This window comes from Chenopodium quinoa, unplaced genomic scaffold, assembly GCF_001683475.1.
Source record: "Chenopodium quinoa cultivar QQ74 unplaced genomic scaffold, ASM168347v1, whole genome shotgun sequence".
NCBI classification, from domain to species: Eukaryota; Viridiplantae; Streptophyta; class Magnoliopsida; order Caryophyllales; family Amaranthaceae; genus Chenopodium; species Chenopodium quinoa.
Window position 1 is genome coordinate 9,688,323 of NW_018743252.1, and position 144,179 is coordinate 9,832,501.

The following is a 144,179-nucleotide window of genomic DNA, read 5'->3' on the forward strand; positions in this document are numbered from 1 at the left end:
GGAAAAAATCCGTCGGAAAATCCGTTTTCGACGAAATTTCTGTCGGAACTGGTTGTCGCAACATAGTTTGTAGGAAAAATGACCTTTTCCGATGGAAAGTCCGTCGGAACAACTTGTCCGACGGAAATCAGTCCGTCGGTTTTGGCCTGAAAAAATTCGTCGGAAATTCCAAGGGAGAAAATAAAAAAATACCCACCACCGCTGCCAGCCCCATTGCAACCACGCCTAACCCACCCCATAGACGCACCGCCTTAACCCACCTATCCCAAACCTACCACCCTAACCTGAAATTCACCACCACCACAGCAATTCCCCCACCCACCACCGAAATTCACCACAACAAGCTAACCCAGATCCATCCACCTAAACCAAAACCTAACAGAACCCTAACCTAAACATAAAAAAATCCGACCAAAATAAAAACAAATAAAACATAAAAAAAACGTCCAATTTTTTTTAAAAAACCCCCCCAAAATCCGAAATTGAACAGCCACAATCATCAATTATAAAAAAAAAATCGAAAAAGGACAAATGAAATCAAAATTAAGAAAAAAAAAGAAACATACATGAATATTTGACCACACAAAACCACGAAATTAGGTTTATAAGGCCAAATTTGACCATGAAATAAAACTCTAGATCTAGAGTTTTTAAGGTCGAAATTGACGTTAAAACCTTTGTTTTCGGCATGAGAAGAAAGAAAAAGGGCGAAAATGATAATTGTTGTTGATGTTGATGTCGGTGTTGCTGGTGTTTTTGTTAATGTCGGTGGTTAGTGGTTAGAGAGAAGGAGCAGGTTAACGAGAGAAAAAGAAGAAAAGAACGAGAGAGAAGAGGAGCAGGAGAACGAGAGAGAGAATGAGCAGGAGAAGGAGTGCAAATGGGAGAAGAGGAGAAGAAGAGGAGAGAGAAGAGGAGAAGGAGAGGAAAGACAAAGGGGCGGGTGATGGATAAGAGGGGGAAATAGAACATGGGTGTTAGGGTTTCTAGAAATTTACGTTTTTTTTAATTATATTCCGCCGAAAAATTACGTCGGAAGGACGGAATAATGGGTCCGTCGGAACCAATTCGTCACTATTTATTTGTTTTCTAGTAGTGAACTACAGAGTGGCCTGGCCGGGATAGGGAGTGGTATAACGGGACAATGGATTTGAACCCTTGATTAAACCAGAAGAACAAAATATTAAATCGACATTGGTTGACTTATAATCACGTACACTTATTTTATATCATGGACTATAATTGTACCATTCCGTAGTTTAGTGCTTAATTACTTACTTGCATTTAAAGAGATCGAGGTAGTTGAAGCTTTCAACTTGCTAATTAACGACCTACAAAAGTACTTGAATACTTACTCTCTAGATTAACGTCAACGGCTCAACATCTACTTATTATTATCACATGTCATAATGCATGTTGATTTATTATACAATAACTTATTTTTATTTGTATGTCATAATGCATGTCGATTTAATTTATTTTATATATTTATTATTATTATTATTATTATTATTATTATTATTATTATTATTATTATTATTATAAATAATATGGTATGGGGGACATAATGCATGTTAACTAGGTCATTGGTGATTGAAGAATTTTGTTGCAAGCTATCTTAATTAAATGGATGATTCATAATCACCAACTCCGATTCATCATACTACGTGTTATAGATTAGATATTTTATTTTCTAATATCTATAATTAGCAATCACCGGAAATTTAGGAATAATGATATTTCATTCAGTACAAATTCTTAAATGGACCTGGTTCACACTAATTTATTGTGGACCACTAATATTAGAGAAAGTATGGTTGTTTTATTAACAAAAAAGGGTCACTATAATTTAAAAAAAGTCACTATGTTGAAATAAAAATCATTTTGGTTATATATAGGCCTAAGTGGTTATTTTTGTAGTGAAATATTTTATATACTGATCAATATGAATAATAAAGGCTACTATGCTAAAATTAGGGTAATAGCGTCGTATTTCAAGTTCACAATATTATTAAACGTTGTAGTAATTTTAATAAAGGTTACTATGTTAAAAATAAGGTTACTATGTTAAAAATAATGGTCACTATGTTCAATATAATGTCAGTTGCGTGTGTATAGACCTTTGGTCCACAATAATATTATTGTGGACCAGGTCCACGCAAGTCTTTTTGTTCATTCAGTTGGTACAAGTTATATAAATTTTAATTTGTTTTCTTCTTATTTTGGCACCACGCAAAATGTATGAATCATCAACAAATACCTACAATTTACAAGCTTCAAGGTTTTAAAAATAGATAAACACAAAATTAATGACAATTTGCTAACGTAGAATAAACTAAGTTTTATAAGCTTAATGCAATTATATATTTATATGACGCAACTCAAAAGGCCGCCTTCAAGAGCGCTACAAGTAATATTAATGAGTAACATATACTCTATGGATTTGGAGGGAAGAATGCCCACTGTTTAGTTCATAGTGTTCATGTACGGAGTACACAATAAGCTTATCATCACTTCAACATACATAAAAGTCGACTTTGTAAATATAGAACTTTTATTTAATTTAGAAAAACTATATAAATTAATCACAAGGTAAAGGGACGCGGAGTGTAAAAAAAATAAAAAATAATAAAATTAATACGTGATAATAATATCTATCGTCTAGACTCTATGTATGTTCTAGTTTATACACATGAAAAAAATAATGAGCAACAAAAATGGTGCATGAATGAAGGTGAGATCCAATTCAGAGACAAGTAGTGAGAAAAAAAATCTTTTATCAAAAAAATTATACGCAAATAAATTAAAATACCCTAGAAAAATAAATGGTACAAACAATTTGCACAGTTATATAATAATTTTACTTATAGTAGAAGTTAGAAGTCTTTTAAGACAAATTGAGAACTTAAACCTCCAAATTTGGATTATTATGATAATATGTACGGTTGTTATGTAAACAAAGTCCAAATTTTGGGTTTGACTTGTTAATATTTTAAACTTTGCGGTTTCGAAAATTGTTCTCTCTCATACGTCGTACTATATTCATTTTCATGTGAGGTTGTTGCAAATGACATTAAATTATTGAGTTAACTAAGCCTACTCGTCGCGTATATAAGGAAGCATCACTCTTACATTTTTTTCATCAAATACAACAACATTCTCCTACACAAAAATTATCTTCTTTATTCTTACTATCCTTATTTAGCTCATATTCTCTAGACTTTTAAGTTTCCTTTTCTATTTTTTTGCTTTTGAAGTGAAAAATGAAATTGAACAAAGCTGCCTTAGCCTTGGCTACTACTCTTCTAGGATTATGTTTCTTGAATACTAACGTCGATGCCTTTGTGGCTTCTGGATGGCAAAAGGCTCATGCCACTTTCTACGGTGGTAGTGATGCTTCTGGAACTATGGGTATGTTACATACTCCCTCTGTTCTTCAAATAGATTCCTACTTTTAACATTTATTCCTCATATAATAGAAATAAGTAAAAATCTAATTAAGGGGCGGAGGAAATACATTTTCATAAATTTATAATAACTTTATTGATTTAGTTATCATTTATCACTGCGGCCTATATGGACTGTATATAAAATCGAAGCAGCATAGAACTGAATTTTTATTATTGTAATGCAGGGGGAGCTTGTGGATACGGCAACTTGTACTCTACTGGTTATGGAACTAGTACTGCGGCTTTAAGTACTGCATTGTTCAACAATGGTGCGGCATGTGGGCAATGCTACAGAATCATGTGTGACTATAAGACGGATCCAACATGGTGTAGGAAGGGAGCTTCGGTAACTATTACTGCAACTAACTTCTGTCCTCCTAACTACGCATTGCCAAACAATGCCGGAGGTTGGTGTAATCCTCCTCGCCAACACTTTGACATGGCGCAACCTATCTGGGAGAAGATCGGCATTTACAGAGGTGGAATCATTCCTGTCATCTTCCAAAGGTAATTAATTACACTTGCTCTTATTAGTCTTTACTCTTTAACATATAATTTACTACAATATGATGTTCAAATATTGAATAGTTATTTCATTTTGTTACAGGGTTCCTTGCATAAAGCGAGGGGGAGTGAGATTTAGCATCAACGGAAGGGACTACTTTGAGCTTATATTGATAAGCAATGTAGGTGGAGCAGGATCCATCAAATCTGTTTCGATCAAAGGGTCGAAAACCAACTGGATGGCGATGTCTAGAAATTGGGGGGCTAACTGGCAATCATTGGCTTACCTTAATGGACAATCTCTGTCTTTCAGAGTCACTACTACTGATGGCCAAACCCAAGCTTTTAACAATGTTGTTCCTGCTAATTGGAGATTTGGTCAGACGTTTTCGAGTCGTGTACAATTCAAGTAAGCTTATGGAGCGCAGTACATGAAGTGTGCTATCAAGAGAGGCAGTGGTGTGCTCATTCTGTTTTTCACATTGAAGCAGCCCGCCAAAAGGATCAGTTTGTAATATATTAAGTGGCTTGATTAAGAAAGAAACTATTAATTATTATGTTGCTTTCTTCATATACATATACATATTCAAAGTATATCATTGTAATTTAATTTGGTTTGTTTTGTGTTGATTAGTGACAGTGAATTCATTTTCTATGAATTCAGGATCCTGTCCACCTTAATGCAATATGTTTAATGAAAATATACTATTTGGTCATTCCTCATCCTTTGTTTTACCTTTTCCTTTTGTGCTACTTTTTATGATGTGATTGATGAGTTAGTAAATCAACTTTGTATATTGTTCAATTCATGAAATTGAAACTTCTTTAAGCTTAAAGAAAAGATTGTTAATGAAAAATGAGGAATTGTGTCTTAGTACACGTTTCTTAGCTTTGTTTATAAAAGTGAGTAGTTTAATATTACGTGTGTTTGTGAAAGTAGTAAAAAGGAATTATGGATTAGAACCCACACACAATTGCGAGCACTAAAAATTTTAAAAAAAAAATGTACGTAATAACTTACAAAGTACACTGTATAAGATAGAGAAGCTAATACCTATTACTATCACTTATGATTATACTACCTCCGTTTTGTATTAGTTGCAACTTTGGAAAATTTTATATCTCACAAATAATACCCCAAAGTTGCAACTAATAAGAAACGGAGGTAGTAATATTGAATCTCTTTGAGTTTGTAAGTGCACCTAGCTTGTCTTTCTTATTTGATTGTCTAGATCTATATCTTATTCTCTAAGATTTAACAAATGCAAATAAGTATGTGTCTAATAACGTACAAAACATACAAAATTACAGAGTATGATAGTTTCATAATAATGCATGTCATTATAGCAAAATATACATTGTTTGAACTTATTTTAACCAATTAGAATTTTGGTGACAGACAGAGGTTGGTAAAAAAAAAAAAAAAGTGTATATTTTGACAATTGACTTAAAGATTTATTTTAAACTTGTATAAAATAGATTAAAATGGTTGGGTGGATGAATGCGATTCAATAGCATAGATTAAGGAACAAAATAATGACAGAAGAATTGGATTCTAACACGATAACAAATGTTTAGTTACTTGTTTTCCCTAAATAATGATCTGAATCTCCTACAGGATATACAAATTGATTGTTTAATAATTAATATTACTTCAATTGTTCTCCCTCATACATGACTATAATTTCTATTTTTAGTCACAAAATTCAAAACCAACTAAATTAAAAAAAAAAAAAATTTGTTCAATATTATTGATTCATGAAAAACATATACTATAAAACAAAATACTCCCTCTTTTTTTTTAAAAAAAAAAAAATAAATTTGCATTAGTTTGACCGACACATTTGCCGAGACGCAATATTGACCATTAATATCTTTAATATTCTATTCGTAAAATTGTAACAAAATTATATTATGAAACTAGACATTATGATTAATCTAGTGATATATTATGTAATAGCATTTCATTATTTTATAGGGGTGAAAAAATTAAGTCAACATGGTATGTGAATAGTGCAAAAATCAAAGTGATGCAGTTAAAAAAAACGGAGGAAGTATATAAATGATACAAATAAATTATTAATTTGTTTTGGTGCAAATCAAACACTTTTATGTGCATTAGGTATATAGTAAATTGGTAATACGAGTATTAGTACACATCGAATAATAAGGGTAATCAACTCAACGATATTCACTAAAAATAATTTCAATTCAGTTAAAAATAATTTCAATTACGTTTAAATAAGTTTAGTTCAATAAAATTAATTCAGATCAGTAAAAAGAATTTCAATTCAGTAAAAATCAGTAACTCTATTGAAGAAATATAATAGAATACCAGTAAAAATAATTTCAATTCAGCAAAATTTATTTAAGTTCAGTAAAAATAATTTCAGTTCAGTAAAAATAATTTAAGTTTAACAAAATTAATTTCTGCAAAAAATAAGGTGAAGTTATTTTAATGTGTATATATATATATTATCTACGTATTTGATGGTTGTTTAGGAAGATTTGATATTATTTGGTTAAGATATTTAGTTGTCAAAGATAAGATAGATAATATTGATGAGAATTGCCATAATAATTATCTTGTATGACTCTATATATATTTTGGCCAAAGAGCCGTGAATGGACATCAAGCAAATATTCTGATTAATATTTCTCATAGTTATATTTCGAATTATTACAGTAAAATTTTCAATACTCAACGTAACTTACATGTGTATGGGGAAATATTTATATAACGGTTATCATCATAGGCCGATATTGTATGACAGGCCGATATACTATTTGAATCTGGTCCATCAATAACTCTTGTTAATATCGGCATTTATGTATAAAGTATACATATCGGCATGTAAGTAGCTGACACGTGTCGTTCTCACGTTTGACACGTGGCAAAAATTATATTACTTGTTAAACTGCCACCTGTCACTTAATTAACCTATAAATAATCTGATTTTACCTCATAAATAAAGTAGCATTTATTACATTCTTTCTCTCTCTCATTACTTTCTCTCTCTAAATCATCTTCTCTATAAACACTTGCTGACTTAATCTTTGGAGCGGTTATCCCCGGATTCACCCCGGGGCTAGCTAATCTCTGTGTGTAGGTTCTTATTTGGCCGATAGGAGCAGAACGGGTTATACACTCGAGCTTCGGATCTTGGATTTGGACTATCGGATTCTTGCAGAAACAGTTGGCGCTAGAAGGAGGGGAGCTACTTAATAGCTTCTATCGCCTAAAAGAGCCTCATACCTTCCGATAAAAAAAAATGCCTAATCCAGGAGAAAAAATGCCTAATCCAGAAATTCAGATTGAGGATGAAACTCATACTTTGGAGGGTAATGAATTCCATATGCCGTTAACCCCTGAAGGGCAGACTGGGACAGATGCAGACCCTATGACAGGGTTTACATCAGAAGAGTTGGAAATGGCTGCAAGAGTAATGACCGCTATGAGTAAAAAAAGAAAAGAAATAGGGGCAACCCAAGATGGAGGAGGGATGCCTTTTACAGCTCATGACAATCAATTTAACTAGACCGGAAGTTCGCAAAGACGCCGACATGAAGGGTCACCGATAAGATCCCAGCGGACCCCTAGAGAATCAGAGGTTCAATCCTCAGGTCAAGATGAAAGTACGGGAAATTATCAGCAAGGAGCGGTGCGAAGAGTAGTTCAGTTGAGGGCATCACCATTTGCACAAAGCATCCTTGATCAACCAATGGAAAAAATCAAAATGCCGACATGTCGGTATGATGGAAGGGCAGATCCAGGTAGATACATGACCTCATATGAGGGTCACATGATTTTATATACCAATTCTGATGTCGTTTGGTGTAAAGTATTTCCCACTACTCTGGTTGGAGCAGCAGCTGATTGGTTTAATAATCTTGAAAATGGAGCAATCCACAGTTTCCAACAATTAGCCGAAATGTTCGTGGGGCAGTATGTCAGCAACAGTGTTCGGCAGAGAACTTCTGGAGAGTTAATGGCTGTTACTCAAAAGGCAGATGAATCTCTAAGGGATTATATAAGGAGGTTTAATAATGAAGCCAATACAATTCCAAGATTGCAGCAGGAGATAGCAGTCATGGCACTAATGAACGGTCTGAATGATTCAGAATTTAAAAGATACTTAACCCGAAAAAATCAGCCAACATTAGCTGCAGCTTTTAACAAAGCTCATGATTATATTAAGAGCGAGGAATTGATGAAAACAAGCAGCCGAGTTAGTTCTACCGATAGAATTCACCCGATGTCTGAAGGGGAATCTTCGGGAGTTGTAAGGCCAAGGAATCCAGCTGTAGCAAGGGGAGGAAGCCGTCAAGAGGTCAGAGGAACCAAGGAACCAATGCGATATAATTCGTATACACCTCTGAATGCACCAAGGGCTGCAATATATTCTATAAATCAAAACCGAGAAGGATGGGTGAGGCCCATGCCGATGAAAGCGAAAGGAAGGGATACCAAGAAGTATTGTATGTTCCACCGAGATGTGGGGCATTACACTGAAGACTGTGTGCAGTTGAAAGATAATATCGAGGAATTAATAAGAAGGGGGCATCTTACTCAATATCGGTTACACTCGGGGGAAAGTCAGTAACAGCAATACTGGCAACCAGAGCGCCAGCAGATAGAGTTTCGGCCAGAAAGACAAGGGCAAGTGAGCCGACAAGGTGAAGGCGGGCAACCACCGTCGTCCACTGGAAAAAGAGTTGATGTAATAACCGGTGGACCAGTTCACGGAGGGACGATAAGTGGAGCACGGAAGCACCTATCGGAACATCGGCACATTGTTAATGCACTAGATGTTGCTGATCGCCCACAACCGTCTGAAATTCGTAATGTAACCTTTACCAAGGAAGACGCAAAAGGAATATTTTTTCCTCATGATGATCCCCTCGTGTTAATAACAAAAATCAATGGAGCCGATGTGAAAAGAGTTCTAGTTGATGGAGGAAGTTCGGCAAATGTTCTGTTTATGCAAGCCTTTAATGAGTTGATGATAGGCCGACAATATTTAACGCCGGTATCTTATCCGGTGATTAGGTTTAACGGTTCGACGGTAAGGCCAGAAGGGAGTATAGTTCTCCCTATTAGGCTTGGAGATGGTATAACATCAAGAGATGCGATGGCTGAATTTTTGGTAGTGGATGTACCATCGGCGTATAATGGAATTGTGGGAAGGCCAATAATTCATGACATACAGGCAGTAGTATCAACTTACCATCTAACTATTGCTTATGTGTCGAATAGAGGGGTTGTAGAAAAGGTACATAGCGGACAGGTGATGGAAAAATCATGCTATATCACGGCACTGAAAAATCCATGGCAGAAAGGACAAGTACCAAGCAACCCGAAACGAGCAAGAGAGCCAACAGTGCGAGATTTATCAATGGAGAATTTTGACTCTAGGCCAGAAACTGTGCCGAGGCCGTCACCAGGAGGTGAGACAGTACAGGTGGAGCTCCGACCGGGGAACCCAAATAAGACAGTTAAGATTGGGGCCGATATGGATGTTGGAATGAGGTGTAATCTGATCAGCTTATTGAGAGAGAATGCAGATGTGTTTGCCTTCTCGGCAAGCGATATGCCTGGCAGACACCCGAAGGTGATGGAGCATAAGCTTAATGTAGATCAAAAGTTTAGACCGGTAAGGAAGAAGAAGCGCAACTTCTCAACAGAGAAAATCGAAGCCATTCAAGCAGAAGTCAACAAGTTGTTAACGGTAGGATTTATAGAACCACGTACTTATCCAGAATGGTTAGCAAATGTCGTAATGGTTAGAAAGCCGACTGGGAAATGGCGGATGTGCGTGGACTTTACAGATTTGAATAAAGCTTGCCCAAAGGACTGTTATCCGTTGCCTCGGATAGACAGGTTGGTAGATTCGACTTCTGGCCATGAAATGTTAAGCTTCTTAGATGCATTCTCCGGATATCATCAGGTTAGTCTTCATGAAGCTGATAGGCCTAAAACGGCTTTCATAACGGATGCCGGGGTATACTGCTACAAGGCAATGCCGTTTGGGCTAAAGAACGCTGGTGCAACATATCAAAAGCTGGTTGATAAAATTTTTGCAAGTCAAAAGGGCTGTAATGTGGAAGTATATGTAGATGATACAATAGTAAAAAGCAAGATGAAAAAAGATCACATAGAGGATTTGAAAGAAACTTTTGCAACTTTGCGGCAATATCAGATGAAGCTCAATCCAGAAAAATGTGTTTTTGGAGTTTGATCTGGAAAGTTTTTAGGATTTATGGTTAGTGAACGAGGCATTGATGCAAATCCTGATAAGGTTAATGCTCTTCTTGAAATGAAGCAACCTAAGTCAATTCGAGACATCCAGAGATTAACAGAAAGAATGGCAGCCTTAACGCGCTTCATTAGCAAATCAGCAGATAAAGCACTCCCGTTTTTTGTGGTTCTACGACAAAACAAATCGTTTGAATGGGGAAAAGATCAAGCTGATGCTTTAGAGATGGTAAGAAACCATTTGAAGTCTCTCCCGACAGTAGCACGACCGGAGCCGGGAGAATACTTACAATTTTACATATCGGCGTCACCAAAAACAGTGGCCTCAGTCCTGCTAGTTGAGAGAGCCAAACAACAAATGCCGATATACTTTGTTAGCCATGTCCTTAATGCTGCTGAACGACGATATCCAGTGATAGAAAAAATGGCCTTTGCTGTCGTTATTGCCGCTAGAAAATTACGACCTTATTTTGATGCACATCCGATAGAAATCCTTACGAATCATCCATTAGAAAAATCACTGCAAAACATGGATACATCGGGAAGGTTATTGAAGTGGGTTGTTGAGTTGTCAGAGTATGAGCTGTATTACAAGCCCTGGATGTCAATAAAAGCACAGGCTTTATCGGATTTTGTTGTGGAAACCTCTTACAATGATGAGGAGGAAGAATTGGGGACGTGGCAGGTATCAGTAGATGGTTCAGCAACTTTAGCAGGATCTGGAGCCGATATTGTGATAACAGCCCCGAACGGAGAAATTTTTGAGTATGCCTTAAAGTTCAAATTCAAAGCAACAAATAATGAAGCTGAATATGAAGCAGCAATTGCATGCATTCAGCTTTCTATAGCGGCAGATGCAAAAAGGTTAGTTCTCAAAACTGACTCACAATTGGTTTCCAGTCAGTTTCGTGGGGAATATGAAGCAAGAGAACTGGCGATGATAAAATATCTAGAAAAAATAAATGAGCTTACAGCCCAACTACAGTATTTCGAAGTTCAATTGGTGCCGAGAGCACAAAATTCGCAGGCTGATGCTCTAGCAAGGCTAGCCAGTTCAAGTTTTAATGACTTGGAGAGAACTGTTATGGTAGAGGTTCTGAAGCATAGAAGCATAGACGAGTCAGAAAAAGGCGTTCATTGTATTCAGCTAGGGGATCAATGGTATGAAAAAATCCTAACATACTTGCTGACATGGGCTTTGCCGATAGCGTATGATTTATAATATACCAAGGCCAACTTTATAAAAGAGGGTTCTCATTCCCATTACAAAGGTGTATAACGGCAGAAGAATCTGCAAGGTTAATAGAAGAGATCCATGAAGGAACTTGCGGAAATCACCTAGGGGCACGAGCTCTTTCAAGGGAAATAATGAGAAGAGGGTATTATTGGCCAGCAATGAATGAAGATGCTTCTTCTTATGTTAAAAAGTGTGAAAAATGTCAAAAGTTCGCACCTATTCTGAACCGGCCGCCAAATGATTTAACGCCGATTTTGAATCCAGTCCCGTTTGCACAATGGGGGATGGATATAGTTGGTCCCTTTCCGTCAGCAACTGGAGGTCGAAAATTCCTACTGGTGGGTATAGATTACTTCACCGAATGGATCGAAGCAGAACCAGTAACCACAATATCGGCAGCAGAAGTCAGAAAGTTCATTTGGAAGAATATCTTTACAAGATTTGGCCTTCCGAGAGCAATGGTTTTTGACCATGGATCATAGTTTGATTGCAAGCCTGTAAAAACTTTGCTGACAATTTACAAAGTCAAATTTGCATATGCAGCAGTTTGCCATCCACAATCAAACGACCAAGTAGAAGCAGCTAATAAGCAAATAGTAATGGCAATAAAGAAAAAGATCGAAAATGCTAAAGGATTATGGGCAGATTTAATTCCAGAGATCTTATGGGCAAATAGAACAACAGTTAAAGAAGCAACAGGAGAATCCCCTTTCCACTTGGTTTTTGGAACAGAAGCCGTTATACCAGCCGAGGTTGGTCTGCCGACATTCAGAATACAGCATTACTGTGAGGAGCAAAATGATCTACTATTGCGACAACAGTTAGATTTTTTACCAGAAGTAAGGGAAAAAGCGGCAATTAAATCGGCCGCATACAAAAACAAAATGTCAAGGGCTTATAATAAGAGAGTTAATCACCGACCACTAGTCGTCGGAGATTTAGTGTTAAGAAGAACATCGGCAACAGGAAAGGGGAATGAAGATAGAAAGTTAACAGCTACCTAGGAAGGTCCATATCGGATAAGAGACATGGTAATGCAAGGATCATACTATCTGGAATCTGAAGACGGAAAGCCGCTAAAGAATGTCTAGAATACCGCAGTTCTTAAAAAGTACTATGTGTAAAATAAAAGTTGTAGTGTAAAAATATTTTGTACTCTTGTGATGATAAATAAAATCAGATGCAGTGATCTACTTTATAAAATGTGTACAAAGACATTCTCCATTTAACAGACCACCGTTAACTGGGATGGACAGCCAAAAACCACTTCAATGATGACAATGCACTTGCAACCTGATCAGTTGTATTCGTTAATTCACGAGGTTGTTGGTTCAGTATAAAATCCCAGCCAAATCATTATATAGTATGCGCCGGCATGAGGTGCAGCTAAAACATGATCGCCGATAAGGGTACTTGCAAAACTATTACATAGTTTCACAAGTGACCAATGAGTTACAGAATATAAACTACTACCGTATACAAAAACCTGTAAGTACATACATCATAAAAATGATGTCTGCACTAAAAGGGAGAAGAGTTAGGGGCCATACCGCACCCAATATTGCAGTCTTAGTATCATTATGCTTATAAATATGGTGTACGAATTGCGTACCCAAATAAAACGATTTTAAGTTGAATGATTAAAACCAATAAGAGTTAAAACCAAGGCAGTTATAGCATTAAAAAGAACTACACAAGCATAAACATATTAAAGTTATACAGACATAGTGTTATGGAAGAAACGATGTTTTGGCAAAGCTAAAACAAGATCGACAGACATCACCACAAAAGGGTATATGCCGATATAACAGCATTGTCAAAAACACAAGTTTTCTAAAAGTACATAACAAAAACAGAAATTACAATGAGTAAGGCCCCATAACACAAGAGCCGCAAGATGATGTTGGTGATGGTTGCTCGCCCTTTTAAGCTAATTTGTTATCGGCCTCAGGAGAATCCAGAATCTTAGGGTCGGAGACGTCGATATCAGCAGAAGGAGCAAGATTAAAGATGTCTTCATCTGAAAACTGTTGTTGCTCGAATCCAGAAGGTGTCTTATGGGCATCATTATTAAACGCTGCTTCAATTTTTGCCCAGTCTTCTTGTTTTAAGCCGATAGCGTGAGCAACACATCTCTGAGAAACAGTCCACCCACCATCAAAGCGATCCTGCAGTTTACTGCAAAACTCTACCGATGACATATAACGGCTAACCGCTCTCTGACGCACTCCAGGTTTGTCGGCTTCCATTTTTTGCATCTTACCTTCCAGATTGCTGATTGTTGCCTTAGCATTAGAAAGATCACTCTGCATAATAGAAAGTTGATTCTTAACGGCGTTCTTATCTCCAAGCTGAGATTTCAGATCCTTTATCTCTTCTTCAAGATTTTTCATTTTATCAACTTTCTCGCGCAGAGATGATAATTCAGCATCATCTTTTGCTTTTATCAGCTTAATACCGTCAAGAGCTTTCTCGGCATTCTGCAAAGCTGTTTCCAGAGATTGTTGGCTGGATATGTTATGATGATACTTATCCTGATAGAATCTATACATTTCGACCAACTCTGTTCCAGAAGCAACCACCTGTAGACATGTAAAATACGAAAGATATAAGCCATGTGTACTAACGTTAAAAAAAATAATAATAATATAAAATAAAAATACAATAAAACAATAACTACATACCCTTATAAGATCATGCATATGCTGGGCAGCAACGAGGCCGATAAGTCCAGACGGCCTATCAACTGGAGTTGAGACATTTCGAAGAAGCCGATATCCCAAATTTCCACCCCGTAAAGGATCGTCAGTAAAAATGGATTCGTTACGAAAAACGTCCATTTTAGGCCGCCATTGATCACGAGAACGGCTCTCTGGAGCCTTCACCCTATCCAGAACCTCATCTGGAATCTTTCCTTCAACATGTTCAATCCACTGACCACCCCGATAAGTAATACCGGGAATACTTGTATCGGAATTGACAGGGCCAACCTGTTGAGGTTCAGCAGATATGGGAACAGTTTCCTAATAGAAAGCAAATCATTAAAAAATGATAAAAAATAATAATAATGGTATGATAAAAATTATTTAGCCGTTATCAGTAATAGATTTTTCTATACAAAGATTATTACCTATTGAAGAACAGGAGATACAGTAAGATCTTCAACCACTTTACCGGCATTTATATTGGTTGTTGCCATTGCCGAGACTGTTTGTTCAGGAACTGAAGCTTTAGGCGGCGAAGGGGCCTTTGGCTGCTCAGTGTCGGTCTTTGACCGCTTCGATGCCGGTTCATCTTCTTTTCTTGTTGAAACGGCAGCAACACTACCACCGCGTCTGTTAGCCAATGAGGTCAGACGGCGATTTCTTATCACATTCTCATCAGCCATCTCTTCTGCTCTTCTTTTAGGATTACGTGTAGGGGCACGTGAGCAAAAGGAGGTAAAAGTCTCTAATGCTGGTCTTGGAGATGGAGGACAGCGGGACACCACTCTTTTGCCGTCAGGAGATAGGCCGAGAGCTACCTTGTCCAATTTTTGTGGACCTACATGTCAAAGATTGTTAATAAGTTGTTAAAAGCGTATATCTATATAAGAATACGATAACAAAAATATCATATTAATGTGAAAGCACTAACAAAATAAAGGATGACAATAATTTATAAGGTTAGTACCATAAGCATCAGTCCAACATAGACCAATATGAGATAGTGGTGCGTTATTCAAAATGTACTTTACATTTGGCAACCACACTTTCGGAGAAACACGAGTTTTCCCGCCGATATTAGCCCTAACGGCATCAAAGTAATAGCAGGCCTTCTGTTCTTGAGGGCCAAGGTCTCTCTCGGCAATATGGCCGAAACGAGGATGAGGCCGAAAGAAAGTTCTCCGGATAGGAAAATCTTCCGGAACACTCATAAAAAAGAACTTATCCTGCCAACCTTTTCAACTTGATAACTTAGAGTTTACAGTGAACTTGTGAGAGGTCGTATATAACGACCACCAACCTTCATATTGTCTATCACGTTTCAAAGTTATTGACCTCCTAAATAAGTTCAAGGTTAACGGAAAACTTTTAAACAGCAAAATCCAAACCAGAGCAATAACGACACGGATAGTAGGAGGAGTAACTTGTACCAGGAATACATTCTAGGCCTTAAAGATTTTAGCGATAAAAGGATGAAGAGGAAATCGGAGGCCGAATTCGAAGTGTTTGGCATAAATAGCAATGTGACCGTCAAGACAGTCAAGGACGGAAGCAGAGGGTGGTGGAAGTGTTAATCATACCCATCCGGCAAACCGTAAAATCTTTTTGCCTTACGACAATATTCCTTTTCTTCAACTAGTTTCAGCCAAACCTTGCTAACACTAGCCTCAGCAACCTTACTATTAGAGGGTAAGATAAGGGGTTGTCGGTAGTCAACCTCATCGGTTTCAGAATCATATTCCTCATCTAAACTTTCCTCATGAGTAACTTCAGCCATGAGGTCAATCATTTCGGCTCTCTTAGGGCTTTTGGCGTTATCACCCTGATTTACCTCTTCATCACTATCGTCGTCATCATTCAACACAGATTTGATAGCGGAATCGTGGACAGGAGATTTCGAACCTTCTTCAGACTCGGAGCTAGAAGAACTTATAACTTGCGCCTGACTAGGCCTTTTGCTAGTCTCAGGCCTAGAGCTCGGTCCAGCCTCAACACTAGGCCTCGCGGCACCATCTGTAGTCTGAGATGGGTAATCAATCGACTTAGATCTCGACATACTGGAGGATCTAATATGAATATTTCCGACGTTAGTTCCGTATTGGTCAAAATCAGGTTTGTTGGAAAAACTCCGCAAGTGATATCGGATGCTAACAGGTTCAATTTCAAGAACCTCAACGTCCTCAGGAATATTAGGGTTTGTAGGGCGTTGTGCCTTTTCACAATCTGCTAGTATTTTATGACGATAAAACGCCTCCTTTTGCTCTTTCTCTGATAACGGCTGAAAAGGGTCGTCAATATTATCAGACAAAGATGAAACCCCACTTTTGTTATGGCTAAGATCTTTTCCCAAAGACTCCCGAATAAGACGCCGCCTAGCAGTACTAAGGATGGGTTGTTCTTCTTCAATATTATTATTGGACATTTAATAAACCAACTAAAAACTAAAAAATGGGCAAACAGCGAATGTATTCCAAGGCATGCAAATTGAAATTGAAATCTTTAAAATACCTTAAACTACTCGATGGCAGCGACGACGCAAAGAAGAATATTTGATGCTTCAACAAAACGATAAGTCCAGCGAAGTCCAATTGCAGTTATCCTAAATAAAGATCGCAGCTTTCTCTGGTAAAATTCGCAATTTTTTATGAAGGAAATGTGAAAATGCGAAAAGTAAAAAAAAAAAAAAAAAAAAAAAAAAAAAAAGAGAAAAAGAGGTTTCAAATGAGAATGCTAATAACAAGTGACAATGTTAGATCATTTGATCAAACGTCCTCACTCGGGGGGCTAGTTGTATGGGAAAATATTTATATAACGGTTATCATCATAGGCCGATATTGTATGACAGGCCGATATACTATTTGAATCCGGTCCATCAATCACTCTTGTTAATATCGGCATTTATGTATAAAGTATACATATCAGCATGTAAGTAGCTGACACGTGTCGTTCTCACGTTTGTCACGTGGCAGAAATTATATTACTTGTTAAACTGCCACCTGTCACTTAATTAACCTATAAATAATCTGATTTTACCTCATAAATAAGGTAGCATTTATTACACTCTTTCCCTCACTACTTTCTCTCTCTCATTACTTTCTCTCTCTAAATCATCTTTTCTATAAACACTTGCTGACTTAATCTTTGGAGCGGTTATCCCCGTATTCACCCCGGCGCTAGCTAATCTCTTCCCTGTGTGTAGGTTCTTATTTGGCCGATAGGAGCAGAACGGATTATACACTCGAGCTTCGGATCTTGGATTTGGACTATCGGATTCTTGCAGAAACAACATGTATTATTTTTTTTATTTTTAAACAACCATCAAATACGTAGATAATGTCAAATATCAATACCAAAAGCGTAAAGCAACTAAAATAATAAATATGGGGGAAGTACGTGAAAAATATAGGTGTTAGTGTGAATGCTGGACGTTGCCGAGGCTCAATATACGCTAATATAATACTTCGTATAATTAAAATTAATTAGCAAATTTAATATCATACCATAAGGCCATGTTCGTTTTGTATTTAAAGGCGGTCGTTTACATTGCATGTTGATTAATCATCTTTAAAAAATTTCATAATCACCAACTCGGCAACGTTGACCAGTTATCTTGGATTATATAATTAATTTTTTAATATTAAAGACTACCAATTACCATAAATTAGGGTTGATAGGGCAATTTGTACAAATTAGATAAGCTTTAATAAATTTTTCTTCTATATTTTGGTACGACGCAGGACGTATCAATAGTAGATTAATAATGCATATAATTTGTAATGATAACAAACACGAAGTACAGTTTGGTAACGTAGAATAATGTTTGATAACAATGATATTTATGAGGATGATATGACCGACTCAAACTCAATAGCCGGATTTCAAGAGTTCTGCCATAACATCATCACGTACTCAATGGAACCAATTGGCCAATTGTTTTCATTTTTACAACATGCTTGGCAAATTTTGTGTATTCTCTACGATTTAATTTAAGTGTTACACCTAGATTGATACATAATTATAGGTATTATAATTGTCTTAATTATAAAAAAAATGTTTATGAGGTAGGTATTAAAAAATTACAGAGTATATAAAAGATAGTGGGGTTAATTAATTGTAAAATGAGGGACATAATAGAAAAAAGATAGCCAAATAATAGAGTGGAGACCACGGGAAAAGTGAAAACTTAGTAATATTTAGGAAAATTTGTCTATAAGGGACTTATATCTTCACTCTTTTGTCTGGAAGGACCTTATATGTTCAAAGTGGTCTAAAAGGACCTTATAAGTATGTTTTGTTGTCTAGAGGTACCTTGACGTCGGACTCCGGTGTTTGACTTTTTTACTCCGGCGTTGACCAGACCAGTCACGTGACTATCACGTGACTTTAAAAAATTACCCTCCCTCTTATTTTTTTTCCCTTTTCCCTCCAAATCATATTCTCTCTCTTCTGTTCCCCAAAATTTTTCCCCAAATTGTTTCTCTCTCCTAACGAAACAAGCTGACTAAATCAACAATTGGATTTCCTGAATTTTCAAAGAAATTCAAGCAAGGAGCGTTCGATTAAGTCCTTTTCGCATCAGGTGAGAACAATTCGTACAATATTTTTCCCCAATCCCATTGTTTTAAGCCTAAGTTTAATTGTTTGGAAAATTAGGGTTTATAACTCAATTGGTTCTAAAATCATGTTTTTTTTGGTTGTTTAAGGATGTTTTCGACTAAAAGGAAGTTATCAAAGTGCAATTGTGGTGGCTTGTAGGGAAAATGAGAAGATAAGGTTGATTGATGAACGTGAGAGCTTGAAGAACAAGATGATGAGGAGCAAGGAAGGTGTTCATAAAACTTTGATCAGGACTGAAAATTGGGGATTGATGTTGATTTGTGTGATTTTGTCTATTATTTGTAGTTTGATTATGGTGAAGTTATGTGTTTCGTGAGGAGAGAAACAATTTGGGGGAAAATTCTGAGCATATAATGTGAATTGGAGGGAAAAGGTGAAAAAAAAAGAGGGAGGATGATTTTTTTAAGCCATGTGATAGTCACGTGACTGGTCAACACCGGAGTAAAAAAGTCAAACACCGGAATCCGGCGGCGTCAAGGTCCCTCTAGACAACACAACAAATTTATAAGGTCCTTTTAGACCACTTTGAACATATAAGATCCTTCCAGACAAAAGAGTGAAGATATAAGTCTCTTCCAGACAAATTTTCCTATTATTTAAATTAATAGGTTGCAAAAAAAGAAGTGTAATAACACACACTTCCTCCGTTTCTATTTAGTTGACGCGTTTGATTTAGACACATATATTAGAGAGATGAGAGATAGGCTAAGTAATTCTGGAATAGATAAAGTGATAAACCGAAAACCACCTCCAAAGTTCAAACGTAAGATGTTACACAAAAAAGAAAAAAAAAAAAAAAAGAAATCTTAAGGTAAGACTTATTTGAAAAGCTACTCCAAATTTTGGGTTTGACTTAGTATTTATTGAACATTGCAATTTTATAATTGTTCTCTCTCATACGTACAATATTCGTTCCATGTGAGGTGGTTACAAATCGCTTGAAATTAGAGAGAAACACACCTACTCCATGCGTATATGAGGAAGCATTGTTTCTACGTTTATATCATCAAATACAGCAACATTCTCTATCACAAACCCCCTTCATTATTCTTAGCTTCTTTTTTCTCTGGTTTTGAACTTAAAAAGAAAAAAAATGAGCAAATCAGCCTTAGCCATTTCTACTGTTTTTCTAGGATTATGTATCCTAAACATTAATGTTGATGCATTTGTGGCTTCTGGATGGCAGAAGGCTCATGCCACTTTCTACGGTGGTAGTGACGCTTCTGGAACTATGGGTATGTGTTTCCCCCTTCATTTAATTGACTTACAAATCATTCACTTCTTTGGCCAATATTGATCGTGACATAAAAATCGAAGCAACATAGGACTGAATTTTTTTTTATATTTATTGTTGTTATGCAGCCGGAGCATGTGGGTATGGGAACTTGTACTCCACTGGCTATGGGACTAGCACCGCGGCTCTAAGTACTGCATTGTTCAACAATGGTGCCGCATGTGGGCAATGCTACAGGATCATGTGTGACTATAACACGGATCCCACGTGGTGCAGGAAAGGAGCCTCGGTCACTATTACTGCAACTAATTTCTGCCCTCCAAATTATGCACTGCCTAACAATGCTGGAGGTTGGTGTAATCCTCCTCGCCAACACTTTGACATGGCCCAACCTATTTGGGAGAAGATTGGCATTTACAGAGGTGGAATCATTCCTGTCATTTTCCAAAGGTAATTAAATGAGAAAATTTATTTGGCCCTAGTCTTAACAAATAACACATACTTCAATTCCTCTGTTTTTTATTACTTGACCCGCTTTGACTTTTACACTATTCACCACCTCTTCTTTGACCGTCTTTTGTGAATAATATCTAAGGAAAAATATATTTATGTATGATCTTTTTGGATTCGTCTCAATAAGTAATATCATAATATATAACTTTATAATTTTTACTTATGAAAAATTTAAGTTATTGATCGTTAAAGTTTTGTATTGACAAGCGTGATAAAAGAAACAAGTCAAGTAAAAAAGAACTGAGGAAGTATATGATATAGTTGCACTTTGATGCACATATTATATGATATACGTCCAAGTACTGAATTGTTTTTCATTTTGTACAGGGTTCCTTGCATTAAGCAAGGAGGAGTGAGATTCACTATCAATGGAAGGGACTACTTTGAGCTTGTATTGATAAGCAATGTAGGTGGAGCGGGATCAATCCAATCTGTTTTGATCAAGGGATCGAAAACCAACTGGATGGCGATGTCTAGAAATTGGGGGGCTAATTGGCAGTCTTTAGCTTACCTTAATGGACAATCTCTGTCCTTTAGAGTTACTACTACTGATGGCCAAACTCAAACATTTAACAACGTTATTCCTGCTAATTGGAGATTTGGACAGACATTTACGAGTAGTATACAGTTCAAGTAACAATATGGAGCGCGTTTGCATTATAATGTTACCGTTTGGGTTTAAGCCAGGACTAAGGTTCGTTGGCAGAGGTGTGCTCAATGCTTGTTTTTTCCCATTGTAGCAACCCGCCAACTCTTATTATTTGGCTAAATCAAGAGAGTAACTAGGAATTATGTAGTTACTTTCACATATATTACGTATATGTTTTACAACATAGTTTGGTTTTGTTTTGTGTAGTTGTTGGGCAAAGAATTTATTTGTATTTGAATTCAAGATCTCGTCTATTGTACCTTACAGTATTGAATGAAATATATACAATACTATTTACTAATATACTAAAACATAGTTTTGTCTTTCCTCATTTTACTTAATTGTGCAATATTCTGGTTGAAATATATACTCTTTAACAGTTAGTTTACGAACTCAACATCGAAGTAGCTAGGAGTGACTAGTGAGCCTAGGACCATAGCATGCACAAGGTAAGTGGATTTGAGTTATGCCTGAGTGTTGTTCAAACAAAATTGGCTAACCATGACTAGTATACTCCCTCCGTGTTTTAAAAAGTGTTCCACTTACCAAATCTGGGCGTGTTTTTATAAATGTTACACTTCCTTTTTTGGCAAAAAACTACATTAAAATATTATATCTCTCTCCTCTCATGATCCCACCCAAACTCACTATTACCTTTTTTTATTATATCCTTCTTCTTACATTCATTACTTTTCAATAAATTATTAACCCGACTATTAATATAGGATGTCATATTGTCATGCTTGCAACCAAATTGAAGTTTAAGGAAATTTAATTTTTTATACGATGAAACTTCAATATTTAAACATCCACCACAAAAAGAATCTATAATTGAATAATTAGTAAATGGTGTGAACATTGTTCACATCCCTTCCTTTGCTTACCAATCCTTGAACCCTTGTCCTCGTGCAACCAAGCAAATGATCGATGCCAACAAGACACAAGGAAGGTTGGTTATTAGTAAACGGTGAACTAGTTTTGTACACAATGTGTATACTGTATAGTGTATACACCTTTCATTTTATTTAAAGTGTCTTATTTTGACTTTTTGCAATAATTACATAGCTACTTTAATTAATGATCGTTAATGAGCTGCGCTAATCCCATCACTCTTGACATATGACCAAAGCAGAATATCAAAACCAAAACACTATCAATATCTTGTATAGCTAATAAATCAACCTCTATCTTCTAATTAAGGTTTACCCTCACAATCAATAAAAAGCCCAAAATGTCTACGCTGCAACATCTTATAATTGAAATAGGGTAGTGGTTAAGTTTAATAGCTAATTAAACAATAAGTATATAATAGCCTTGGTGGGGTGTCCTTCTCTATTGCTTTGTGAATATTGTGATCAATGTGACAATAAACTAAATCCAGAGTCTCATTATTTTGCACCATCTTTTGTTGCTGAAAATTAACAAGTTAATTATTTTATGAATCTCAAACTATTAAATCAATAAAAATGTCATAGAGAATTAAGAAATAATCATTCAATCAATAAACTCTATCACTAAATAATACAAATAGATTATTTACGTACGTTTGACTTCATTATATGGTTGATAAACTTGATACATACTTGTTAATCATTGTTAATTATAAGCCAATGATGAAGCATCAACTTGAGTATTGAATTGTACTTTTGTACTATTGTACGTATTTGATTGGTTTTCCTTTGACCGATTTAAGTAATAATGCTACGGATGTTGAACTTAAGCACGAAAAATCATGCGTATAATGGGGGAATATAGGTGATCAATGTGAGCTTATGATTAAACGTGACTAGCTATTGTTTTAGTTAACTGCTGATCATAAATTTGACAATATACACAAGCAAATTAAATCCAAGTTGTCAACTAACTTTGCACTTGTAATATTCGTCAACGAAGTCGATATGTCATAGATATCAATGTTTAATTACTCATAAAGGATTTTGAATCGAATAAATATAATAAAAACCATATTTTGCGAATCCTTTGAATTCCAATCCGCTTCTGCATTGAGGTAGGGGCCTTTGTGAACCCTGCATATAGGCATATTTACAATTTGGAGATGTCTTTACAAAGGATGTGCTATATTCACTTGATTTTTTTTTTCCTCTAAATTTATTTTACCTTAACTTACACGAAATTATCTAGACTTATTAGACTTTGTTAAGACTTATTATCGTGTACCTGAAGTCAATATGCACGCAATTGACAATATGCTCATAATGACCACAATTTTAATGTGTGACTTTTATTAAAACTTGTGTGAAATTACTATCAACCTCAAGTGCACACATGTCAACTGATGGTATGTTGAGTATAATGACCCTACTTTTAATAAATATAATGACCTTTAAAAATTCATATATATGGACCAATATGGGCCACTATATTAAAACTTTAAGTAAAAAAAAAAAAATTAACTTTAAACAAAACCATATAATATTACAATGACTTTTATTTAACATAATAATAATCTTTAGTTTAACACAGTGACCTTTTTGAATCAATAAAACGACTATAATGTCACCATTCTTAGTGGTCTACAATAAATTAATGTGAATCATAACTATTTATTAAGAGTTTGTAATATGAACTTGGGTAACTCTTATCAAAACCGATTTTATCATGTTTTCCTAATCGAGTTAAAGAAAAATAAGGAGAATGAGTAGACAATGAAAAGTGTGTCACGTTAACATGGATCATTAATGTGAGCAAATGATTAAACACTACTTCTGTATCATGCAAAATTGATTATAATTGTACTTTTGTACCTGTCCGTAATGCTTAGTTACTTGCAATTAAAGCAATAAAGTTGAAGCTTACTCATTTAATTAACTCCTTTTTTTTTTGACGGGCATTTTATTAACTTCCAAGACTCAACATCTTCTCAAAATTAGCACATGGCATATTGGTTCGTTAGGTCATTGCTGACTAAATATTATAGACGGCCATCTTAATTATTAGCTTCATAATCATTAACATCAATATTATATTATATATAGTTCATTTTCTTAATATTATCTCATAATCTTCAACGGAATAATAGGAATGATAGGGCAGTTATTAGTTGATAATCTCTAGTTTGTATAAGTTAAAGGACGTATCAATTTATACAATGATACAAGTAATTGGTAGCTTAAAGTACGGAAAGTAGATAGGTAAGACATTATATTGTGGTTGCTAACGCAGACTTAATTAGAAGGCAGCCTTCAAATGCGCAGCATAACATGAGCACATGTATATTGTCATACTGATTTTAGTCTTGGGATCTAAATGACCTTTCATTTTAGAATTAGGCAATACTTCTAGATAAGGGATAACCTTTAGGCTCGTGATTGTTACGTGATTTTTATGAGATCTACAATATGTTGTTGCACTATAAATTTGTTGTATTGCGTACATGTACAAAAGATTTAATATGAAAATCTTTTCTTGAAGCGGATCTTAATCTAAAAAAAAATTGATTAAATGTAATGCGGCGTAATCATGAATCAATTTATATTATTATTTCATAAAGTTTTATTGTCATAATTAGCTAGTTCCCTTCGTTCATCTCGTCTTGCTTTCGATGGTGTCTACAATCTCATCTCCTCTTCCCTTGTTAAAATTTTGCAACTTAATCTATACTTAGGGCCTGTTCTTTTACGTTGAAATTCAGTTCAGTTCAGTTCAACTCATTTCAGTTCAATTCAGTTCAGCTCCTAATTTCCTTTTCTTAAAAATATTCATTTCAGTTCAGTTCAGTTCAACTCAGCTCAATTCAGTTCAGTTCAATTCAGCTCAGCTCAGCTCAGTTCGGTTCAGTTCGGTTCGGTTCAGTTCAGTTCAGTTCAGCTGAGTTCAGTCAATGAGAACAGACCTTTAGTATTTAAAAAAGCAAACTAAAAAAGACATATTTCATCATTCTATTACACTTCCCTATCTTCTTCTTTAACTCAATGTGCCACAGGCTAGAAGACTAGTTATATGACTAAAATTGTTGCCAATTACCTTAAAAAAAATTGAAAGTGACAAAAAAGACTTAAATTAAGTTGATCTGGTCTTGTTTTTGCTTCACCTTATTTTTGCTTATTTGATCTGGTCTGATCTAAGTTGATCAGGTCTAGTCTGGTCTGATATGATTGTCTAATTTGACTAAATTTTAACCTTAAATGTATGATAATCTATAAGGAAAAAAAATATCGTGATAATGTTTATTTTATTAATATGTAATTTTCACAATTTTTTTAATTACAAAATTAAAGATATTTAAAAAAGTGCACATAAAACGATGATCTGATCTGAACTTATTTTTTCTGAAACAAGTGAAAATAAGGTGAAATAAAAAAGGTCTAAGTCGTCAATTAGAGAGCACACACTCAAAAGTCAAGTGGTGAAATTTTTGTATTAATCTAAATAACATGTGTTTTACTCATGTTGAAACAATTTAGGTCAATATTGGGCTAGGATGATTTTGAGCTGGGTTTTCTTCGTATCAACCAGGTGTACGTGTCATTGTGTATATACAAAGTATAAATCAATATAATCAGGAAAGTTTGGTTTTGGAATTTCAGCTTCGATTAAAACCAGGTTGAATCAAATATCAATTTCAAACTTAAATAATACGAGTGAGTTTATATTAGAGGAATTAACGAGGAAGATCGGGTTGAAACTGACAGCACTATTATTGAAGATATGAAGCTTATGATGAAACAACTTAAAAGTCACCTTACACCACTTAAAACTTGTAATATTTACAAATTTGGAAATAATACTAGACAATTTTTATACACTTTCTAGTTTTCATTAAAAAATAAATAAAAATAGAAATTCCATTAATTTTAGCTCTCTCTCCTACATGCCTGTATACACTTCCCATGTGAGGTTGTTGCAAACTTTCAAAGTGATAAAAACAATAGAGTTACACGCTTACTCCTTACTTATAAATAGGAAGCATTGCTCCAACATTTAGTTCAGCAAATTCAGCAACATCCTCTTTTCCAAAATATACTTCCTCTTCATACCTCTGCTTACTCTTAGTAAGAAACAAAAATGAACAAACCCATCTTATTAGCTACACTTTTTCTACTAGGATTATATTTCCTAAACGTTAATGTTAATGCATTTGTGGCTTCTGGATGGCAAAAGGCTTCTGCCACTTTCTACGGCGGTAGTGATGCTTCTGGAACTATGGGTATGTTTTTAAATCTATGTTTCTAATCCCTCAATGTAGATATAATTCACTTTGGTTTATGTGATTATGTTTACTATGACATAATAAATCGAAGTAACATAGGACTGAATCATTATTATTATTTTTTTATGTAGGAGGAGCTTGTGGGTACGGAAACTTGTACTCCACTGGTTATGGGACTAGCACCGCGGCCTTAAGTACTGTATTGTTCAACGATGGTGCTGCATGTGGGCAATGCTACAGGATCATGTGTGACTATAAGACGGATCCCACGTGGTGCCGGAAGGGAGTTTCAGTTACTATTACCGCGACTAACTTCTGCCCTCCAAACTATGCATTGCCAAGTGATGCTGGAGGTTGGTGTAACCCTCCTCGCCAGCACTTTGACATGTCGCAACCTATCTGGGAGAAGATTGGCATTTACAGAGGCGGAATCATTCCTGTCATCTACCAAAGGTAATTAATTTAAGAACATGTGCTCATAGATTTAACACATAACTGCATGTATTTTATGGTATGTTTGGGGCTATAAATATAGTTCTAATATTGAATACTCTCTCATTTTATTCAGGGTTCCCTGCATAAAGCGAGGAGGAGTGAGGTTTACTATTAACGGAAGGGACTACTTTGAGCTTGTATTGATCACCAATGTAGGTGGAGCAGGATCAATCAAATCAGTTTCAATTAAGGGATCGAATACTAACTGGATGGCGATGTCTAGAAACTGGGGGGCTAACTGGCAGTCATTGGCTTATCTTAATGGACAATCACTATCCTTCAGAGTCACTAGTACTGATGGCCAAACCCAAACATTTAACAACATTGTTCCTGCTAATTGGAGATATGGACAGTCATTTATGAGTAGTATACAATTCAAGTAAAATTACGGAATATGTGGTTGCAGTACATTTAGTGAATAATTATAGGCAGAGGTATGCTCTTTGGTTTTTATCCCACTGAAGCAACCCGCCAAAAAATCCATAACATATCACTTTGTAATATAAAGTGGCTTAATCAAGCAATTAAAGTGACTATTAATTACTATGTTGCTTTCTTCATAAACAAATAATTGTGTGTAATTAGTTACTCAATTTAAAATGATTCTGAATTCAAGTTCATGTCTACCTTAATGCAATATATATTTGAATGATACACCCCTTACAAAAATAGAGCAAAAACTGGTCTTAGTCATTTTATTTTTTTCTTGCTTATTTATGGCGGATTTACAAATGACTTTCCCATTGTTATCCACCTATCATTACTAAAACTGACTACCAAGACAGATTTTGAGTAGAAATTTACCGTCCATAAATTTTTATTATGACTTGATCGTTGGGAAACCTCCAAACAGAGGAAATTAAGTACATCTCACGTTGTCCGCTTCCACAATACTTGTGAATGATGATGTTGAAAAAGTATGAAGAAAAAGATGAATGGATGCGACAAAGCAATGGTCGTTTCACAGCGTACAAGTGATTTAGAGAAATTGTTGGTGACAGCAGCAATAGTACATAACATAATAGTCGCCTAATGTGGTCACATTAAATTACCTCATGACTTCATAACCCCACATTTGGACGAAGAAGTACACATTATATATTACGCACAACGAGCCCATCAAGTTACGTCATTGTGAAAGTCTTTGTGTAGCACACTGAAATTGAGATATTCAATTGAGCAAAAAATCAGGATTAATTATTATTATTATTATTATTATTATTATTATTATTATTATTATTATTATTATTATGTATTAATTATTATTATTATTATTATTAAATATTAATTATTTTTCCTATTCTTATTAAATGTTAATTATTCTTATTAAATATTTATTATTTATTATTATTATTAAATATTAGTTATTATTATAATAATTCAATATTAAGTATTAATTTTAAGTAGAGCAGAGCAGAGCAGATTGAAGCAGCAGAGCAGGGTAGAGCAGAGCAGATTGAAGCAGAGCAGATTTCAGCAAAGCAGAGCAGATTTCAGCAGAGCAGAGCAGAGCAAAGCAGCTCTAAAGAACGGGGCCTAAATTGGAACCAGAACTTATTAGGAACCGCAGATAGGGATGTTTATAAATCAGTCTGAACAGAAAAAATGGATCGGACCGACCTTACACCAAACCAAAGTAATCGGTCCGACCTCCGAGTTTAGAAATTTACTTTTCCAGTTTTTGGTTTAGTCTGGTCCAAAACCCAACAAAACCGGTCTTGAATTGGACAAATATTTTGCTTAAAATTATCCATTTAACCTTAAATAATGATTAATATTATCCTTAATATGCTTAGAAAAATTTAATTATTTGAGCTTTTTTATACTTATCATACATAAAAAGATGATACTATATTGTTTTTCTTTTATTTTTTGAGTTTTTCATAAAAACGTGAACAATTTATAAATTTTTTTTTTTTTGAAAATTCTAAAATCGGTCCAAAGCAGTATAGTCTGGATTTTGGACCAGTTTTTCAGTTTGGTCAGATTTCGATCCCTGATTAATCGGTTCGATCTTCAATTCTTGAAATTCTATTGTTTTCGATTTTTGGTTTGGTCCGACTTGGTCCAGTTCGGTCATTAATCGATGAATAGCGTTAATCGCAGGTTCCAGAAACAGAATTTATACAAGTGGTTTTAGTTTCGGGTACAAAATGGAAAACCCGTTACAACAAGTTCTGGTTCAGATACTCAAATTTTTAGAATCGAAACTTGTGATCTTTATAAAAGTATCATTTAAGGGTCTGTTCATATTTACTTATTTTCAGTTCAGTTCAGCTCAGCTCAGTTCAGTTCAGTTCAGTTCAGCTCCAATCAGTTCAGTTCAGATCAATTCAGTTCAGCTCTTAATTTCCCTCTCTCATAAAATATTCATTTCAGCTTAGTTCAGTTCAGTTCAATTCAGCTCCAAACAGTTCAGTTCAGTTCAGTTCAGCTCAATTCAGTAAATATGAACAGGCCCTAAGTCTAAATCATACATCAATTCAAGCCCAATTTTTAATAAATAAAAATAAAATTAATAGTTATAAATATATTTATTAAATTTTTCCGAATTGTTAAAAGTTGTAAATATATGCCCTTCAATATCTTTTGAAATAATTTTGCAAAAAAAAAAAATGAAATATATTAAAGGAAAATTTGTGAGGAAGGTCCTTTTAAGTATACCTTTTTGTGACAAAGGCCCTTTTATATAAAAAAAAAAGGTGGCACAAAAGGTCCTTCTATCATGCTTAGGTTGTGAGGAGGGTCCTTTAACCATTTTTCGGCATTGACTTTTTTATTTTCCAGCCAAAAAAAGTCACATCTAAGTTCCCTTTTTTCTCCTTCCTCTTTTCCCTCATTTGATCATTTCCCCCTTTTTCCCCCCTATTAAACCCTAATTTCTGAAAACAATTAACACTAAAACTTCAATTGTAATCCCGTAAATTAAAATTGAAGGCTATTCAAAGTAATTCAAGGCTAATCCTCTTAACAATGAGAGAAAACAGGGAAAAAAGAGAACTTAACAAGTCACGTGCTTTACACGTGGCTTTTTTGGCCGAAAAATAAAAAAATCAGCATCGGAAAATGGTCATAAGACCCTCCTCACAATTCAAACATGATATAAAGACCTTTTGTGGTACTTTTTTTATAAAAGGGCCTTTGTCACAAAAAGATTTACTTAAAAGGACATTCTTCACAAACTTTACTACTTCCTCCGTTTTTTTATTTATTGCACCACTTGCCTTTTAAAGAAGTTTCACAAATATTGCACCATTTCTACTTTAGGAGATAAAATATCTATGTTCACACTACAAATATCCAATATACCCTTACTTTTGCCACTTGATTCTTTAGCTAATGTATGCTTAAATTACATGGATAACTTTGTAATTTTACCCCTCTCTCTCTTCCCTTTTCCCACTACAAAAAAAAAAGTGTTCGAGCCTCTATGGTGCAATAATAAAAGAACGGAAGAAGTATATTAAAAGACACGATACCTTGCATTAGTGTTTTGGCAGGTTTATCACTTAACACAAGTGAGTATATCAATGTTCTCTAGACAATATATTAAAAGTAAGGAAGATTAGATAATCAAAATATATATCAATGTTCTCTAGACAATATATATCACTTAACACAAGTGAGTATATCAATGTTCTGTAGACAATATATAGTAGAAATATACTTTCTCCGTTTATAAATACTTGTTGTACTTTCTTTTTATGATCTATTTTACTATTTGGAAAGCTTTTACAATATTTAAATTATTTTTCATAACTAGTGGGACCCAATGGAATTATACTTTGTATATTATTATCTTTAGATTTTCTCTTCACCAATTTACCTTCCACTAATTCCACACCTTCATATTTTATTCTTTTTTCTAATTTCTCCTAAAACTCCACACATGGAGAAATAAAGCATAAACGGAGGGAGTAAATAAGAATAAAAGCTTGATGGCTTTTAATTTTTTTGGCCTTATGGGCCTCCAAAAATCCAATTTTTAATGTTAAGCCTCATTTAGTTTATCATCTATGGCTGTGTTGCTAGCCCACTGCTATAAATGGGTGTTCAGTTGTTGACACTTCTATTTTACATTTTTACTTTCCACCTTGTTTTGATTTTTGATGAGATGAGAAGCAAGAATTAATGAGATGTACGGATATGCTAACAATTAATAAGGTCAACCTTCATGAAGGCCAAAATACATTATTGTATTGTTAAGGTGAGCGATTCACTGGATCAATAAACAAGTTGGATATATAAATAGATCTTAAGCTATTAACAAATGATTGAACAGTCAAAGGGAAGAGGTAATCATTCACCCAATTAACATTATTATGTACAAATACATTATTACCATACGTTTGACCTTACTTAATTATAAGAAGTGTTTGGGTCCAATTTAGTCAAAATTGGGCCTGAGCACTAAATGATCCAATTAAAAGCCCAAGGTCAAGGTTCAACTCTCCAATTGCTCAAAAGTCAAAAGTCAGCCCACAAAGTAAGCCAATTGGGCTAAAGCCCAACCTCTCCAAATATGATGAGGTATAAAAGCCCTCATATTAACACATTCAAGAGACATCTCATAACATCATATACACTATCAGACACAACAACACATGCATCATCACATACATTATCTCATACACGGATTATTCCAACTCATATGCTCATTCTTGCATTGAGAAATACTCCACAAAAGCCTCAAGCTACAAACTCTCTTGCATAGTGTCTTCCTTTTTACACATTGTACTGACTTTAGCATCGGAGGGGCCTTCCTCGGAAACACCCCCGAGGCTAGTTTACGTGTGTTCACTGTGCAGGAAACCTTCGGCCCAACACAGCTTGGATCGAATCCAGTCTTCTCCATTCTAGTGGACCTTCGGCAAGGTCCCATTGTTTTCAACCGAAACAATTTGGCGCCGTCTGTGGGGAAGACTTTCAAAAATCTTTAAGCCAAATTCCTAACCAAGATCATCTTGCAATTATCTTAGCAGCCATGGCTAAGAACCGCAAGAGCAAAAGCCTCCGTCAAGGAGCGGGCGAAAAGCCTAAAACCCCTACACCATCGCCCTCGCCGGACCGGAACTCTCCCAAGGGTGCCGGCTCGGGGGGAGGATCACACAAGGAGGATTCCCTATCTCCTATAATGCATGACTCTCAATATAGGCCGGACCACTCTCGGTCTAGCAGGGGTCAGTCTGATCATAGGACATATTCAGTGTCCCGAAGCCAACCATCGGCTGCACGGCCTCATGCCCACACTCGGCCGGAGACCCCTTTGACGGGGCCCAGTTCGGAAGAGGTGGCAAGAGCGCTGGCAGTACTCATGGAGGCAATGAGGGCACAGAATATGCCACCGCCTCGTGATCGAACTCCTCCGCATACCCGGCATCAGCGGAGGAAGTTAGACCATGACGGTGGGAAGCTTCCTTCCTTCCGGGAACTGGAAGAGTGGGAGGAGGATTCTTGGAAAAATGAAAAACAGAGGAAGAAGAACTCTCAATTATTTAAAGGATCCTCATCCTCAAGACCAGCAGCGCATAAGAGCAGCAGCTCAGCTTCTCGGCCAGAATCTACTCGCCGGGAACCTGAGACTGCTCGCAGAAGCGTCCTTGACCGACTCGGCGGCCAGGAACCGAGCGTGCGTAGTCGCCTCACGTTCCCTGCAGCCGAGGCCCAGACTTCCCAGCCAGGGACGAAAACCACTCCTACCTCTCTGAGAGGGCGGAGCGCGGTCCCTTCGGCCAGGAACAAGGGCAAGGCCATTATGCTTCCCGCTAGTTCACCATTCGAGCAATGGATACTAGAAGAGCGCGTACCCACGGTTAAAATACCGTCGCATATCACATATGACGGGACCACGGATCCGAAGGACCACGTGGCCTCGTATGAGGCTCATATGCATCTTTGCCCCAGATCCGAGGCAACTTGGTGCAAATATTTCCCAACCACTCTCAAGGGGGTCGCGCAAGCGTGGATCTCCAAGGGAGTAAGGCAAGGCTCCATAACAGGTTGGGATGATCTGTCCTCCAAGTTCAGGAGCAAGTTTTCCACGGCAAACCGCCGAGAAAAGACTACCGCAGAGCTCATGGGTCTGCAACAGGGGGAAACCGAAAGCCTCCGAGACTACCTGACCCGTTTCAGTAACGAGTCATCAAGCGTCTCTCAGCTGGACCAGGGGCTAGCTGTTTTTGCAATGCAGAATGGCCTTCAGCCAGGAAAATTCCTAGACTTCATGGTCATGCAAACCCCGCAGACCTTGGAGGAAGCTCTTAGTGCTTCGGATAAGTTCATCCGAGCCGAAGAATGGAATAAAGCAAAAACCCAACCTCAATCCGGGGGAGGGAAACAGAGGCAAATACCCTTGTCTGAAGGCCGAGGCCATAAGGCAAAGGGAAAATCAAAGGCCTCGGAACCATCTTCGGCCAGCGACCTAAAGAAGGACAGGTTTGCCTCATACACAGGCAGATACGAGTCCTACACTCCGCTCTCTCTTCCACGCGCCAAAATTTACAGTGTGACGAAGGAGGAGCAGAGTTACCGAAAGCCGAAACCACTCCCAGAGTGGTATCAGCAAAAAAATAAAAATCAGTGGTGTGAGTTCCACGAGTCTTCGGGCCACAACACTGAAGAGTGTATCCAGCTGAAGGACCAGATAGAAGACATGGTCCGGAAGGGATACTTGAAAAAATACATCGCGGATCACCGCGAGAAAAAAGAATCCGAGAGGTTAGCAAAGGACTCTCGGCAGGACCTTGATTTCCCCCGGAAAAACAGTAAAAAACCGGAGGGGAAATTCCCTCCGATCAATGTTATCTCGGGAGGAATATACTCTCGGAGGGAGCACAAGCGTCACCTTAGAGCTTTGACTCACCAGGTGAACAACGCTGACATTCAATCTCCCCAGTCGCCGGTGCCGAACATGACGTTCACAGCCGCCGACTGCCGGGGGATTACGTTCCCTCACGAGGATCCGTTGGTGATCATCGCCACGGTGGCCAACCACGACGTCAGTAAGGTCCTTGTTGACGGCGGCAGCGGAGCAAACATTCTGTTCCGAAAGGCCTACAACCAAATTAAGCTGAAGCCCAAGCACCTTACGCCGGTACCCTATCCGGTATCCGGGTTCAATGGGGCTTCAACTTATCCAGATGGGAAGGTGACACTTCCTGTCACCATCGGTTGCGATGAGGCAGCCCGGAACGTCATGATTGAGTTTTTGGTCATCGACGCTCCTTCAGTGTACAACGTGATTTTGGGGAGACCCATAATTCACGAGATCCAAGGGGTCGTCTCAACTTATCATCAGCTGATGATTTACGTCTCAGACGCCGGCTTCCCCGAAAGGATACAGGGCAACCAGAAGGACGCCCGAAGGTGCAACTACCTCAAGCCATCCAGTAGTCGCCCAGATAACGACAAGGATGAGGAGGAGAAAGAAAAAGAAAGAGAGCCAAGCGCAAAAAAGCCGAAAGGCCTAAGTGCTTCGGCCCAAGGATCAGTGCCCAGAGAAAAAGGTCCCGAAAGGGAAAAGGTTGACTCTTCATCTGAGCCGAAAGACTCAGAGAGCCAGCCGAAGAACACAAAGACTGGGACACCTGCTGACATTGGCAGCAGACCAGATTCTGAAGAGTCCAGTCTATCGGCAATGGACATGGACCAACAGACTGAAACAGTTGAGTTGGCCGAAGGAGATGCTGAGAAATGTGTAACAATCGGGATGGACCTTGATCCTGACACCCGTTGTGAACTTATTCAGCTCCTTCGGGATAACAGAGATGTGTTTGCTTTCTCGGCAGCTGATATGCCCGGGATAAGTTCAGGCCTCATCTCCCACAAGCTTAATGTTGACCCAGCGTGTCGACCAGTTAAGCAAAAGAAGCGGAATTACTCCGCCAATAAGAACCGAGACATCGCAGCCGAAGTCAAAAAATTATTGGAGGCAGGATTCATTGAACCTTGCCAATATCCGGAATGGCTGGCAAATGTGGTGATGGTTCAGAAGCCCAATGGTACCTGGAGGATGTGCGTTGACTTCACGGACCTAAATAAGGCTTGTCCAAAGGATTTCTATCCCTTGCCAAGAATCGATCAGCTAGTCGATTCGACAAGTGGCCATGCCTTGCTTAGTTTCATGGACGCATTCTCAGGGTATCATCAGATCTTCATGCACCCCGACGATCGAGCAAAGACAGCATTCGTCACGAACGCTGGGGTGTATAATTACAAAATGATGCCCTTCGGATTGAAAAATGCGGGGGCAACCTATCAAAGGCTGGTGGATCAAGTTTTCGCCGATCAAAAGGGCCGAAACATGGAAGTCTATGTTGACGATTCAATCGTCAAAAGCAAAAAGCTAGAGGACCATGTAAAGGACCTGGCTGAAACTTTCACCACCTTGAGAAAGCATCAAATGAAGCTGAATCCGAAGAAGTGTGTCTTCGGCGTGAAGTCAGGGAAATTCCTGGGTTTCATGGTCAGCAAAAGGGGGATTGATGCCAATCCCTCTAAAGTCAAAGCGGCGCTCGACCTTCCTGAGCCGAAAACGAAGAGGGATGTTCAGCGGCTCACCGGAAGAATGGCAGCCCTTTCGAGGTTCATTTCTAGAGCTTCGGATAAGGGGTTACCCTTCTTCAAAGCCCTGAAACTCCCGAAAACAAAAGAGCTTGTTTGGGAGGAAGAGCAAAAAGACGCCTTTCAACAGCTTCGGGAGCATCTGGCTCAACTCCCAACGCTGGCTAGCCCAGTTGAAGGAGAAACTCTATACCTATATGTGGCCGTTAGCCCAGCCACCATCAGCGCAGTATTGCTGAGGGAAGAGAATAAGAGTCAGCAACCGATTTATTTCGTCAGTCATACACTGACGGATGCCGAGACCCGCTATCCTCTACTCGAGAAAGTTGCTTTCGCGGTAGTGGTAGCTGCTCGGAAGCTGAGGCCCTATTTTGATTGCCATCAGATAGTGGTCTTAACTGATCAGCCGTTGGAAAAAGTTCTTGGCAAGGTTGAAAAATCCGGTAGACTAGCCAAGTGGGCTTTTGAGCTCACCGAATTCAGCATCAGCTACCGTCCGAGGGCTGCCATCAAGGCTCAAGCCCTGGCGGATTTCTTGGCCGAATGCTCATACCAAGAAGTGCTGGACAGTGACAAGAAAGTCTGGACCGTGTTTACGGATGGGTCTTCCACCGAAAACGGTTCGGGGGCAGGAGTAGTGATAACTTCTCCCGAAGGCAAATCCTTTGAGTATGCACTAAAGTTTTCTTTTAAGGCCTCGAACAATGAAGCCGAATATGAGGCAGCAATCGCCGGCCTACAATTGTGCATCTCCTTGGAAGCCGATCATGTCTGCTTAAAAACAGACTCTCAGCTAGTTGCATATCAGATCAGTGGCAGCTATGAGGCCAAAGAGCCCTCCATGATAGCTTATCTTGCCAAGATCAAATCAGTCATTGCAGAGCTGAAAACTTTTGAGGTTCAGCTGATCCCAAGGGGTCAGAATACTCAGGCCGATGCACTCTCCAAACTTGCTAGTTCATCTTTTACCGAGCTGAACAGGTCTGTATATGTAGAAGTGCGTCGAGTAAGAAGTGTCGACGAAGCACCTGAAGTGTGCTGCGCCGACCCAGAGCCTAGTTGGATGGAACCCATTTTAGCTTTTAAGCTTCGGGGAGAAACTCCTGAGGACAAAGCTTTGGCCTCCAAAATGAAGAGAACCAGCTCTAGGTTCATTGTCTTCAAGGGGGAACTTCTGAAAAAGTCCTTCTCAGCCCCATTGCTGAAATGCGTGGGACCAACAGATGCAGATTATATCCTGCGGGAGATTCACCTCGGCATCTGTGGGAACCACATTGGGGGAAGAACCTTAGCCCACAAGGCATTGAGGGCCGGATATTACTGGCCCACCATGATCGCAGATGCTAAGGAGCTGGTTCGGAAATGCGAAAAATGTCAAAAATATGCTCCAGTTATCCATCAGCCAGCAAGGGATCTTCAGCCGATCCTTAATCCACTCCCGTTTGCCCAATGGGGACTGGATATACTGGGACCATTTCCAGAGGCTGTGTACCAGAAAAAATGGCTGATAGTTGGTGTTGACTACTTCAGTAAATGGATCGAGGCCGAAGCAGCCTCGAACATTACAGAGCAAACTGTCAGAAAATTTATCTGGCAGAATATCATCACTCGCTTTGGCATCCCGAGAGTATTTGTTTTCGATCATGGGAGGCAATTTGACAACTTACCACTGAAGCGATATACAGATCAGTTCGACATAAAACTGGCATTTTCAGCGGTATGCCACCCGCAGAGTAACGGACAAGCCGAAGCAGCAAATAAACAGATCTTAAGTGCCCTCAAGAAGAGGGTGGAAGATCAAAAGTCCAAATGGCTAGAGGAGCTCCCTGGAACCCTTTGGTCCCTTCGGACAACTGAAAAAGAGGCAACGGGCCACTCACCTTTTGAACTGGTGTATGGTGCCGAAGCCGTCCTTCCAGTGGAAATTGGCTCTGAGAGCCTTCGAGTGCACCATTTCTCGGCTGAGAATGAGCGACTGATGAGGGAATCTCTCGACTTCCTCGACGAAGTAAGAGACTCAGCTCGAGATAAAATGGCGGCCTATAAGCAGAGAGTCAGCAAATTTTATAACCGAAGGGTCCATGCAAGGCCTCTCAAAATTGGGGATCTTGTCCTTCGGAATGCTGCTGCAGTTCAGAAAGGCCGAATCCATGGGAAGCTCTCAGCTACATGGGAGGGACCTTATGAAATTTATGATGAGCTTCAGCCAGGGACATACCGACTTCGGCAGTTGGATGGAACTGAGTTGAAGAATCACTGGAATGCTGATGTACTGAAAAAATACCATGTGTAAACCCTTCGGGGCAGAACAATCTTTGTAAGTACATTTTGAACTAATGACAGGCCTTGGAGCCGCCATTTATATAAAATTTACAACTGTTTATCCTTTCAAAATTTTCTTTGTTCTATCTACTCTTTGAGGGTTTTTTATTCAGCCTCGTCTGAAGCCTTCGCCTTCGGGTAACTGGGTTTCAGATTGCTGACAAAACCTGTCTTTTTAAAGAACACTGGTCTTTCAGCTGAAGTCAAACTTCAGTAAGACTTGTTCTCCAAAGACATGAGTCCATGGACAATTCTGGGATATTGCCTTAACTGAGCCTTGTATCCCAGAGAGCCATTATCCGAAACATTGCCTTAAGTTGGCCCTGTGTTTCGGGTATCCATTTTTCAAAGATAGCCAGAAAATCAAGGATAACAGCAACAGTTGAAAATTTTTAAATCAGCCTCGTCTGAAACCTTCGCCTTCGGGTAACTGGGTTTCAGATGGCTTACAAAACTCATGTCTTTTTAAAGAACACTGGTCTTTCAGCTGAAGTCAAACTTCAGTAAGACTTGTTCTCCAAAGACATGAGTCCATGGACAATTCTGGGATATTGCCTTAACTGAGCCTTGTATCCCAGAGAGCCATTATCCGAAACATTGCCTTAAGTTGGCCCTGTGTTTCGGGTATCCATTTTTCAAAGATAGACAGAAAATCAAGGATAACAGCAACAGTTGAAAATTTTTAAATCAGCCTCGTCTGAAACCTTCGCCTTCGGGTAACTGGGTTTCAGATGGCTTACAAAACTCAGTCTTTTTAAAGAACACTGGTCTTTCAGCTGAAGTCAAACTTCAGTAAGACTTGTTCTCCAAAGACATGAGTCCATGGACAATTCTGGGATATTGCCTTAACTGAGCCTTGTATCCCAGAGAGCCATTATCCGAAACATTGCCTTAAGTTGGCCCTGTGTTTCGGGTATCCATTTTTCAAAGATAGACAGAAAATCAAGGATAACAGCCTTTTTAAATCAGCCTCGTCTGAAACCTTCGCCTTCGGGTAACTGGGTTTCAGATGGCTTACAAAACTCAGTCTTTTTAAAGAACACTGGTCTTTCAGCTGAAATCAAACATCAGTAAGACCTGTTCTCCAAAGACATGAGTCCATGGACAATCCTGGGATATTGCCTTAACTGAGCCTTGTATCCCAGAGAGCCATTATCCGAAACATTGCCTTAAGTTGGCCCTGTGTTTCGGATATACGTCTTCTTTAAGAACGCTGGTCTTTCAGCTGAAGTCAAATTTCAGTAAGACTTGTTCTAAAGAGGTTAGTCCCAGAAAGCTAATATCCCAAGCATTGCCTTCAGTTGGCCCTGTGTTTCGGATATCCAACTTTCAGACAATCTTCAGTAAGACTTGTATCCCAGAAGCATTGCCTTCAGTTGGCCCTGTGTTTCGGATATCCAACTTTCAGACAGTCAATCTTCGGGATTTTGGACCCACTCAGCACATTTAGACCAGTCCAGCTTCGGCTCAGCATGAAGGCAGAGTCTTCGGCATACTCGGAATCCGTTTCTGAAACCCATCTCATATTCCTCTTGGGTGTAAACACGGACTTTGAGTAAAGCCTCAGCATCAGCCAGCTTCTTCTGGGTCTCCTCCAAGTCTTCCTTGGATTTCTTCAGCTGTTCAGCGACTTTGGAGGAGGAACCCTTCAGCTCATTCAGCTCTTGCTGAATTTGGAAAGCCTTTGTCTGAGCTTGGGCCACTTCAACTTTCTGGATCAGCAGTTGATCCTCAGCCTCTTGGAATTTAGCTCTTTGAGCTTCAGCAGCAGCAGCAGCCTCTGAGAGTTGGACGTCTTTGGCCAAGAGCAACTCTTCAGCAGCCATTCGGCTGGCTTCAAGAGCCTCTAGACGCTGCTGCACTTCAGCTTGTGCAGCAGTTCCTTCTTGAATTCGGCTCTCAATAGCAGCCTTGAATTTGGAGACGTCCACTCCCATATGCTCCTGGAGGAATTTTTCCCCTTCCATCAGTGGGGGAAAAACCTCCATCTCCATAGCATCGCAGAAGGTTTTCAGAGCTTCGGCAGCTTTTTTACCGTACTCCTCAACCTCCTGCTGCTTCTCTTCAGCTGCTGCTTGCTTCAGCTTAGCAAGCTTAACTTCCTCTTCAGCCACCTTCCTTTCGTGCACAGCAGCGTCTACCCTATCTTGTAGGGTATCAATCAGCTCTACAGTGAGAGTCTGATTGTGCACGAACTGAAAACAGGAAGACAAAAAAAAATAAGTAATAAGAAAAAAAAAATAGAGCTGAATTTCGGAGGAAATGAAGGAAAATTACCTGCATCATCAGCAGTTGGTTAGACCTGGCTGGGTCAGGAACTGATCTACTGGATTCGCCCATCCCAGCAGTGGCCTTCAGCGACCAGATCCTTGCCCTGTCTACTTCGGACATGCCAGCAAAATTGCCGAAGTAGGCTGCAGCTCCTTCTCGGTTTTGACCCCATATGAGGTCCCAGATGTGATCTGGGATTGGAATTCGGGGGGCCGAGAAACCCATTTCTCCAGAATGCAGAGTCTGGAAAGAAGGGAAGGACGACGATGGAGCTTGATTAGCTTTGGTTGTCTCAGCATCGTCCTTCTCAGAGGAGTCAAGTACTATGACCTCCTCTTCTTCAGGGGTGAGGACGAAAGCCTCAACCTCTCTTGCGATATCTGCCGTGAAGCCTTCAGCACTTGACATCACGGCATCTTTATTTTCGTGCTCAGCAGCACTCTCCTTGATTTCTTCTTGGACCCCTCCCTTAGGTTCGGGAGTTCTCTGATCCACCTCCATCTCAGGAGGTGGCGGAGGGGTCTTTTGAGGAGATTGGGGTGTTGGCTGGGGAACCCTCGGCGATCCATTGCCTTCCTCAGGTTCCCTTATTGCGACGCCGATGGTCATCGGCCTCTGCTGAAAATCATGAGGGCCGATGATGGCCATCCTTCGGCGCCTTTTCAGAAGAGGCTGCTCGTCCATATCTGAGTCTGAAGACTCTTGTATTTGATCTTCGGGACGAACAGGAGCTTTGCCTTCTCTGTGTCTGTTACTCTCTTCAGACTGTAACAGACAGGGGGGAAGAAGAGTGTGAGTAAAAAAAAAAAAAAAAAAAAAAAAAAAAAAAAAAGAAGAAAAGAAAAAAGTTGTCTGAAAGCTCACCGAGGTCTTCAGCAAAGCCTCGTCTTCTTCAGCTGCTCTAGCTGCAGCTTCGGCTTCAGCAGCTCTGGAGGACCCTTCTCCTCCTTCACAAGCCTCAAGTACCCGTGCAACCTCTTCGGCTGTGCGGGCAGCTTCAGCTTCTTCGTTCAGCAGCTGAAACCAAGGGTCTCTCTTCTTCCACCAAGGCTTCTGCCTCTGATACAGAGCAACAGCCTCAATTTGGAAGTGGGAAGAGTCCAGATGAACTTCCCTATGCCTCGGCTCAGTGATAGACGGGGCCCGTTCAGTTACAACTCGCTCTCGGTTAACACCAAGACGAGCGTAGTTAATACCAACGTTGGTCTCGTCCCGCTCTGAAAAAAGGAAAGGGAAAAAGTTTAGCTCAGATATGTTGGCACAGCATAAAAAAGCAAAGCGAGAGAAGAAAAAGAGGTAGTTAAAAGCCTCGGCCCCAGCCGAAGAAGCTTACCATCCTTAAACTTTCGGCTGAGGCCAACAGCTGCTAGCATATTCTCTTGGAAAACGTAATGCGTATCGGGGAGCCAAGTCTCCGGGATATGCTGCATTCGACCACTTCCCCCCGGGTTCGGCAGCTTGCCGAAGATATGTTGCTGATCCAGGTTCGGATCCGCCCCGTTATCTGCGGGGGGACCTAGACTTCCCATTTCGGGATCAGGCTCAGCTAAGTACCGGGGAGCGCTGAAGACACAAGGGTGGCCCGGATCTATGGGTGCCCTAACCCAAATCCATTGACCTCTCCAGTCCTTGTCTGAAGAGTCATTTGGCCACATGGTCAAATATTGGGGCCGGGACTCAATCCGATACCACCCAGAACCATGGCTTCCGTGCCCACTCTGAATATTTGGCACTAGCCGATGGAGCTTTCTGAAGCAGTGCAGGTTCGGCACGTATCTGAAGAACTTGCAGACCCATAAGTATGTCATCACCCTTCGGATGCTGGTGGGGGTTAGCTGACATAGGGAAATGTTGTAATGGATCAGCAAGTCTCGGACGAAAACGTCCAAAGGGAACCTCAGCCCATACTGAAGCTGTCTCGTGTACACCCCCACATACCCCGGGGGTGGACGATGGATTCTATCGGATGCTGAGGGCATTCGGCACCAATATCCATCAGCTTCAAAAATGCCGTAGTGCAACTCAATTTGCTCAGCAAATCGATATTGATCGGCGTTCTCTACCCACCATGAGTAGGGGCGGTTCTTTATCATGGCCGAAGCGACTTTGGCATTCTCCCACTCTGAAAACCCAGGGAGGATATCCCAAAGGACAGCGGGAATTTCATCGTCCCGTCCAGAAGCACTCGGCTCACCCGTTCTTTGAGGAGGAGCCGAGGAAAGGGGAGTCGCCCTAATCCCTTCAGCATGGTCAGACTCCGGCCTTCGACCATTCCAGGTCCCAATCCTATTCCTAGGATCGGGAATCGGCCTTGCTCTTCTTGGAGCACGGGCTCTACCTCTAACTCCTCTTGCCATGGACTATTTCGAAGAGAAAAGTCGAAAGAAAAGGGGAAGGAGTTCGAATTCGAAGAAAAATAAACTGAAATCAAAGGAATTTACCTTAATCTGAAGCGAAAGTTGCCGATTTACGAGTTCGTAGTGGCAAGTCTCAGTTTCTAAGCTCAATGCTCGGGGGAATTTGCGAAGTTTTGATGCGGGTTCTTGGATTCTCTCTCGAAGAATTCTGGGTTTGTGTTGGTGAATCAGTGAGGAGAATGACGCGCCTCTGTTTATATCTCCAGGTACGGGATACGAAGAGTCTGTGCTTTAATTTCTCTTAAGTACCCACTAAGTAACCATTAAACACATGTCTTGTGATTAAACCGCCCATTATCCGTCCAACTTCCGCAAATCATTAACCGTTGTTATCTCATTAATTACGGTTTAAATTCAAATTTTTGGATCAATTAAATCATTTACTTCCCTCCTTTTCTGAGTTAAATCAAACCCGACCCGTCATTCTTCCGAATCGGGTCTGGGGGGCAAGTTGTTTGGGTCCAATTTAGTCAAAATTGGGCCTGAGCACTAAATGATCCAATTAAAAGCCCAAGGTCAAGGTTCAACTCTCCAATTGCTCAAAAGTCAAAAGTCAGCCCACAAAGTAAGCCAATTGGGCTAAAGCCCAACCTCTCCAAATATGATGAGGTATAAAAGCCCTCATATTAACACATTCAAGAGACATCTCATAACATCATATACACTATCAGACACAACAACACATGCATCATCACATACATTATCTCATACACGGATTATTCCAACTCATATGCTCATTCTTGCATTGAGAAATACTCCACAAAAGCCTCAAGCTACAAACTCTCTTGCATAGTGTCTTCCTTTTTACACATTGTACTGACTTTAGCATCGGAGGGGCCTTCCTCGGAAACACCCCCGAGGCTAGTTTACGTGTGTTCACTGTGCAGGAAACCTTCGGCCCAACACAGCTTGGATCGAATCCAGTCTTCTCCATTCTAGTGGACCTTCGGCAAGGTCCCATTGTTTTCAACCGAAACAAGAAGTATTTGTTAGTTAAAAGCCAATGATGAAGCACCAACTAGTACTTTTATACGTACTTTATGGTGTTAACTAACATACGGATGTTGAATTTTAGGGCGAAAAATCGTGCGTATAATGGGGTGATATAGTTGATCAATGTTAGATTACTCTTATTTAGTGTGACTTGCATCTTTTTTAATTCCGTTGATTATAAACTTGGCAATGTACACAAGGTCATGTTGCCAACTGACCTACTAGATAATACTTATATTAGTAAGGTCTCCAAAAATCAATAATGGTTTTTGAAAACAATTTTTTTTTTTTTTTTTTTTTTTTTTTTTTTTTTGAGGGAATGAAAACAATTTATTAAAAACCTTAAGAATTTGACCAAACTTTTCTAGAAAAGTTTTTTCAAAAGTTGGCTAGGAGATGATAAACAATTTTCAATTACAACCAATTATACAATGTGTATGGTACGTACAATAAAAACTATTTATCTGATTATCTCGATATACCACATAATACAAAGTATATATAGGGGCATATGGTGAATTAATTCATTTCATTGATATGAATAAAGTTATAAATATCTATACAAATTAGATCATATATGTACTTGCATGGTGTCCGTAAACCATATTGCTTATTACTAGTTGAATTGTAAAGAGAGATAGTTGAAGCTTGCTAGTTTAATTAACTTCCAAGGCTCAACATCCACATATAATTAGCACATGCCAATATGCCATGATCCATATTGATTAGGTCATTGGTGACAGAATTTTATAGCAAGCTATCTTAATTACCTTCATAATTATTAACACCAATCCATTATTTATTTTATTTTGAGGAAAAACAATTATATATTTATATTACAGAGTTAATAATTCGTTTTCTTATCATCCATTAATGCATCTTCGAACTCACCAGAATTTTAGGAATAATAAGGGAAAGTTGGTATAAGTTAGATAAACTTATTGAAATTATTTGGTACGATATGATGCAAGACGTATCAATGCATAAACTATTAAGCTAGTTAACAATAAGTTTGGTAATGGAGTTAACATTCAATGCATAAACTAAATACGCTAGTTAACAAGTTTGATAATGGAATTTAAGAGCATGAGAAGAGGCCCGCTACATAACATACCAAAACATGACCACATGCATATTGAGCAGAAAAAAAAAAATTCGTTTTAGAATTAGGCATATAGGCTATATTAAGCCTTTTATTTTTTATTTTATTTATTTTATTTTAAGTGTATTACTTTCATTATCATAGATGCATCACATACATTTTTAAAAATATTTTTACTATCTCAATCTCATATTATTTGCATTTTTAGTGGTATTATTTGTGAGATATAAAATATTTAAAAATAATATAAAATGGAGGTAGTATTATTATTTCCTTGGTTTAGAAGCAGTTGCACTATTTCTTATTTATTTCCCCTCTTTACACACCCCACCCTTATTAAGTAAGACAATACATCTTATTTATTTCCCCTCTTTACACACCCCACCCTTATTAAGTAAGACAATACACCAATTTGTAAATTAAAAATCACATATTGGTAATTATATTTTGTTGATCTAAATGAATTGTTTTAAACTTTAGGAAATCTTATACATACTTCGTAAGAAAGATACCTACGACTCGTTTGAAATGCTAACTTGAAACACGAGAGTAAACTACCTTTGGAAGATACATACCCTAAATAGGGGGTTTACTTCTTCCCAAATTTTCAAACTTACCAAGGTCACGTTCCTCACAGCAGTTCTGCTCTGCTGAAATCTGTTCTGCTTTGTTTTGCTGAAATATGCTCAACTCTGCTCTGCTTCTAAATATTACTTTATATTGAAGTATTATAATAATAATAATTAATATTTAATAATAATAAATATATAAAATTGAATAATAATAATAATAATTAATACTGAATTATTATTATAATAATAATAATAATAATAATAATTAGTAATTAATAATAATAATAAATAAATAAATACTTTTTAATAATAATAATATTAAAATTAAAATTTAATAATAATAAATAAATAAAAAATATTTAATAATAATAATATTATAAAAAATTAATATTTAAAAAAATAATAATAAATATTTAATAATATTATTATTATTAAAAATCAATATTTAATAATGATAATGATAATAATAATACTAATAACAAATAATTAATATTTAATAATAATAATAAATAATTAATATTTAATAATTTTAATAGTAGTAATAATAATTAATAATTAATATTTAATAATTATAATATTACTAATAATAATATTTAATAATAATAATAATAATAGTTATAATAATAATGATAATAATAGTAATAAAAGTACTAAAAAAAGTAATAATAGAACTTAATAATAATAATAATAATAATAATTGATTTTTTATAATAAAAATTAATATTTAAAGATAATACTAATTATTAATTTTCAATAATAATAATAATATAAAGTAATAATGAGATAATATTTAATAATAATTATTATCATAATAATAATTAATATACAAAAATAATATTAAATGATTATGATAATAATGTGATAATAGTAATAATAATAGTAGTAGTAGGAGGAGGAGGAGCAGCAGCAATAATAATAATGATAATAATAATAATAAATAATAATTATTATTATTATTATTATTATTATTATTCTTATTATTATTATAGTAACAATAACAGTAACAATAGCGGTAATAGTAGTAGTAGTAAAAATAATAATAATACAAATTTTTGTATGCGGCTGGCCACATGGTGCGGCAGGAGTTACTTGTAGGGTGTTACTTGTTTTGTCAGGAGTTACTTGTAAGTGTTACTTGTATTACGGGGTTACTTGTATGGAGGTTACTGGTTTTGGTCAAGTGTTACTTGGAGGGTGTGACTGGTTTTGTAAGGAGTGACTTGTAGGTGTTACTTGTATCATGAGTTTACTTGTATGGGTGTTACTGGTTTTTATCAGGGGTTACTTGTAGGGTGTTACTGGTTTTGTCAGGGGTTGCTTGGGTTACTTGTAGGGTATTACTGGTTTGGTATGGGATTTTGGTTTAAAGTTACTTGTAGGAGTTACTCAGAATAAAAGTAACACCTATAAGTAACTCATACAAGTAACCCCAGAATACAAGTAACCCTAAAATACAAGTAACACCTTACAAGTAACCCCTGCCGCATCAAGTGGCTTGTCGCACTGAAAAACCTCTGTAATAATAATAGTAATAATAATAATAATAATAATAATAATAATAATAATAATGAAATATGCTCTGCTCGGATCGGCTCTGCACTGTTCTGCTCTGCCCAGAATTTCTTAAGAACAGGGCCAAGTTTATCTTATTTTTTATATAACTAAAAAACATTATTATAATAAATTATGAAAATAAAATATAATATTTGTGTTGTCATCTCTCCTACATACCTCAATAATATACTTTCCATGTGAGGAGGTTGCCAACTTGTAAAGGACTAATCCCTTGCTTATAAAAGGGAGCATTACTCCCAACATTTACTTTAGCAAATACAACATCCTTTTTTCCATAAATTATTCTTTCTAAAATTAGCTAAATCCTCTCCATTCCTCTGTTTTTGAGTTAGAAACATGAAAATGAACAAACCCGCCTTAGCCTTTTCTATTGTTTTTCTAGGATTATGTATCCTAAATATTAATGTTGATGCTTTTGTGGCTTCTGGATGGCAAAAGGCTCATGCCACTTTCTACGGTGGCAGTGATGCTTCTGGAACTATGGGTATGTCAAGTTATTTTTCATTTAAATTTATTTTGATTCACAAATCATTCAATTCTACCAATAATAAGTTTATATGTTTAGCATGACATAACGAATCGAAGAATCATAGGACTGAATCTTAACAAATTATCATTGATTTGCAGGAGGAGCATGTGGGTACGGCAACTTGTACTCCACTGGCTATGGGACAAGCACCGCAGCTCTAAGTACTGCATTGTTCAACAATGGTGCGGCATGTGGGCAATGCTACAGAATCATGTGTGACTATAACACGGATCCAACATGGTGTAGGAAGGGAGCTTCGGTAACTATTACTGCAACTAACTTCTGCCCTCCAAACTATGCATTGCCAAACAATGCCGGAGGTTGGTGTAACCCTCCTCGCCAACACTTTGACATGGCGCAACCTATCTGGGAGAAGATTGGCATTTACAGAGGCGGAATCATTCCTGTCATCTTCCAAAGGTAATTAAAAACATCTGGCCTTAGACAACTTGAAACATAATTGTACATTGAAAAGTCTGATCTTGTATAATTATATGTTCAACTGTAGTAAATGTACATATATTAAATTATTTTTCATTTTGTTACAGGGTTCCATGTATGAAGCAAGGAGGAGTCAGATTTACTATCAATGGAAGGGACTACTTTGAGCTTGTATTGATCAGCAACGTAGGTGGAGCAGGATCAATCCAATCTGTTTCGATCAAGGGAACGAAAACTAACTGGATGGCGATGTCTAGAAATTGGGGGGCTAACTGGCAGTCATTGGCATACCTTAATGGACAATCTTTGTCCTTCAGAGTCACTACTACTGATGGCCAAACACAAACTTTTAACAATGTGATTCCTGCTAATTGGAGATTTGGTCAGACGTTTTCGAGTCTTGTACAGTTCAAGTAAGCCATGGATGCGCGCTTGCAGTGTGTGTGGGGGTGTAAGCCATGGAATCCTTGATAGGCAGAGGCATGCTCATAGCGTTTTATTCAATGAAGCAGCCCGCCAATTTATCATTGTTTTATATTAAGTGACTTTATTAATCAAGCAACTAATCTTTTTTGTGTTGCTTTCATTTTATACTACATGTGTGTCACCTATAATTTCTCAATAGGTTTGTTTTGAGTGATTGTCTTACAAATTTGGAAAATTACACTTTAATAATTCCAACTAATGCCGATTTACCTACAATAATCCCTGTTTAGGGTAAAAATACCCTTTACACATGGACCAATTAGAAAGGGATACGTGGACCAATCAGAAAGGGACACATGTTAATCTTGGATGGGTCCAATGTGGACTACTCTTCAGCTAACACGTGTTAGCTAGCCTCGCATATAACAAATAGAATGGCGGCCTTTAGGGCCCAACTCTAAAGAACGCCGCAAAACGGTGCAGCCCATTCAGTAATCCTGACCTAATGAAGTGCACATTTTCCAATGACCCTATAAGTACGGAGATTTTTCCCATTTTGGGGACACCTTAATTTAATACAACAACCCTACATTCTCTCACATTAGAGAAATCACTTTATCTCGGAATCCAAGAATATCTCACCTTTACCTTTTCTCCACCATTTCATCTTCTACTACCAATACTAACTTGATCGTCGAAGGCGAAGCTCCTACCAAACGGATTCTCCATGTTTTGCAGATACAGACCGCGCCGGAGCAGTCTTGGTGACGTAACTCTCCCGAGGGACCAAAATACACCCAAAACATTTGGCGCCGTCTGTGGAGGAGAGTACTTATAAGATGGTTCAAGATTCTGTACCGCCACCTGCACTGGAGGAGCCAGCATGGGACAAAAAAAAATTAGTTTAAATATACTTTTTTGTGCAAAATATTTCAATTCACTGCAAATGTTTTAGCGGTTACTGTAGGTACATGTGGGTCTGTGGATGCGGGAATGAATCCCTTTGAGCACTTCATAATTTTTATTTTTGCATAAGTACAAAATACCTATAAATTTAGACCATAACAAACATTTGTTGCTGTGTTGGTTAGTGAGATCGAAGTTTAATTCCTACTGCATGCCTTTCAGTTTTTCTTTATTTTTCATTTCATTTCATTTCTTTTCTTTTCTTAGCAATTATTCTATATACTTATTTGATTAATTGTAGTTGTAATTTTACTTAAACAGTTTCCAAATTATGGTTGTGAAAGAGAATTATGATAAGTACTCCATTATTTAGTTATACGTAAGTATTACAATTTTTCAAATATTCCGAACCCATAATCAAATACGTTTATAGAGGAAATTTTGGTATATGGTGCTGGTTTTTCTACTAGTACTCTGTATTTTGAATTTTTATGGGTGTAAAACTTTAACCATTCAAGTATCTGTATATTCTAACATTTTTGGCAAACTAAGTGATGTTTATTTGTCCCCCCGGTTTAATATTTCTGGCTCCGCTACTGGCCACCTGAACCTAACCGGCTTACGGTCGATGGGGAGGTCCACATGGACCATGATACAAATAACTATGAAGTCGAAACTTATGTGGCCCCTAATGGGCCACTCATCTCTAAGCGCATCCGTCCCAGAGATAGACTAGAAAGTAGCAACAATGAAGCTGGTCCTAGCAAGTCTACTGGACCACCGCCTAGGTACACCTACACGATAAGGGGTCAGGCTCTAGTCACCCGAGACGAATTTATTAAATTCGTGACAAGTTTTAAGGGTGAAATTTAGGACCTAATAAACAAGAGGATGACTGGCTCTAGCAAGGGTTAGCCGGTCACGAAGACTCCTCAAACCGAGAGGCGAAAGTCAATCAAAGACAGGCAGCCCAATCCACATCCAAAGGAGAAGGCCACACCTGCCATTGACTGGTCCAAGATCCTTCTTCCTCAAATGGGAAAAAGGAAGGTCATCCGGGTAGTTCAGCCAGATGGCAGTAAGAAAACGTTCTCCGATGCTCGACACATCATCGCGCATAACAGGAGCCAGCAATTGTTTAAGTCAGCCTCTACATCGAGCTTCGAATTCTCAATCCTTGCATGAGAGCCATAAAGGTGGCAAGTTAGTCCATACCGACCCTCATAAGATTGGGTTAGTCCCGTATGTGCCTCAGATGCCATACATGCAATATGTCCCACCATTCATGCAGCCGACTTTCTTTCAGGACAGGCGGCACATAATGTCCAGCCCCTAGACAAGAAGATCTGATTGCTCAGACTTGGTAAAAAAACCTCTGCGTTCACCAAGGAAATAAGCGAGGAAGCACAACCGGACAAGGTTAATAATGTCTTGGTTGATGCCTATGATGGTACCACCAACCTTGAGGGTCACCTCATGGCGTACACCGACCTCATGAACATGTAGGGGTTGGAAGATGCCATGTGGTGCCAATGCTTACCGGTTACCTTGAAGGGCATAGCCCAACAATGGTTTGGCAACTCGCTAGCCGGATGCATTATTGATAGCTTCAAGAGGCTTGCCTTCTTGTTTGCTTCCCACTTCTCGATGAACATCCTTGCCAAAAAAACAAGTCTCGACTTGAGCACTATACGGCAGGGAGAGAGAGAAGGACTTCGCTCCTACGTCATACGGTTCAATTTGGTAAGAAGTTAGATTCAAGGGATGTCTGATGAGGTAGCCTACACAAACTTCTTTAAGGGTCTGAAGGACGGGTTGACCTTTAAGCTCGTTATGAAGAGGATCTTTACCCTCCAAGAGGCGTTGATGCAGGCGGAGAGCTTTATTCAAGCCACCGACCTCTGCTCGTCTAGCCATCAGTAGGATACTAAAAAGTCTGACAAGCAAAAAGAGAGCCAGTTAGCTCAGTCGACTCAAAAAGCTGAAGAGAGAAAAAAGAGAAAGGAAGTCTGGGTGGTTGTTGAATTTGATCAGCCGACCCAGAAGAAAAATAAAGAATTCAAACAGGACGTCCCAAGGTACAAGTTTAATAAAGACTGTTACTCCGTTGAGAAACCAAATCCAATTAAGAGTTCCATCTAGTCACGGAACAAAAGTAAATAATGCCACTTTGTAGGCGTCGCTCGAAGTGCGCCTATGTAAAAGCATGTGGTGAATATGCTTGGCACTCATAGGAAGTGGGAATTGACATTACGATTAGGGACAATGATTAGGGACAAAGCAAATTAGGGAGCCGCCAACAAGTTTTTAAGGAACTTGTAAACCGTTCACGGATCATAAAAGGCAACCACAAATAAGGGACAACGATAGGCAACAACGATTGACCCGTGAAGGTTACACCCCATTCATAATCCATGAGATTACTAACTCCATATGGTTCGGAACCACAAAAGGAGGATCGGGGATGATGGTACGAAGTGAGTCATGGAGTCACATTCGCCCGTATTGGCCTCTACTCGATTCTTATAGTGAAAAAACATTCCTGCGATCTCAAAGACATACAAACAAAATATTCAATTCGCTCCAAACTATTATTAGGCTAAATTGGTTTAATATTAATGCAACACATTATTCTAAAATATTGTGATCACTTAAATTAACAACAAGATTAAAAAGGAACCTAAACCGGTTGTCCAAATTATCTTATTAGGCATGATTTTCAATTACATATTCCCTTTAAACATGCAATATGGTGATCATAGAAATAATAGAATAAACATTAATATTGGAAGCAATTTAGCAATAATTCCAACAATATAAAATCGTTAGAAAAGTAATAGAAATAAGAGAAACATAATTCTTACTTTGATTCTGTTTGTTTGCAACTACAAAATAATAAACGAGTTAGTAACTTCAAGGAAATAATAATAAAACAACAATTAAATTAAATTAAATGAAATAGAATTGATTCGGGGCCAAACCCTCAAACAGTTCTACCTTTCACGCCTTGGCTTAAGGACAGAACCACGAGTAAAGTATGGGCTCCTTGGAGTACTTGAAGAAGGAATTTTGAAATAAGAAGGGTAGGCTAGTGTTTAGGCTAAATCATAGAAGAGAGAAAAATAAACTAGAGAATTCATTCATGCCCCATACATCAGAAATGAGGGGGTATTTATAGAGAAAATGTGCTGAGGGAGCACACGGAACCCTAAAATGATAAAAACCCTAAAAAAGTATCCCGCGACATGGCAATCTGTACTGTGACACGGGAAGTCCCACCGTCAGATGGGAAACATTCCCGTGACACGATGCATTTTTAGTGTGACGCGGGAAATTTTCAGTAAACGGGAAAGAAAACGCGTTAAAAGTTTACGCGGAAAAGACACGGAATTTCCCGTGTCACGGCAGATTTCCCGTGTCACGGGAAATCCCACCGTCTGACGGGAATGATTCCCGTGACACGGTGGGTACCTGCCGTGGCGCGGGAATTCCCAGCCCATTTTTCCGTCTAAATACATTTTTAACCCTAATTTCATTCGGCATTTTAAGTGCCGATTGATAATTTCGGGCCTTTTCTGACTTATTATTATTTGGGCTAAAATAAGAAAATAATTAAATAAAATAAATAAAATGTTTGGGCTAATAATAAATTTGGGCTAAAATTAAAACTATGCTTTTACCAAACATCAAGACTAGTCCATGGACTGTTCAAAAATATGAATTTAATCAAATACGGTTTTTTAAGCACTCTCGGGATTAAATACTGAACCCGACCAATAGTGGCGGTGAAAGGTTGTTCATCATCAGGTTTGGTTTTGGGGAGAAATTTTTAGGTGTCTACAGAAGCCCCCACTTTGACTGAGTTTGTAGAAACGTCAGTTTCGAAAACGATAGTCAAAGTATTCGATAGGGACGGAGAATGATTTAAGACGTTTTGCGATCCTAAATCACTCTGTATACGCCGAAACCTGCAAAAAAATGTTAATTCCACAAATAAAAGAGTAAAAGGATAGAATACGTATCTGGCACCAGTGTATCTTTGACAAATGAGTTTGGCAGCTTCCTATGCTTGAAGGAATCCACTGGGTGACATTTTTTAAGACGCTTTCCATGCTTGAGGAAAGCCGATCCGACTGAAGAGTTTGGTATTTTTCTAAGCCTGAAGAAACCTACCGGATAATACTTTCCATGCTTGAGGAAAGTCGACGTATGAATTTGGTGTCATTCTATACTTGAAGAAATCCACCGATAATGCCTTCCATGCTTGAGGAAAGCCGACAAAGGAATTTGGCAGTTTTCTATACTTGAAGAAAAATCCACCGATAACGCTTTCCATGCTTGAGGAAAGCCGACTTGGCTGTTTTCTATACTTGAAGAAAAATCCACCGATAATGCTTTCCAAGCTTGAGGAAAGCCGACTTGGCGGTTTTCTATACTTGAAGAAAAATCCACCGATAACGCTTTCCGAGCCTGAGGAAAGCCGACTTGGTGGTTTTCTATACTTGAAGAAAAATCCACCGATAACGCTTTCCAAGCCTTAGGAAAGCCGACTTGGCGGTTTTCTATACTTGAAGAAAAATTCACCGATAACGCTTTCCAAGCCCGAGAAAAGCCGACTTGGCGGTTTTCTATACTTGAAGAAAAATCCACCGATAACGCTTTCCAAGCTTGAGGAAAGCCGACGACTACTGTAATTGCTGAAATTTGCAAGTGTATGATGGTTCGATTACCCCGAACGTGGGCCACAGATGATTCACACCTTTCAAGTCAATTATCCGACCATATTAGGTGCTTTAAAATATCAACAAAATGACTTCAAGTTTCTAGAGGCAAAATAGTAATTTTGGTACCCTCCAACCGTCAGTTAGAATTTTCCGCGTAATTTTACCGAAAAATTAACTGTCCAATTTGCGCGGAAAATCATGCAATTTTTGTCAAAATTCCAGGAACATTCACAAATATTCTCTTGTCGTTGCGTCATGGGTGTAGGCAGCTGAACGACGGGTCTCCCGTCACTGTCTACGGTCTGTGGAGAGTCGTAGAGGTGATGATCCTTTCCTCTTCTTGTTTTATTTTAATTTGTTCGACTCATGTGCTCAAAGATTACTTTTCATTGCAGCTATGGTTCTACGAGTACTTCCCAGAATTGGCACCTCGACGGCGTCGTGGAGCGGTTCATGACTTCCCTGTCGGGGCCAGCTGGCGTGACTGAGGAGAGTCACGAGTGGAGTCTGTCTCTACTCTGCGCGGGCTGCTACGCCGAGGAACCTCTTCTGTCGGCGTAAGAATTAGTTTTGTTGCCTGTTATTTTCTCTCTGACGTTATTTCCGGTGTTTCATGCCAACTTTTTATGGTTTTCAGGTTGCCATTGATGTCCAGTATCGTCCTTGGGCCGGGAAGACTAATCTTCCCGAGGCCTTGCATCTTTCAGCGCACCGCACCATTTTGGTTGGTACCGGAAGCTTTGTCTGGTATTTGGGGGAGCGTGTCGTTCGTCAGCATAGCGGTGATCGCTTTGTGGTGCCCTCATCTCCACCGGAGTCGATGGTGGACTCGCGCTTGCTTAGGGAGTTGATAAACATGGGAGAGCGCTACACTTTTCCCTGGCAGGAGGTTGTGCACATGGAGGGTGATTACGCGCAGAACTTGCTTCCCACTCTGGCTCCTCCACCCCGCCTTCCTGAGGTATGATTTCTTTTGAGGATTTTGCTACTAGTCCCTGTATAAATAGTCGAATAACTTGATTATTCAATCGTATTTTCAGACGACTGTTCGCCCTGTGGGGAGGATCGAGATTCCGCCTCAGTCTGTCCGCTACCCAGGGCTGATTGGTATTACCGAGGACCACATTCCTGACGCGCCAGAGGGTTACAGACAGGCGCAGGAGTCTCTGCCCGAGGTTTTTGAGCCGGTAAGTTTTTTATGCATTATTCATCCTTTTAACACCGCTTGTTACTGATTTTTCCTTGTTTTGCTCTCAGCCTAACCGCCCGGAGATGATGGGATTCATGAAGCTGGTTGACGCTCTGAAGTACTGCATCATCAAGCTTCGGTGTGGTGCGAGTTGTCGGAGCAGGTCTAGCGAAGTTCTTGAGGTATGCTCATTTTTTCCACTTCTACCATTTGTTTTATTTTTCATTTGTTGACGCCTTTTGATTTTGTATCTTTCAGGAGAAATGGAGGTCCCGCTCGCGCTCGAGGCATAGAGGCTCGAACGATGAGGAGCTTAGCCGTGGTAGACGATCTCCTGCGGTTCATCGGCATTCTTAGTCTCAGCGGGAGCCTCAGATTACTCAGTTGTTTCAGGAGGCTCAGTGGCAGCCTCAGTCTTCCCAACGCTTTCAGGGTCAGAGTCAGGGGCAGCGGCAGTCGTTTTCACAGCCTTCACAGCCTGAGTTTAGGCCTGTTTTGACTCCCGTGGATCCTGGTTTATTTTTAGCTCCATCGCCTGGGATTCCTCCACCGGTGTCGGGCTTGTTCTCAGTTCCGATGTATGGGACAATGCCTCCACCGACGATTCTCGTGTCTTTGAGTCAGTCTACACCGTTTTCCAGTTGGACGGGTCCTTCCTTGAGTTTGACTGTTGCTAGAGTCACAGGGACTAGTAGGGACACTACTCCCCGTACTCGGATGATGGAGGGACTCTTTGGCTCATCATTCCCGTATTCACAGGGTGGAGATGATATTGACCCTAACTCTTCTAGTTCTGTAGACTTTTGACCGAGGGTCTTTATTTGTACATATTGTGATGACACTTGACGTTGTTTATTTACTATGACTCATTTTGTATATTATTCACAATTTATGCATTTATTATTGTGTGTTAGTGTGTGCTTGAGACTCATTGTGTGTGATCGTGTATTTATTAATGACGCGACAAAAAACGTAAGTGGAGTAAGTGGAGGGTATCGACCTTCCCCAAAAGAAAGAGAAATAGAATAAACAAGTATATATATAAATAAATAAAAGAAGATAGAAATAAAAAGGATGAAATACTAAAGTAATGAATCAAAATAAATAATAAAAAAGAAATGATAAAAATAAATAAATAAAAAAAATAATAAAAAAAAAGTTGAGAATTTTATTAGGAATGAAACTCCCAGAAAACTGAAAAATAAACGGTGAAGATAAAATACTAAAAAAAATCCGGATAGGTACGGGAAAAGATAAAAAGGAAAACGCGCACTACAAGAAAAATGTCTTTACGTAGCGATTATTTCGTAGCGATTGGACATTCGTTACAATATGCAAGTATGTTTGTGAAATAGTTAAGGAAGTCGTATCATTTTACAATCGCCATGGTTTTCCCATATATATAAATCAATACGGAAAACATAATAATACATAACCACACTATTTTTACACATTTATATAATTTTGAGAAATCGTATCATTTACAATCGCCACTAAATCCTAAGAATCGATACGAAAAGCCTTTTCAACACTAGATATATAAATATTGTTTGACAAAGAATACATAAAATATGTCATAACTTATTGATGAAACAATTAATATAAGAGTTTGAGGTTGCATGTTCGAATCTTGTAAAGATCATACGCATGTTTTTTTTTTAAGAAAACGAGTTACATATTTGTAGCGATTGTAATAGCTACAATAATCACCACGATTGGATGTAGTTTTTCGTATCGATTATTGAGACCAATCCCAACGATATTGAAAACCACTACCAAAGGCTAAGGCAACAGGGGATATTGTATCGAATGACCATTCGTTGGGAAAGCTTTTTGTTGCAATTACAATCGATACTAAATGTTAAAATAATAGCTACGAAAAGGTTGTTTTCTTGTAGTGGCGTGGGGTGCCGCGGCACGGCACTGCACACCGTGTCACGGCAAAAACTGCCGCGTCACGGCAAAAATTCCCGTGACACGGTGGGATTCCCCGTGTCACGGTGCGCGTATCCTACAACGTGTGGTTTACGCGTACGAAAAGATAATTTCGGAGTAGTTTCGAGCGCTTTTGCTATAAAATAGGATCAGTATATTCATGAAATGCATAATTACGAAACACAAAATAATTAGAATTTCATATTTCAATAATAATGTCTCAGAATTTTGATAATACATTGCGCGACTGGTCTTATGCTTTGACCAATGCTGACAAAAGTGAGTTAGAATTGTTTCATGTCAGGGGTTTAATAGCCCTGAGGCATGTGGCGATTCAACATGATTTTCTTAGGGCAGCATTAGACTATTGGAGTCTAGAAACACATTGTTTCAAATTTGATTACGATGAAATATGTCCCCTGCCGGAGGAATTTGGTGCAATCTTTGGATTTCCTGCTAGAAATCTTATTGCCATGCCTACCCTACGTGAATATTATTACCAAGATTTTGAACGCCATCTGAATCTAACAGATCCAGATTTAAATAGAATTGTGTGTGGTAATGAGGTAGACTTAGAAAAACTTGCAAATTTATATTTTAATCGCCCTATCTCTTAGTCTTATTATGTATATCGTAGAAGGGAATATATTTTTTGCATGTTTAGCAAGCTGTTATTTGCAAACGGTAGGGTAGGACATGCTTGTCTAGCGTCTGTGCTTGAACATGTTGAATCTGGGAGATCCCCTATGCCTACGTGCCTTGGAGAAACGTTTCGTGGCCTTGACGATGCAAAAGCTGACTGGAAAGCCATCAGGAAGAGCTCTCTGGTATTGCTGTAGGTAAAAATACGCTCCGAGTAGCCCCCGTAACACAAAACAGGCACCGTGTCACGGTGGCTGTCTGCCGTGACACAGTGAAGTCTGCCGATTAGAATTATTTGAAGCCCCCGACATGGACGGGGATTTGGTTGATGGAGCGTTTAGAATTATTTGAAGCCCCCGACGATGATGAAAAATATGGCCCTAACGACCTAGTCCGCAGGAAAAAGAATTACTCTGTGAACATGTCGTATGAAGACTGGAAAAATTTCTTTACAAAGAGGGAATTTTCCATTCGTTGGGTGGTGCCTTGGTGGAGGCTTACTAGGTTGGTTGGTACGAATGATACTCCATATTGTCGTGTTCCTAGTATCTCAAAACTGACTTTTTATTGTCCTTCTCGACTGATGCTGCAGTATGGACTAGAACAAGTAGTTCCATGCTATAACGATAGTCCTCGTGAAGTATCGTTGCATGAAAGTAACGTTCACAAGTACGAGACTTACTGGATTGGAAGACCTTTGTGGACCGTTTCTGCTAGTGACCAAGTTCCTCCTCCTTTATCTAGTGCATACAAGGCATGGTTGAACCCTAGAAGTAGGAGGGAACGATTCGGATCACGCAAGTTTGATGTGAAGAGTCGTCTTGGAAATAAGAAAGCACCTCCTAAATATCGTCTAGGTCCAAGAACACAAGGGATTGAGTTTAAGACTCCTATAATGCCGAAAAGGAAAAATTATGTGAAAGGGAAGGGTAAAGAGAAGATAGTCTATAGAGAGAAACAACCAAAGAATTTTAAGAAAGGTGAAAGGGGTGAAAGTTCGACTAGGGGTGTGACGGTTCGGGCTACAAAAGACACATTAATGGTGAAGGCCGACCTAATTGACAAAGAGAATGAGGTTCCTAAAGTGAAGAGGGATTAGATCAGTATTGCTTTGCTTTTATGATTTATAATTTTTTATTTAAAATAAGGCGTATGATGCCAATAATTGTAGTCACATTTATTTCAATAATAATAGCATATTTATTTTAGCCTTAAATAAAAAATTACAATGACTTTTTTTTTTATTTATTTATCCGAGTTAAGGAGTCGGACACAATGGAAGAATGAAAATAAAAACCTCGAACAAATAATGAATTCGCAAAGAATGCGTCACTAAAAAATCAGAAAACCTGAAATTCCACCGTGTCACAGTGAAAAATCCCGTAACACGTTGCAAATTCCCGCGTCACGACATTTTTTTTTTATTTTTTATTTTTTTTTTCAGGTCCACCGTGCCACGGTGGAATGTCCCGTGTCACGGCAGAGATCCCCTTTTTTTTTTAGTCGTGACGCAATGCTGAACTGATGCGTATACATGATCGACAGAGGGAGGATTTTATTTTTTGAAGTGGTCGGGCCCCCTTGAGGGGTTGCTGATGAGTCGTGTTTTGTGCGTATTTATTGGCTTATTTTTGGTTGGTTTTATTAGCTTAGTCGAGTGTTTTAGTCCATTTTGGTGTAATTTGGTTTAGTTTCGATGATTCGATGCTTTTATGGGTAGTTTCGTTGTTTTTGATGTATTTCAGGATTAACGGAGCTAAATGAGTGAAAATGAAGCAAAACGTTGATGAAATACTTGACAAATATGACACCTGTTCACTATTATGCTCATAACTTTTGATGTACAAATGATAATGGAGTGATTCAAATTGAATTGGAAAGTAGACTTAAAGACCTTTCCAACGATATATTACACGCCTCAAACGGAGCTCTGGATATGAAGTTATGACTGATTTAAGATGAGTGATATTCGCAGCAGAGCAGGCACGTCCGTGCCTGGAAGACAGACTCAGCAGCGTTTTTATTTTTAGAGAGGCACGTCCGTGCCTCACACTAGGCACGTCCGTGCCTCCTGGGATTCTTGTGCGCCAAGATTTTTGCCGACTTTCTTATCTTTTCTAAGGCTATTTATATACCAAGTGGTGTTTTATTATTTCATTAAGTTTTATTCTAGCCTTTTATTTTTACGTTATTAAGAACTAGTTCTCAATTATTATTTTCTAAGTTTTTGTAATTCAAGATTCAAGATTCAAGCTTTCTACTTTCAATTTTATTCAAGATTTGGTATTTATTTTTCATCCTTTGTTATTCAATTATGTTTTCATTATTTATTATTGTTTTTGTTTCTTTAATCATGTGTGAGTAGATTCTTTAATTCAAGATCTAGTGTAGCCCTATTATTATTGATGCATGAATTAAATCTTTAAATTCTTTGACAACTTTAACAATTGAATTGCTAAATTGATTGTGATTATGCCAATGCTAGGTTAGACGTAACTATAGTATTGCGATTATTCCATTATTTTTATCACAGCGAGAGTTGGGTATAAACGGATTTGAGTAAATCAATTTAGGGTTTGATTCTCAACACGAGAGTAGTTGTGTTTGATAATTGGGAAGTGAGAGTAACGTGTTTAATGTCTTTAATATGCATGATACCATGAGAATAGGATTGATTGTATGTTAGGGAAGTCATTGATACTCGAGAGAGATCCTTGGTAATTATTAGGGTTTACTTTTCCCCGTTCGATTGAAATCGTATGTTAAAGGTACAATTACAATTGCATCGATAATAATTGTGGTGAAACTAGATCTTGGATGTTTTAAGTACTTGATTTAATCATCGTATTTAGTTTATTTTCGAATTCTTCTCATACTTAGTTCCGTAGATAATTGATTATAATTGATCCTTGCTTAGTAGAAATTCGAGTCTATTTAATTATTTTTGAACCTTAGTCTCTTGGGATCCGACCCTTACTTGCCAGTCTACATTAGTATTGGTCTGTTAGGTTATTTTTGATAGGTACGCGACACGCCTACCAAATTTTGGCGCCGTTGCCGGGGACTAACGGTTTCATTTGATTATTTGTGATTCATTTTTGCTAGGCTTATTTCGTTGCTTCGGCTATTTTCCCTTGTGTTTTTGATACCTTTCTCTAGTTTTTCTTGTGCATGCCCACACGACGCTCAGGATCAGAAGATATTGAACCATTTGATTCTGAGATTGAGGCAACTATAAGAAGAAGGAGAACAAGGAACAAACGCAGGAGAAACATGGTAGATCAACCAACGAAATCCCTCTTGGAGTACGGTATTCCTGATACGACTACCGGAGTCCTTTCAAGCATCATAAGACCACCAGTCACGGCTCAGCACTTCGAGCTCAAGCCACAGTTCATACAGTTCATCTCCAATGATTCATTCGCAGGGCTACCACATGATTTCCCCGTAAGTCATATAGATAGCTTTTTGGAGAAATGTGACACTATGAAGTTGAATGGTGTTACAGATGATGCAATCAGACTACGCCTTTTCCCTTTCTTACTTCGAGACAGGGCAAAGGAGTGGTTAAGAGATGAAGGCACTGGCTCGTTCGATACATGGGACAAGTTAGTAAAGGCCTTCCTAGTGAAGTTTTTGGGGAATGAGAAGACTGCAAGATTGAGGAATGAGCTACAAACTTTTAAGCAGTCAGATGATGAGTCTCTCTATGAGGCTTGGAGGAGATTTAAAAGATTGCAGAGACAATGCCCTCACCATGGCATTCCAGATTGGATTTTGATGCAGACCTTTTACAATGGCATGACTCATGAGTTCCGTATTTACATAGATGCTGCGTCAGGAGGTTCTCTCTTGACAAAGAACCCCACTGAAGCTAGGGAGCTCATACAGAAGATGGCGGCCAATGATAACTATCATCCTGGAGGCCGAAACACTGTGAAAAAGGGAGGTAAACTTGATGTTGATGCTTTAACTATGCTAACTAGTTCTGTGTAGGCACTAACAAGCAGGTTTGATAAGTTCCAAGCAGGAACTTCTAACACCCCACAGGAGTTGTGTCAGTTATGTCATGTGTAGGGTCATGTTGCTCCAGATTGCCCACAGATTTCGCAGAATGCGGAAGAGATGTCAATCGAGCAAGCCAATGCTTTATACTCCTCTAACCCAAAGAGGCCTTATGACCCTTATTCCAACACCTACAATGAAGGATGGAAACACCATCCCAACTTTTCCTACAAAAACTCCCAAGCGCAACAAAACCCTCCACCACCACCTCAACCCAATACCTACAACCAACCACCACCAGGCTTCCAACAGAAACCACCCAATGCCCAACAACCTATGCAACCACAACCTCAAAAATCAAGCCTAGAGGTGACCTTAGAGAGCTTCATAACCGCAACAAACAGTGCCATCCAACATCAAAATAGCTCTATCCAATAGTTGCAAGCCCAGAGTAAACATATGGAGAATCAGATAAGCCAATTGGCCAACCAATTTAACCAAGCTCTAAAGACTCCAGGAACCTTCCCGGGCCAGACAGAACAACCTCAAAGAGCCCAAATGAATTTTGTAGCCCTGAGGAGTGGAAGGCAGTTGGACGATCCTCCTACCATGGAGCCATCAAGGGAGGTCAATGAAGAAGCAGAGGCAAGTGAGAAGGAAGTAGAAGATGTTAGGGTTGAGGAGGCATCAAAGGAAACACCACTAAAGCCACTTGCTCCATATGTGCCCAAGATTCCTTTTCCTCAAAGGTTAGCACAAGCTAAACTTGAGAAAAAGTTCAGTAAGTTCCTCGATATTCTTAAAAAGCTTCATATTAATATTCCATTCCTAGATTCCATATCTGAGATACCTTCTTATGCAAAATTTTTAAAATATATGTTATCTAACAAGAGGAAATTAGAAGAGAATACTACTGTTTCTTTGAATGCAGAGTGTAGTGCTATTTTGCAGAACACTCTCCCTAAGAAATTAGGAGATCCAGGTAGCTATTCAATTCCAGTGAAGCTTGGAGATATTGAGATCAATAGGGCACTATGCGATCTGGGTGCAAGTGTGAGTCTTATGCCGTTGTCCATATGCAAGAAGCTACAGCTAGGTGAGCTTAAACCCACACGAATATCTCTACAACTTGCAGACAGGTCAGTGAAGTTTCCTTTGGGTGTACTTGAGGATGTAGCCCTCAGAGTAGGTAAGTTTTTCATTCCATGTGATTTTGTTGTGATGGAGATGGAAGAAGATGTGAATGTTCCGATCATACTTGGTAGACCTTTGCTAGCTACTGCAGGTGCAATCATAGACATGAAGAAAGGTAAGATCACTTTTGAAGTAGGTGATGAAAAGTTGGAATACTCACTTTTGAATGTCATGGGTGCTCCCTCTACGGGAGACACTATTTATCAGATAAGACAACTTTCGCAACAGGTGAACCGCCTATCGACTCTTCAAGATCAAGCGAAGGTTCAGAAAGAACAATGCAGTGCTATCTTCCTGAGAAGAGATGAACTATTCCCGAAGCAAATTGTTGAGAAGGTGTGCATCAAGGAGCCTAGAAAGGACGTAAAGAGCAAGGATGTTCAAGGCTCCAAATATGTAGCTCCACCGGCCAATGATGAACCGATGCCTTTCATGGGGGAGTTTGATAAGTCGTGTTTTGTGTGTATTTATTAGCTTATTTTTGGTTGGTTTTATTAGCTTAGTCGAGTGTTTTAGTCCATTTTGGTGTAATTTGGTTTAGTTTCGATGATTCGATGCTTTTATGGGTAGTTTCGTTGTTTTTGATGTATTTCAGGATTAACGGAGCTAATTGAGTGAAAATGAAGCAAAACGTTGATGAAATACTTGACAAATATGACACCTGTTCACTATTATGCTCATAACGTTTGATATACAAATGATAATGGAGTGATTTAAATTGCATTGGAAAGTAGACTTAAAGACCTTTCCAACGATATATTACACGCCTCAAACGGAGCTCTGGATATGAAGTTATGACTGATTTAAGATGAGTGATATTCGCAGCAGAGCAGGCACGTCCGTGCCTGGAAGACAGACTCAGCAGCGTTTTTATTTTTAGAGAGGCACGTCCGTGCCTCACACTAGGCACGTCCGTGCCTCCTGGGATTCTTGTGCGCCAAGCTTTTTGCCGACTTTCTTATCTTTTCTAAGGCTATTTATATACCAAGTGGTGTTTTATTATTTCATTAAGTTTTATTCTAGCCTTTTATTTTTACGTTATTAAGAACTAGTTCTCCATTATTATTTTCTAAGTTTTTGTAATTCAAGATTCAAGATTCAAGCTTTCTACTTTCAATTTTATTCAAGATTTGGTATTTATTTTTCATCCTTTGTTATTCAATTATGTTTTCATTATTTATTATTGTTTTTGTTTCTTTAATCATGTGTGAGTAGATTCTTTAATTCAAGATCTAGTGTAGCCCTATTATTATTGATGCATGAATTAAATCTTTAAATTCTTTGACAACTTTAACAATTGAATTGCTAAATTGATTGTGATTATGCCAATGCTAGGTTAGACGTAACTATAGTATTGCGATTATTCCATTGTTTTTATCACAGCGAGAGTTGGGTATAAACGGATTTGAGTAAATCAATTTAGGGTTTGATTCTCAACACGAGAGTAGTTGTGTTTGATAATTGGGAAGTGAGAGTAACGTGTTTAATGTCTTTAATATGCATGATACCATGAGAATAGGATTGATTGTATGTTAGGGAAGTCATTGATACTCGAGAGAGATCCTTGGTAATTATTAGGGTTTACTTTTCCCCGTTCGATTGAAATCGTATGTTAAAGGTACAATTACAATTGCATCGATAATAATTGTGGTGAAACTAGATCTTGGATGTTTTAAGTACTTGATTTAATCATCGTATTTAGTTTATTTTCGAATTCTTCTCATACTTAGTTCCGTAGATAATTGATTATAATTGATCCTTGCTTAGTAGAAATTCGAGTCTATTTAATTATTTTTGAACCTTAGTCTCTTGGGATCCGACCCTTACTTGCCAGTCTACATTAGTATTGGTCTGTTAGGTTATTTTTGATAGGTACGCGACACTCCTACCAGTTGCCTACGTATCCTTAAAAAGGAATCAAGCCAAACGTAGCTCTATTAGGTCAAGAACCCATGCGACTAGGCAGAGAATTTCTGGAGTTGATCCAAGTTGGTTAAATTTTGGAAACCGTTACCGTCCATGTCTACCAATTGCGCCGCTCCGCTAGACAAGATGGCTTTAACAATGTATGGGCCTGACCAATTTGGTCTAAATTTTCCTCTTGGATCTAACACACTTTTGGGAAGTGCCTTAAGTACCAGGTCACCCTCTTTGATGTTCCTAGTCTTGACTTTTTTATTAAAATGTCGCGCCAAACGCTGTTGGTAGGTTTGGACATGATGCAAAGCTGCCAAGCGTTTTTCATCAAGTAAGACCAGTTCATCATATCTTGCTCTAATCTTGTCGACTTCATCTAGTTGGTTTTCCAATGCGATTCGAAGAGAAGGGATTTCGAGTTCAATTGGTTGTACAGCTTCAACTCCATAGACCAAAGAGAAAGGGGTAGCCCCCGTTGATGTACAAACAGAGGTTTGATATCCCCAAAGGGCGAAATGTAGCTTACTTGGCCAATATTTGTAATTTTCTGTCATCTTTTCGATGATAGTTTTCACATTTTTGTTGGCCCGATTCGACCGCACCATTTGTTTGTGGTCTGTAAGGTGATGATCTGTGATGCTTGATATGATATTTCTGTAATAATTCTGCGCATTCGGCTTGGAAATGCGTTCCATTATCGCTGATCATCTCATGTGGTACCCCATTGCGGCATATGATATTTTTCTCAATGAATTGAGCTACGTGTTTCGCCGTCAGCTTAGCATATGAGGCAGCTTCGACCCATTTGGTGAAATAGTCGATCGCTACGAGGATGAATTCGTGCCCCCCTTGTCCTGGTGGTGTTATTTTACCAATGATGTCGATGCCCCATGTGGAGAAAGGCCATGGAGAAGTATATGTGTACAGAAGCGAAGGTGGAACATGATGTAAATTTGCGTAGACTTGACACTTCATACATTTATTGACGTATTCGTGACAATCTCTCTCCATAGTAGTCCAATAATAACCTTGTCGTTGAATCTTTTGGACTAACATCTTTGCATTCATGTGCGTTCCACATATACCGGCATGGAGGTTTTCCATGGTTCTGTGTGCTTCTTTCTTGGCTACGCATAAGAGATTTCTCCCCATTGCAGTCCTCTTGTGGAGTTCTCCCCTGATGAGCACATACTGTGAGGCCAGGAGCCTCAAAGCACGGCGTGCCCTTTTATCAGTATTGGGAGGGTATTCTCCTCTTGTCACATAGTTAAGGACATCTGTATACCATGGCTCTTCATCTTCTTCTTGTGGTTCTTGTTCATCGTCGAGTGCGTGAACATAAGCCGGCTCATATCTTCTTTCTATGGTCAACGACATTCTGATTGTATCCGTTGGAATTCGCACCATTGATGCTAATTTAGCTAGTGCGTCGGCGAATTGGTTTTCTTCTCTCGACAAATACGTATATTCCACTTCATCTAGTTACTCCGTGAGAGTTTCTAAATGAGCTTGATACGTAGCGAGACTTTCACTTCTTACTTTCCATCTCTTGGAGATTTGATTAATGATTAGTGAAGAATCACCATAGATTCTGAGTTTCTTAATTCCCAAGGCGACAGCTGTTTCTAATCCCAAAATACATGCTTCATATTCTGCGGCATTGTTGGTGACATCAAAGTTGAGCTTCATGGAAATTGGGATATGCTCTTCATTGGGTGATACAAGCAAGACTCCTACACCACATCCTTTTTGGTTTGAAGCTCCATCGAAATAGAGCGTGCAGCTATCATCTTCGGTCATGAGTAAATCTTCGTCAGGGAAATCGTACTCATCTTCTTCTTTCTCAACTTCTTCCAGCGGAAAGTCTTCTAAGAAGTCAGAAACCGCAGAACCTTTGATGGCTTTTTGTGGTACAAATTTCAAATCAAACTGAGCAAGATTGACTATCCACCTTGATAATCTGCCATTGAGTGTTTCTTTTTCAAACAAGTATTTGAGAGGATCCATCTTGGACACGACATGCACTGTATGAGTGAGCATGTAATGTCTTAGTTTCTGTGCGGACCATACAAGTGCGAGACACAATTTTTCAAGTGGTGTGTATCGTGTCTCATATCCTTGAAGCTTCTTACTCAAGTAGTAGATTGCATTCTCCTTGCTTTCAATCTCTTGTGCTAGCATTGCCCCCATCGTTTCTCTTGTGACCGTAAGGTAGAGTCGAAGAGGAAAGTCAGGTATTGCTAGCGCTAGCACGGGTGGGTTTGCCAGGTACTCTTTGATTTTGTCGAAAGCTTTTTGGCAATCGTCATCCCATGTGACTGGGACATTTTTCTTAAGCTTCTTGAATATAGGTTTACATATCGTTGTGAGCTTTGATATGAACCTACTTATATATTGCAACCTTCCAATGAAACCTCGAATCTCCTTCTCATTCTTGGGCGGTGGCATGGCCATGATCGCCTTTACTTTTGTGGGATCTATTTCAATCCCTCGAGAACTGATCACATATCCAAGTAATTTGCCTGAAGTGACTCCGAATGCACACTTTGCTGGATTTAATCTCATGTTGTACTTGCGGAGTCTTTCAAAGAACTTGCGAAGTGCAATGATATGGCTTGGGCGATCTTTGGACTTAACGATCATATCATCGACATAGAACTCCACCTTTTTGTGCATCATGCCGTGTAACAATGTTGTAGCTGCTCTTTGGTAGGTGGCACCCGCGTTTTTTAACCCGAATGGCATTACCGTATAGCAATATGTACCCCATTGTGTGATGAATGTGGTATTCTCCATATCTTCTTCAGCCATCAATACTTGATTATATTCGGCGTAATCGTCCATGAATGATAGGAGTGCATGGTTTGCTGTGTTATCGACCAGAATGCCAATGTGAGGTAGAGGGAACCCATCTTTTGGGCTTGCTTTATTGAGATCCCTATAATCAACACACATTCTGACCCTTCCATCCTTCTTTGGAACTAGAACCACATTTGCTATCCATTCTGGATACTTGGATACTCTGATGAAACCTGCGGCCAACTGCTTCCTGATTTCTTCTTTGATTTTGAGAGCCACATCCGGTTTCATACGGCGCAAATTTTGTTTGACAGGCTTCATATCTTGAATGAGTGGTATCGTATGCTGAGCTATATCCCTGTCAATTCCTGGCATATCTTGGTATGACCAAGCAAATACATCAAAAAATTCACTAAGCAAGTTAATTAGCTCTTTGCGTTCATCTTGACTTAGTGTTAATCCAATTTTTACTTTTTTAACAGTCGTATCATTGGAAATGTTAACTGTTTCTGTATCTTCAATAACTGCTGTTTTATTTTCGTGTTCTTCCATTGCTTTTATTATTTATTTGTCATTTTTATCATTAGCAAAGCAATATTGATCAGGGTTAGGGGAATGACACGCATCGTAAGCAAAGGTATTCATTTTATTGAATTCATTGGCTAATACATCAAGAGGGGAAAGGTCAGCTGCGACCTCACCATGACTAGAAAGAGATGACTCAACAAGAGATTCGGGATTGGACTCTATAGCAGAAAGAGGGTCGGCCTCAGACTCTAAGGACTCGTCTACAGACTTAGACTCAGACTCGGACTCGGACCCAGACGACTCCGACTCATCAAACATAGGGCCTTCGCCAGCGGTTATTTCCAACTTCTCTCCGCTTGGTGTAGTGATCCTCAATGTCTTGCGCCATCCCCTTAAAATATTATCAGCATGGACGATTAACTTGGAGGGGTCAAAATCCTTGTTTGCTACAACAGCTTGAACGAGCTCGGAATTATCATTGCAGACGGGCTTAGATTCATTCTTCTCCATTGCAAAAAGAAGGTTAATGCCTAGATCATCAGAGCTTGGGCTAGCTGGTTTCTCAGTTTTGAAGAGCTCTTCGTCTTCATCAAGAAAGTCACAATCGAGGAACATCTCGAACCCTGGTTCACGCTTCCCATCGTAGACGAATGGCTCAGGGAATTCTTAGCATGAGAAGTCTTCCCCTTCTTTGATGTACTGGCCATTGAGGGTTAATGGATATGGATCCATGGCCATTTCCGTCTTCATGATTCGAGCGTTGTTGCGAGCCTTCATCTTCAAAAGAGCTTGTTTCACATCTTCTTTTGTTGGCTTGAATCCCAAGCCAAAAGTATCCTTCTTGAGTGCACCAGGATGGCCCCAAAGTTCGGCCATTTTCTTTTGGAGTCCGAGGGTCATTCCGGGGAAATGCCCTTGCTTCCTTAGAATGGCATTAATATTGGTGTTTGAAAAGGGATCTAAGTTGAGATGACACTTTTCCTCCTCTTCAATCATGAGAACATCATCTAGTGAAAACCCCCAAAGATCTTCATCTTCTTCGTCATGTTCGACATGGACGATAGGAGTGTCGATAACTTGAATGCGCAAAGGAGAAGCATCAATAGTAATTGGAAACCCTCCAACTATGGCTTTCACTTTCTGGTGCAGCACTGATGGAATCGCCTTTAGCTCATGAAGCCAAGGGCGTCCTAACAACAGATTGAAAGAGGCCTTAATGTCCACAACCTGAAATTTGGTGCGACGTTCAATGGCCCCAGTAGCTATGTTGAGTATGATAGTACCCACGGCTTGACGCGAGTATTATCATAAGCTCGAATCCCTTGAGTAGAGGGAGTCAGTTCTTCATTCTATATGCCCAACTTCTTTGTAGTGCGGAGTGGGCATATATTGATTGCAGATCCGTTATCAACCAGGCTCATAGGAACATTCATTTGCCTACACACCACAGTGAGGTGTAAGGCCTTATTATGTCGATCCCCTTCCGGGGGCAGATCCTTGTCAGAAAACGAAATCAGATTGCTAGTACTTGGCAATTCAGTAGTGAGAAAGTTGACCAGTCCTTGAGGAGTCATGTCATCATCAACTCCTATTTTCACCAGAGCATTCATCACAGCCTTTCTATGCTCGTGGGATGTGGCCAAAAGCTTCCATACATTCATCTCCACCTTGGTCTTTTGCAATTGTTTGATCACATTGTTGTTCACAGGGTCGATGGGATCAACTATCGAATGTGATTGTAGCGGAGGTGGAGGTGGACTAAGTTGCTGCAACTGTCCACTTCTGGTGAGAATCTTGACCTCAAAGTCTCCCCAAACATCTTCACTCGTGCCAAGAGATGAACAGGCTATATCCTTGAGATAGACGTCTTCATCGTCACTATCCCAAATTCCATTCACTTCTTCAGAACTCGAGACAAATACAACTTCCCGCAGATGTTCATTCACAGGTTGAATGAGTATTGAAGGATCAAAGGAGACTTCATCTCCCATGATAGCCAAAGCATCAGAAAGAGGACCTGTTTGAATGTTAGGCTTCTTGCCCCCTGGAGGGATAAGAAGTTGATTAGCATCAATTAGGTCTTGGATTGCATCCTTCAACCTCCAACACTTCTCAGTATTATGAACCTTGCCTTGATGAAACTTGCAATAATCATTGGGATCATAGCTAGCAGTCCTATTCTCTGGTCGAGGTTCTGGAAATGGTTCAATTGGCATAATCAATCCTTCACCATGCAAACGGTCATAAGCAGCATCATAAGTCATTCCCAAAGGCGTGTAAACCCTCCTTTGCCTTTGGAATATTTGAGGAGGAGCATTAAGGGCAAGCACATCATTGATATTGATATTGTTGGTAGCATTATTGGGCTTGGAAGACGAAGAAGAAGGAGTATCGTTCTTCTTGTTTTTCCAAGTGCTGTTATTACTGTTGCTACCAGCAGTCTTCATTAGTTCGTCCTCGATATTGATTCCAATATCGTATACAGCTTCAAAGGTACTCAGAGGCAGAAACTTCAAGTGTTGCTTGTACTTATGAGTCAGATTGGCAATGAACAAGCGAACCATCTCCTTTTCCTTGGGGGGATCCACCAAGAGCGCGACTGTTTCCCTCCACCTGCTTAGGTATGTGGTGAAGCCTTCATTCTCTTTCTGTTTGAGAATGGAGAGTTCACGTTCAGAAGTCTTGGCCTGAATGTTACACTTGTAACAATTCATAAAGCTTTCAGCAACATCCTCCCAGGTCGCGACATGTTTGGATTCCAAAGAGTAAAACCATTGTTGACAGACATGCTCCAAGGAAAGAGGGAACACTGTAGGGAAGAGCGTCACATCTACTCCCTTAAGAGCCATAGTCGCAGAAAAAACCTTCAAATGGAAAAGCGGATTATCAGTAGGCTTGAATTTGGGAATATCAGTAGTGGAAAACTTCTCAGGAAGCTTGTCCCTTATGGACGAAGAGGTGACAGGTTGTTCCACATAAGTGAATTCTTCAGAAATTTTGCTCATCTGTTTCTTAATCTTGTCCATCGCAGCGGTAGTGACATTGTTTTGATTGTCTTGCTCTACCGTGCTGACTCTAGTGGTGAGTGTCTGCATCATGTTAGACAATTTTTCAATTGTCTTGTTGAGGTTCTCGATGTCTTCCTTAGTAGCCATTAGTTGAAAGTAGACTGGAGATGGATCTTGTGGAGATGATTGTGGTGGTTTCCTTGTACGCCTCTTTGGTATAAGAGGTTGTTGAGGTATTGACTCGAACCGTAACAATCTACCCCTGCTTCTTGACCAAGTGCTGTGACACCGAAACAAACACACCTTTAATGACCAAACTTAATCTTAACCCATCCGGATAAAAAAAAAACAAAAAAAGAAAAATGAATTTTTTTTTAAAAAAAAAATCTATAATTTTGAAATTCTATTTGTTTATTTTTTTTTTTTAAAATATGGGAGGATACTATCCGACTTACTCCGAAAAAAAAGACACAAAAAACAAGACTATCCTAAAATACGGTCAAAAAGTAGTGCATGACTAAGGAAAAAAGTGTGTGAACACGATATGTGAGTGATTAAGTGAGGTTATGGACGCGTGTTTTGACCGTATAGCTAGACGTGACACCAAACTGGACACAGCAACCACATACGTACGCACAAAAACCAAAAAAAGACTAACAGGACACTTTTCCTGGGCACCGTGTCACGGTGCTGACTTTCGTGACACAGTGCAATCTACCGTCAGACGGTAGAAAGCCCCATGTCACGCTACTGTTCACCGTGGCGCGGCAGAACATGCCATGACACGGTGCGCAGTTCCAGGTCAATTTTGTGATTTTTTCTATATTTTAATCGATTTTAGGTCCATACTAATTACTATGTGAAAATAAAAACCCTCGGTCATGGGTTAAACAAAAGAGTAAACACATGAAGATTAGCACCAAACAATGACATAGCATTTAGGCACAATGATGTAAAAAAAGTTCGCAACCTAGAGTCAAGACCTATGTTCAACTATTGGTCAAGCTTTTGGTGTCAAAAGGGTACCATGGTTAAGAGTTTGGACGCGTTAGCAAGGCAGCCTCCCTTAAGGGTGTATGCCAACGGGCGGCTCCAAGAGTTCGTGATAAAATCAAATCAACTCCATGCTTTAGGTGGATTTAATGACTCAGATGAACCCTTATTGCCATGAGCGTTTTTGGGTTGATAGAGCTTAAATCCCCCGGGGCTAAGACGCATGTAGAACACATACGTTTTTTCAGAAAAATCGAAGGAAGTTGACTGTGAGAAGAGAAAATAAGCCACCGGACTGATTTTAGGACTGCCGTGACACGGCTGATTTTGCCGTGGCACGACAGTGAGAAGATCTGACAGGTGCCCTGTTTTCTTTCGTGCGCAACCAATTTATTTAATTTTTCCTACGAGACAGACCTGAATGCGACAATAAAACGTCTATGTAGATGCAAAAATGCCAAATTAATCACAGGAATATTTTTTCAAGAATCTTTCAAGTCTCATCCACTCGTCTTAATTAAATATCCATCACTCAAATCGATAAATAACCAAGAATCCTCCCAGTGGAGTCGCCAAATTGTAGGCGTCGCTCAAAGTGCGCCTACGTAAAATCATGTGGTGAATATGCTTGGCACTCATAGGAAGTGGGAATTGACATTACGATTAGGGACAACGATTAGGGACAAAGCAAAGTAGGGAGCCGCCAACAAGTTTTTAAGGAACTTGTAAACCGTTCACGGATCATAAAAGGCAACCACAAATAAGGGACAACGACAAGCAACAACGATTGACCCGTGAAGGTCACACCCCATTCATAATCCATGAGATTACTAACTCCATATGGTTCGGAACCACAAAAGGAGGATCGGGGATGATGGTACGAAGTGAGTCATGGAGTCACATTCGCCCGTATTGGCCTCTACTCGATTCTTATAGTGAAAAAACATTCCTGCGATCTCAAAGGCATACAAACAAAATATTCAATTCGCTCCAAACTATTATTAGGCTAAATTGTTTTAATATTAATGCAACACATTATTCTAAAATATTGTGATCACTTGAATTAACAACAAGATTAAAAAGGAACCTAAACCGGTTGTCCAAATTATCTTATTAGGCGTGATTTTCAATTACATATTCCCTTTAAACATGCAATATGGTGATCATAGCAATAATAGAATAAACATTAATATTGGAAGCAATTTAGCAATAATTCCAACAATTTAAAATCGTTAGAAAAGTAATAGAAATAAGAGAAACATAATTCTTACTTTGATTCTTTTTGTTTGCAACTACAAAATAATAAACGAGTTAGTAACTTCAAGGAAATAAAACAACAATTAAATTAAATTAAATTTTCATTAAACGGGGAAGAAAACGCGTTAAAAGTTTACGCGGAAAAGACACGGAATTTCCCGTGTCACGGCAGATTTCCCGTGTCACGGGAAATCCCACCATCAGACAGGAATGATTCCCGTGACACGGTGGGTACATGCCGTGGCGCGGGAATTCCCATCCCGTTTTTCTGTTTAAATACATTTTAACCCTAATTTCATTCGGCATTTTAAGTGCCGATTGATAATTTCGGTCCTTTTCTGACTTATTATTATTTGGGCTGAAATAAAAAAATAATTAAATAAAATAAATAAAAGGTTTGGGCTAATAATAAATTTGGGCTGAAATTAAAACTATGCTTTTACCAAACATCAAGAATAGTCCATGGACTGTTCAAAAATATGAATTTAATCGAATACGATTTTTTTAAGCACTCTCGGGATTAAATAATGAACCCGACCAATAGTGGCGGTGAAAGGTTGTTCATCATCGGGTTTGGTTTTGGGGAGACATTTTTAGGTGTCTACACACTTCCATGAGGAAGTCAGCCATGACACCAACAAATGCTATAACCTAAAACGGACGTTGGACCGTCTAGTTGACAAGAGGGTGCTGAAATCAAACATCTTGAAGTCCAAAGCGATTGTCAAGATAAATCCTGGACAATCGTCCAAGACTGTCCAGCCAGCTAGTAGCTCGGACGCTAACAAAGAGATGGTCTACACCATTGAAGACACGTTCGTTGGAGGTGGCTTGACCATTTGGGGCACCAAACATCATCTGAAGACGGCTAGGGAGTGATATCTCTCAGACGTCAAACCCACGGTTGCAGTAGTCAGGTAGAGGAAGGAGCGAATAGACCTTGACGATGTCAAGGACTCTAATCCATCCCCACTTGCTGAAAAGAAAAGAAAGTATGAACTGGTGAAGCTGAAGAAAGAGAAGAAACATCAATTACTAACCTGGGAACAGTCAGTTGAACTCCTCCCCCAGTTGGCTGGTGATCACATTGATATTCCTCTAGATGACAAACGTCCAGAGCAAACTGTTAAGGTGGGCATGGTTGCTTTTGAAAAGTTGGGTGCAGACTTGCACCTTCTATTGAAGGATTTCAAAGACATTTTTGCCTTTTAAGTGGAAGAGATGCTAGGAATCAACTTGGATCTCGCTGTCCACAAACTCGCCGTTGATCTTAAAAAGAAGGTCATCCGGCAAAAGAAATGAAATCAAGGAGAGGAAAGAAGTGAGGCGGCAGCTGCCAAAGTCAAAAAGTTATTAGATGCAACGTTCATTCGGCCATGTAACTTCCCCGATTGGATTGCAAACGTTGTGCTTGTAAATAAGCTGAATGGTACCTGACGCATGTGTGTAGACTACACTGACTTGAACAAAGCTTGTCCAAAGGACAATTACCCACTTCCAAAGATCGAAAGTCGTCTGGTCAACTCTACAGTCGATCATGCTTTGATGAGTTTTATGGATGCCTACTCAAGCTTTTATCAGATACCCCTTTTGAAGAAAGATCAAGAGAAGACGGCCTTCTTCACTAATCAAGAGTTATTCTTCTATACTGTGATGTCGTTTGGCTTGAAGAATGCGCATACTACTTTCCAACGAATGATTAATATTGTCTTCATTAATCAAATTAGGAGAAATGTAGAGGCGTAAACTGATGACATGATAGTAAAATACAAGCTATAAATAGATCATCTTGTTGATCTCCAAGAAACCTTCACCACACTCAGGCGGCAAAAGATCATTTTAAATCCCAAGAAATGTGTTTTTGTTGTTGAGTGTGGGAAGTTTCTCGGATTCTTGACTGATCAAATGGGGACAAAGGCTAACCCTAAGAAGATGCAGGCGGTAATTGACATGAAGTCACCCCGCATTGTCAAGGAAGTTCAAAAACTCACCGGTTGCCTGGCGGCATTGGGGAGATTTCTCAGTTGGTTAGGTGACAAATGTCTTTATTTCTTCCAAGCAAATAGGAAGAAGACTAGATTTGAATGGGGGGATGATGCTGAGGCGGCCTTTTAGAAATTGAAAGAACACTTTGATGAGTATTTAAGTTGTTTTTACCTTCTTTTCATAACTTTCTTTCTTAATAAATGTTAAGTTTTATGCATTTTCTCTTTATTTCCCTTTTGTCTCTTATTTTGTGTTTTTATGGTTTTTCTAGTGTTTTCTCCGTTATTTCTTCTCTTTTCGTGGTTGTAGGTATTGAACGAGGTTCGGATCTCAATATTGGTGGTTTTTTAAGTTGGAAGATGCTTTTGGAGTAAGCTCATTGCATTGGGAAAGCTCAAGATGCAAGGAGGTGGATGCTCCAAGTTCTAGCTCTTGTGCTCTCAAGTCGTGCTCCCATGAAGAAGTGGTGTTGAAACCACCGTGGAGTCTATTTGAATTTGCCATGCTTAGTTTCTATCATCATCATACTGCGTGCATTCGAAGACCCTTTTGTGAACACATTAAGCATCGAAGAAGTCGGAAGAAACCCAAAAAGGCGCGGGCACGCAAGCCCCGTGCAAGGACGCGCAAGCGTAGGTTTTGTTTTGCACCTCTTATAAATATCTATTTTTAGCCCAATTTTTTAAAGAAGTTTAAACATAATTTTGATCATAATTTTAGCTTAGTTGAGAGCTTCTCTCTCTAGATCTAGGTTTAGTTTTATAAGTATATTTAGAGAGAGAAATCAAGGAATTTCATTGGGGATTTGAGAGATTGAAGATTCAAGGTGACAATTGTATTGAAGATCTCCATAATCAATCAATGAGGATTTCTAACTATATCTCATGTTATTGCTTTGTTTAATTTCATGTTTGTTTTGTTTGATTTTGATGTTTGATCTTCATTAGTGTAATTGTTCTTAATATTTTGTTGATTCTTGATTTCTTTAGTTGTTTGTTGATAGATGATGATTCTTAAGTAGGTTTTTTGGCTAGTAATTGGATGAAAATTGTATGATTGATTGATTGTGATTAATTTGGGAATTGTGTTGACTGATTGTTGAGATTAAAGTGATTAATGTAAGTTTGCATGTGTGTAATTCGATTACGCCTTGAGAATTATGCTAGAATGCATTCTGATTGCTAGTGACACGACCAATTGATTTAGGAATTGCAATCATCGATTGGTTTGGATTGTGATTCTCTTAGTTTGTTATTCGTAGAGACATCTAGCTTAACGATTAGGAGATAACTCTTTGATTCCAATTGATAGCTTTTATCATTAGTATTCACAACCATTGATTGGCATGTTTTTCCGAAGTTGTTGCAATTGTCATGATTACTTATTGATCCCCATTCCTAGTGCTTTATTTATTTGTTTGGTTGTTTGTTTTATTAGTTATTAGTGTTACCTCATTACCTTTGGTTTTGACCTAGCTTAGGCGCGTAAATTGAAAGCACTTGAACGTAACCATTCCTTTGGGTTTGACCCTTGACTTACCTCTATACTTGTATTTAGGTATGTTAGTGTTTATAAATTTTGTTTGGCTTAGGGAGTATTAGTCAACGACCTAGTTTTTTCCCTCATCAAAATGGCACCATTGCCGGGGAACGGTATTTATGTTTTAGTGTTTTTGATTGCTTGAGTCTAAGTCTTTGTACATACTCTTCTTTATTTGATTTTTGCTTGTTTTAAAAAAAAAAATGGCATGTCTCTCATTTTCTCAATATAATAATGAGCCTTTTTGTGAATATTTCAATAGACTTGAGGAATTTTTGGAATATAATTGTTGTAGTTTTTGGGAGGCTTGCGAGTTTTGTTATTTTAGTTTGAATGAGAAAACTAGGGATGATGTTGAATGAATGCATAATGGTGAATTTAGAGCATTATCAATTGATGATGCTTGGGACTTTTATGTTTAGTTTACTTAGGATGTCTAGAATAGGTGTAATCATGTTTCTAATATTGATGTGCAATGTATTGATTCTTCTTATGTTAGCATGAATTCCCATTATTTGTCACATGATTCCATTAGTGAACCTAAGACAAATGATTTCAACTCTATTTCCCCTATTGCTCATGATGATGAGGTGCATGCTTAAGTTGATGTTAATGGTTTGTTTCAATTTTCTTCATTATTTACCATGCCTTGTTGTGATGTTCTTCGTTCCCTTAATAACGAATCTCATGTTCTTAATTGCGCCCCCACTCCCCCATGTGATGTATATGATCATGATTCTAATGTCAATTCTTTCAATCTTGGTTGTGATCCTTCTTCTCTTATTGAGCCTCAACCTTCTACACCTTTTGAATCTCTTATTGCTATTTTAGAAACTCAAATTAGGCATATTGAGCTTAGTAATGAGCTTGGACCTAGTAAGGAGTCGATTTTTAATTATATGAGAAGTCAATTGGAGATGATGAAAAAGAGTGATGAGCGTTTTGAGGAGGAAAGAAGGAGAGGTGGAGAGCTAGAAATCCCATTGTCATATTTGATGCTTGTTTGTAGAAATTCTAAATCCAATGTGTGTGTTGAGGAAGATGATGATGATTTTGAGCAACAAAGAGAGTATGAGAATCCCATTAATGAGCATTTGAGTGGTGGTGAATGAGTTGAGAATGTAGAGAGTGTTGATTTCGAAAACCTCCACCATCCTTCCAATCTTGATGAGTCTCTTGTGCATGATTGTGATTTTTCTAGCCATGAGTATTCAAACTAGTTTGTGGTTAAGTTTAATATGTTCTTTGAGAGTCAAGAGAAAACCCATAGCCTTTTGAATGAGTTCATTCAGGATGCTTCATGGGAGAGATATGAGTTTGAAATGAATTTGAATCCATTTATGCATGGTTTTGAGACTTTGGGCTTTAAGGATGTTGAGAGAGTTGTTGTTCATTTTTGTGATGGAGGGGATTATGGTGTTCCTCTTGGAAGTTGGATATTTGAGGGATGGAGATCATGAGAGTTTTTCTTTTGAGGATTCTATGATTGATGTTCATGCTCTTATTGGCACTAGTGGAAAAAATCTTATTTGTAACAAGCTATTCGTAACGGGCATATGATTTCCCATTATAATTACATCATTTGTAACGGGAAAATTCAATGTCCGTTACGAATAACTAACTAGCCGTAACCAACAAGTCTTGCCCGTTACGAATAACCAACTAGTCGTAACCAACAAATTTTACCCGTTACAAATAACCAACTAGTCGTAACCAACCAGCCTTGCCCGTTACCAATAGGTTTCAATGTAAACCCTAACTTTTAATTTCCCCTTTCTCACTCTCTCTCTCTCAAAATATTATTTCTCCTTTCTCTCTCCAATGTTGAAGTAGCTCGGTCGTCTCAGATCCCTCAAGTCCATTGAAGCAGGTCAGTTATCAGCTCAAGCTCCATTTTTTCTCTCTCTATTGAGAATCGAGGATGTCAGGCGTATCGTTGCAGTGCGAAGATTGCAGAGCTCTTCTGAAATCCATAGAAGAAGCTTAACAACAAGCAGAGCTCACTTCTCACTCCAATTTCTCTAAATCTACTGAGCCTTCTTAATCTCGTCTGCTCTTCCTGCGGCAAACCCTGCCGCTCCAAAACTGTTATCTCCTCTCTCTTTTCCATTGTTCATATTCAATTTGAAATTAGGGTTTTTTTATTTGTTGAATTTGATTTATCAGGAGTGTGATTTCAAAGTAAACCCTAACTTTTAATTTCCCCTTCTTCTTGTTCCCCTTCTTAGGGTTTTCGATTTTTGGAGCTCAGATTTTCTTCAAGTTTTTCTGCCATGGGAAGAAGTAAGATCTTCATTTATGCGCTATTTTTTCTGGATTAGTGTTTCGATTGTACTGTCAGTTGTCAATTTTGTTTTTGTATGTTCAATCGATTTTGTGAATTCAGTTTCTTCGTCGAATTGGGGTTAATAGTCGAATTTCGCTATTTTTTCTGCTAGTTTTTGCTTGAGTTTTTGTGTTGATATAATCATTTTGAGTGATTATTTTCTATGAAGTCTGTAACTTTTCATATTTTTGTTTCGATTCGATCAATTTCTTTTTTTGTTAGGGCACAGTCGAACAAGTTATGGATGCAATGCACGTGCCAATCGTGTTCGACAAGTACGAGGTTCATGGTGATATAAAGAAGATTCCAGAAGGTGTTCTTGAATAAATTCGCGAGAATAAGGTTTGTATCAAAGGTGGGTTGATGACACCTGTTGGTGGTGGGGTTAGTTCGTTGAATGTTCATCTGAGAAAGGAGCTTGAACTTTACGCTTCATTAGTTCAATGTTTTAATGTCAAAGGTATTCAAACTAGACATGATAATGTTGATATTGTTGTTATTAGAGAGAATTCTGAAGGAGAGTATGCTGGTTTAGAGCATGAGGTTGTTTGTGGTGTTGTTGAGAGTCTCAAGGTAAAAATGGATTATTTTTGTTTAATTACTGTTCTTATTATTATTATTTTAATTTAATGTGTGGAATTATTGTTAGTTTGTCAGATTAATATTCTTTTATGCATAATTTTATGATAAGTGTATTATAATGCTTTTTTACTTTCACATAGATTGATAATTTACAATTCTGTAGTGACTCATTATATCTTGGAAATGATATGTATGCCCATCAGTGATTTATGGTCTGACTTTTGACTATTTTTGAAGGTATGCTATGGATATATAGATGCTAATATGTCTATTAGGAGGAAGAAGGATCATATTCTTTTTATTACTTTTTATTTAGGGATATTAGACCGAATTTCTTTTGTTTTCATTATTATCTTTATAACATTTCTATGTCCTATTGTGGCTTTGAGGTTCTAAAACTAGTTTCTGTTTTGTAGGTAAACCAACTACATGGTGCAATGATAACCATCTTGTGTCGTCAGTGTAAGTTAGCTAGTGTGTATTATCAACCATAGAAACCCCCCTGCCCCCAACTCATACTGGATTTTTTGAAAGAAACCGTCCAACTAAAAGCAATTGAAATCTAATAGGTGTTAACTGTTAAATGATGGGAGTGTCGGACGGTTAATGTGGTTTTCTTCTGGTATTCATTGCAAATATCCTTGTTCTGTTCCATCATTGGAGTTGTCCTACCTTCAAGCTTACCTTAATATTTCTACAATGTCATTACTTGAGCCATTCATTATGTTACGAGTACAACATGGCTCTTATTAGATCCATTACTGACAATGCAATGAGTATGCTACTATTGTTTAATTTTGCCTTGATGCTAACTAGGGCTTGTATATATGTCTAGATTTAATGATTATGAGATTTCAATCTGGTTTTTAATGAACTAAAGGCTAAAGCCAAAAGCTTTACCTAAATGAATGTATTCACCTATCTAAGTCTGGAGTATGTGGCCGTTAATGTGACCATTGTGGTAGCTAAAAAGCAATTTGGTTTACATCAAACTATTCTTCTAGAGCTCTATATCAATTTGGTTTATGTTGGCCTCTTTTTATATTATCTCTTGCTATCTTTGTATGTGCTTTTAAATGTCTGCAGCTCTATCTCATCTTTGCAATGTGAAGTCATTTGTATTGCCTTGTAAGGCCTGTCAGGAAAAAAAATAAGAACTCATTTCTTTTGCAACTGACAATGCTACTAAAAGTTCTGTTTGAAACGCAAAGCCATTGTGTTACTGATAGTTGGCTTTTTTTTCCCTCTATGTTCTAGAACATTGAGTTTAATGCTGTTTTTAAAATCTCTGTATAGTTATTGCCTTTATCTTATTGTCTAAAAGATTAAAGCTAATTCTATTGTACTAGGTGATAACAAAGTTCTGCTCTGAACACGTTGCAAAGTATGCATTTGAATATGCTTACTTGAACAAAGAAAGGAAGTGATTGCTGTGCATAAAGCCAACATCATGAAACTTGCAGACGGGCTTTTCTTAGAATCTTGCCGGGAGATTGCAGCACAGTACCCTACCATTGAGTATAATGAGATCATTATGGACAACTGCTGCATGCAGCTTGTGTCAAAGCCTGAGCAATTTGATGTGATGGTATATATCCTAATTCCTATTTCTTCTCTTCCTCATGACTATATCCTTTAATATCATGTAATATACTCTGACTACTCATATAGTCATATTCTCATATGCTTTTGTGAGAATAGACAGTGGCAGTATGATAATACATTTTCTGATGAGGTCTGTTGTGTTTTACATTTGACAGGTTACGCCAAGTTTATATGGTAATCTTGTGTCTAATGTTGCTGTTGGTATTGCTGGAGGAAGTGGGGTCATGCCAGGAGGTATTGTCCTTTAACCTTTGCAACCTCACTCTTTTTCAGTTTCCTTTTATTCATTAAATTTGCGTGTCATAAGAACTCTTAACTTTATATTGGTCTGCGCCATATCCGAAGTATATGCTTTTGGTCCTGTTTCTCTTTTTTTGAAGAATTGGTGCGATGATTCAATGTTACAATTTTATTCTACCCTGAGTCTTTTGCAATGGGTTGTTTGACCTTCATAATTAGATTACTTATTAGATCTTAAGTTTTAGTGGTCAATGAGGGGTGAGGTGGTGGAGGGGAATGTTTAAGTGGATTATATCCTGTATTGTGGTCGCGATGGTGGATAGTTGGACTTATTAGATGTTCGTTTAAGGTGGTTCCATCCTGAAACCAATTGGAAATTGTGGGAACGTCAAAGTTACACTCTAGTCGTTTAAAGTAAATAAACCTTTTTGATATGGGACTATTCATAAGACATTAGCTCATTACTCACCTGTAAACTTGTTAAGTTGAGCAAATTGGACAGCTAATGACATCCTATTGGGGTTGAGTATCCGATAGATATTAAGTTCTTGCCTAGTTGCTTGATTGACAACCTTGAAGAAGTGCATTAGGTTCTAATACCTTTAATTGGTTTCCATTTGTTTCTCCAGGAACCTGTTTCTGTATCTCTTTCTGCCCTCAATCTTGCCATACAATTTCACGGTTGGATATAATTCTTTATTCTTGTTTATTACAAGTTGCCTTTGACAGATAAGCGGAAGACATATTATGAATATTCTGGATTATGGCATATCTATGGTGTCTTGGCAATGAATTGTTGGTTCTGGGATGCAATTTTCCACAGTCGGTCAGTATTCATCCTTTTGTATTTTGCTGTGTAATTCATTCATCAAATTTATGCATCTCCATTAGCTTTAAGATATCCCTGAGTTCTGCATCCTAAGCTATGTATGTTTTTGATAGCTTCTAAATACTTTTATGTTGGCATCTTGGCAAAAAAAGTGCAATTCAAGATTGATTTTTACACTCACACGGTTTTTCACGCATAGGCTAGAACGAACAAGGCTTTTATTTAGTTATTTATTTTAATTATATATTTTATACTTATAAAATTGTTATATTGAAAGCTTAAAATTGGTAAATCTCTCTCTTTTTTTTTTTTAATCTATTTAGTTTGTTGACTCTATGCTGGTAGGAATAGCTGAATCTGTGACGTACCCTTTCTTACAGTGACAAGTAAACTAGCTAGCTTTGAGCAATATTTGGGACCTTGATCATTACTAGTGGGCTCATTGTTAAAGCACGTGAGCACCTAGTTTATGTATCAGGAGGTTGAAATCGAAACAATGTTGAATAAAAATTAGTTCTGTCAGTGGGTGGGATTTAAGGCTGATGCTCTTTATGGATGTCATGAAGTTGTTGCCCAGTTACTTTTAATATATACACGTATAATGTATGGTAGTAAGGCTTTGATTAATTGATAAGAGTGTATAATGCTGCTTTGTTCCTAATGGCCAAAGTTGGAACATTGACACTCTTTTGTAAATTGAGTATACACTAGAGTTTTATATGGATTATAAAAGATAATATACTTGTGAAGGTGATGAGAATATTTATCAAGATGCCTTCTTTAGTTCTTTACATGGGCTGTGACCAGATAATTTTTATGTGGTGCTATGTAGAAGTCTTTCTCTACTAGTGTGTTTTGTTTATAGTTTCAGTTTATCCTGACTACTAGATTAATATTGTTTTGGTTTCAGGTCTTGAAGTACACAGAAGGCTTGTGCTGGGTCATGCATTATTATTATGGAGTCTGCTCATGGGAGTGGTGAGTTAGTTTGACCACCATCTTCCTCTGTCATGCATAATCTTTCCAGGTTCGATCTCAGGGAATATCAATACTGGTGATGAGTCCGAGAGACCGGTCAATAGAGTTGCAGGGGATATGTTATCTGCAAGTGATGCAGATGAAAAACAAGGTGAGGAAGAGAATGCTGACAAGAGAATGCAAATGCAACTAATCTAATGATGTCAGATGGAATTTGCTGTGAATTTTAACAGGAAGTCATAAGTGTATATAGGAGAGTATAAAAACCAAGTAGTAGTACAGTGTGTAATACATGATTTGTCTAGCATTTACATTATATTTTACTGCAAATATGCAGGTGTTATTAGTATTGTTGTTTGTCAAGGAATAATTAGTCTTTTAGAATGTAATAATTTGGGTGGTAAATGGAAAGAAGAATAGGGGTATTTGTAACTAGCACCTGAAATGCTAGTTACAAATGCCCCTAATTTTTTGTCTTATTCAGAGATTATTCATAACGGACATTGTCATTGCCCGTTACGAATAACTACTTATTCGTAACGGGCATTTCAGGTTCCCGTTACGAATAACTACTTATTCGTAACGGACATTGTAAGTGCCCGTTACGAATACGTAGTTATTCGTAACGGACGGTGCCCGGTACGAATAATAATGGTCAACCGTAACGGCCGCATACGTAACGGACGTTGCCCTTTACGGATGGGCCCTTTTTGCCCGTTACGGATAACCTTTTTTCCACTAGTGTGGAGATGTGAGGCATGGTGGTGAAAAATAGTTCATTTGTAAGACCATATATACCTTCTATTCCATATTCTCATGTCCTTTTTTCAAGAAAATGTAACCATATCCCCTACACTCCTATATCCCTCCCTTCCTTTGTTAAAGAGTCTATTATTGGGGACCCTCCTTCTATTTGCGATATTCAAGGTCCTCACTTGTCATCTATTGAGGAAAAGGGTGGTTATGCCACCCAAAAATATTTTGAGGAGAGTTTGCCTTATTCTTCTTCTTCTGCTTCTTCTTATTTTCCTTATTTTGCTGATTTTGCTTTTGATTTTTCTTCCTTTTCTTGGCATCTCTCTCCTCATGGGTGTGCACTAAGCTTGTTGCACATCTTCTTCCCGTCATTTGCCTACCTTTTATCTTATGAAATGTGTAGTAGTTCAAGAAAAGCATTCAACTATACAAGTCCAAAAGTATTATGTCCAAAGCAAGAAAAAAAAAAACACAATGCAAATTTTCCTTGAAAGAAACAAAATTCTTTTTGGAATTTTTCAAAATAAAGAACATGGAAATGCATATACAATCATGCATGGCATATATGAATCAACATCCCACCAAACATGATATAATTCCCTCCCCCAATAGTGAATGAGACAACATGATAAAAAATAAACCATAGATACTATGGGAGGGGAAAACAAAGAGATTAATCCAACAGACCAACAGATGTCCAACAAGGCATCAACCATTAGAGAAAGAGCAAGGAAAGATATTACCGGATTAAGGTGGGTGTAAATACCCGCAAATGACCCAATTTAACCTTTGAAAGCCAATTTCCTCAATCATTGAATCTTATTTTCCATGTGCTAGCAAAAATAGGAGTCTAACTTCCTTGATTATTGATCCAAACCAATGCACCAAAGTATATTAAGTCATGTATCTAGCAGAAGGCACACAAACATTTCCATGAGAGGTAATCTATTCTAAAAAGAAAAGAAAATGAAAGCAATAAAACACGAGTTACTTCCCAAGAAAGGCTTGTTTAATGTCCAAGCGAGACCGCTCTAAAAATAATATTGCAACGAACGCAAGAGCTTGTCAAATGTTGTACACGGTTTGAGAGTGTGTTCGGTTGATTCTAGGATAGAGCATGCTAAGGTAGTGTCTTTAGAACTTTTGCAACCTTGAAGCCGAATTCTAATCATTTGTGGAAAGTTGGAGTTGCTCCCTTTGGTTAATATGAAACTAATAGTGAGTTATTGCTACAAGCATGTGAGGGTTCATTCTTTTCAAGCCTTCTACATATTTGCGTCAGAGGCACATGGATACTTGACTATTTTAGGCTTTATCTAGAATTTGAATCTCATCTCCCGAGATTGCGACCAAGCCATTTTGGAAGGACAAAGGCATCTTCTCGGGGTGGTAATTTTTACTTTTCTAGGATAGTTTTCTTTTCTTTATTTTGGATTTTCATTTGCCTTCTTGCTAATCATTTGAGCCTTATACCTTTCTTTTCAAACCATATCTTTAGCTTTTGAGCCTTTTGTTTCATTCTTGTTTTCATTCTTGGTTTTTGTGAAGCAATTGATCATTTTGTTGGAGATTGCGGTGGATTATTTGACTATTGGTTCTTATAATGTATGCAAGTTTGTGTTGTAAATATCTTGTGAATAAAAGACAAATGCCAAGTTGAAAAAGCCGTCCATAGTTAAAAGAGGCGAGGATAATGAAATAAAGTGAAATATTGAAAAAAAATGAAAAAAAATGAGAAAAAGTAAAGCAAATTCAAATACTTTGGCAAAAGTGATAGAAATGTGAAAAATGAAAAAGTTTTAAAATATTTTGATGTAAGTGTATTTCTCCCTATTTTAACCATTAAGGACAATGCTTTGTTCAAACTTGGGGGGACGCGATCTTAAGTTTTTTGTATATTAGTTTGTGATTTTGGCTTTGAATATGTTTGTAATTTTAGCTTTGAATAAGCTTGGTGGTGTTTGTGTTTTTGTTTGGTGATTACTTGGTGTTGGTGTTAAGATTTGGCCAATCTTTGCTTCATAATTTGGGCATACCACCAAATTTCAAATTTTAGCCTACCTTCACCCTTTTCGCCCTTACATTACATTTTTACAACCCTTCTCAAGACCTTTTGACCTTTGTGGTTGAGTCATAAGTCCTCATTGGCAAATTTGGGGTTTTAAGGGCTTGTTATAGTTAAAAACAACCGTGATTCCTACGAAAGTGAGTTAGTGTATATTCTTGTCTTCTCTTTTTCATTTGTTTGTTTAAATAAGCTCATCATATTTCCCTTACTTGTTTTGGTTTTGCTCAAGGACGAGCAAAAGTTAAGCTTGGGGGAACGCTTACACTCTTTGCCAAGGCTTGTTAGTCCTCTGCTCAAAGAGACGCTTTACATGTACTTAGCCGTCTCAGATCATACCCTCAGTGCCGTTCTCCTTGCTGAGATACACGAAATTCAGCTCCTGGTCTATTTCATTAGCCAAGTACCCAAAAATGCTGAACTACAGTACCCCATGGTTGAAAATTTTGGCCTTACTCTTTACATGGCTGTCAAGAAGTTGAAACCTTACTTCTTGGCACATCTGATTGTGGTCTACACAGATCAACCTCTTAAGCGACAAATGACAACCTTGGAGTCATCCGGAATAACGCTCAAATGAGCTATTGAAATTCAAAGTATTAAAATCGCTTTCGAAGCGAGATAGGCAGTGAAGGGTCAAGCGTTTCCAGACTTCATTGTCGAAATGACAAGGTCCGTTGCACAGGTCAACACTGATCAGGTTCGGAAAGTGTATGTAGACGGGAGTTCTATAATGAGCGGTTGCGGTGCAGGTGTAATCTGTCATTCCCCTAATGAAGCACTACGGTTTAAGTTCCAGGCCTCAAATAATGAAGCAGAGTATCAAGCTCTGATAGTCGGTATTCGCATGTGTAAGGCGGCAGGGGCAACGAAAATTGACGCTTACTCTATTTAACAGATGGTCGTAAGCCAATACCATGGTGACTATGAAGCCACCCATCCCACTATGATAAAAAACCTTCAGACGGTCAAAGCTAAATCTGGGACAATTGAGGAATTCCATCTAAGTCAAGTGCCCAGGTCTGAGAACAATCAGGCGGATGCACTGTCAAAATTGGCATCAAGTGCCTCCTGTGATATGCCTCGGTCAGTCTTTTGGGAAATCATGATGAAGTATTACTGAGGAAGAACCCATTGGAGTATATGGTCGAAGCTCTGCCTAGATGGATGACATTCGGGCATACCTGCAGTACGACACGCTACCTGATTCACCACAGGAAGCGGATGTCATGAGAAAGCGGGCTGCAAAATTTGAGATGAAAAACGGATAACTCTTCAAAGCAGGTTTCTTAAAGCCTCAATTGAAGTGTGTTACCTTAGAAAAGGGGCAAGAATTTCTTGAAGAATTTCATGCGGGATACTGCACCTCTCACATAAGCGGCAAATCCTTGGCTGTTAGGGCCAAGCCACAGGTTTATTTTTGGCCCACTCTTGAGTCAGACACCATGGAGATGGTGAAAAAATGTGACAAGTGATGTGGATTAAACCACGGAAAAGGATACTAGAAATTAGGGTGAACCTAATTCAATAAAGTTGAACTTTTCGACTAAAACATAAGAAAAGCAATATTTTGAAATTAACTCACACGAATCAATCTCACAATTAATTTCTTAAACTCAAAAACACTTAAATTCTCATTAATGAAAACAAATATTTATAGGCATATAATCCAATGCCCGATAGGATAAACAAACCTAAAAGATAAAACTAAATCCTAACAAACTCTAATAATAATAAACCAACAACTAACAGGATAAAATAAATAAGGAAAAATAAATCCTCAACAAAATAAATCTAGACCAAGATCCTTATTTGCATCATTCTCCCCCTCTTGAAAAAACTTTTCCTTAACACTTTGTTTGGATAGGAAGAAATGGAAGGAAAAGAAGAGAAGAGAAATGGAGGGGGAAAAATCTCTTGTTTGGGTAAAAGATTGGGGGAAGGAAGAGGAAGGAGAGGGAGGGATCCATTTTCCCTCTCTCTTTAATAACCATAATCTCTCCAAAATTGGAGAGATTTGGAGGGAAAATGGAGCTCACCTCCCCCTCCCTTTCTTTTCCCTCCCCTTCCTTCATTTTCCTTCCCCTTCTTTTCCTTCCTTCTTTGCTATCCAAACAAAGCGTAAGTTGGTTTGACATCGGAAGATATTAAATCTGAAGCTTGGAATGTTGCTTGAAGACCATGTCCTAGCATTAGATTAAAACGATCTTTTCCTACCAATTTGACAATATCATATGGTCCTTTATCAATAGGTATAGAGTAGTCTCCCATGTATTTTTCAAATTGCCGTCTCATTCACCCGCACATAATCACCAACACTAAAATTTGTAGAACCTATAGGAGTTTAAGGTGGATTATCATTGTCAAAATACGAAATAAGGTTCTTTGCATGGAATGTAGGCTTGTTATTGTTGCCAAGCATGACCTTATATTTGCCATTGCCCATAGTTTTCACAATTTGGTACGAACCATCCACTAAAGGCTCAGCATATCCCCTCGAATAATATTGATTTTCGGCCTCATCATCAAGCCATACAAACTCACTGATGTTGAAAACATGAGCTTGGACAATTGCAATGAAGAACTTCACAGGGTGCTAGGGGAGCTATCCAACTCGGTGTACCTATCTAGGAGCATGTTTGTTTCACTCTCTTCATAACACTCCACGATCTCTTCTTCATTATCTCCCTTGTCGTCATCACCATCTTCAAGTTCATGTTTTCGTTGCTCAATACAAAAGACATGTTCCTTCTTTGTAATCAGAAATTTATTTGGGCAATCTCTGCTTATGTGTCCTTGGCCTTGACACTTGAAGCAAATCGTCTTCTTGGCAGAGTTTCTATCAACATAAAGTTTTGGGTTAAAACTAGCCACAGTTTCATCTTCTCTTATCTTGTTTTGTGTGTGCCCTTGTTCATGCTTCAATTCTTCAATATGTGGTGTAGTTGCCAAAGTATTATCTTGCTTGTGTTTGCAATCAAACCTAGAAGAATTTCCTTGAATATCCTCTTGTTGCTTCTCAACTTTAGAGGCAAGTAGACAAACATCATCAAAAGTTGTATAAGACATTAGTTCCACTTTATGTCTAATTTGTCTTTCTAACCCCATTAAAAACCTACTGATTTTTTGCTCATCTTCTTCCTTACAAGTACATGCCATATAAAGGTTCTCAAACTCTTTTAAATATTGTTCAATAGTAGTCCATGATTTTTGTTGAATTGAGTTTAAATTATTGTACAGTGTTTTCCTATAAGAACGTGGCACAAACCTCTTACGCATCTTAACCTTCAAGGCCTGCCAAGACTCAAGTTGTTGCTTGTTGTCTTGTAATCGTTTAGCCTGCATAGTCTCATACCAAAGGCTAGCATACTTCGACAATTTCAGAATTGCAAAATAGAATCGCTTGGAGTCCGAAGCCTTCTTGTGGTTAAAAGTCCTCTCGACCTCGCGGTCCCAATCAAGATATGCATATGGTTCCATTTCTCCATCAAAGTTAGTAATTTATTCACTTTAATCTCCTCGTCCTTCAAATTGAAGTTGAACAACGAACCACCACCATTATTTGATTTTAGTTCTTGTATCTCTCGTTGTATAATCGTTTGCACCTCCACCAAATTTTCTATTTTCTTTGTCAACTGGTCCATTAGTTTGAATTGATCAACCATGTCGAATAGCCCAATTGTAGCAGCAAAAACAAGGCTAATAGCAAATAATCACGAATTCAACTCAAAACTGACCCGTTAGAAGAATTTGTCCCAGTTTAATAGCAAACATTTTTGAAAAATTATGAAATTTTGTATGTGAAAACTAGACAAAAAAACCCAGACTAAGAAAAAGAATTGTTGAAAAAGCTTTTGTAATGAAGGAGATATAGCCACTCGAAGTTGACCTTTAAAACTGACCAAAACTAACCAAAGTAGAACACTTCAAAGATCGTGAGAATTGAAAAATTCTTCAAAAACCTTGGCTCTTGATACCAATTTGATGTGGATTAAACCACAGAAAGGGATACTAGCAATCAGGGTGAACCTAATTCAATAAAGTTTGATCTTTTCGACTAAACAAGAAGAAAAGCAACATTTCTAAATTAACTCACACGAATCAATCTCATAATTAATTTTCTTAAACTCAAAAACTCTTAAATTCTCATTAATGAAAGGAAATTTTGCAAATAACCACCTTTTATAATTAATTTTTCGCAATAAACCTCCGTATATATATGTATATATATATACATAAACATATATATATATATATATATATATATATATATATATATATATATATATATATATATGTATGTATGTATCAAAATTTTTTTTGCAAAATCATATCTTTATGTCGGACAAACTTCGTTCTTTCCACCACCTCACGAAATCTAGATTTAGGGTGGTTCGAGTGTTAATTTAGGGTTAGGGGAGTATGGCTAGGGGTGTCGACATTGACAATGGAGAGGAGAAGGGTGGCTATGGTTATAGAGGAGGGTTTAGGGTGATCATCGTCGTTAAATGGGTGTGTTTAGGGTGGTCAATGCTGTTAAAGGGGTGTGTTTAGGGTGGTCAATGCCGGGAAAGGGTGGTTTTGTGGGTGAAGTTGGGAAGGGAGCTAATTTTGTGGGTAGGGCTTGGGAGAGAGGTGGTTTCGTGGGTGGCCTGGATTGGGGTAGTCAATGCCGGAAAATGGGGTCAAACCTCATTTTATGGCATAAAGGTATTGATTTGCAAAAAAAAAAAAAAAAAAAAAAAAAATTGATTAAGGTATGTCATTGCAAAAAAAATTTATAAGGTGGTTTCTTGCAAAAAATTGCTTATAAACGGTGGTTTTTTTTTTTTTTTGCAAAATTTCCTTAATGAAAATAAATATTTATAGGCATACAATCCCATGCATGATAGGATAAACAAACCTAAAAGATAATATTAAATCCTAACAAACTCTAATAATAATAAACCAACTACTAACAGGGTAAAATAAATAACGAAAAATAAATCCTTAACAAAATAAATCTAAACCAAGATCCTGATCTATATCAACAAGTGCCAAAGGTTTGGCAAGCTCATTCATTAACCGACCACTAACCTGATAGAAATTTCCTAGCCTAGTCCCATTTGCTAAAAGGGGCATGGACATCTTGGGTCCGTATACGCCTGCGCAAGGTGGAAAATAGTACATTCTGGTGGCTGTGGATTATTTCACCAAGTGGGTTGAGGCAAAGGCAGTCAAAAATATCAAGACTAAGGATGTCATCTCTCTCATTTGGAAGAACATCATCACCTTGTTTGGGGTACCTATGTCTATGGTTTTTGACAATGACCCTCAATTCGAGACGCCTCTGATAAAAAAATTGGTTGGGAGATCAAGGGATCTCAAATTGTTTTGCATCAGTCGGCCGACCCCAAGCAAACGACCAAGTTGAAGCATTCAACAAACTCATCTCAGACGGCATTACAAAGAAAATAGAAAGGGCCGGTGGTTTATGGGCTGAAGAATTAATTCATCATTTCCCCTATTTCTCATGGTTTGTGGTGCTCAAGCCATCTTTCCCATCGAGCATTATGAGCCGACTCTTCGAGTCATGATATACAATGAATAGGCAAACTGGGAGGCCATGCAGCTAGCATTGGACTCACTCCCAAAACTCAGGGGCAACACCGCCTTACATCATGAGATTTACTGTCTGAAAATGACTCGTGCCTACAATAAGAGAGTACACAAACGACCCCTGAAAGAGAGTGAATTTGTGTTCCGGAAAAGGGAAGCAACCGATAGGGCCAACGAGTAGGAAAAGTTAACTCCTAATTAGGAAGGTCCCTACCGGATTTATGAAGAATTAAGAAACAGCACCTACAGCCTAGAAACCCGAGACGGTAGGCGGATGCCTTAAACTTTGAATTTAGATAACTTAAAAAAGTATTACTTCTAAGAGTTGTAAATTTTTGTAAATGAAAAGTCTATCAATGAAAAGTAGCTTTACAAGTACAAATTCCCTTTAAACCTGCAAGAGAGGGCGTAATCAAGCAATAACAATAATAATATAATATCAAGCAACATAATAATATTAATACAACAAATTTTCATCATCAAAATAATAATTTCAAGGCATAATAATATTATTAGCAAGATCCTAGGCATTATACTAACAAGATAAATAACAAATCCTAAACTAGTATGTCACTAAACATTAAAGATCAAAGCTTTAACCCTAACATGATACTGACATTATAGAAGAAAATAGGAAGCAACCTAAGCATGACACTAGACATACATGATATTATAAATATTAGTTATTACCCTAAATATGATACTAGGAATCATAAAGACATCCTAACATGATACTAGGAATCAAAAAATATCTAATAATGATTCCTAAAGAAGTATATCAATAAAATTACTTACTTTGTTGCCTCGTACTTCTTTCTATCAAAACAATACACACGTTAGTAACTTCAATGAAAATATTAAATCAAACAATTAATTTAAATAATTGAAATAGGGATTTGGGACCAAACCCTTAGAAATAATCAATATTTCACGTCTATGGCGTAGGCAACTTCGAGCTTGGCTAGGTGTGTCTAAGACTCGTGAAGGAGGAATGTTGTATTTGAAAAGGGAAGGCTTAGAAAGAGGGAGAAAGAATAAACTTCTAGCTTTAGGGAAAAAAGAGAATAGCATTAGATGATTGTTGATTGTCAATGATTAAAAATGGTGAAACACGACCCTATTTATAAGAAAATTAGTCCGGAAACGATTGAAAATAGTCAGAATTTGAATTAGAATAAAACTATTTATACCGCGACGCGACAAGGTCCGTCACCGCACGATAGGGTCCTATCGTTTTGCGATGAAGAATGCGTTTTCTAAAATCCGTAGGGAATCCTTAATATAATTAAATTCAATTAATTAAAGTCCGTACTTATCTTTTAAAATCAGATTTAATCTTTTTAAAACACTTGTTTTAATCCAAATAGAATTCTTTATTTTCATAAAAGATATAATTATTAATCCTAATCCCATTAGAACTTAAAATAACCTTCTAGATTATTCTAGAATATTAAAATCAATCCTAATAACTTTAGGAATATTAATTAATGGGCCCTCCACTAGATCATTGGGCCATATAAAACCATTTAAGGCCCAACTTAGTACTTTAGCCATAACTTCCTCATTATTCATCGGAATTGGACTTATAATACTACCTCCGTTTCTTATTATGTGCAACAAAGGAGTATTATTTGTGAGACATAAAATATTCTTTTGTTGCACATAATAAGAAACGGAGGCGGGTAGTATATCATTGGAAAACTCTTTTCAAGCCTAATCCAACTACAATGTTATTGGAACCTTATCATGGACCAAAATAATTGGACCGGACATTTTCATAAGTAGAGTAATTTTCGAAAAATGAAAGAAGGATATTTTATAAAAACAACCGCATCACAAGACTTTTCACACTTTCACTTCGTTCGATAATCAAAAGACGTGAAAGGTACTTCATCACTGGGTTTGGTTTTTGGGGAGACACAATTAGGTGTCTACAAGTAGCATGTCGGTGGGAGAAAAGAACCGACATACACACTACTATAAATAATAGCAATTTTCCATTCAAATGTAAGTAATTTCCCATGCAATAATACTTATAATTTCAACTCACCACTATTTCCACTCACCTAAATTTTAACATTTGGTATCAAGAGCCATAAATACCCAAAGACTTCCTATAAGATGATACACATATTAGCCCAAACACAACATAATATAATGGCCAATAACAATGTAAGTTTTCCCGTTTCAATTTTTTGAGGAGAAAATTATGATTTTTGAAAATCAAAATAAAGACAATGCTAAGATCATATGGACTATGGATTTATGCCAACAAAGGCTATTATTAACTTGAAAATGAAAGCAGCCTAAGTGATGCTCAAAGGAAGAGACTTGAGGAGGAAATTAAAGGATGAAGGATGCAAAGGAATTATATTTATACAAGATGCAGTGAAAGATACAATTTTTCCAAAAATGATGAGGGCTAATATAGCAAAAGAGGCATGAGAGATTCTACAACAAGAGTTCCAGGAAGATAGTAAGTGAGAACGAAGTATCAAACTTCAATCTTTAAGAAGAGATTTTGAAAATATAAAGATGAAAGATAATGAGTTGGTTAAAGATTATTTTTCAAAAATTATTTAGATATTTAATAAAATGAAATCATATGGAGAATGAATTTCGGATGAAAAAATTGTAAAGAAAATGTTAGTATCATTAAATGACAAATTTGATAATATAGTTACAATAATTGAATAAACAAAAGATTTATCCAACATAACTGTCAAAGGAATGATGAAAGATATGATGGAGACTGCGCTTGCAGCAAAATTTTCCCTTAAACCAAGAGAAATGGTTCCATGAAGAAGGCCGAGGGTGAAGATGAAGAAGATTTACCAAAATACAAAGGTACGGAGAATAAATTATTTTGTAAAATTTGTAAGAGGACTAACCATGATAGTGCGGATTGCTACTTCAAAGGGAAAGCACAATGTGGGATATGCAAAGAATTCGGCCATATTGTAAAGAATTGCAGGTTCAAGAAAGCTAATGTGGAAATTGCCAATTTTGATAAGGAAGACATTGAAGAAAGCTTGTTCTGAAGACGAAAATAAGGAGGTTGCTAATGACAGGTGCATTAGCAGAAATATTTGGTGACATGAGCACCAAAATTAAAGGAAGATAAAAAGGAGATAGATTCGAAAGGAAGAATTTCGAAAATGCCTGATGACACGAGCATCAGTTGGAAAGATGGTAATACGGGTACCATAATAGAACAACAAATAAAGGTTGGTAACATGAGTACTAACACAAACACAAGAAGAAGAGTCGAGATTAGAAATTGACGGTGACAAGAAGAAGAGTCGAGATTAGAAATTGACGGTGACAAGAAGAAGAAACAATATTAAAGGTCGTTGGTGACAAGATTATCAACAAAAACTGAAAGAAAATTTTGAGAAGACATTTGGTGTTCAAGATTTTTCTGATTAAGGGGGGTGTTAAAAAATAATAAGCTAACCTGAAAAATCTTGAAATATCTATTTAGTAGATTTATCAAGCTAATGTTATAGAAAAGACTTAAGAAAATATCTAGGATTATCTAGCCAAGTAGAAAAAAACTAGATTGTCATCACCTAGAATGTTTTAGAGTAAAGTAGAAAAAGAAAGCTATCTAGTAGCATGTCGGTGGGAGCAAAGAACCGACATACACACTACTATAAATACAAGCAATTTGCCATGCAAATGTAAGTAATTTCCCATGCAATAATACTTATAATTTCAACCCACCACTACTTCCACTCACCTAAATTCTAACACCTAAATGATAAAAATAACACTAATTAAAAAGTAAAAAATTATTGGCGTTAGATTTAAACAATTAAAAAATATCCGAAATATGTAAATAATCCAGGTTTTAAAATAAGATAAATGGATGATAAATCTTATCAAAAATAATGATTAGTTTTAAAAATACTTTGGCGCCAAAATTCAAATATTATTTTGGCTCAAATAATAAATTTACTAAAACACCCTTTTTTATAAAATAATTCCTAATTAATTAATTGGAAAATACGTATGAAAATACGAGGCTATTACAGTACATGGATATACATGATACAAAAATGCAAGTTTTCAATGTAATTCACTTATATGATAACTAACTAATATTAGAACCTAAGTCTCCTTAATTGGTTTGATTCAGAGAAGGCCCGAATATTTTTAGGGATCCACTTTCACCTTATTTTTGAAATACACAAATACAGTGATTACATTCTTCCTGGCGACTATCCAAGCCTCGTTCCCTGCAAATCCTGCTAATTTCTCCAACTATATTTCGTGTCTAATGAGCTGTTTAAAAAAACTCTTCAATTTCTGCATAATCCTTATCCATAAAACTAGCACGATTTTTCCAGAACTTCCTCCCATCTTACTGTCACCGGCAAGCTAAATTACCAAATTCCATATATTTCTCTCCCTTTTTTAGTCTTGGCACCACTTCAAAAGTAGGTGCATCCTACAATACATTACAATAGAAGAAGTACATAGATCCAGGATCGTATTTGGACCAGTGCAGCTGGGCAGCTGGCCAGGACCCCCAAATTGTAAGCCCAAATGTGGACATCAGTAAATTTTTTTTTAAAAAGCATTAATTAACATTTATCGAAATTTGCGCCCAAACTATTACTCTACTCTGTAGCATACTTCCAACTTTTTAAATAATTAATTCCATTAATCTTGGGAAGTAAATTTCCATATTATGTTAATCAATTTTATTTAATCCCCTCCATTATTATCTTATTTTCCCTAATTACCATATCAGTATATCATAATAAACGATTCATTTTTTCACCTATATATGAGTATACCTCCTTCCATTATTCTTCACATCACAAGTTCTCATCATTTTCCCCTACTTCTTTAAGTCATTCATCACACCTGTTCGGATTGTTTATTAGATGAAGATTTATAAAATAAAAATGATTGAACTAATTGAAATTTTCTGATATTTCTTCTTCGCACATTGTTATTTGTTTTTTCACATATTTGCAATACTACAATGTACGAGTACAATTTATTTAATTGAATGTCAAAAGTTATATTTTTTTGAAAATCTGGCTTACGTAGTAAAAAATTATATAGCTATAAGCTATTGTTATTTATGTTAATGACGTTATTTATCTTACCAATTTGATATTTACCTTTTCCAATCAACAGTTACTTCCCGTCAAAAAAAAAAAAACAAAACTTTGAATTCTTTTTTTTTTTTTTACAAATTGTTTGCTTAACAAATACGAGTATGAAGTACGAGTATAATAAAAAGCGTTGTGCAATTTATTATTATTATTATTATTATTATTATTATTATTTTGCATACTCAAAGAGTTTTTTTAAAAGAAAATACTTTAATTAATTAGGGCCCAATTTTTAAGTTCGCCCATAAGCCACATAAATTTCAGAATCGGGCCTGCATAGATCAATAATGCAGTCACAGCATAGGTAGATCAGATTCTTATCAGCTAGCCATGTTACAATAATGATAATAATAACAATAAAGTTAAAGTTCTAAATGGACTCCGTGCAAGCATTATTTATTGATCAATGCATCAATAAAAACTTACCTCCTGTTCAAGAGAAATATTCTTGACATTCTTGCTGGTACGTTTCCCTTTGGTTTTCTTAGAAGATCCACCGATACATTTTGTTGAACAACCAGACCTAACAATCACTACACTGTCTTCCTTAACAATGGCAGAAGGTGCTTTTTTAACTTTCAACTTTTATTTATACAGTAATTTGGGGATATTACCGCCACGTGATTACGTAAGGCTTAACAGAGATTTGTATTGGAATAAAAGTACTTATCATTTAATAATAATAATAGTTCAAGATATTTCTGAAGTAACTAAAACACTGATACTATGTACACTAAATTTAACTAGATTATCACCGCCCATCGTCCCTAATGCAGCATTTAATTCAGGTCGTCTGATCGCCATCCTCTATCTAATCATCATTAATGAAAAGTAGGGCCAATCCAAAACAAAAGAGAATTACGTATAGCCAAAATGCTAAGTACATACAAATGTTGGACATGTAAAATCAATTTAAATAATTAAACATGTTTCGAAAGTTCCGACTTTAATCAATCACAATTGATTCAAACCACTCGTAAAATAAAACATATCAATTTTCGAAATCAATAAATTTCCATCAAATAGTTTCAGATAGAGCATGGATTCAATCCTCATTTCACAAATCCTTTTTCCACCTAAGTGTGCACACACCCCAACCTAGTGACTCCTTACATAGTGCTATCAAGGTGAAAGACAAGGTCATACATAGCCCATTGTAACACCCCATATTTTCAAACCACTATTTTATGTGCATTTCAACCTATTAAACCTAATTTCTAATTTTAAATTTCTGAATTGAAATGTTCATATATTTATCAAAATCCTTATTTTGATTTAAGGGTTATCATATCCCAAGCTTTTGAAATCTTAATATTTTGACAAAATGATTGAAAATTAAAATTTAAAAGGTTTTATATTTTTGTTTTAATCATTTTAATTATATTTGACATGTCTGGATTGATATTAGCCTTAAAGGGTGATTCCATAAGTTTAAGCAACAATTTTTTAAATGTTACTAATTTTAATGTAATTTTAATCATTAACCCATCGCGATTGATACGGGTCATCATGGGTGATTCCTTGACTGAAGTGCCGATTTGATAAGTATAAAATGATTCTATGAATTTAAAGACATTTTACAATCAATCGTATCAATATCGATAAATAAAGTTGTATTAGGTGATTTAATCAACTCATTTGTCAAATTGATATTATTTATAAACTATTTTTTTATTTTATATTTATAAAACTAATTATAATGTCCTTTTATTATCTAGGTCATTATAGATGAATAATATTATAGGTTTTACTTTTCTTATTTCTTTTATGTGAAAAAGAACTTTATATATTTTTGTGTCGTGATTTAAATTATTTTTTTAATTATTATTGATCTGATATTATTAATTAAGTTTCAATAGTGAAAATTATTATCTTTTTAAAATGCGTTTCAACTCATCTCTCGTTGCATTTCTTTCCTAGTCTAGTTTCGAGCCAACAAGAATTTGTTATGGGTTGGGTTTTCCCTTAACATTTTAATGACTAAATAGATTAAGATAGACTTGTTTATTAGATATTTTAATTCCATTCTTAATCCTAAATTAACCATTCAATAAAGCCCAAATGAAGAGCCTTGAATCTAATTCTTAATGCCTACAACCCCCTCTAGGCAATGCTGCCTACTCCCCTCTCCCATAATTACTAGAATAGCCCTAACCTCACCCCACTAATCGCACTAGCTTATTTAGAACTTGTAGTTAATTCCGCATTTCTGTTAAACACCATATTCTCTCTCATGAAATACTTAAAATCGCTAATATTCAGGAAAAAAAATCTTCATAATCGCTATAATAATGAAGAAGAATGTCTTATTTAAGGGATGAAATTGCAATGTCTAAAGAAAATTCACCAAAGAATCAGCGAAAATCACAATCGTAAGTTTCTTTTGTTTATTTACATGATAAACCCAAATTTTTTAAATTATTTTTACGAATTTGTGTTAATAATTAATAATTTAAGTGTAAAATTGCTAAATATTTCTCAACAACATGTATAATAAAGTAGTGATTTGTTTAACTTGTTTTGCAGACTATTTGAAGGAAGTTGTAGAGAGTCCTAAAAAGGATTCTAAATCTAAAGTTTGTAAGTTTTATTTACTTAAATTGAGGTTGTTTATTTATAAATTTTAGTTTAAATTCAGTTAGTTACATTTTTAATATGTTTACACAAAATTTTCTAATTTCTGTAAAGTTAAAAAAAAAAACATTTAAAATTCATAAAATCAGATATGATGATGATGATATTCCTGTTCTTTCTCCATTTTGATTTAGTTCATAGTGAAAATACTTTTTGATTAATGTTCATTTTCATTTACATAAATGTTCATTTATGTACTGCATATGGTTCATATTATATGCAACTTCGGTGTATAATTTGTGAGAGTTAAAAATTCCAAAGTTGCATATAATATGAACCATGGTTAATATTAATTTTATATTTATTCATTCTTATACAAAAAAAAATGTTCGTTTGACTTTTAATAATACTTGTTCATTTTCATATTGAAAAATGTTCATTTATAAGATAATACTTGTTCCTTACCATGTATATTGAGCTATACATGTTTATTTTATAATAATGTGTTTATATATGTATTTATAAATGTTTATTAAGCTTTATTTTAATAAATTCGATCTCTTATTAAACAGGATAATTATATAAGAATGTTGAAGACATTGATGTCTATATTGAGATATGATATATACCAAAGAAAGCACAAGTCATTGTAAGGCTTAAAAAGGGTAGAACCTTACAGCAAGAAAAATGCTTTCATACTAGTACCATTTATTTACACCAAATGTATTAAATGACAGTCGGTGTCATTTTAAAAGAGGCATATGTACATATTAGAAATTTAATAATTTCACTTTTAAGCTTACGAACTATTATGTGTATAAGTATAAGAACTTGTTACAGTTGTAATTGAAGTTTATATTTATATTGATACTATGTTCATTTTCATATTAATAAATTTTCATTTTCATATTAATATATGTTCATTAGCATATACATGCTCATTTTTATTTTGATAGATTTTTCTTTAAATTATATTAAATGTCTAATTGCACATTTAAAGATATTCATTCAAGTTTTAATATTTGTTCATTTTATTATATAATGTAACATGCTTTTTGAATATTAATACTACAATTTAAAAGAGACATCGTTGTTTTTAATAATCAAATTTTACATTTTGGGATTGAAGCTAAAGTAAAGCTTATTTCTAATTTATGAATTCACTCCTATATTGGTAGATGATTCAAAACATCTTTTGCATATGATATTTCTGATATTGAATTGATTAATGTTTAATTACATATAATATAATGTTCATCTATATAGCAACTATTGTTCAATTTAATAATATGTCATTTTCATTAATAAATTGACCACATCAGAAAATGAAGGATGCAATACACTATCCAACTAATACTATTTGAAGAAAACACTTAGTCTAAGGATAATAGAAGAGCAGCAAGAAGATTCGCAAAAGCATAATCAATGTCTACCTATGCATAGATTATACGGTTTTTTCACCACATATCCCTGAGTTTTTTGTTTACACACCATATACCCATGAAAATTTTCAAATTCACCATAACCCTAAATTATTACTAAAATTCACAATATACCCCTAATGAAAATAAGATGAATGGAATTTGATTAATTATTCCTCGAAATCACCTTAAATCTCTCCCCTCATCCCGAAAATCACTCATCTTCTTTTTCCAGCCCTAAAACTAATCCAAATCTCCATAACCATATTTGTATGCTTGATTTTGAGGATGAGAAAAGGAAATTTAGGGTGGTTTTGTGGGTGGGAAAAAAGAATGTTGGTAGTTTCGGAGGTAGGGGAATGTATTTAGGATAGTTTCGGTTCATAATTAGCTCTAATGATTGACAAAATTAAAAATCATTAGTCATCAAGGGTATTTGGTGTATTTTTGTAAAACCTCGGGGGTATTTGATGAATTTACAAAATTTCAGGGTTATATGGTGAATAAACAAAAAACTGAGGGGGATATGGTGAAAAACCCGTAGATTATATTCATATTTAGGAGATAAATATTGTAGATAATATTCGTTTACAAAATTAATGATCTATGTTTTATTTTTAAGTATTTACCTTTACTTTTTGATAGATTTTATGTTTTAAAAGAATGAAGCTTTTTATTATATATAATAATTGCGTGTTTTAATATTAAGTGTTATATTTAATAACTTTTTTAATTTTGTACAATGAAATGATCAAATATAGAAACATAAATGTTCAATAATACATGAATTCCTACTTGACCATTACCTGAACTTTTTAAAATGTTCATTATCATAAGGATATATAATCATTATCAAAATCATATATGTTCATTTACATCACTTATCAAAAAATATTAAAATCAACCAAAACTCAGCTCCTAAAGTATATATATTATTTCTAAATGAAAAAACAAATTCTTATTTGCTATTGTTTGCCAACCTTTTATTTATATTAGTATTAAAAAAGCTAAAAACCTATCGTATTTATAAGAAACATATTGACCTCTATGTCAAATTCCTTAGACATCTCTTCGAACATTTAGATGAAGTTTATAATTTCTTAACACAGTTGAAGTAACTTCAACATTTCTAGAAGATGTATGTGGGAGGAAGTTGATCCTTTCTTGGAACATTTGGAGCAACTTCAACATTTCTAGAAACAATTTATGGAACCTGAACATTTTTGAAACACTTTAAGGACCTTGAACATTTTTTAAAACACTTGAAAAATTAAATCTAGAACGTTTCTTGAAACACTTGAAGGAGCTTGAACATTTCTTGAAACAAGTTCAGAAGCTTGAACATTTTTAGGAACACTAGGAAGAACTCATACATTACCTAATGCTTCTATTTCTACCAATATTGAATTATCGACACGTATATGAACAATTCTTGGACACCAGCGGAAACTCCATTAGCATTTGAACTACTCGTACTTGAATTAACTTGAACAGTAACATAAGAATACATTGATCATTTCTAAAAACATTCAATTTCTTCTCATATACACAAAATATTATTGTTCATTATCAAAAGCATACATATATATACATGTACATTTATAAAAGAATAAATGAACATGATAAATATAAATGATCATTTAGCATTATCAAATTGATCAAAATCATGAAAATTATTATAAAAAAAATTACACACACAAAAACGGTAATGTAAATGAACTTAGCATTATAATATTAATCAAAATGATGAACAACCAATTATAATAAATACAACGAAAAAAATTACAGATTATCAAATAATATCATATATACAAGAACACTAGTATAAATATAAATGATCATTTAACATTATCAAATTGATCAAAATGATGCACATCTTATTATAATAATTACAATAAAATAAATTACTGATCATATAAAAATATCATATAAATAATTATACAAGAACACTAGTATATATATATATATATATATATATATATATATATATATATGATCATTTAGCACTATCAAATTGATCAAATCAAAATAATAAACAACAACTAAAAACCAAAAAAGTATCTACAAAATTTACCGAATATACTAAGAGCAAAATTGTTTTTCATAGCAATAAATTATAATCACTGACATAAAAAATTTGTTAAATTAACTACAAATTATAATAATAAATCAAAATTAAAAATAAACGAATAATAAAATAAAAAAATTCAAACAAACAAGCAATAACAATCAAAATAAAACATCGAATTGGAAATATCAAAAATACAGAAATTCAAGTACTGGAAAATAACAACAAATAACAGAGACAAAAATTAAATATTAAAAAAATAATCAAAACAACTCACATTAATTAATGAACAAAGTAGTCAAGCAATCTAATACAAGAAGGTAAAATCAATCGACAATCATGATCAAAATCGTCAATCAAAGAATGCAAAATTTCACAATCACGATCAATATCTCCAATCAATGATTCCTCCATGAATGAGAAAGAAAAAAAAAAGAAAAAAAAAGCACACATGAATGAGAGATTAGTACTGAACTAGAGAGAGAAATTTAGGAAAAACAAATGAAAAAACAGAAAATTAGATTATAAATCATATATATGTATGTGTGTGGATTGGAGAGTAAGAAACAAGAGTAATAAGAAGGAAAGAAAAAAAAAGCTTAAAAAGCTGAAAGTCATAAATTATAAAAACATTGAAACGACGTAGTTTAGCGAGGGGGAGTAGGGAACTATACCTAAAGGGGGGTGTAGGTAAAAAATTTCACCTTGAACCGATGCATTATGAGGCTTGTTTGTGAGTTTCATTTGAGCCCATTTATTTAGGCTGATTTACACATCAGCTTTGAGGGATTAGTGGCTGATTATTTTACCTTAAGTAATTTCTGACTGAACATGCGGCATGAATAGCAAGAGATCGAGGACTATTATACTGATTTGTTTCTTGTGATTTTTTTTCCTAAATTCACTTAGTATTATGTTAGGGATAATAAGGTATAAGTCCATGGGTTAAACTTTTATTTTTGGCATGTTTTGGACTTGTTATTGAGCATGTGAAACTGAAATCCGTGACTGAAGTTACAGCATGTTATGCGTGAGTTTGAAGTCATAAATCTGATTATATTGGTTAATTTTCTCACCCAAAATAAATTAGTACTCCCTCCATTTCAATTTGTTAGTTCCATATACTATTTTGGGCGTTTCAAAAAGATCTACCCATATTGAATATATTCTACTTTTAACTTAGATTTTATTTCCTATTTTATACATAATAAATTCTGATTGCTTAGATTAATTGATTGTGAATTAATAAAATGACTCTAAGTAAAGGAATTACTCTCTTGATTTATGCAATTATGGCTAATGCTTTCCTAAAAAAAAATAAAAAAAATTAAATAACGTAAAATTATTTGTGAATTGTTTATTACTTTAATGCTAGATTCCAATTATTCTCATTTTCTTATTTTATGTGATTGATTCCATATGGGACTATCATATTGAAACGGAGGGAGTATCATGTTAGGATATCACCTAATTAATTTGGCATGATTCTAAGCAAGTTTGATTTGTTTTGATGGTCCAAAACTAAGAAAAACTAAGAATATGAGCTGTTGTCATCCATTGCGAAAGGTGTGTGATAGAGAGTTTTTATGATATGTTTTGCCTAATATATAATCCCAAATGTATGGTTCACATGACCTGTTATGTTTTAGGGGTGTGTACTGTAATGGGTTAAGCTTAGTTTCATGATTAAGGTGGGTCTTTGGGGTGATTTGTGTGGATGGTGCTGCTGTAATTAAACTAGGGGCTGTTTTGTTTGTGATTTTATTTAAGCATGTCCAGTCATGAATTTTGAGTCCAAATTGAGTTTATATGTTGCCTATTGAGTATGTGTATGTACCCTAATTTTTATTTTGCATTTGAAGCATGCTTGGTTGGGTTTTTATGATGATTGTCGGAGTTACATGTTGCTGTCCCGTTTTGGTTGTTTTATGAAGTTTGGATTTTTGGTATTATAAGATTAATTTATGGAATTTTTATTATAACTAATATATGTTAGTTGAATCATATTTTGATTAAGTGATGTGTGAATTTTTTAGTATTATAAACCCCTAAAGTAAAATACTTTGATGTATATTTTAATATGTGTGAGTTGTAGTAATTGTATTGTCGACGTCGTAATGCTTTAGAGAAGGATAGCACTGTCTTTAGAATTACTTCGCCAAGAGTTGTGAATGTACTTAATTGTTGATTTCGATAATTAATTATATTCCCGAACTCAGATGATACCTTTTGTGGTTTATTAAGTTGAAATGTGTTTTGAAATGTAATTTCGATTGAATTTAAGAAATATGATTTTCTTATGCACTTTGAATTGAGTGTAAGACCATTTAGGCTTCTCTCCAAATATTTGTGTGAAATATATTACATTAGGTATTTTAAGTGATTTTTGAATTGTGTGTGGGTCCATAGTCGAGTGTGAGGTTGAGTTGCTTCCCGATGGTTAATGAACATGCTAACTACCTGGATTGCGAGTCTTAGGTAGCTCAACCTGGGTTAATTTTTATCGTATGGGGTGTATCAGACCTTATAGGCATCTACCCAAAATCGAGAGTTGGCCAATCTTAGACACGGTTTCTACAAGATGACCGGGGGTTCGTCCTGGCAAACCTTAGGAAGTCGATTGCGAGGCCACTAGCGTTCCGTCCATGCTACTTCTGCTGTTTTGAATGTTTTGAGTTTGAAATATTGAAACCATGAAATTATTACTTATTTTGAAGCTTATATAAATTATGAATGAAATTAAGTGTTTTAATATCAATTTTGTATTTTAAATTTATTGCGAAATATTTTATTGTTATATGGTTTGATGGTTTTTAGTGATTTCATTTGAGTTTACAAGTTGTTTGTGATTGTGGTTTCTTTCTTTTTATTTAAGTCTAAAATCTTTTATTTCTGATTTAAGGGAGAACTGCTAGTTGCTCCCTAGTGATTGTGGAACGTTGTTATAATTTACAGGTTCTATTTGTTTATTTGATCTATGTGACTATGAGTTGGGAATTAAGAGTTTAGAAAACAACCTTTAGGCTTGTATGCCTTTTTTGTTAGTTGATTGTTTAAGTACTTTGAAATTTTTTTTAGTTTGATTTCAGTTTGGCCGATAAGGGTTATTCTGCGCTAGGCTTTTGAATGTAATTGATTTGTCTATGTTTATGTTATTTTGTTTATTTCTATTTCATTAATTACTTAGTTCGCGCTTAAGTTATATAATTTAATTTAGATGTTTGAATGAGTTAAATTCAACTTTTAGACCCAGGTAAAGCTTGATTTTGCCAATCGAAGTTACGCAGCCTCTCGTTCATGCGTATTTCCGCTAACGCTTCCAATTCTAAAAGGAAAGGGTGTTACACCCATAGTCTTCAATTTTATCTCCACATATAGGGATTCATGAAAATCCAATATATAAATGATGTGTCTATTTTATATAGTATTTTACCCCCGTCCCTTGGTCATAATTAGTAGTGTTTTTGGCTCTTTAGAGCCACTTTTATTACAAATTGGTGTTTTCTAGTGTTTTCGTAGATTTGGTTGACTTTTGCAGGGAATTACACTTTTGGAGTATTTTACCGAGATATTTTGGAGCAATCACGAACATTAGAGAAGCACGACCAAATTTTATAGCCCAGGGCCGGTTAGAGCCATCGAACCGATAATAAAGGGCTCGGTATAGGTGATACCGGGGCATTTGGACCGAGTATTCAAGACCGGAAGAGGAAACCCAGATTGGCCCGAAGAATTTGGGGCCCAATCGTAGTCCAAATAGTGGCCCAAGTGAGCCGCCCGGCCAAAGAGGTTGGCGCCCAGAGGCGCGCCCGGCCGGGGGCGAGAAGCTAAGGCTGGCTCCCGGTGACGCGCCCGGCCGGGCGCGAGATTTGTATTGATGAGAAAAAAGGCGCGCCCGATCGGGCGCGTGTATTTGTTAGGAGAAGATTAGCGTCGTTTTAGTATATTTTAGTTTAGGATTTGTACGGAGTATAAATACTCCTCCGTAATACGATTTTAGTTCTCTCTCTCTCTCTTTTTCTTTTTACTCTTTATTTACTCTCTTAATTGTTTTCTTAGATATATTTCTCTTAAACCTTTGTTCTTAATCCAATCTTAATTCCAGGTTTGTTTGGTAACTATTTCTCTTCTCTTAATCTTAGTTGTTATTTTGTTCCTTTAATCATGTCTTGCTTATTTGTTTTTATTAGTTTAGTTTCTATTATGTGTGAGTAGTTTAATTCTAGGGTTTATGGGGATCCATAAATAATATGAAGGGGTAATTTATTGTTGTTAATTATCAATGCTAGATTAATTTCCTATTGATTGATTTAATGCTCTGTGACTAGATTAGTCCTGATCTTTTATGCATGAGTTTGACAATATTGATTCGAGATTCGGCACATGAGAATTGATGTTTAGGTCTAGTTTCAATAGGCAGATTAATTTATAAATGGTTAAGTCGAGATTCGAGAGATGAGATTTAAAACCGGTAGATTAATTCTGTGATTGTAATACGTAGCGAAATCCCTTTACGATCTGGTTAATTGATGCATTAAAGATTTACTATTATTGATTTTTGATATTGCACGATAATTTCTTATTGAATTGTTTTAACGCTTTACAATTATGTCTTGTAAAAGTATAGCAATATTGAATTGATGAATCGAGCAGATGTTAATTTGATATTAAAGGCTATTTTCAATAGGAACTTAGATCTAAGCTAGTAAATTGCGAGAGCCTGTTAGATCTATGTTGATTAATAAATTGCGAGAGCCTGTTAATCATGTTATTTATGCAATGTCAATGATTGATTATTATGTTTTACCCTGGAGTATTATTTATTGGTGAACCTATCCCCTAGATCTTTTTATATATTGTTTTCTCCTTATTCTCATCCTTCGTAGTTTAGTTTCATATTCAACTTATATATTGGTTACTTCACAATCTAGATTATATTAGTTAATTAGGAATAAAAAGACTTGTTTCCCTGTGGAGTTCGACCCTACTTCCCTATCTACTTTAGTTAGAGGACTTAGGTATTTATTTTTGATTTGGGGATACGACTTTACCCTGTCAAAATTTGGCGTCGTTGCCGGCAAAACGGTTTTATTTTTATTTCTGATTATTTTTGTAGTCTAGGTTAGGCAAATCTCATATTTGCTTCTAGTTTTTGTTTATGCCCAGGTGTTCCAGATTAGGGTACATCCCATTCAATCCTGAGATCGAACGTTCCTTCTATAGACAGAAAAATCTCTACAAGAAAATTCCGGCGGATTCTGGTTATAATAATAATCGTCGCGATCCTCCAACTGGTTCTAGCGATTCAGAAGTTTCATCAGACGCAGAATCAGAGATGGCGGTTCCAAAGAAGCTTAGTGATTACTCACAACCAAAGCTTACAGATTTTCCACATCTAACCCCTACTTCGGGTCTTGATGGGGTTCAATTCGAAATTAAACCTCAATTTATAACGATGATAGAGAGGAAGCAATTCAGTGGAGCTAAGGGTGAAGACCCGAATCTTCACATTGCCGACTATTGTCAATATTGCAATACCATTAGACAAGCCGGTGTCACTCAAGACCAAATTAGGGAGATTCTCTTTCCCTTCTCTTTAACTGGAAAAGCTAAATTGTGGTTTAATGGCTTAAATAGAACTGCACTTGGTATAACTGACTAGGAAACTCTTGTTTTGAATTTTTATAACAAGTATTATCCTGCAGAGAGAACAGTCGTACTACGGAGTGCGATTCAGAACTTTGCCCAAGAAGCCGATGAATCTTTATATGAGGCTTGGGACAAGTTCAAGGATCTACAAAGAGACTGCCCCCACCACAATTTAGCACAATGGAAGTTAATCCAAGCCTTTTATAATGGCCTTGGAAATTCTTCTCGAATAATTTTAGATTCTGCAGCTAGTGGGAGGTTTATGAATCTTTATGTTGAAGATGCAGGTCAGGTTATTGAAGACATGGCGATACACAATTCCCAATATGGGAATCCTAGAGGATTTGCTAACAGGGGAAGCATAGTGTTGACTCTGTATCCTTTTTTCAAGCTCAACTGACCTCTATATGCCAAAAATTAGATAATTTTAGCACTGCCAATGTAGCTGATGTTTCTGCAATTAATAATAATTCTAATGAGGCTTTCTGTGAAAATTGTGGTATTCTAGGTCATTGGGAATAAGATTGTAGGAGTTCCGTGGAGCAAGTTAATGCCTTCCAAGCTTATAGGCAAAATAACCCATACTCCAACACCTACAATCTTGGGTATCGGAATCATCCGTACCTTTCCTACCGGAGTACTAATGTTCAAAATCCACCACCACAAGAACCACAGGCGCCATAGCAACAGCAGCAGAAATATTATCATCCCAATGCTGGCCAGGAGAACCAACCACAACAACCCTCCTCATCTTCTGACCCTTCTTTGGTGGAAATTAGAGCAAAGTTGGTTAATATGCAAAAGCACATGGAGAGTAGAGATGCGAAAATTGATCAAATTCTAGCACATAATAAAATTGTAGATAATCAAATTGCGTAACTTTCCGCTACTCTACAAGCCCGCCAACAGGGAGCTCTACCGGCACAGCCGACCAGGCCTACGGATCAAGCCTATGCAATTACTCTAAGGAGTGGTTCAAACTATGAAGGGCCCCCTCTGCCAGAGTTGATGAACCTGTTTTATTAAATAATGCTAATCTTGATTCCGTTAAACCAAACAATGCAGTTAATAGCCCTGCAGGGCTAAAAGATAATACTAACATATCTAATTCTACATTGCAGGGTACGACTCCAGAGAAGGTGGATACTCCAGATAAGAGCAATAATGCTCCAAAGCCAGTTATCAAACTTCCATTCCCCAATCGTCACTTGAAGACAAACTTGGATAAGCAGTTTGGTAAGTTCCTGGAGATGGTTAAAGATTTTAAGGTAATAGTTCCCTTCACTGAATTAATCACACAAATTCCTTTGTATGCAAAATTTATGAAAGAAATATTGACAAGGAAAAGGTCTATTAGTGAGGTAGAGACAGTAGCTTTCACTGCAGAGTGTAGTTTTTCTATCCCTTGTCATTTATGCAATCTAATGATTGATAATGCATTGTGTGATTTGGGAGCTAGCGTTAGTGTCATGTCATTATCTGTGTGTTCAAAATTGAATATGGGTAAATTAAAAGCTACCAATATTACTCTACAAATGGCTGACCGTTCTTTTAAATACCCCTTAGGTGTTTTGGAGGATGTCCCCGTTAGAGAAGGTGAATTTTATATACCTGTTGATTTTTTTGTTCTTGACATGGCTGAGGATGTGCAAACCCCAATTATTTTGGGTAGACCGTTCCTTAACACTGCAAGAGCAATCATAGATGTGAGAAGTGGTAAGTTAACACTATCAGTAGGGGATGATAAAGTTGTTTTTAATCTTAATAATGCCCCTAAAAGCTCCATGACTGAGGAGAAATGTTTCAGTGTTAATGTGGTTGAGAATTATTCTAACAAGCCCCAAGCTCTTGAAAAAGATCCCTTGGAGGCGGTATCTTGTGTTGCATCCCTTTCACATGAGATAGACAAATGGCAGAAGGAAGTCGATGCAATAGAAAGAGCCCTTTACACTGTCGGTCTTGGTTTCGAGGATGAAAAGGTGGAACCGATCAAGCAAGTTGTGCGATTTGAGCCTACAGTTAGTATTCCGCCAGATCGAGTTGCAAGTGTTGAATGCAATGACAATTTGAGGCAACCCTCGATCAAAGAAGGATCTTTAGTGCATAGCGTTGAAGATCTCCCAGTCCAAGTCAGGGAGGATCCACCAGATAAGGTGATTTGGCGTCCCACAGGGTATGTCAGGAAGCCGCGTCATAGCCTAAACACCGCTAGACCGGGTGAGAAACCACCCGATCAAGCGTTAGGCCAAGGGTCCTAGTTATTATACTGTGGTAAGAGGGTCGTGCGGGACCTAGATAAACCAGCGCTTTGCGGGAGGCAACCCGTATTTTTAATGCTTTTTAGACTAGTTTTTCTTTTCTTTTTCTTATGAGAGGAGAGATGAGGGAATTTAATGAGTTTTATGAGTGTTTGTACAGGTTTGAAGGAAAAGAGTTAGCCAAATTTTTGGAATAAGAAGCAAATAAAAAAATTCGACATTTAGCCTCTGGCCCGACCGGGCGAAGCTCGCCCGATCGGGCGTGAGAGCAAGCCTCCAAAATTACGTATTTTCACCCGACCGGGCGATGGGCACCCGACCGGGCGCGAAATTCGTCGTATACGGACTAAATTGTCCACCCGATCGGGCGACTCTCGCCCGACCGGGCGCGAGATGAGGCGAAAATTACATCATCAGATCGCCCGATCGGGCAAAGGGCGCCTGACTGGGCGCGAGAGTATACGAAATCGGATACATCAGATCGCCCGACCGGGCGAACGCCGCCCGACCGGGCGCGAAAGCTCAGCAAAAATTTAAAATCAGATCGCCCGACTGGGCGAGCCACCCCCGACCGGGCGCGAGATACCCAACGCCCCTTTTCTTCTTCTTCCTTCGGTTTTCTCATTTCATTCTTTCCTCCATTACTTTCTCTCTCTAAAATTCAAATTCTCTCTACCTTCTCTCTAAGATTTCTTCTTTATTTCTTACCCAATTTTAAAACTTTTTACATATTGGTAATCCCCTCTTCATCCTCTACATTTCCATATATAATTTTTCAGATTTTATTGAAATAAATTTTCAAACCCATTTTCTATCATGGCTTCAAAGAGGGCTAGGTCCATTTTCGATAGGAGATCCAGTTGGAGGGAGGAATACGACCCAGATTTGCAACTTCCGTACTGGCCAACGATTCGTATTGCTAGCCGAGAGCAAAAGGAGCGGCTAGAACACTTAATCGATCGTGAGGTAATTCCTTCTCGGTGGTAACACCGCCCTACTCTAGAATCATTTGGTTTGTATGATTTTGTAAAACGATTTTTAAATGACATTGGCATGAGAAAATTTGTTGATATGCACTATCCTACATTCCGAGAACTTACTTGTGAATTCTTGTCTTCTTTACATGTTGTTAGTAGTAGAAATGGGCCAAATTTATTTTTTAGGTTGAACAATAGAAATATTAGTTTAACTTTTATAGAATTTTGTAAATTATTTGAATTAAATTCTGAACTATCTCACCAATGGAATGCGGACTATAAAATGGGTGACATATATCATGCTTTGACTGGTTTGCCTACTCCCGACCCCCAACATGCTAGTAGCAAACCTATTCACCACCCTGTCCCAAAAATCTGGAAAAGATTTGCGGGTTTGTATTTTTTAGGTAGGAACGAGCCCCATAATGCCCAATCTAACGAACTAGCTGTCATAGGACACTATGTGTATGGGTTTGGGAAATTGAACATAGGTAGGTTTATTGTTCACCGTTTGAGTAGGCATGCCACGACCAGCACCACATCAAAAACCCCCATCCGTTTAGGAGGCCTTATCACTCGCATAGTAGTGAAAAAGGCCGGTTTTGTAGTGGATGGACCCCACCAGCTGACCAACTGTGGACCAGATACCTATATGACTGCTAGGTATTTTGAGGAGTTGGGGTGGGTACGACCGGATAGCGAGCAGACACCCTTTTGGTGTATTAAGACTGGGGCGAGCAACCTTTGCCCATCTTTCCCCTACCCAGTCCTGACTTGACCGCCTTTCCCGCAGGGTAACCATCTTACACTTATGATGTTTTAGTTGCCAACGCTAGGGGGGAGGCACCACCACCACCAGTTCCACCACTTCAGCCTCAGCCCGAGGTGGCATTATCTCCACCTCGCATGTCTCACTCCGTCCCTCATGTTGACTCTGACCCAGTTTGGGACCTTCAGAGTATAGGTCAGGCCTTAGGACGTATCGAGCATTGCCACACTGACCTTAGGAGGATGGTTGGCTCCATAGACCATAGGTTAGGGTACCTGGAGAGGAACCAGGGTAGAGCTCTCTACCCTATGTATGATGATTATGCTCGTCGGGGCAACATTCCCGACGACGCTATTCACCCTAACTGGTTTTAGCCTACACCCCAGGGATACGATAGGGATCCCAATGCCCATAGTATTTACACGGACTATTCTTCCTTCTATGGGTACGGCCAGGACATTCCTCTCGGGGGACCGGCGGGGGGGAGTTTTCATAATGATTATTTTGGTGGTAGCTCTTCTGGTGCAGGTGGTGCAGGTGGCAGTGGAGGTGCGGGCTTCGGCTCGATGGATGAGGATGATCAGGACTAGCTATGCTGGGCTAGTTCCCGAGCCAATGAGGACATTGTTTGATTCTGGCTTGGGGGAGATTTTGGTTTGGTATCTTTCTTTTTCCTCTTTTCTTTTATTTTTTTGGTGTGTTTTCTTAGGTTTGATTTCTTGCTTTCTAGGTTAGTTTTATTGCTTTCTTATACTTGAAAAATAAAAAAATTGAAAAATAAAAAAAATCCAAAAATACGTTCCAATGAATTGTAAATTATGCTTCCCTGTGCCCCTTACTTGAGAAAATTGTTTTGATTCTTGGTATTTGATGATAAGCATTGTGGATTAGTTAATCATGATTTGATGCTTGATTGCCTTGAAACCTTAACATGCGTCAATTTTGTCCAACTACTTGTGAATATAGTGTTTGACTAGTTGATTTGGTTAGGAATGTGTGATAGTTCCATAGTTTCTGGTATGTCAATGAATTTGAGTATTAGTTTTCAACTATTAGTAATATTTATATTATTCATTATTATGCACATTGTAGAGGACGAAGGCATTTGTTCTTTTAGGTAGCCTCCAGATGATTGTAGATACATTTGTTCCCTTCTTGCTACCCATGTTGTTGCCTTGACTTTTTGTTGTTTTATTAGCCATATTACAAGCCTATTTTGCCCCATTAGTTACTAGTCCCAAGCTTGGCTTGAGGGGGCTATTAGTGAGTGAGGTGAGGGAGTTTGTAGTGTGCTTATTATTTGCACATCTTGGGTGGGCTTTTGAGAAGTTGTTGATCATGTTTACTTTTGATGAGTTTGAGAGTTATATTTTCTTGAAAAAATAAATCATGATGTTATGAAGAAAAAAAAAGAGAAGTTCAAGAAAAAAATATGTTGAAAAAAAATAAGTGAACTTCAAAAGAAAAGAAAAATGTTCAATGTTCAAATGTTCTAGTTGGAGGTTGATCGAAAGAAAAATAATAGAGCTTCAATGAAAAATTCAAGTTTGGAAATAAAGTTTGTTTATTCACTTCACTTCTTCACCATATATCTTATGAGTGATATGTAAGAGTTGGGATTGTTTATTATGATTGGAGTACATTTGGTTGATGTTAGAGTTGGTTATGTAGGAGATGTTGATCATTATTTATTTTGATCATGGGTTTTGGTAGGATTTGCTCCCTTAAGCATAGCTTTTCTCTCACTTGTTCCCAAATGATTCCTACCCTTTACCCTAGCCTTACATTACAAGCTTTAAAGACCTTCCGACCTTTGTGCATAGAATTGTATGAATGTGAAAGTGTTGTTTATCAATGCAAGTTATGATTTGACATATTTCGAATCAACTAGTAGGATTGAGCGTTCATTGTTTTATACGCGCGAGAGTGTGAGTTGGGAGGGCATTGTTCACATAAAGGGGTTGAATGGAGAGCGATCGAGTACATGTTTTACTCGCCAAAAAAATGAGAGTTGAGTGCGTGAGCACTAGTCTTGAATTCTATATGCTCTTGTGGTTTGCTCTGTTTGACAATTGTTAGGGAAGATTGGTAATTAGATGGATTTGATTGGTTTATTTTGAAGCATGTTTATTTGATTTACCCTGGATCGTTTGTGCTTGATTTTTACTTTTGGGGTGAAGCATGTTTATTGATTCATTGATGAGATCTTTGCTTAGGGACAAGCAAAGGTTTGGCTTGGGGGAGTTTGATGTGTCTATTTTAAATAGTATTTTACCCCCGTCCCTTGGTCATAATTAGTAGTGTTTTTGGCTCTTTAGAGCCACTTTTATTACTAATTGGTGTTTTCTAGTATTTTCGTAGATTTGGTTGACTTTTGCAGGGAATTAAACTTTTGGAGTATTTTCCCGAGATATTTTGGAGCAATCACGAACATTAGAGAAGCACGACCAGATTTTATAGCCCAGGGCCGGTTAAAGCCATCGAACCGGTGATTAAGGGCTCGGTATAGGTGATACCGGGGCATTTGGACCGAGTATTCAAGACCGAAAGAGGAAACCCGGATTGGCCCGAAGAATTTGGGCCCAAATGTAGTCCAAATAGTGGCCCAAGTGAGCCGCCCGGCCAAAGAGGCTGGCGCCCGAAGACGCCCCCGGCCAGGCGGGAGAAGATAAGGCTGGCTCCCGGTGACGCGCCCGGCCGGGCGCGAGATTTGTATTGATGAGCAAAAAGGCGCGCCCGATCGGGCGCGTGTATTTGTTAGGAGACGATTAGCGTCGTTTTAGTGTATTTTAGTTTAGGATTTGTACGGAGTATAAATACTCCTCCGTAATACGATTTTAGTTCTCTCTCTCTCTTTTTCTTTTTACTCTTTATTTACTTTCTTAATTGTTTTCTTAGATTTCTTTCTCTTAAACCTTTGTTCTTAATCCATTCTTAATTCCAGGTTTGTTTGGTAACTATTTCTCTCTCTTAATCTTAGTTGTTATTTTGTTCCTTTAATCATGTCTTGCTTATTTGTTTTTATTAGTTTAGTTTCTATTATGTGTGAGTAGTTTCATTCTACTGGTTTATGGGGATCCATAAATAATATGAAGGGGTAATTTATTATTGTTAATTATCAATGCTAGATTAATTTCCTATTGATTGATTTAATGCTCTATGACTAGATTAGGCCTGATCTTTTATGCATGAGTTTGACAATATTGATTCGAGATTCGGCACATGAGAATTGATGTTTAGGTCTATTTCAATAGGCAGATTAATTTATAAATGGTTAAGTCGAGATTCGAGAGATGAGATTTAAAACCGGTAGATTAATTCTGTGATTGTAATACGTAGCGAAATCCCTTTACGATCTGGTTAATTGATGCATTAAAGATTTACTATTATTGATTTTTGATATTGCACGATAATTTCTTATTGAATTGTTTTAACGCTTTACAATTATGTCTTGTAAAAGTATAGCAATATTGAATTGATGAATCGAGCAGATGTTAATTTGATATTAAAGGCTATTTTCAATAGGAACTTAGATCTAAGCTAGTAAATTGCGAGAGCCTGTTAGATCTATGTTGATTAATAAATTGCGAGAGCCTGTTAATCATGTTATTTATGCAATGTCAATGATTGATTATTATGTTTTACCCTGGAGTATTATTTATTGGTGAACCTATCCCCTAGATCTTTTTATATATTGTTTTCTCCTTATTCTCATCCTTCGTAGTTTAGTTTCATATTCAACTTATATATTGGTTACTTCACAATCTAGATTATATTAGTTAATTAGGAATAAAAAGACTTGTTTCCCTGTGGAGTTCGACCCTACTTCCCTATCTACTTTAGTTAGAGGACTTAGGTATTTATTTTTGATTTGGGGATACGACTTTACCCTGTCAAAATTTGGCGTCGTTGCCGGCAAAACGGTTTTATTTTTATTTCTGATTATTTTTGTAGTCTAGGTTAGGCAAATCTCATATTTGCTTCTAGTTTTTGTTTATGCCCAGGTGTTCCAGATTAGGGTACATCCCTGTCAATAAATTTGATAAATCAACCTTCTAATTTCCATGTATGAGGTTTCAATAACATTTGTTCTTTAAAATGAATTTGAATTCAAGTATGTGTATAAACAACTTTTTAGAACATTGAAATTATTTCCAAATATTAAACAATAAAAAATTTCACAATATTTATTTCATAAAAATTCATAAATCCTTGTTCAACATTCAAAGATAGTTCATCATTCAAAACACTAAACACGTTTGTATAAAATCACATATTTAAATATCTAGCCATCTACGAGTACGTACCTTGATCTTTTGCAACAAACACAAAGTTCTTAATCTCGAACTTGAAATTCCCCCTACAAGGAACCAATAATCTTAATCAAAAACTTTTCAACCCATGAACACCAAGCCATTAAATAACGACCCTAGACTAGTTGTGCATGAACAATTAACTTGACTCTTTACAACTATTCCACCTAGATTTACTACCATGAACTATCTCCTAAATAAACATTAGGAAAAATTGATGGGAATAATCCCACCTTTTGAGCATCGGAGATTAATAATCCCACCTTTGGGATATTTTTAAATAACCCACCTTTATACCTAATCCACTCTTAATGATCCCAAGTGACCTGGAACCGGTTGGGTGGGTAATTTTTTTTAAAATTAAGTTTAATTTACACGTGTCACCACATGATTGGTCAAAAAATAAATTTTAATCACTACTAGAAAACAGACAAATAACGACGGAAAAATTCCGTCGGAAACACCTTGTTTTCCGTCGGAAAAACCCATTTCCGACGGAAATTCCGTCGATACTGGTTGTCGGAAAACCCTTTGTCGGAAAATGGGAGTTTTCCGACGGAATTTCCGTCGGAAACACTATTCCGACGGAATTCAGTCCGTCATAAGTGATTTTCAGGATCGAAATAGTCCGTCGGAAATTCCCGACGGACTGCATTCCGTCGGAAAATTGCGACGGAAATTCCGTCGGAAAATGGTTTAAAAAAACAAAAAAAACGCCTCCCACCACCCCACACCACTAGCCCCCTAACCCCTACTACCAGCCCACACCAGCATCAGCCCCATGGCCTCACCTCACAACAGCCCCAACCTCACACCAGCCCCAACCTCCACCAGCGCCACAACCTCACCTCACACCAACCCCAACATCCACCAGCACCACGGCCTCACCTCACACCAGCCCCAAACCTCCGTCCACAAAAAATAAATCGAAATATACCACAAATAATATGAAATTAGCACCAAACCAAATCAAAACCAGCAGATCGAATTCCGAAATTAAATAATAAAAAATCGAAACACGGGAAAAACGAATTACAGTAAAACTAATTAAATAAATATACAATTATCCATAAAATTTATAACCTAATATTACAATTACTTCAAAATTTAAACATAATCAGAAATTAACCAAAAAATAAAACTAGATCTACAACCTATTCTGAATTAAACAAGATCTACAATAATTGTGCAGTTGTGCGGTTGATGATTCTCGCAATTAACGTTGTCGCGCGTAGCCGATGTTGTCATAGTCATCGTTGTTGATGCACGGTAATTGTGGTGTTGTAGTCTCCATTGTTGTTGGTTGTTGGTGATGTAGGTACGGTGGTGTTGGTTGTTGTTGGTCAAGGATAGAAGAAAGAGGGGAAAGAAGAGGAAAGAAGAAAAAGGCGGACAGAAGAGGATAGAAGAAAGATGGAGAAGTAAAGAAGGAGAAGAAAAGAGGCGGACCAGGAGGAGAGAGAAAGAGAAGAGAGGAAGGAGAAGAAAAGAGGCGGACCAGGAGGAGAGAGAAAGAGAAGAAAGGAAGGAGAAGAAAAGAGGCGGACCAGGAGAGAGAATGACTGGAAAGAAGAGAGGGAAAGAGAAAAGAGGCGGAAGAGAAAAAGGGGTTAGGGTTAGGGTTAGGGTTTAAAGAAATATCTTAAATTTCTTTTTTTTTTTAAGTTATATTCCGATGGAAAATCCGTCGGAAATTTCCGACGGAATATTTATCCGTCGGAAATTACTATTTCCGACGAATTATTTCGTCGGAAAGTACAAATATTCCAACGGATTTATATTCCGTCGGAAATTTCCGACGGATTTGCGACGGATTACATAAATTCGTCGGAAATATACGACGGAAAAAAAAATCCGTCGAAAATTTCAAATTTTCCGACGGAATTACATATCCGTCAGAACCAGTCCGTCGGAATTTGCCTGTTTTCTAGTAGTGAATTTTAATTGTAATTAATTTAATTAAATATGTTAAAACAACCACCACCATCCCTAGCCACCTCCCTACCGCCACCATCAACCCAAACAAGACACGTCGCCGAGCCCAGACCATCAGCCGAGACGCATCATCGGGACATCGAGCCTTGAACACCAGCCAGTCGCTGCTACTCCTCCTACCTAGTCCAAACGACGACGGTGCGAGCTCCAATCTGGTTGCTGCAATTCAGCGATCAACCGTGGTTGGCTGGGGCTGCAACCATGAGATTGAGGAAAGGAGAGGGAGGCTGAAACATAGATCCCAACAACCATCAGATCGAAAAATTAAAGGGGGCAAGGAGGCGGAATCAGGACAGGGGAAGGGAAGAGCTACCGCAATCGGAACGGGGGAACGAGGCGGATAAAGGGTCTTTGAGGGTTGCGGGATGGTTAGTTTCGAGGGTTTTTGTGATGGTGGAGGGAGGTTGTTGGTTCAGGGGAGGGGGAGGGTGGCGTCGGCGCTGGGAGGCGGTCTGGGCGGTCAACGCTATGGGGCAGGGGAGTCCGGCAGCGAGGTCGGCCGGAACAGGCGGCGGGGAAGGTGGTTGGGGTTGGTGGGTGATTTTTTACTTAATCAATTAATTACCATTTTTATTTTTAAAAGAAAAAAATTAAACTTAATTTTTTTTTACCAATCATTAGCCAACACGTGTCTGGTAACTTTTTATAACAAGTTCCATGACCGGTTGGGACTATTAGGAGTGGATTAGGTACAAAGGTGGGATTATTTAAAAATATCCCAAAGGTAGGATTATTAATCTCCAATGCTTAAAAGGTGGGATTATTCCCATCAATTTTTCCTAAACATTATATGCAGTATTTTCAATAAATATCAAATATAAAACCTTATAAAAATCATAAATTGAAAATAGATATTAGTTTTAGAAGACTAATCGTAAAACAATCTAAAGTAGTAAAGCTTATAGGAAGGTTCACGTTGAAAAGAAGGGTCAGATCTTGCAGAGGTTATATCTTATAGTATATAACTCTGAATTGGGTGATTCTTGAGCATAAACTCAAGGATTTTTTGAGAGGAATAACTTTATCTCAAACAAAAAAAAGGCTAAACTAGTATACGAGATGAACTAGTATGAAAATGGGAGGAAGAAAGAAGAAAAGAAAGAAAGAGCTTTAAGATCACGAGACTTTTTGCTTAAAATGGCTTAACTTTGGGTTCTATTTATAGAGTTTGAGAGCTTTATTAACATCATGTATGATGTCAACAACTTGGGGGGTCAAGTATTCAAACTTGTAGAGGAAGTTTATGAGATCATGCTTTTGACATCATGTATGATCTCAATAACTTGGGGGTCAAGTATTCAAGCTTGTAAATAGGGGTGAGCAAAAAATCAGGTACCCGGTATTGGATTCGACACTGGTTGGGAATCGGCGCGTCCGAACCTATAATTTGACCCGGCGAGATCAGTTCCAAATCCGAAAATTGGGGCCCGGTTTTAACTGGGACCAGATCCAATTCCTAATAATTTGGATCCAGTACTTAGTGGGTACCCGGCAGTAATAAAAATCCTTGCACTACTAGAAAATAGCCAATTTCCGACAGACCCATTTTTCCGTCGAAAAAATCAAAATTTCCGACGGATTTTTTTTTTCGCGTCGGATACTTCCGACGAATTCATCAATTCCGTCAAAAATTCGTCGGAATTTTCAAACGGAATAAAAATCTGTCGGGATGTATGAGTTTTTCGACGGAAAATTCCATCGGAACATAATTTTTTTTTAAAAAAAACATAGCCTCTACAAAACCCTAACATTCTGCCTCTTCTCCCTCTCTCTGACTTTCCTCTTCTCTCTCCTCTTCTTCCTCTGCCTCCTCCTCTATGTTTCTCCTCTTCTTCTCTCATTCTCCTCTCTCCTCTCCTTCTATCTCGTTCTCCTCTCCTTCTCTCCCGTTCTCCTCTTTCTCTTTCTCTTTCTCTCTGTCCCTCTCTCCTCTCGTTCTCTCCTCTATTTTCTCATCTTTCAACCACCTCGTATCTCCCACCACCACTCGCAACAATAACCACAGACATCAACAACAAAAAAGGTTAGGGGTGGTTCTTTTTCACCCTTTCTTTCTCTACTCATGCTGAAAAAAATATGTTTTTAGATCAAATTCGACCCTGAAAACTTTAGATCTAGAGTTTTCATGGTCGAATTTGACATCTTAAACTAATTTCGAGGTTAAGTATGGACAAATTAAGGTATATATCTTTTTATTTTTTCAAATTTGATTTTATTTTGTTGTTTTATCGGTTTTTTTTTTAAATTTAGATGGTGGCTGTTGGAGTTCGCGTTTTTGGGGTTGGATAGGTTGGGTTAGTACTTTAATTTTTTTTGTTAATTTCTGGGTTGTGATGGTTTGTTTTGGTGGTGGGGTGGTTTGCTTAGGATGGGTGGTAAATCTGGGTTCACTTGTGTGGGTTAGGGTTAGGTGTTTGTTTCAACTGTGGCGGTGGTGGTTTTAGGTGGGTGGTGGGGTGGTTTTCTTAGGTGAGGTGGTAGATCTAGGCTCGTTTGTGTGGTATAGGGTTAGGTGGGTAGGGGTTCTGGTGGTTGTGGGTGGTGGAACGGGTTAAGGGAGCTGGTGATACGGGTTAGGGGCGGGTAGTTGGAGGAGTGGGCTGGTGGTAGGAGGATTTTTATTTTTTTTAATCATTTTCCGACAATATCCCTCACAATTTTTCGATGGAATTCTGTCCGAGGAAATTCTGGTGCTGGAAAATCTCTTCCGACGAATGGATTCCTTCGGAAAAGTGTTTCCGACGAAAATTCTGCCGAAAGGGACCGTTTTTCCTACCAAACATTTTCTGACAGATTTCATGGTGTTTGACGGAAAAATTCCATCAAAAATGGGTTGTTTTCTATTAGTGTTGAAATATAGTATGACTAAGTTTGCATGGAAGCCCAGCCCATTAAACAAAAGGTCCAAAACATCACTAAACCTAACTTATCTATCATCTATATATCGTTTTACATGTCATACATTCTTCATTCATTTACTAGATACAAAACAAGTTAGACTTTAAATAAACCTTTTCTTCCTTTAATTTTTTTAGTTTTTTCATTTTTCATCTTTATTCATTAAATATTTTGTAACTTATCTCTTTTTTTTTTTTTTTTTTTGCCATTGTTTTATTTCTTCTTAATCGCCTAGTAATGTTGTGTTTAGTTTCCATTTCTTTCTGAAATTAGTTAATTTTTTTGTAGATCTAATATGTTTTTAGAGTGATTGATTGACTTAGAAACCAATTATACTATTTTAAGTATCACTACTAAGTCAATCAATTCACCCTTGAATCCAAGCGCACATCAGGCCAGGGGCAAAGACACCCGGTACAGTCACAATCGCATAGTATACAAGTTTAATATACTTAGCTAAAATCTCTACATATTAAAAAACTTTAAAAAATTTGAAGGCAAGAAAACACAATATGAGAAAAGTAGGCCACATAGCAGGATGATTCATTAATAAAGTAGCCGACCTTATGGGCGATTGTAAAGGTTAACAGGTACAACCAGCAGAGATTGTTGAATTACTCGACCCCTAGGTCGGTAAAGAAACATAGTTACTCAGCACGCAGGCCGGAAAAGCATGATAAATGGTCATTCACCCGCAGTTTTAAAAGCTTAAGTATCAGGGGAGAGGTTTTCAGTATTGGTAGCCGCATCATCCTTGCCCTTGGGCGGCTGCTCATCCGTTTCCTTTTCCACCTCCTCCTCCCGATCGCACTCCCCCAGACGACGACTACCCAATGGAGTTAGATGACTCGACCTCGGCCTCCGCTTCCTCATCGGCTCGTTTTAGAAGCTGCGCATTAAATTCATCTGAAGCCGAATCAAATTTGCTCTTCCAGCGGTTGTAGTCAGAACCGGGCTAGAGGGACTCCCATGTTGTCCGTATGATGGCATTATAATCCTCTACCATCTTCTTGACCAAGGCTTCCTTCTCTTCCTCAGCCCTGGACTTAAACTTCCTTTCGAAATATAGGAACCATGGGTACACTTGTTGACTCTAAGTTTACGTACTATCATACTAAACTACTCCTATTATTTAGGAGCATAATTTGCCATTAACATTTGACTAATTTAATTAAAACAATTAACATTTTGAAGCATCTTTTTCAACATATATCCTAGCCCTATTGTAGCTAGTTAGTTTCCTCAGAGAACTCTTGTATTTGTGTATTTATACCCAAAGTTAATCAATGAGAAGGCAACGATCAATCTCTTTCAGTCTCTTTACTGAATTTCTGAAGCAATACACTGGTGTTTCATCATGGATGGGGGTGAAATTATTACTGATGATATGCTGAAATACATGCATTACGTTCAAGCCTAAGGGATCCGAAAACTCAATAATGCCCCACTAGCAGATCAATAGATCATCTATCATATTGATTGGTTTGTAAAGCTTAAGCCATTTTGATACAGCCAACTAAAAGATTCGACGATTTGTTCATCTTTGTCTAAGGTGTATCTATTAGCTAAGATTATGTCTAAGAAGAGAGCTCGGTAGATAATTCAGTTTTATATAATATCTTATTGGCTGCCTAACTGCCTTGGACATCTTTGTGATAACAACGTTATATATTGCCTAAACTGGCATCTAAGATTTACATGCTCATTATAAGATGCCAAAACAATACAGCTCTCTGTTTTAGAACAATAATTACAAGGAATATCCGCATATTTACAACACTCCAATCTCAGGGATTGTTTAAAAGTATTATAACAAAGTAATTTGAAGTTACCATTCTGCCCCGAGCTGGTCTCCTTTTTCCACATTCGGGTTTTGTATGTATCACTCCTGTGATTTTCTTATGCAGATTTAACCACTATAGAACTTAGTTTAAGGATTTGAGCTAGACAAGTCAACAAAAACAACGTTAGCGGATTAGCAGCAGCTCATCTGTCTTTGAGTACTGTAATATGTAAAGTTTAGTGTAGAGGTTTGAGTGAACATATATAATGTGCTTCTGTAAGTCTGTAACCTTACCTCATCAATGTTTCCAATAGGCGTCTCATCCTCGGAGCGAAAACTTATCAAGGTCTGTCTTTTTTTGCACCATGGAATCTGATTGTGTGGATTGATATTGTGCTGACATGCTTCTGTAACACTTGTTTCATTCCTGCTGGATGTTTCTTATTTGTTCTTCACATATTGCAAGATCTATAACATGTATTTGTTTTAACAATTGAAAGATGATTGCGCTACAGAAACACATACAAATGGAGGAGGTTACTTAGAGAACACCGTGATTAGATAACAAATGGAGAGAATTACAAGGGTAGGAACTCAAGAAAGGCGAAACAAGTTAGCTGTGCTCCTGAATTTTAGCAGGTAATTATTCTGGACAGAACAACAGAGAAATTAGTATATGATCATATGATAAATGCTAAAACAGCCTCCTGTTGGGAACTTGGGAACAGATATATGCATTTTCACAGAATACTCATAAAAAAAAATCAACCTGCAATACCCTTTTTTATAGTACATCAGAGACAGTGAAGAATAGAGAGCGAAAAATAAAACAGAGAAATTCACATCTGAAAAGAGAAAGATTGATGAAACCTGGTCTTACAGTTAGGAATTGGATATTTTTCAGAACGCTGGTTGTTAGATAAGGTGATGTCATACATTCCTGATAAAATAAGCTGTAAGAAGGCCATCCTGTGGTCGAAGCCAAGGTCTGCACTAGTGAGTTGAAGCTCCGTTGTTAGCTTCAATCACTAGTGCAAACATTGGCTCGGCCGCTGGAAGAGGCTCTCTATTTCAACGTAATGCATCTGGTATGTAAACTTTGTGCTGGTGAGAATTGAGCAAGTTTGCAGGCATTTTGTGAAATTTAGTTTAACAAAAATGAATGAGAGGTTTGTTAAGGTTAATGACTGCATGCTTCATCAACTCATAATGTTTGTTTCCTTTATATATTGCTAAAACAAATAATGCTGTTAAATCTGAGGTCATCAGAATATCCTGAAAACCACATTGTTCTGACTTAATCTCATTTTTTAATTAATCAATTTTATTCAAATTATACTGTGGTAATTTTAAATTGAGCAATAAAGACAGTAATGGCATGTTCAATTAACTTCACCTTAAGAAAATTAATGTTTAGTAAAAATTATTTCAGTTCAATAAAAATAAGTAATCTTAAATAGTTAGATATACTACCTCTATTTTTTTAGTTGGCGCGTTTTGACTTTAACATTATTCACACACCCCCCTTGATCGTGTTTTGTGGTTTATAATTCATGAAAAATATAGTCATGTGAGATTTTGTTAGATTCGTCACGATATATATTTTCAAAATACCAACTTTTTATAATTTTTTCTTGTCAGCTATTAAAGATATTAATGGTTAAATTTGTGCATTGACAAATGTGATTAAAGCAATATGTCAACAAAAATCACTTTAATTCAATAATAATAATAAATAAATAAAATCACTTAAGTAAAATTAACTTCATACAAGTAAAAATTAGGTGAAGTGAAGGGGACCTAAATTATATGAAAAATTATACTCGTATACCCAAATAAGGGCTTATTCTTTTCAGCTTAATTTCATTTCAGTTCATTTCAGTTCATTTCAATAATTTAGAATAGGCCCTAAGTGTTTGAACTTTTTGTAAATAGGCAGAGTAGAAGCTAGAAGACATGATTTAGCTCTAAATATAGTACTTCATATCTTTAGGAGGTATTATTTAATCTACAGATTTCAATAATTAATCACAGTAAAATTAGTTGTTTGGAATCTTTAATATAGACTATCTCCATCTACAAGCTACAACTATTAGTTCCACTTGCTTTTTGTCTACATGTTCTTAATTTCCTCGCGATATTATCGTAGGCGTTTATTAGTAATGTCATGTTACGTGCTCTAGTTTGATTTTTAGCTATGACATAAGCATATAACCTATATAGATTATTTAGGTAGTACCTTGTGTAACTCCAGAACGTAGATAAGAGTCTGTTTGGGTCCAATTTAGTCCAATTGGGCATAGTCCATAAATGGTCCAATTAAAAACCCAAGGTCAAGGTTCATCTCTCCATTTGTGTTAAAGTCAAGATCAGTCCACAAGACAAGTCAATTGGGCCAAGGCCCACTTCTCCCATATGAGAAAAGGTACAAAAGCCTTCAATATCACCATTTTACATTCATTCACATATAGCCTCAAGCAATTAATTCTCTTGCATAGCTTTCTCTCTCTACACATTGTATCGACTTTAGTATCGGAGGGGTCTTCCTCGGCAACACCCCCGAGGCTAGTTTACGTGTGTTTGTTGTGCAGGAAACCCTCGGCCCAACATCACTTGGATCGAGCTTAATCTTCACCACTTCATTGGACTTTCAGCAAGGTCCCATTGTTTTCACCCGAAACAATTTGGCGCCGTCTGTGGGGAAGACTTTCAAAAAATCTTTAAGCCAATCTCATCCGTTCAACCACAATCTTAGTACCAATGGCTAAGAATCGCAAGAACAAGAACAACGGTGTTTCTCCTTTGAAAAAACGCCGAAAGTCACTAGGTGGGGGACCCGTACAACACCCTACTCTTAGTCCATCCCCTCCACGGGACCGGAGCCCCTCCGGGGACCCCAATTCTGAGGAGCGTCCAAGGGAGAGATCTCTTTCTCCCATAATTCAATCCAATCATCAATCGAGTCCACAACCTCGGTCAAATCAAGATAACAGGTCCACTCAAAGGACTCACTCTCATACTCGGAGTCAGCCTCGGAATATTCATTCCCACTCTCGCTCTCAGCCGAGAACACCCTTGACGGGGCCTAACTCGGAAGAAGTAGTGAGAGCTCTAGCGGTCCTCATGGATGCCATGAAGGCCCAAAACATGCCACCTCCACGTGACCGGACACCTCCGCAAACCAGGCACCAACGGAGAACGTTCGGCTAGGAAGGGGGGAAACCCTCGTCCTTCAGAGAGTTAAATGAATGGGAGGAGGAAACCTAGAGAACCGAAAGGGAAAGAAACAGGAACTCTCATTTCTTCAGGGAACCTTCTACTCAGCTCACCTTGAGCAAAACAAACAAGAGCAGCAGTTCTGCCTCTCGGCCAGAAACTGTTAGCCGAAGCGCTCTCGACCGTCTCGGCGACAAGGAGCGGAGTGTGCACAGCCGCCTCTCCTACCCTGCAGCCGAAGCCCAGACTTCCCAGCCAGGAACGAAAACCACTTCTACCTCTCTGAGAGGGCGGAGCGCGGTCCCTTCGGCTAGGAATAAAGGCAAGACCGTGATGCTACCTTCTAGTTCTCCATTCGAACAATGGATATTGGAAGCCCATGTGCCGACGGTTAAAATCCCGTCGCACATTACTTATGATGGAACTTCGGATCCGAAGGACCATATTGCCTCATACGAGGCACACATGCATCTTTGACCAGGTCCGAAGCGACTTGGTGCAAATATTTTCCCACTACTCTCAAGGGGGTCGCGCAAGCGTGGATCTCCAAGGGAGTAAAGGAAGGCTTGATAACTGGGTGGGAGGATTTGTCCTCCAAGTTCAAGAGCAAGTTTTCTACGGCAAATCGCCGAGAGAAGACTACTGCAGAGCTGATGGGTCTGCAGCAAGGGGAGGCCGAAAGCCTCCGTGACTATCTGACTCGCTTCAGCAACGAGTCATCCAGCATTTCCCAGCTGGATCAAGGGCTGACAGTTTTCGCCCCTCAGCACGGTCTCAGAACTGAACCGTTCTCCGACTTCATGGTCATGAATTCACCTCGGACCTTGGAGGAGGCTTTGAATGCTTCGGACAAGTTCATCCGAGCTGAAGAATGGAACAAAACAAAAACCGAACCTCAATCTACGGGAGGGAAACAAAAACAATCCTCGTTTGAAGGCCAAGGCCAAAAGGCGAAAGCCTCGGAACAATCTTCGGCCAATGAGCCGAAGAAGGAAAAGTCTGCTCCGTTCGCGGGCAAGTACGAGTCCTATATTCCGCTCGCTCTTCCGCGCGCCAAAATTTACAGCATGACGAAGGAGGAGCAAAGTTACAGAAAGCCGAGACCACTTCCAGAGTGGTATCAGCGAAAAAATAAAAATCAGTGGTGTGAGTTCCATGAATCACCGGGGCACAACACTAAAGAATGTATCCAGCTGAAGGACCAAATCGAGGATATGGTCCGGAAGGGGTACTTGAAAAAATATATCGCGGATCACTGCGAGAAAAAGGAAGCTGAGAAATTCGAAAAGGATTCTCGGCAGGAAATTGACTTCCCCCGAAAGAACAGCAAAACTGCGGATGGAAAATTCCCTCCAATTCATGTTATTTCGGGAGGAGTATGCCCTCGGAGGGAGCACAAACGTCACCTTAGGGCTCTGACCCATCAGGTGAATCATGCTGATATTCAGCCACCCCAGTCACCGGTGCCGAACATGACGTTCACATCCGCTGACTGCCGGGGGGTGACGTACCCTCACGATGACCCGTTGGTGATCATCGCCACGGTGGCCAACCATGACGTCAGCAAAGTTCTGGTTGACGGTGGTAGCGGAGCAAACATTTTGTTCCGAAAGGCCTATAATAAAATTAAGCTGAAGCCCAAGCACCTCACGCCGGTACCCTACCCGGTATCCGAATTCAATGGAGCTTCAACTTATCCAGATGGGAAGGTGACCCTTCATGTCACCATCGGCTGCGATGAAGCAGCTAGGAACGTCATGACTGAATTCTTGGTCATTGACGCTTCTTCAGTGTACAACGTGATTTTGGGGAGACCCATAATTCACGAAATCCAAGGGGTTGTCTCAACTTATCATCAGCTGATGATCTACGTTTCAGACGCCGGCTTCCCCGAAAGGATTCAGGGCAGCCAAAAGGAAGCCCGAAGGTGCAAATACCTCAAGCCATCCACTAGCCGTCCAGAGGATGACGATGAGGTTGAGGAGCAAAAAGAAAGAGAGCCAAGTACGAAGAAGCCGAAAGGCCTAAGTGCTTCGGCCCAAGGTTCTGTGCCCAAAGACAAAGGGTCAGAAAAAGAAAAGGCTAGCTCTTCATCTGAGTTGAAAGACTCAGAGAGCCATCCGAAGAAGAAAAAGTCTGGGACGCCTGCTGATATAGACAGCAAGCCAGATTGTGAAGAGTCCAGCCCAACAACAATGGAGCTGGACCAGCAGACTGAAATAGTTTAGTTGACCGAAGGGGATGCTGAAAAATGTGTTACAATCGGGATGGATCTTGATCCGAACACTCGCGTTGAACTTATTCAACTCCTTCGGGACAACCGATATGTGTTTGCTTTCTTGGCAGCTGACATGCCCGGGATAAGTCCAGACCTCATCTCTCATAAGCTTAACATCGACCCAACGTGTTGGCCAGTTAAGCAGAAGAAGCGGAATTACTCCGCAAATAAGAACCGAGACATCGCAGCCGAAGTCAAAAAGTTGCTGGATGCAGGCTTCATCGAACCCTGTCAGTATCCAGAATGGCAAGCAAATGTGGTGATGGTTCAGAAGGCTAATGGCACCTGGAGAATGTGCGTTGACTTCACGGACCTAAATAAGGCTTGTCCGAAGGATTTCTATCCCTTGCCGAGGATCGATCAGCTAGTCGACTCGACAAGTGGCGATGCCTTGCTTAGTTTCATGGACGCATTCTCGGGGTATCATCAGATCTTCATGCACCCCGACGACCGACCAAAGACGGCATTCGTCACGAACGCCGGGGTGTACAATCACAAATTGATGCTCTTCGGATTGAAAAATGCGGGGGCAACCTATCAAAGGCTGGCGGATCAAGTTTTTACCGATCAAAAGGCCGAAGCATGGAAGTCTATGTTGACAATTCAATCGTCAAAAGCAAAAAAGTTGAAGACCATGTTAAGGAGCTGGCCGAAACCTTCGCCACCTTAAGAAAACACCAAATGAAGCTGAATCCGAAGAAGTGTGTATTCGGCGTGAAGTCAGGGAAATTCCTCAGGTTCATGGTCAGCAAGAGGGGGATTGATGCCAATTCCTCCAAAGTTCAAGCAGCGCTCGATCTTCCTGAGCCGAAAACAAAGAGGGACGTTCAGCGGCTCACCGGAAGAATGGCAGCCCTCTCGAGGTTCATCTCTAGAGCTTCGGATAAGGGGTTACCTTTCTTTAAAGCCCTGAAACTCCCAAAATTAAAAAAGAGCTCGTTTGGAAAGACGAGCAAAAAGAGGCTTTCAAGCAGCTTCGGGAGCATCTAGCTCAGCTCCCAACATTGGCTAGTCCAGTAGAGGGAGAACCTTTGTATCTGTACGTGGCTGTTAGCCCAACCACCATCAGTGCAGTGCTGTTGTGGGAAGAAAATAAAATTCAGCAGCCGATCTACTTCGTCGGTCACACTCTGACGGATGCCGAGACTCGCTACCCTTCACTTGAAAAAGTCGCCTTTGTAGTAGTGGTAGCTACTCGGAAGCTGAGGCCCTATTTTGATTGTCATCAGATAGTGGTCTTAACTGATCAGCCGCTGGAAAAAGTCCTCGACAAAGTTGAAAAATCTGGTAGGTTGGCCAAGTGGGATTTCGAGCTCACTGAGTTCAGCATCAGCTACCAGCCGAGAGCAGCCATCAGGGCTCAAGCTCTAGCGGACTTCCTGGCCGAATGCTCGTACCAGGAGACGCTAGATGACGAAAAGAAAATCTGGACTGTTTTCACGGATGGATCCTCCACCGTAAATGGTTCGGGGGCAGGGGTAGTGATAACCTCTCCCGAAGGCAAATCCTTTGAGTATGCACTCAAATTTTCTTTCAAGGCTTCGAACAACGAAGCTGGATATGAGGCAGCAATTGCTGGCCTAGAGTTGTGCATCTCTGTGGAAGCCGAACATGTTTGTTTGAAAACAGACTCTCAGCTAGTTGCATATCAGATCGGTGGCAGCTACGAGGCCAAAGAGCCCTCAATGATAGCTTATCTTGCCAAGATCAAATCAGTCATTGCAAAGCTGAGAACTTTTGAAGTTCAGCTGATCCCAAGGGGTCAGAATGCTCAAGCCGACGCGCTCTCCAAACTTGCCAGTTCAACTCTCACTAAGCTAAACAGATCTATATATGTGGAAGTGCGCCGAGAAAGAAGTGTTGACGAAGCACCCGAGGTGTGCTGCGCCGACCCAGAACCCAGCTGGATGAATCCCATCCTAGCTTTCAAGCTTCGGGGAGAAATTCCCAAAGATAAAATTTTGACCTCCAAACTGAAGAGAACTAGCTCAAGGTTCATCGTCTTCAGAGGAGAGCTTCTAAAAAAATCCTTCTCAGCCCCATTACTAAAATGCGTGGGCCCAATAGATGCGGATTACATCCTTCGGGAAATTCACCTCGGCATCTGCGGGAACCACATTGGGGGAAGGACCTTAGCCCACAAGGCGTTGAGGGCCGGATATTACTGGCCCACCATGATTTCAGATGCTAAGGAGCTAGTCAGAAAGTGAGAAAAATGTCAAAAATTCACACCAGTTATCCATCAACCAGCTAGAGACCTTCAGTCGATCCTTAATCCGCTTCCATTTGCCCAATGGGGGTTGGACATTTTGGGACCCTTTCCAGATGCACCATACTAGAAAAGATGGTTGATAGTCGGCATTGACTATTTCAGCAAATGGATTGAGGCTGAAGCAGCTTCAAATATCACAGAGCAAACTATAAGAAAATTCATCTGGCAGAACATCATTACTCGCTTCGGTATTCCGAAGGTTTTATCTTCGATCATGGGAGGCAATTTGATAATCTTCCGCTGAGGTGGTATACAGATCAGTTCGGCATCAAGTTGGCATATTCAGCAGTGTGTCACCCACAAAGTAAAGGCCAAGCCAAACCTGCAAATAAACAGATCCTCAATGCTTTGAAGAAAAGGGTTGAAGATCAAAAGTCCAAGTGGATAGAGGAACTTCCAAGAACCCTCTGGTCACTTCGGATGACTGAAAAAGAGGCGACGGGCTATTCACCTTTTGAGCTGGTGTATGGTGCCGAAGCTGTTCTTCAAGTGGAAATCGGTTCTGAAAGTTTACGAGTGCACCACTTCTCGGCTGAGAATGAGCAACTTATGAAGGAATCTCTTGATTTCCTTGACGAAGTAAGAGACTCAGCTCGAGACAGAATGGCTTCTTATAAGCAGAGAATTAGCAAATTTTCCAACCGAAGGGTTCATGCGAGGCCTCTCAAAATTGGAGACCTCGTCATTCGGAATGCTGCTGCAGTTCAGAAAGGCCGAATCCATGGGAAACTCTCAGCTGCCTGGGAGGGACCCTATGAAATTTATGATGAGCTTCAACCAGGGACATACCGACTTCGTCAGTTAGATGGAACTGATCTGAAAAATCAATGGAACGCTGATGTACTTAAGAAATATCATGTGCAAACCCTTCGGGGCAGAACCATCTTTGTAAGTACATTTTGAGTTATTAATGAAAGGCCTCAGAGCCACCATTTCTGTAAATATTTGCAATTTTTTATTCTTTCAATCTTTCTTTATGTTATCTACTCTTTAAGGGTTTTTATTCAGCCTCGTCTAAAACCTTTGCCTTCGGGGCACTGGGGTTCAGATTGCTGACAAACTCGTCTTTTAAAGAACGTCGGTCTTTCAGCTGAAGTGAAAACTTCAGTAAGACTTGTTCCCCAAGACATTGAGTCCATAGACAAGTCTGGGATATTGCCTTAGGTGAGCCTTATATCCCAGAAAGCCATTGTCTGAAACATTGCCTTCAGTTGGCCTTGTGTTTCAGATATCCATTCTTTCAGATAGACAGAAAACCAAGAGTAATAGCAAAACTGTTAGAAATTCTTACTTAGCTTCATAATCATCAGCCAACTCAGAAATCCAAAGACTAAGTCTTCAGATTACTAGGGGGCAAGAGGCACTACAAGTGCAGATTACCTTCAGCTAAATTCTTCAAGCCGAAAGCTTTGTACTTAGCAAACTTTGCGAAAAATTTCAAAGTTCAGAAAAACAAATATGCAAGATAAGACAAAGCAATTGAAGAACAAACATGGAATATATGAGAATAATGCTCAGATAATGAGCTACAAGTTCAAATGTTCAAAATATAAAATAAAGCATCGGCAGCCGCCCACAAGCGGAAAATTACAGCTGCCGAAGTACGTACAATGACAAGAGATAAAATTTGTACATCAAGGCAAGCTGAAGCAAAAACAAGGCAAAAAAGATTCAGAAAGCGGCAAGTCTGAAGTTAAGCACATGATGAACCGCAAGATTATGAAGACGAATGCCCGAGTTCCTATGCTTCAGCCTGAGAATCAAGCTGATCAGCAACGCTGGGTCCCTCAGTGGTTTCAGCCCCGGCAGCAGAGGAGGCCGGTTTGGCACTTTGCTGAGCCTCTCTTTCTCTCTGTTCAGCCTCCATCTCCCTTCTGAAGGCTTCTTCTCCGGCTTCTTCAGCTTCCAGAATTTCAGCCCCGATTGGAGTTGGATACTTCATATGGGGATCTTCGGGATCTTGGACCCAGACAGCGCACTTGGACCAGGCCAAGTTAGGCTCAGCATGAAGAAAGACCCTACGGCACACTCTGAACCCGTTCTTGTAACCCATTTCGTATTCTTCTTGGGTGTAGACACGGACCTTGAGTAGAGCCTCAACATCGACCAGCTTCTTGTTGGCCTCCTCAAAGTCTTCCTTGGATTTCTTCAGCTCGTCAGCAAGCTTGGAGGAGGAATCTTTCTGCTCTTTCAGCTCCTGCTGAACCTTTGAAGCTTCGTTCTTCACTTGGGACAGTTCGTCCTCTTTTGCCTTCAGCTGATCCTTAAGCTCTTGAAGCTTAAGGTCCTGGGTTTCAGCAGCAGCAACTGCTTCAGAGAGTTGAGCATCCCTGGCTTGGAGCGCTTCTTCAGCAGCCATTCTGCTGGCTTCTAGAGCCTCCAGTCTCTGTTGTACTGCTTTAGTCCACTCAGCAGCTCCATCCTGGATTCGGCTCTCAATGGCGGCCTTGAGTTTGGGGATATCTACGCCCCCATGCTCCTGAAGAAATTTTTCCCCTTCTATTAATGAGGGAAAAATCTTCTTCTCCATGGCCTGACAGAAGGTCTGAAGGGCCTGGGCAGCTTTCTTCTCATATTCTTCAACCTTCTGTTGCCTCTCTTCAGCTGCTAGCTGCCTCAGCCCAGCTAGCTTGGCTTTCTCTTCAGCAATTCTCTTGTCCTCCTCATCTGCATCCACCCTATCTTGGAGTTCGTCAATCAACTCTACAGTGAGAGTCTGATTGTGCACAAACTGAGAAACAGGGGCACAAATCCGTAAAAAAAAAACTGAAAAAACTGAAGAGCTGAAGTAAAGGAAAATAAAGATAAGTTAGGGGTATTTACCTACATCATCAGCAGTTGGTTGGATCTGGCTGGGTCAGGGACTGTTCTGCTGGATTCGCCCATCCCAGCAGTGGCCTTCAGCCACCATACCCTTGCTCTGTCTACTTCGGACATCCCAGCAAAATTGTCGAAGTAGGCTACAGCTCCTTCTTGGTTTTGACCCCATATGATGTCCCATATATGATCCAGAATTGGAATTCGGGGGGCTGAGAAGCCCATCTCTCCAGAGTGCAACGTCTAGAATGAAGGAAAGGAGGACGAAGGAGCTTCCTGAACCTTAGGTGGTTCAGTCCCTTTCTTCTCTTCGGCGGAGTTCAGCTGATCTCCGCCGTGGCCGATTTCCACGACCTCCTCTTCTTCAGGTTTGAGGACCAGAGCCTCAACCTCTCTCGCAATATCAGCTGAGAAACCTTCAGCAGCAGGTTTCTCAGCAGCTTCAGCAGAATGCTTTGCAGCACTCTCTTGGACCTCCTCTTGAACCCCTCCCTTCGGATCAGGAGTTCTTTGGTCCACCTCCATCTTAGGAGGTGGTGAAGGGGTTCGGGGAGGAGGCTGTACTGGTTGTTGGGGAACCCTAGGCGATCCAGCGCCTTCCTCGGGCTCCCTGATGCTGATCCTAGCAGGCCTTGGCCTCGTCTGAAAATCACGAGGGCCTTGTATGGCCATCGTTCTTCTCCTTTTGATCAGAGGTTGTTCTTCCATATCGGATTCTTCAGATTCCTCCGGCAGTTGGTCTTCAAGACGAACAAGAGCCTTGCATGCTCTTTGTCTTCTGCTCTCTTCAGACTGCAGAATACAGGGGGGCAAGAAGAGTGTGAGTAAAAAAAAAAAAAAAAGGAAGAAAATTGCTAAAATGCTAAGTTTGGAAAACTCACCGAAGTCTTCAGCAGAGCCTCGTCTTCTGCTGCTGCTTTGGCTGCTGCTTCGTCTTCAGCAGCCTTGGAGTTTCCTTCTCCTCCTTCACAAGCTTCGATGACCCGTGCAACCTCTTCGGCTGTACGAGCAGCTTTTGCTTCTTCGGGAAGCAGCTGGAACAAGGGATCCCGCTTCTTCCACCAAGGTTTTTGCCTCTGGTACAGAGCAGCTGCCTCAATCTAGAGATGAGAATGGTCCAGATGAGCCTCCCTGTCTTTCGGATCGGTGATGGAAGGAGCAGGGACAATTATCGTCCTTTCAACGTTGATGCCGAGACGCTCATAGTCAACGCCGACGTTGGATTCGTTCCGCTCTAAACATAAAAAACGAGCAAGGGTTAGTTCAGAAAAACAAACAGTGCTGGATAACTTAGAGAAAAGATGCAAAGCGAAAACAGAAAAAAAAAAAAAAAAAAAAAGAAAAGGCTTCGGCCCTTGCCGAAGGAGCTTACCATCCCTAAACTTTTGGCTGAGGCCGACAGCAGCTAGCATTCTCTCTAAAAAAGCGTAGTGGGTATCCGGGAGCCAAGTCTCCGGGATAAACTTCATGCGGCCAGTCCCCCCAGGGTTTTCTTTATTGCCGAAAATGTTGGCTTGGTGGAGGTTCAGATCTGGGACATTGATTTCTAAGGGGCCCAGGCTCCTCATATCAGGGTCGGGCTCGGAGAGATATCTGGGGGCGCTGAAGACATGAGGATGGCCAGGATCTGTGGGTGCCCTAACCCAGATCCATTGACCTCTCCAGTCCTTGTCTGAAGAGTCGTTCGGCCACATTGTCAGGTACTGGAAGTGGGTCTCAATCCTATACCACCCAGCACCATGCTCGCCGTACCTGCTTTGAGCATTCGGCACCAGCCAATGAATCTTCTTGAAGTAGTGCAGGTTCGGCTCATATTTGAAAAATTTACAGACCCATTACTAAGTCATCACCCTTCGGATGTTGACAGGGGTCAGTTGGCAGAGGGAAATGTTATAATGGATGAGAAGGTCTCTGATGAACTCATCCAGTGGGAATCGCAGCCCATACTGAAGCTGCCTCGTATACACCCCCACATACCCAGGAGGTGGGCGATGAATCCTGTCTGATACCGTAGGCATTCGGCACCAGTACCTATTAGCTTCTAATATGCCGTAGTGCAATTCTATCTGTTCGGCGAACCGATACACTTCGGCGTTACTTACCCAACAAGAGTAAGGCCTGTTTTTCATCATAGCTGAGACGGTCTCGGGATTCGCCCACTCTCTGAATCCAGGGAGAATATCCCATAGTATGGCAGGGACCTCTTCTTCCTGCCCAGAAGTGCTCGGCCCCTCCGTTCCTTGAGGAGGTGCCGAAGATATTAGGGTTGCCCTGATCCCTTCAGTAGGGTCAGGTCCTGCCCTTACCCCATTCCATGTTCCAGTCCTGTTCCAAGGATCTAGAATTTGTCTTGCTCTTCGTGGAGCGTGTGCTCTACCTCTCACACCTCTCACCATTGTTGAATTTTCGAAGAAAAAAGTCGAGAAAAGGGGAATGTGTTCAAATTTGAAGAAAATCAAACAAAAATCAAGGAAATTTACCTTAATCTGAAGCGGAATTTGCCGATCTACAAGTTCGGAGTGACGAATTTCAGTTTCTAAGCTTAATTCTCAGGGATTCAAGGAAGTTTTGATGCGGGTTCAAGGGTTTTGCGCGAGTTGGAGTTCGTGTTTTGTGAAGAAGTGAGGAGAGAGAGTGCGATTCTTGGGTTTATATTTCCAGAAATGGGAATTCTAGAAGTTCGCTTCTTTAATTTCTCTTAAATACCTCACTAAGTAACCGTTAAACACACTCCCTCCAAATTCACTACCCATTATCCGTCCAACTTCCTCCATTATCTGTTCAACTGCCGTTATTTCATTAATTGCAGTTTAAATTTAAAATTTTTTGGATTAATTAAATCATTTACTTCCCTCCTTTTTTCTGGTTAATTAAACCCGACCCGTCATCCTTCCAAATCTGGTCTGGGGGGCAAGTTGTTTGGGTCCAATTTAGTCCAATTAGGCCTAGTCCATAAATGATCCAATTAAAAGCCCAAGGTCAAGGTTCATCTCTCCATTTGTGCTAAAGTCAAGATCAGTCCACAAGGCAAGTCAATTGGGCCAAGGCCCACTTCTCCCATATGAGCAAAGGTATAAAAGCCTTCAATATCACCATTTTACATTCATTCACATATAGCCTCAAGCAATTAATTCTCTTGCATAACTTTCTCTCTCTACACATTGTACTGACTTTAGCATCGGAGGGGCCTTCCTCGGCAACACCCCCGAGGCTAGTTTACGTGTGTTTGCTGTGCAGGAAACCCTCGGCCCAACATCACTTGGACCGAGCCCAATATTCACCACTTCATTGGACTTTCAGCAAGGTCCCATTGTTTTCACCCGAAACAAAGTCTAATTCTAGTAAATAATTAATGACCTAGTGGCTAGTTCTAGACTTCTAGTAATTAACAAGATTAATTTTGTCATTTTGCAGAATTAGTTAACAAAATTTAGGTTATACGTTAAAGGAATATACTAGAATTGATTCTCTAATATGAATATTATTGCATATGTGTATATTAGGTAACAGGGTAGGATTATATTATAAAAACATGTTGGAGCATCATATTTGGATAATTGTTTTGATATTTTCATAACGAGTCATTCATCATCTCCAACATCTATAGACGTGAATTTGGTTGTTGATTGGTTGGCATATGGGCCATTTCGCAAGATAAAAAAGAATAAGAAATAAATCATCATTAAGTTGACTCTCTTCTATTTACATTCCCCCGTCAAAAAAAAAGTTGACTCTCTTCTTTCCTTTTAGAGGCTAGGTTGCATAAAATTAAATGGTCAAACTTTTACCATAGATATTAATGATGTACTTAAATGTTAAAAATATAGAGATTGTCACTTAGAAAAAATTGTCTAAAATGATCCAAACTTTGTTTTGTTCTCCAAAAATTAATCTTATTATTTTTTTTATTATTCTTTGATTAATCTAACCTTTTACCCCCATATTCTCGTATCAACCTAGCAGGTCACCAAGCTACTACGACCGGTTGCCTATCATACGTGACACTTCAATATTGGTGTTTTTTTTTCTTCCTGCACTAACAAGATCCTTCTTTCTTTCTCTGCTCATTTCTCTCTTCCATGGCCTTCCTCCATTACCCTATCTTCCTCAATTGCCACCTCACCTCCCCTCCCACTTACCAACTAACAAAACACCAACATCATTGTGAACCACAACCACCACCACAAAACACCCTATCATGTTGGTCAATAAAGTTATGTTTGACTAAGGCCCGTATCTAACCCAGGGCAAATGGGGCATCTGCCCAAGGCCCACGGATAGAAAGGGCCTAGTTTTCAACTTTTAAGTTCGTTCAGGAGTACACATATAATTATTTAGAGATGCATTTATCATCATCATTGTTTTTGTAGCTTGGTGGTTAGGGTAAATTAGTGAAAGTTCTCCTTAGTAGTTCGAACACCATTAGCGTCAGTTTGCTTTTTTTTTTTATTATTTTTTTTTATTTTCCTTCCTTCCTTAAACTACCATATATACAACGTATATATAAACATGTAAACAACTTATATAACTATCAGAGGGCAATATCCTTTTTTTTAATGAACTTTTTATTTCATTTTACTAGTGTTTTAAAATTCAAGAGAAGGTTTTGCATGATACTAGATAAGACTCACCGTGAGTCTAATATATGTCTGACAATAATATCTTAATATCTAACACTGATAACATAATACCTGGAAATAATAATAATATCCGACAATAATAATCTAATACCTGACGACAATCATAATAATCTAATACCAAAACAATAATAATCTAATACCTGACATTAATATTTTGGGGGGCTTATTATACATTTTCACAACTATCTTCATATCTCTTTTGATTACATTTTTCTCCATAATTTCATTCAATTCAACCTTCCAATTTCTGCATCAATGGAGGTCATCTAGGAACCTACAATTCCTTCCAATCACAAACTATGCGGATTCCTCACAACAGTCCTATCATCAATCAACCCCAATCAAAAACCCTAGAATTTGGCAATCATCTTCAATTCTTCTCCCACAAATTTGGATTCGGATTCAGATCAAATCCAATTCCTGCGTAATTCTCTTTGCTATCCCTTATTCTGGCCACTACATTGATGCCAATGATTCGAATTCAACAGCGAAAACGACGTCGACGAAGAAGAGAAGGGAAAATTGAAGCGCGTTAAGCAGAAGGTTGGGATGGAGTGTGAATGGGAATGCTGTTGTGAGTGTTGTTCATGGCGGCGGACTCACGGTGATTTTATTATTCTTGCTATTATAATAAAATATCTATGGTTATTTTCCTAAAAAAAAAAATTATGGTTATAATTGAACAATGATCAATTTCATTTGTAAGAGAGAATCGGTCATAATGTTATGACGTGATTTTATTTCTTTTAAATATTTTTTTAAGTACCATATAGTTGTAGAAGTATATATTATTTTACCATTTTATATAGTTTAATTATTTATAAGGTTTTTAAAGAAACAGTCAAAACTAGATTACCGATTGAAATTTTTTTTTTTTTTAAAAAGATTGTTTGTTTAAATTAAAGTAATTTAAAAACAATTTTTCTCCAATATTTTTTTTGTAGATTAGGGCTCGATTTATTCTTTCGCCCTTAGGCCCCCAAAATTTTAAAAGCAGCCTGCTTCTGAACAATGGGTATATTAAAAATAAAAAAAAAAACAAAAAAAAAAACTCTACCCTTATTATGTACATATTTAATCTCTTTTGTATTGAAATTAATTACCTGAAATATTTGTGGATATTTTATTAATGTTTGATCTACCTATAAGTTAAAAAAAGGCAATGTTAATAATATAGAAGATCCACAAATATCTCAGTTAGGGAAAAAAAAAGTATTCTTGTTCACATTTACTGAATTGAGCTGAATTGAACAGAACTGATTGGAGCTAAACTGAATTGAACTGAACTGAGCTGAACTAAGCTGAAATGAATATTTAATGAGAGAGGGAAATTAGGAGCTGAACTGAACTAAATTAGACTGAACTGATTGAAGCTGAACTGAACTGAAATTAAGTAAATGTGAATAGGCCCTAAATTCCAATACAAAAGAGATTTTAATTAAAAAGGTAGAATGATATACAAAGTATTAATTCAATAAGATTATATAAGGCGAACTTTCCATAAATTTATTAAAAGACAATCAATATATTTATAAGGGTGAATAACTTTTATGATAACTTTAATCCATTTAAGGATCAATTTTAATTTGTAATTGTATGTATTTTCTAGTGGATGCATGTCATATAAATTAATATGATAATTTAAATATATTTTCTAGTGGATGCATGTCATATAAATTAATATGATAATTTAAATATATTATGAGTATTTTTGAACGATAAAATTTATGTTAGAAATTTGGTAACTTTAACTTTATAGTGTATTAGAAATTACTCTCCCGTCTTATAATAATTACGAAGTAGTTTTTTAGTGTTTAGAGAGCCACTAGGCAGGGGTGAGAATCGATCTTAGGATCTTTTAGAATCGGGAGGGAAACTCTAAGCCTCTAACCACTCAAAAACTTTTGCATGCCCCCGGTTTACAATATTTTAATGTTAATCGAACATTTTGCGAAAAGTGACCTTTTTTTTTTTTTACAAAAGTGACCCTTTTTTTTCTTCACAAAAGCGACCCTTTTTTTTTTTCTTCACAAAAGTGACTTTTTTTTTTCTTCACAAAAGTGACCTTTAAAGTGACTCTTTTTTTTTCACAAAAGTGACCCTTTTTAAGCTACATATGCAAATTAAAAAACAGAGTATCAAATCTCACTAGTTTTTTTTGTTTTTTTTTCCAAAAGTAAGCCATATTTTGTTACTTTGATTCGAAATTTTCTACTACTACTTTGATCTGTTACTATTGCCACTATTGTTACTCGATCTATTGTGAAAGATGAACAATCAATTTCTATTCAATTTTATTTTCTGTAAATTTAAATAAATTCTCTTAGATCTGGAACTAATTTTGAAATTTTCGATTGATTTTCAGGACAGAGAAACCGACAGATCTAGAGGATTTGGCTTCGTTACATTCGGAAGCAAAGAAGAGGTTGATGCTGCAATCGAAGGAATGAACGACCAAACACTCAACGACAGTCAGATCACTGTTAACGAGGCTCAAGCTCGCGACAGTGGTGGCGGTGGCTTCTGTAGTGGGTGAAAAATTAGATGAACATACATACCTCGAAATTGTCTGTAGAAGATGAATCATTGATCAAAACAAGAAAAGTATGTTACAAAATCAAGATAAACTCGAAAAAAAGAAAGAAATTGAAGAACAAAGGAGAGAGAAATAGAGAAGAAGAAGTGCAGAGGAGAGAGAAGAAGAGCGGGAAAAATAGATCAAATAGAAACATAGGAGGAGAAAGAAAAATAGAAACTCACGTAGTAAAACTTTCGCACGTGTAATCTGTGCCTCAACCACCGCCATTCAATAATTATTGTAAACCCGCTTTTTTAAAACTTTTGTGCTAACCACTTGAGTTATTTGTCACTCTCATAATGAACTTAAAGTCCGCCTTATTCAAGATTCTATGTATATATTAAGCATAAAAAAAAGTCAAAACACAAGCATATGTGAAATATTTTTAAAATTTTGGCTTAGTACCTGTTTACATTTACTTAACTGAGCTGACCCGAATTGAACTGATTGGAGCTGAACTAAACTAGTTGGAGCTGAACTAAACTGAACTGAACTGAATTGAGCTGAAATGATTTTTTTATGAGAGAGGGAAATTAAAAGCTGAAGTGAATAGAACTGATAGGAGTTGAACTGAACTGAACTGAACTGATTGGAGCTGAACTATACTAAACTGAACTGAATTGAAATTAAGTAAATATGAACAGACCCTTAATATAAATTTCAAAATATGAAGTTATTACACTTTGTATGTATTGATTTTTTGAAAATATTTAAAGTTGGAATCATGCTTTTGTAAATCTAAAAGTAATTCAAATTTTCAGGTATTATGAATGGAGGAAATTTATGATTTTTTTTTGGTAAGTTATGTATGATATATTTTATGTTGGTTAATAGAGCGTACATTATGGGTAATATTCAGAAAAATCACACTATCCATGTTATATATAATCTTTATCTTTAATTCTGTATTGGTTTGGAATTAAATCATTAACTATTTTTTTCCTTACCTAGCATATTTGGGAATCTTCTATATATTAACCTTTACTATTTTTTCCTTACCTAGCATATTTGGCCTCAAAATGATTTGCGAATAATTGTTGTTACATAGTCATACACTCATACTTGTTGATATTTATTAGTTAAAGTTACGCACAAGTAAACGTGAATATAAAAGTGTTGCAAATACAATAAAGTTAGGAAGTATACGATTTCATGTAGGTTGGTCAAACAACTTAATTATGTTGTACATTATGGGACATCGAAATCAATAACTCTATCTACCCTTTTAAAGTGTAATCTCTTTTGTATTATTTGGAATTAAATTATTAATAATTTGTTCCTTGTTTTGCATATTACATCTCCTTGACTGATTTTGTTTTATCCAACTATAGCTGGATCAGCTTATTATCTTCCATATGTAATTATGTATACATAGTCCCAAAATGGACGGTTTGCACATAATTGTTGTTATATACAATTGAATTTATATATGATGAATAGCTTATGTGAATAAACATACCTCAAGAACAAAAAATGACACCAACTATACTCATGTTTTTCTTACACATTATTACTACTTCCATCATATTCCATGAAGCCAATGCATTTTCATTGCCTATGATCCCCATAGACTCAAGCCACTTACAAATTGTACCTCAAAGTTTCACTACTCGACAACGCCACCAATTCTTGATGAATATAACCATGTCAAGGGCTTCAATGTACCCTATACTAAGGGACTCAAACTCAAGTACAAATTCATTAGAAGCCGATGTATCATGGAGGCTAAGCAATTATTTCGTAACTCAACTCTTCTTTGGTACAAGCTCACATCTTTTTGCCCCTTATGTTATCTTAGACACTGCAGATGATAAAATTTGGGTCCAAACTTATGGTTGTGACCCATGTTTTGAAGTAAAGGGTGGAAACCCTAATGTCCAATTATCGGCTTCATTTAAATTAATGAGCTTAGATGATCCGCGATGTGCTCTACCAAAATTTGAATATAATGGGTTATGTGGCTATAGAAGCATGTATGGGAGTCGATCTGGACCGACAACCATGGGTCCGATGGGGACGGATACATTTTTATTCATTGATTCTCAAACACAAAAACCCACATTTTTTGAAGATATAGCATTTGGGTGCGGCGTTGAAAATAAGAACATCAGGTTCGGGGGTAACACAGGACCTGAAAACACAATTTCAGGGATTTGTGGACTCGGACCGATTAGTCCAAAGTCTTTAATTAACCAACTAGATGCACAAGTTAAAGGTCGTTTTTCTTATTGTCTTACATCTTGGGCTGAGCCTAATCTTGGGAGATCTACAATGTATTTTGGAGATGATGCTCGAATAGTTGGACCAACTGTCCAACAAATTGCTATGAATACCAAAATCAAGTACCATCTTTACTTTACTGGTATAAGCGTTGATGGTAAAAGGCTTCCGATTGATAAATCTGTTTGTGCAATTGGTGATACGAGGACTGTGACTACAGGCTTCTTCATTGACTCGGGTGCACCAAGCACAGCTTTAGCTAAATCCGCGTACCAACCCTTAAGGTTGGCATTGGTAAGTTACTTTGCTCAATATGGTTGGCAACCTGTTAAAGAACAAGAGTATGATCTTTGCTACTTGTCGACGCCTAAAGAAGGCCAAAGCTATCCAACCGTGGTGTTTCATTTTTCGAAGGGAGATCAAGGAGGGGAGGTTGATTGGATAATGGACAAAGATAACATGTTTGTTAGATTTGGTACGGTTGATGGTTTTTGTATGGTGATTGGGGAAACTCCTGATCCAGGACCTTGCATCTTTGGAGCGTATCAACATGCAAACTTTAGAGTCTTATATGATGTGAAAAAATGGTCAACTTTATTTCACCCCTGATAGATGCCAAGAGAATCTTGTTTAGCTTGATAATACTTCTATATAATAGTTGAATTTATTGTATAAATATGT

At 37.8% G+C, this 144,179-nt stretch overlaps 6 protein-coding genes and 1 pseudogene across 6 annotated transcripts; all 7 read left to right on the top strand.

Moving 5' to 3' along the window:
* The first annotated feature begins 3,146 nt into the window (after positions 1-3,146).
* On the top strand, positions 3,147-4,693 carry LOC110735205 (expansin-A11-like). The gene is made up of 3 exons (XM_021915380.1): positions 3,147-3,411; positions 3,635-3,956; positions 4,057-4,693. The coding sequence occupies exons 1-3, from the start codon at positions 3,264-3,266 to the stop codon at positions 4,364-4,366; spliced, it is 780 nt and encodes a 259-aa protein (XP_021771072.1). The 5' UTR covers positions 3,147-3,263; the 3' UTR covers positions 4,367-4,693.
* A 14,215-nt stretch (positions 4,694-18,908) lies between these two features.
* LOC110735207 (expansin-A11-like) lies at positions 18,909-21,419 on the top strand. Its single transcript, XM_021915382.1, has 3 exons — positions 18,909-20,003; positions 20,131-20,452; positions 20,843-21,419. Exons 1-3 carry the CDS (start codon positions 19,862-19,864, stop codon positions 21,150-21,152), a joined length of 774 nt encoding a protein of 257 aa, XP_021771074.1. The 5' UTR covers positions 18,909-19,861; the 3' UTR covers positions 21,153-21,419.
* Positions 21,420-26,118: 4,699 nt separating this feature from the next.
* Positions 26,119-27,410, top strand: LOC110735206 (expansin-A1-like). Its single transcript, XM_021915381.1, has 3 exons — positions 26,119-26,331; positions 26,466-26,787; positions 26,903-27,410. The coding sequence occupies exons 1-3, from the start codon at positions 26,190-26,192 to the stop codon at positions 27,210-27,212; spliced, it is 774 nt and encodes a 257-aa protein (XP_021771073.1). The 5' UTR covers positions 26,119-26,189; the 3' UTR covers positions 27,213-27,410.
* A 19,489-nt stretch (positions 27,411-46,899) lies between these two features.
* On the top strand, positions 46,900-48,030 carry LOC110734932 (expansin-A11-like). Its single transcript, XM_021915056.1, has 3 exons — positions 46,900-47,127; positions 47,271-47,592; positions 47,721-48,030. The coding sequence occupies exons 1-3, from the start codon at positions 46,980-46,982 to the stop codon at positions 48,028-48,030; spliced, it is 780 nt and encodes a 259-aa protein (XP_021770748.1). The 5' UTR covers positions 46,900-46,979.
* A 13,869-nt stretch (positions 48,031-61,899) lies between these two features.
* On the top strand, positions 61,900-74,348 carry LOC110734934. The gene is made up of 3 exons (XM_021915057.1): positions 61,900-63,088; positions 69,587-69,663; positions 74,208-74,348. The coding sequence occupies exons 1-3, from the start codon at positions 61,900-61,902 to the stop codon at positions 74,346-74,348; spliced, it is 1,407 nt and encodes a 468-aa protein (XP_021770749.1).
* A 5,002-nt stretch (positions 74,349-79,350) lies between these two features.
* LOC110734935 lies at positions 79,351-83,626 on the top strand (annotated as a pseudogene).
* A 59,296-nt stretch (positions 83,627-142,922) lies between these two features.
* LOC110734936 (aspartic proteinase nepenthesin-1-like) lies at positions 142,923-144,107 on the top strand. Its single transcript, XM_021915058.1, has one exon. It carries the CDS (start codon positions 142,923-142,925, stop codon positions 144,105-144,107), a length of 1,185 nt encoding a protein of 394 aa, XP_021770750.1.
* Positions 144,108-144,179: the final 72 nt, after the last annotated feature.

Excerpts from the sequence above, each read along its gene's own strand:
- LOC110735206 (XM_021915381.1), top strand. The coding sequence starts at position 26,190 with ATGAACAAACCCATCTTATTAGCTACACTTTTTCTACTAGGATTATAT. Across the intron at positions 26,332-26,465 it reads TGATGCTTCTGGAACTATGG|GAGGAGCTTGTGGGTACGGA; the intron begins GTATGTTTTTAA and ends TTTTTTATGTAG. Across the intron at positions 26,788-26,902 it reads ATTCCTGTCATCTACCAAAG|GGTTCCCTGCATAAAGCGAG; the intron begins GTAATTAATTTA and ends CATTTTATTCAG.
- LOC110735207 (XM_021915382.1), top strand. The coding sequence starts at position 19,862 with ATGAGCAAATCAGCCTTAGCCATTTCTACTGTTTTTCTAGGATTATGT. Across the intron at positions 20,004-20,130 it reads TGACGCTTCTGGAACTATGG|CCGGAGCATGTGGGTATGGG; the intron begins GTATGTGTTTCC and ends GTTGTTATGCAG. Across the intron at positions 20,453-20,842 it reads ATTCCTGTCATTTTCCAAAG|GGTTCCTTGCATTAAGCAAG; the intron begins GTAATTAAATGA and ends CATTTTGTACAG.
- LOC110734936 (XM_021915058.1), top strand. The coding sequence starts at position 142,923 with ATGTCAAGGGCTTCAATGTACCCTATACTAAGGGACTCAAACTCAAGT.
- LOC110734932 (XM_021915056.1), top strand. The coding sequence starts at position 46,980 with ATGAAAATGAACAAACCCGCCTTAGCCTTTTCTATTGTTTTTCTAGGA. Across the intron at positions 47,128-47,270 it reads TGATGCTTCTGGAACTATGG|GAGGAGCATGTGGGTACGGC; the intron begins GTATGTCAAGTT and ends ATTGATTTGCAG. Across the intron at positions 47,593-47,720 it reads ATTCCTGTCATCTTCCAAAG|GGTTCCATGTATGAAGCAAG; the intron begins GTAATTAAAAAC and ends ATTTTGTTACAG.
- LOC110735205 (XM_021915380.1), top strand. The coding sequence starts at position 3,264 with ATGAAATTGAACAAAGCTGCCTTAGCCTTGGCTACTACTCTTCTAGGA. Across the intron at positions 3,412-3,634 it reads TGATGCTTCTGGAACTATGG|GGGGAGCTTGTGGATACGGC; the intron begins GTATGTTACATA and ends ATTGTAATGCAG. Across the intron at positions 3,957-4,056 it reads ATTCCTGTCATCTTCCAAAG|GGTTCCTTGCATAAAGCGAG; the intron begins GTAATTAATTAC and ends ATTTTGTTACAG.
- LOC110734934 (XM_021915057.1), top strand. The coding sequence starts at position 61,900 with ATGGAGAATCAGATAAGCCAATTGGCCAACCAATTTAACCAAGCTCTA. Across the intron at positions 63,089-69,586 it reads GGGGGAGTTTGATAAGTCGT|GGTCGATGGGATCAACTATC; the intron begins GTTTTGTGTGTA and ends TGTTGTTCACAG. Across the intron at positions 69,664-74,207 it reads GCTGCAACTGTCCACTTCTG|TTGGCTGGTGATCACATTGA; the intron begins GTGAGAATCTTG and ends CTCCTCCCCCAG.